At 40.9% G+C, this 144,179-nt stretch overlaps 1 protein-coding gene across 1 annotated transcript; it reads left to right on the forward strand.

The window, feature by feature from the left end:
• The first annotated feature begins 35,447 nt into the window (after positions 1-35,447).
• On the forward strand, positions 35,448-107,017 carry LOC124556390 (inhibin beta chain-like). Its single transcript, XM_047130353.1, has 4 exons — positions 35,448-35,633; positions 49,328-49,472; positions 74,657-74,895; positions 105,891-107,017. The coding sequence occupies exons 1-4, from the start codon at positions 35,448-35,450 to the stop codon at positions 106,614-106,616; spliced, it is 1,296 nt and encodes a 431-aa protein (XP_046986309.1). The 3' UTR covers positions 106,617-107,017.
• The last annotated feature ends 37,162 nt before the right edge of the window (positions 107,018-144,179 follow it).

Below are 144,179 nucleotides of genomic sequence, written 5' to 3' on the forward strand. Positions count from 1 at the left end.
TTGAATTCCATTTTAGATGAGCAAATGCAGCATATAAAAGGAGCTGAGAACCTAATAGTGGATTTCCTGTCTCAGTTGTAATCAATGTCTCAGGCTATTGACTACAAGGAGTTAGCTGCTGTGCAAGAGACAGTCCAACAACTCACCGAATTCCACTGCAACAGTACACCTGGGTTATGTCTGTGGCAAATACAACCTGCTGGTGAATGTTCGCAAGTTTAGTGCAACGTATACTTGAGAAAACTGAGACCTTTTGTACCTACAAAATTGCGACGGCAATTATTTGACACCATCCATGGACTTGCTCATCAGGGAATAAACGCCAGTGTGAAACTGATACCAGACAGATTCATGTGGCCCAATATAAATTAGGACTGCCATAGTTGGGCAGATATGTGCTTAGATCATCAGAGGGTCAAGGTTGGATGACACATGCTCAAAGCGGTAGTAGACTTCCCACTTATAACCAACATTTCATACATGTGCAGCTGGACATTGTGGGACATCTATTGCTGTCGGAAGGATATCATTATCTCCTCACTGCACTGGACCACTTCACCAGATGGACGGAGGTGGTTCCATTATCGGACATTTCCGTGGAACAATGGTGTCGGTATTTCTTTCATTGTGGAATGCATGTTTTAGCTGCCCTTTACATGTCCCCACAGATCACAGGCATCAATTAGAATCAACCCTGTTCTCAGAATTGATCAAACTCTGTGGTTTTCACCATCATCATACCATGGCTTACCACCCAACAAGCAATTGAATGGTGGAATGCCAGCATAGAACATTAAAAGATGCGTTAATATGCCATGCACAGTCTTGCTCACCAGCTTTGCAACTGGTTTTGTTAGCCTTTGTACAGAATTAAAAACTGATTTAGGAGCATCCACTGCAGAATTGGTTTACGGTGAACCCTTAAGACTGCCCGCAGAATTCTCCACCAATCAAACCAGAGCACAAAACACTGAATTGCCTTATGTACTGCAAACAGTGCAGGACCATATGGCCAGACATCGCCCATCCACTGTCTCAAGATATGTTGCAGTAACTATATACATGTACATATCTGATGCCTCTGACAGACGCTGTCAAGTCACCGCTGCAGCCCCATATTCTGGGACCTATACAGTTCTCTTCTGGGATGAACATACCATGCATACAGATTAAAATGAGAAGGCCCAGTTGGTACCATTGGAATGTGTAAAACCTGCACATATGTTACCGACCAAAGAGGATGTACACACTGAACATGATGTGCCATCTTCCACCCCACTGGACATGGATGACACTGTCTTGGCACCTCAAGAGGAAGTAACACCATAAATGCTGTCATCTTGCAGTGGTAGGCGCTGGTGCTTGGACTTGCAATCAGTGGTGCCTATCGCTGACCACTGTCACCATTTGGTTGAATGTAGTGTGATGTCCATTGTGTCACCTTGTTTCTGAAGTGACGATGATACCAGCAGATACATTCCTTAGACATTTTGCCATCTTCCTTCCTCTTTTCATACGTGGCTGGTTTGCCTTAGAGCAACATCGATATCTGTCACCACAAGTCATCAATGTGATTTCATAGCTTGTCCAGTTGTTGAATAATGTCAATTTGTTGGTGTCACTGTATCGCTGCAGCTTCCTGAATGTCTGTACTGCTGTGTTTGAACATCACAGATAATATATGCCCTGCATCTAATGAGACATAGACCTCATCAGCTAGTGAGCGCAATGATGAAATGTTGCATGCATCGGAAAGCACCACAGCCATTCTAACTGCCTCTGGCAACTGTACATGCCACACATGTTGCAGTGTCATATCTGGCAACTCCGTGTCATCGACTAAGCTTCACAGGTGCCGCCAAAATTCTGAAGGTGACTTATCTCCTCTCTTTTCACCATGTAGTGCTTGTGGGGTACATTGTTCCACTGGTCGACCTAACTGCTCAAGGAGTAACTGTTTAAAATGAGAATATTTCCATATGGCAGGCAGGCAGGGTATTATATCTGTGCTGATCATTGCTGTTTTGTTTTCAAGCATACTAACACCGATCAAAAATTTGGTATCTTTGTTTACAATATCATGGTGCTGGAAAGTTAGACTGAGCATTTCAAGCCATAATTCCAGTTTATCAGGAATGGACTGAGGTGGGTGTACCTTCATGTTGCTGGTGTTATCCACCAAACAGCCATTCCTTGATGCAATAGATAATTTCACACAGAGAAAGTGCCAGTATCATTGCCAGCACCGGAGGCTGAAGAATATCAAGTAGTGCCTTCAGAACACACAATAGCTGGACATTGGGTGAAATATAAATACTCCTACATTCTCAGAGGTGTGGGAGCTGTGTGGGAGTCACCAGAAGAACATCTGTGAATGTGCAATGAAACACAGCATTATTCCGTGGCAATGAGTGCACAGACAACATGCTTTACACTTTGATTTTTATCAGTATTCTTTGTACTGACTTAGATTTGTCAGTTATTAGTGTTCGAGCTTAAGGAAATAAGAAGTTATTGCCTGACTATTATGTTGTATCTCTTTAGCAGATGTAGATAAGCTGTAGTTGGCTAAAAGAGACATTTGGCAGATTAATGTTACAATGGAACAACTTAAGGTGCCATGCACATCAACCAAACCTGCTGGCTTTGAATGTAACAAAAGATCTGGTCAGCTCTCGACTGAATAAGAACCAACACTGACAGGTGTCAAATTCTCTGCAAAAGTGGAAGAAAGTAAGTTCTCCAGGTTGTGACTGTCATACTGAAAAGCAGACAGTTCACCATATAATTCCACAATGTTCTCTGAGAGCTTTCCTTGGATATCCAACAGAGTTCTTGGTGATGATGGAGAGATCAGTACACTACATTCATGGTCTGGATATTAGTTTGTGTTTTAGGCAACTGCAAACAAATAAATTGATAAATAAACTAATTTTTTCCTTTTACTGCAGTGGGCATGTCATTTGTATAAGATAAGGAGTACAGATCCTAGTCCTGAACCATGAGTTACTCCATATTTTACTTGCAGAAAATCAAAGTAGACATTTTTCTCAGCATTTATTGATGTGTATTTTATTTCAGCACACTACTTGTACAATTACATTCCAACAGGCTGTGTCTCACATCAGGTTTTTGTTGTATGGCACCAGTGCCCCAAGGAATTTTTCACTGCAAGGAGGAATAAAAAGTGAAAACTGATGTGAACATGTACATTAATGTGAACAGGCATCTCATTATAAACCTCTCAGCTCAAATTGGTGACAGAACTATTTATGTGAATAAATAGAATTATTAAAAGTGGTTGGTTGCTGTTTCCTTCTCTGCAAGAATTAATCTCTATTTTGTACACAGCCATAGTCTTAAAATGTCAGTTTTTGACAAAATGGTGACATGAATAGTGTATTTGTATGAAATTTCAACTCTCCATTACTCTCACAATAATTCCTGAAACTGTCACTCTTGCGGATGACATATGTCATCCACAACATAAATTATTACTTACTTTTTGTAGGTAAGTATTCTAGATAAAATCAAATTAACTGTTATTAGTTTCAATACACCTAAAATTATGAATATGAAAGTTGAATTGACTCTAGGAGATCAGAAAAGTAACATACATCTACTTTGTTTCAAATCATAGCAGCAATGCTTGTATGGATGACCAGGTCCCTCCAACCTTTAATAATGTTTCATAAGCAATGCAACTCCACATAAAAGAAAGCCAGTGATGGCTGAAGCTAATGGAGTTAATGGAATGGTACTGGAAATGGAAAAAACTTAATCCAGCCTGGTCAGAAAGAAATAGAGTTGGAAAATCGTGTGGATGACAAGTGTTATCTGTGCAGGCAACAGAGGGATGAATGTGGCAGTACTTTATTGCTATATAACTGTGTGCCATGATGTTTGATAATCAGTTGTTGTGTTACATTTTAAAAGTAACTGTTATATACTAGTCATTAATGTGGGATCATTTTTTTCATTAATTTCTCGGTTACTGTGAATAAATACCATTGGATCCATTTCTTTCTAGATGATGTTTTTAGATTCCTTTGGTCTTTGTCCTGCAATTTTGTGTGTCACTGTTTGACATTTTTGTTTTTGATATGACTTACATTATTATTGGTGTATATTGTTTAAAATAGTTAATAAAAACAGGAATTGTGGTTTGGTTTGAGTGTTCATAAAAGCTTCTCTTTGTGCTGACCACACACCCCTCCTATCTGCATCCTCAGCTGAGGATGACATGGCGGTTGGATGATCCCGATGGGCCACTTGTGGCCTGAAGACAGAGTGCTATTCTCTTATTATGGCACAATATTTTTACTCCTACCATGATTCATTAATCTGAATACCTTACGCAACTTGTTACTTATGTTTGTTTGGGGAAATATCAATCTTTTTATTTATATTTACTTCATCAACTTCGTTTGTCTATTACAAATTTTTGCATCTGGGTCCCCTGTTACAAAGTATCTCCAGAATTATTAAAATAATATGTGAACACTACTGTACCAATTCTGCCTCCAGTGCTGCCAGTGGGACAGATTCTACACTACCATGGCAGATGCGGAGTCAGGAATGGATCAACAAATTGAACTTTGCAAAAAACAACATTTTACTCAAACTGTAGATGCACAATGATTTATTTTCAAAAATTTACTGTCCAGCTCAATCACACTAATGTTTTAACAAACGTATTGGTTTTGGGCATTGTCAGCTTTTTGTTTAGAAATTAGTGTGATTGTGTTGGACATAAACTTTTTTCATATTTCAACTTTACTTATTGGACAATGACTATACATAGCAAAAGCTGCCATAGTGTGACCCATGACCCTCAGGTAATTTGAGATATCCCCATGGTTGCTAAGGCAGAGCAACAGTGGCTAGCAGCATCGGCATCCTCGCTCACCAAGTAGTATGTCAGCTTTGCCATCAAAAGATGAGGTGGTTGGGTATTGCACATTGCCGAAGACCTATGGTTGTTAGTAGAAAGGACACTGGCACTTTGGGTGGGATGCAGACACTTGGAGTTGAACTCCGAAATGCTCTTGCAGCCACTCAGATAGTGCATCTGGCAATGGTAGCCACTGATTGAATTCACAACAGCAGATCCTGTTCAGGGCCTAGAATCATCAGGCATCACTGATGGCTCATAGACCAGTGACCCTATTTAGTAGTCAGTACAGCTGCTTGATGAGGGACAACATGTTCTAGCCATACATTCAGTTGATGACTAGCCAGGAGACTGAACTAGTTGAATGTAGGATGCATAATGATTTTGCTGACTAAACCACGAATATTTGTAAGCCCCATGGCCAGGTGCATTGTTACAGCAGGCAGGCTCCCATTACATACTCAATTGTGGAAATGCCACATTGTGCTGCACTGTCTAAGAATATGGTGAACCACCAATGACAGAATGCAATATTGCTATTTCCAGATAGCCTGATTACAGCTTGTGCTGCCACAATCTGCAACAACTAGCAGCAGGATTGAGGCTGCATATTACTTGGCTGGTTGTAAAGGCCTGCTTGCAGCTTACCCCACTTCAGTTTATGGGAAACAAAACCACCTCTTATTATGTGTGACATGGTAGTTTTTGTGAGAGATAGCTTCTATGGAGTAGTCCCCAAAGTCTGATATGAGAGAATCAGTCAACTTATTTTTCAACATTCTCTTTAGAAAGCATTCTGGAGCTGTTGAAGTACCACAGTTGATGCATGAAGTGAAAAGATTTACATACTGATAATTTTTTTGAACTAAAAGATAGTGTTTTCATTAATATAAATTAAAAAAAACAACAATGCTATTTATTTTCACATATTTGTAGTGAGTTCCATTTTTTTGTGTGTTAAGCCCTTCTGTGACCATATCAACCCATTTCAGTAAAACTCATTAGCATGCAAGGAGAACTTTGAAGATCCCACAAATTCTGTTTTGATATACAGAATCAAACTGATAACTAGTCTTCAATGTCATTTTAAGTTGTAAATGTGATATTTAGATTCCTAAGGCAAATCATAAATCTGGCGTAGACCTTCACTGATGTGGTTAAGTATCATATTATAAGTTACCATAAAAAAAATAAAAAAAAGACAGCATGAGCTGAAAGTACAAGTTCTGGTGGAGTGTTTCTGTGTGAGGAAGAGCTTCAGATGTTACTGTACATCTTCGACTCTCTAACCTACTCATTCATAGTGAGATAAAAGTAATTTTCAAAATTGTTCTGTGAACGTCTTTGGTGAACATTGATATGGTGTGTGAAAATAATTCTCAATAACTTAAGAACATACAAAAGTGTGATGAATTATCATTGTGAAGCATAATAACTCACAACACTTGTAACATTGTCTTTTCTTTATAGTTTTATTGATTTTTTTGTTGGTACAGTATATCGGGAAGTATATTCCCTGTTTGAAGAGAAGAGATCCAGTATCGTCAATTTGGCTATGCATTAACATTAACATGATTTTCTGTGAAGCTTTTTCTCTTGATTATTTTGAGCATATAATAACTGTTTTTAAGACCACATCATATCACACTAAATCGTGAATTACAAAAAACTTTTCTATAAACATGTCTGCCTTAACATTCCATTGACAGTCTATACTTCCTTTTGAACAAAAACTGCTTAAAACACACCAGAAAGACAAAGAGATCAGTGTTATATTTTGCTGTATGAAGATGTTGTTTAAACTTGAATCATACAAGCAAAGACAATTTTATGTGTAATTAATACTTTTGATAATTGAAACTATAAATGTTACAAGTGATCTTACATAATTGTAGAAATAATAATAATAACAATAGTCATAATGGATGCTGTTCAAATTCTAAAATACATTTGACACATTTCCAGTACTACAATCTTCTGTCTGAAAAAGCTTTTCATTACATGTTTTCACATTTGAATACAACAAATTATATTTTACTATCTGGTTAAATGTAATAAAAAATCAAAATTTTTTGTTACATGAAAAATGTTATTGAGTTGGGTAGTGCCTTTACTGAATGTATCAGCTTGTGTATTAAAAATAAATGTGTGTACCACTGATCACTTTCATTATAACTCTTATATATAATATGATACCAACACTGTAGATGGCCATAGTGGAGCAGTATGTTTTTATTTTGTGATGTGTGATTATATTTAAATATCACACACAGTTTTGTTTATTATTCTACCATTTCAAAGCACCTCAGACATATGGATGTAGATCTACAACCTCTAATAAAATGACTACAAAACATAAGTATATCCATGGTAGTTGAGGATTTGAGCCACTACCAAATGGAGGCTCAACTTTGTGAGAATTACTGACGATAGGTAAGTCTCAAGTGGCATCTGATCTCTATGAAAAAGTCAAATACTCCAAATGAGATTCCACAAAAAATGAAAAAATACATATTACTGGTAACCATAGGATGAGTTTAAATTCATGCATTGGTGATCATTGTATGCCAAAACTTGAACATTTGTCCTATGGATAGTAATAGCGTAAATCTTTTACTGTCTGGTTATTACTGATGCCTATACTGATGTACCAGTGAATGAAGAATTTGGGCACGCATTAACAGTAAAAAAATTAAGACAATGATTAATTCATCTTAAGCCTATGGCCTGTGGTGTGGCAGACATATCTGCTATTTGACATGGTCATACAGAAACCATTTAACAAGATCTTCTTCGTTGGTTAAAATTCTTTGATGATAAATTAGATTTTTGCAGAGGGATTGGGAAATCTAGTAATACTTCTTGTGAAAACATTGCCTTTCTGGAAGAAATGAATCTTTGGCACTTCAACATTGCATTTTCTAGGCCGCAGAACAGATTCCAATGGCATACAAGTTCAAATAAGGACACTGAAGCAGTATGGTATGCTCCTAAGCAATGCCATAAGAAGAATTACACCCACTCCTACATAAAGCTATGTACTACCCTTTCTGTATTACATAAAGAACAACAAGAAGCAGTCCACTGAGAGGTGCACTTCTGATGGACACTTTTACATAGGCAACATCTGTAGAAAGACAGTATTATGACTTCAAGAATATGGTACACTAATTTGTTCACAAGTTCTGATGTTTGATGATCTTGCCCTCCCACTAGTGCTAACAAGATATGTAAATACAATAGGAGTGGTTATTGTTTCGGTGTATCAACTGAAAGATGACAAAAAATGGCCAAAAATTGCCAACCATACATTAAACGTTACTGAACAGCAGTATACTCACAATAAGAAAGAGGTATTGCCAATTGTATAGGCTGCATAAACATTCCTCTATTAACAATTTGCTTGTAGTCTTTGCTGATAGCAGAGCATAAGCCTCTCACACAACTTTTACATCCAAATAAATAATTACCAGTATTATGTGTTAGTAATATGACAAACTACACTGATTACCTTTTTCCTTTCTATTTTGAGGTTGAATGCTAACCCAAAAAGTACAACACATATACAAATTACTACTCTCAAGAGGCATTACCAAAAATAATGCAAGCTGTTCACAAAATTGCATTTAAAGGTGAAATAGCTCATTAAGAATTTGACAATTCATATTATGCCAAATCTGATAATGGTCAGTGTGGGAGGAATAATATGGTTTAGGAGGAGCCTGATTTTGGTTGGATTGTACAACTGCTGGTGGCAGGAAGGAACTTCACATGTGGTGAATACAACCCTCAGAAGCTAAGAATGTGTTAGTAGCTGTCTGCATACTGTTTGAGAATTCCAACGACACTATGGTAAATGATTCAGAATGTTCTACATACATGTAATGAAGGATATGTCACCATGATGGTCACTGCTCACTGCTACATTTACTGGGATATTACTCATGCAGTTATTGAACAAGTCACCAAATCTTGCAATTAGTGTGATAGACAGAAACATTTTACTCAAAAATTTTGAATCCATCTTTCGGAGTATCCTAAAGGACTATAAGGGGAGATACAAATAAATTACACATGACAAGCTGCAGATACAATATTATTGATCATTGCTAATGCCTACAGTAATGGCAGGATGTGAGAGTAGCTCTCTCAACCACAGTAATTTCACCTACTGCAATACTAGATGATATCATCCCTTCATACTGAATTCCTGTCACAATTGTTGTGGATAATGGACGACAGCCAAAGGATTCGAAATTCAAGAGATATCTACAGCTGTGTAGAGTAGAATTTCACAAATATCCAGTGATAATGTTATGTACAGATGATTAAAGATGATTTTCACATGATGTCTATGATGGCAGGATATTTACAAGCATCTTTTAAAATTTCTACAGTAATACAAAAAAAACCTTGTACTACAAGAGGACAATTACTTTCTCAGTTGTTCTTATTATGGAGAACGTAGTTAAGGACCTGAAGATGGAAATAAACTTTCTATCTTTGCTTAAATTGTAATTAATATATGTTAATACATGTTGTACATGTTACATTTTCCAGAATGTTATTACGTATAAAACCTATTTTACCCCAGATGTTATCAGAAAATGAAGATGAAAGTAATCTCTGCTTACTTGTTACTTAACATATATTAATACATGTTACATTTTCCAGAACATTATTAATTAAAAGAACTAGTTTATCCCAGAAATTATAAGAAAAATTTGCACATTCATATTATTATATTCTCTTCGACTATGGTAATTTGGTAAACATAGTTATCCTTAAATAAGGAATGTCATATGCAATATGTTATTCAACAGCAGTAGCCTACCTAAAAGGACCAGTGTCACCAAGATAACAGCATAATATCTTTGAAAAACGGCGCTGCACAATGCCTGCACATCCTTTCACACTGAAATATTTTAATACCGGTATTCAGTTACATAGAATACGGTATAAAAGTTTAACTTTCTCAGTAAATGAGCAAGAAACCACACATGGCATATGGACTGTTACTTCCTCTTCAGCTGTGGTACTTTGTTAGCTGTTGATTTCTTTAGCTGGCGCAGTTCAAGCGCAATACAGTGCTCAGCACACTGTACCTAGAAAAATTCATAAGCAGTAGCATCACTATAGTGAAAATCTTTATTTCAAACTTCAGTACACCACGGCACCAAAGTTTTTCATGAGTCACAACAAAAGACTTGCATTTTACAAATTTTACGTGTTAAAATGAATCATTCAGCACATATTGCAAACTGACCAACACTAATATATTAATGTCAGCATTGAAATGGAATATCATGTGATGAGGGCCTCCCATCAGGTAGACCAGTTGCCTGGCAAAAGTCTTTTTAGTTGTCACCACTTTGGTGACTTCACTGTCAATGAGGATGATAAGATGATGAAGACAACACAACACCCAGTCCCCAAGAGGAGAAAATCTCTGACTCAGCTCAGAATTGAACCTGGGTCCCTCGAATGGCATTCTGCCATGCTGAACACTCAGCTATGGAGGTGGAAAATGTCAGCGTTTAATCACATGTATCAGTGTAAGCTGATCATTGCCTTTCAACTGAATCACTTGTAAGTGTTTGAAAATAAGTTGCTCATGTCCTGACCTTTTTGTTTAATAGCAACTGTTGACAATGCCTGGTAGCTGCAAAACACTTTTCACAATGGGAAAGTGGTGTACAAACATAGACAGCATACACACAGAAAATTGTTTATTGCGAATGAAAAGATTTAAGTTGTTTGAAATAATAGACAACAAAAATGTTAGTACCGGTAATAGAAAGTAATGAAGTTTCAAAGGAATGTGTCAGTGTCTATGGCACAGGAAGAAAATACAGATTCTCCATGACACAATATCACACTTCTGAATGAATATATTCTACTTTGTTTGCTTAAATAGACCAAGTACATAGCTGTAGTTTTTCTGGCTGTGTTTAATATATGAAGTACACCCATTGTTATCAATATGAATACAGTTTAATGCAGTTAAAAAAAACAAGCTTTCCTTATCTATGGATTATGTTTGAACACTGTGGCTATAGATCACAAATCAAAATATTTAGGAGCATAGGAGACCACTCACCAAATAGCAGTGATGAGTCATCAACAGGCACATCAATAAGAAAATACAAATGGTGTTCTTCTTAGCTAACCAAACCCTCAACACAGTAGAAGGGAAAAGGAGGGAAAACGTTCCAAAGAGGGGAGGGGTGTCATTATCATCTGTGAACGATCAACATCGTGTGCGTGCTTCAACCAACTTCCACGTCATGCAACTTAATGTGAAGAATTAAGGTTTCGGTCCCTTACTTAATTCTTCACATTAAGTTGCATGACGTGGAAGTTGGTTGATGCACGCGCACGATGTTGATTGTTCACGGATGGTAACGACGCCATTTGTATTTTCTTATTGATGCCCGCTTTTAGGAGGTATTTTATGTATCTTCGTTGGCTTATATGTAATTATAAGATCATGGAGCCAAGGTATGTTATAAATCTTTAACATCTTCTGATTACGGCCTGGTCGGCTGCTTAGTATTATGGCAATGTAGCGACTTTGGTTGCTTCTGCTGCAGATATTATTAGCGCGGTTTTATCCATTGACAATAACATCCTTAGCATAGCTATCTTTTCAGTTTAGTTGTAATTTCTACCTAATTCTAGGGCCTCCATATTATCTTGTGGCTGATTTACCATCCATGCACAAAGTTTGTCGTGCATTGCTATTAAATATGTCTTAATTCCCGCATCATCGCTTTTATCATTTGCTCAATTTGCTATTTGTGTGACAAATTTTAGCAATCAATTAGGTCCCGATCTGTATTAACTTTGTAATCCCGCTCCTATGCATAAGAAGAGCGTTTCCTGGCAGTGCGCGTGCGCAGTGATTTCAATAACCGCGCATGTGAGCAGCCTGCGGTGCGTCAGTTCGGTGGAGAGCCAGTGACCATCACACGTTGGCTGGGACGAGGCAGCACACACAGGGTTGAGATAAGTAATATTATTGACTTGGTACATGTGTACCATGTATTTGTAAATAAAAAAAAAAAAATTATGGGGTCTTGTCGCTGTAGGCGTTGACTTTAGCCTTTGACTATGCCTCTTTAGGCAAGCTGTTTTATATTTGTTCTGAAGAAGGCGTGGTTATTCACGCTGAAACCTAGGTAAACACCAGGTAGTTTGTGCTATCGAGGCAGATTTTTCATAATTATTTTGATACTTACGATTGCTGATGCGCTGCAAAGTTGAAAGTTCAGAGATGTCACTAAACCCACCCAAAGATGTAAATAACCATGCATGAGCAACGCCTATTAGATCGAGAGGGTCTGACAACTAATCAGCTCCAGTCATTCCACCAGGAAGGAGGTACACGGCTCACGTAGTCTGTAGTTCAACCATGCCTGGACGGTCGCAGTACGACTGCACCAGGAAGGGCTCTCAACAAGGGAAGTGTCCAGATGTCTAAACCAAAGTGATGTTGTTCGTTCACGGCGGAGATAAAGAGAAACAGGAACAGTTGACAACTTGCCTCACTCAGGCTGCCCAAGGGCTACTACTACAGTGGGTGACCGCTACCTATAGATTATGGTTTGGAGGAACCCTGACAGCAACGCTACCATGTTGAATAATGCCTTTCGTGCAGCCACAGGATGTCTGTTATGACTCAAACTGTGCGCAATAGGCTGCATGATGCTCAACTTCAGTTCCGGTGTCCATGACGAGGTCCACCTATAACACCATGCAGCACGGTAAAGATGGGCGCAAAAACATGCTGAATATACCGCTCAGGATTGCCATCACATTCTCTTCACCGATGAGAGTCGCATAAGCCTTCAACCAGACAATCGTCAGAGACATGTTTGGAGGCAACCCAATGAGTCTGAATGTCTTAGACACACTGTCCAGTGAGTACAGCAAGGTGGAGGTTCCTGATATTTTGGGGTGGCATTATGTGGGGCTGATGTACACCACTGGTGATCGTGGAAGGCACAGTAACGGCTGTACGATACGTGAATGCCATCCTTGATCTGATAGTGCAACCATATCAGCAGCATATTGGAGAGGCATTTGTCTTCATGGATGACAATTGGTGCCTCCACCATGGATATCTTTTGAATGACTTCCTTCAGGATAATGACATTGCTCGACTAGAGTGGCCAGCACGTTCTCCAGGCATGAACCCTATCAAACATGTCTGAGATAGATTGAAAAGGGCTGTTTATGGATGATGTGACCCACCAACCACTCTGAGGGATCTACGTTGAATTTCCACTGAGGAGTGGGACAATCTGGACCAACAGTGCCTTGCTGAGCTTGTGGATGGTATGCCACAACGAACACAGGCATGCATCAATGCAGGAGGATGTGCTACTGGGTATTGGAGGTACCAGTGTGTACAGCAATCTGCACCACCACCTCTGAAGGTCTCGCTGTATGGTGGTACAATATACAATGTGTGATTTTCATGAGCAATAAAAGTCAGAAATGAAGTTTATGTTGGTCTCTATTTCAATTTTCTGTACAGGTTCTGGAACCCTCAGAACCAAGGTGATGCAAAACTTTTTTTGATATGTGAATGAGCTCTCATCTCCCCTAATTTTTGCTTACACCTCTTACAGGAGATGAATATCAGCAGCCGTACACTTGTTCTGCAGTCTGTTACAAATGTTGCTTCTAAAACAATGTGATGTCCCTATTCTTCTGTTGAATATCTGCCATAATTAACAATCAGTTGAAAATCTGAACAGATAAACTTACAATTCTGAAAGGGAAATAATGACCTTTATCATAATGACCATGTTATGTATAGAGTATAATACATGAGCAAATTGTAGCCAGACCCATAAGAGAACATTAGTTTGTTACTGGTACCTCCTTTGTACTGGTTTTATATACAATTTGTGGATGATTTTAAATATCAGAACATGTATTTTGCCAGGATCAAGGTACAGTCATCGTCTGAAGCACTTAAAGTGGTTAGTTATGATGATGATAGTGGCAGTATTCATATATGTGTTTGTTAACTGTGTAAGATAGAATGAGCCTGAAAACACCACTGGAGATGGGTAGCAGAAATAACTATGGGGACCTTCCAAGAGAAAAAAAAGGTTATATTACAAAATGAGGGATTTTTTGGGTCAGTCAGTAGGAAAATCAAGTGAGAAAGAACTATGAATTAGTATGTAAACAAAAATGGCATATATACAAAAGAAACTAGAAGTAATATAAAAAGTGCAGAGCACAGGAGAAAAGAAATAGTTGTGGGGAAAATGAAGCAAAATAGAACAGAAATAAAATGAGAATTTTAGTATCTTTTCTCTGAAGCAGTTCTAAGCCTAAAAGATCTTCAGCCTTGAACTCACGTTTCACTCACTGAAAGACATCTGTCCAATGTACAGGCCTTAACTACCAACAGAACTTTAACTTTGTGACTGGTCATACAATTGATGCATAGAAGCATATTTGTCATGCTTTGTCTGGTGTTGTATAAGGGCTTGATGGACTAACTACCATTTTCACAGACAGTAAGACACTACTCAGCTGGTCCATCAACCAACGTTTGGTGTCATATGCACACATATCACTTAAACATAATGAACTATGCCCAAATAAGAAATATTAATAATAAAACAAGACAGTGATAAATTAAAATGTGAGAACAGTGATGAAGGTACTAGCAATAACCAGTATTCATGTCCTGAAATATGATGTATACAGAACCTGAATTGATCTCAAATGACTATAGATACATACAAGTATTCATTGCACAACTTGGTGCTAAATAGTGACAATAGAGAGAAAAGTATTTCTTTTTGTAAAATGACAAATACATGTAAATGAACAGCCTCAAATAACAAACACAATGAACGGGAGTTAGAGAACAGCACAAAGCGCTTAAAAACAAGGAATATCAACAATGAAATAAGACAGTGATAAATTAAAATGTGAGAACAGTGATGAAGGTACCAGCAATAACCAGTATTCATGTCCTGAAACATGATGTATACGGAACCTGAATTGATCTCAAATGACTATCGATACATACAAGTATTCATTGCACAACTTGGTACTAAATAATAACTGAGAGAAAATATTTCTTTTTGTAAAAGACAAATACATGTAAATGAACAGCCTCAAATAAGAAACATAATGAAGGGGAGTTAGAGAACAGCACAAAGCACTTAAAGGGAGAATTTTTGGTAGTTGGGGACTGTATATTCCAAAATATTACTGTTTCCAATGGGAAACTAAATATATGACCTACAGTTATGGCACATCAATTAAAAACTCATATTCAAAACTGACAGACAGGCAGAGAAGACAAAGAAATATGAGGGTCACTCCAAAAGAAATGCACACTATTTCTGTAAAAATACAGTTTTCATTCTGCATGTGTGAAAGTTTTACAGTGTGTAGATACATCCTTCCTGCTTGTTTTCAAACTTAGTTCAACCTGTTCCTGTGAGTGGTGCCGTCACAGCATTTCTTCAAGATGGCTGCTACACTTGACGTTCATCAAAAGCAACATGCTGTCATAGAATTCCTGTGCTGTGAAAACGAGACGGTGGGAAACATCCACAAGAGGTTGAAAAAGGTGTATGGAGTAGCTGCTGTTGATTACAGTACAGTTAGTCGGTGGGCAAGTAGGTTATGTGATGAAAGCGGACGCAGCAATATTGAGGATTGTCCTCGCAGTGGCAGGCCTCATACTGCACACACTCCAGACAATGTGCAGAGAGTTAATGAATTGGTGACTGCTGACAGACACATCACAGTGAATGAATTGTCACGCTACATTAGGATAGGGGAAGGAAGTGTTTGCAGAATACTGAAAGCGTTGGCGTTAAAAAAGGTTTGTGCCAGGTGGGTTTCCAGGACGTTGACAGTGGCTCACAAAGAAACAAGAAAAACGGTATGCAGCAAACTTTTGGAACAGTACGAGAATGATGGAGATGAATTTCTTGGAAGAATCATGACAGGTGATGAAACATGCATCCATCACTTTTCACCAGAGACGAAGAGGCAATCAATGGAGTGGCATCATGCAAATTCACCCAAGGAAAAAAAAAATTCAAAACCACACCTTCTGCTGGAAAAATTATGGCTATGGTGTTTTTCGATTCCAAAGGACTCTTGCTTGTGGACATCATGCCAAGTGGAACCACCATAAATTCTGATGCATATGTGATGACACTGAAGAAACTTCAAGCTCGACTGAGTTGTGTTCGACCACATCGGCATAAGCAGGATGTTTTGCTGTTGCACTACAATGCATGGCCACATGTCAGTCAAAAACCATGGAAGTGATCACAAAACTTGGATGGGCAACGCTGAAACACCCACCTTACAGTCCTGACCTGGCTCCATGTGACTATCATCCATTTGGGAACCTGAAAGACTCTCTTCATGGAACAAGGTTTGAAGATGATGACTCCCTTGTGCATGCTGCCAAACAGTGGCTCCAACAGGTTGGTCCATAATTTTACGGTGTGGGTATACAGGCGCTGGTTCCAAGTTGGCGTAAGGCAGCTGAGAGGGATGGAAATTGTGTGGAGAAATGAAAATATTGTTCCTAAAGGACGTATCTACACAATGTAAACCTTTCAAACATGTAGAATAAAAGATTGATCTTAAAAAAAAATAGTGTGCATTTCTTTTGGAGTGACCCTCGTATTATAAATAAAATTATCATTTATGTGGACACAAATGCAGTCCAAAATTACAGTGAAGAACAAATTCCAAATGACACTCAAAACATGAATGGGGTGGTAACAAATGCATTTCCAGGATTTAACTTGGGGATCAGTGGTAGAGTTGTAAAATAATGCTCAGTGACAAAAGTATAAGAGAGAAATGTGACATGCTAGGCACAATATGTACTGACCTTGATAAATTCCTGTGGGATGAGTGTTTAGAAAAAATCTGCATGCACTTAGACAGGCAACATTTAGCAAAATGTTCAACTACTTTCATAAAACACAACTGGGAAACTTGAATATAATGGGAAGAAAAATGTAATTAGCAACTGCAGCAATTCAAATACAACATTATGCAAAGGGACTGCAGATGAACTTAATTTGAGACTGTTATTGTAAAACTGTACCAGTGTGTTAGAGATAGTGGTAAAATCCTGGTAGGTGTTACAAATATATGAATGCCATGTTGTGACTGGTATGGAGTCTTAGTTAACAGATAACATACTTAGAAGTGAGATTTTTCCACTCAGGTTTGCAGTCAGAGGCACAGAAGACTATACAGAGAAGGGAGATGCTTTATCACAATTAGAGAAGGATATTACTTTTCACATTGTTAAAGTATTACAAAAATAAGAAGTCCTTGGAGTTGACTTCTGTGGAAGGAACATGAAGAAATTGAGGGTGGTGGAGTTTACTGTACAAGCATGATATCTCTGGCAGGAAACAAAGGGTGTTATTAGGAAAGAGACATGTATCAAGCTATCAGGCATCATCCAACTGGGAACTAATTACATGTGGGGTCCCACAAGGTTCCATTTTGGGGCCCTTACTTTTTCTTGTGTATATCAATGACCTTTCATCAGTAACATTACCAGATGCCAAGTTTGTTTTGTTTGCTGATGATACAAACATTGCAATAAATAGCAAATCAAGTGTAGTCTTAGAAAGATCAGCCAATAAAATATTTGTAGACATTAATCACTGGTTCCTAGCCAATTCTTTGTCACTAAACTTTGAAAAAACACACTACATGCAGTTCAGAACTTGTAAGGGGTGTCCCAAGAGTATATGTCTAACATATGATGACAAGAAGATAGAAGAAGTGGACGGTGTTAAATTCTTGGGATTACAGCTTGATAATAAATTCAACTGGGAGGAGCACACCACAGAACTGCTGAAGCGTCTTAACAAATCTCTGTTTGCAATGCGAATTTTGTCAGACATAGGGGATATAAAAATGAAAAAGCTGGCATACTATGCTTACTTTCATTCCATAATGTCATATGGGATTATTTTCTGGGGTAATTCATCAAGCCAAGCTAAAGTTTTCCGGGCACAAAAACGTGCAGTAAGAATTATATGTGGTGTGAACTCAAGAACATCCTGCAGAAGCCTGTTTAGGGAACTAGGGATACTAACTACAGCTTCCCAATATATTTATTCCTTAATGAAATTTGTCATTAAAAATATATCACTTTTTCAAACCAACAGCTCAATTCATGGAATCAATACTAGAAATAAGAATAATCTTCACAAGGATTTAAAGTCACTTAGTCTTGTACAAAAAGGTGTGCATTATTCAGGAACACACATTTTCAATAACTTGCCAGCAGCCATAAAAAGCTTAACAACCAATGAAATTCAGTTTAAGAGAAGCCTAAAGGATTTATTGGTGGCCAACTCCTTCTACTCCATTGATGAATTTCTGAGGAAAACCAACTGATTTGTATATAAGTACAACATAACTTCTGCACAATTTCAGTGCAGTAATGTGTTCACTAAAATTTGTGTGTGTGTGTGTGTGTGTGTGTGTGTGTGTGTAAGTATAATCTAACTTCTGCACCATTTCAGTGCAGTAATGTGTTCATTGTAAATAAGTATTACAGTAGTTGTATTACATGTTTCTTACCTTATAAATAAATATAAAACTTTTTTATTTTAAATTCAGTGCAATAGTATTTGTAAAATGACTCTTAGTGTTCATTAAAAAATGACGATCATTCCACTTGGGACCTGTGGAATGGTACATTAGCTTATTTGTTTTAGTTTAAATATTTGTCATGTATTGTTGTTTTTCTGACATGTTCCACATCCTGGAGGACCTCCTCACTACGGATCAATTGGAATGAAAGTAAATCTAATCTAATCTAATCTAATCTAATCAAGGCAAGCAAGAGTGAAATAGACAGTTTCTGCTGCAGATAATCCAACACAACATTAAGTTCAGTATAAATTAAGACAGAGATATTCTTGAATTTGATTGCAATTTTCATTTACATCTGTATTTGTGAGGGCAGTTAGCAAGTAATGAAAATCTTGGAGGGATGTTCAAGGAAGGTGAAGCAAGAGCTATTCTGTTATTTGGTGAGGTTTCATATGAAGTACTGCAGCTCTGTATGGTATCTATACCAATCATATCTGATTAGATTAGATTAGATTAGTTTATGATGGTGTCCTGAAAGTAATGTATATTAATTTTTATATGAAAACTCATAAGGATATTGAAATAAAACAAAATTTATTAACATTCTACATCTATATTATTCATGACTTCACATTTTCCGCCCTCTGACACTATAGACCTCTGAATTGACCATCTAACATGACAGTGTGTCGTATAACTACACCAATGGAGAAAAAATTGCAACGCCAAGAAGGGCCTGTGCAACATAAAAAAAAGTTGATAGGCATGATTCTACATTTGAAAGATGATGTCTATTAAAATTCCACGTAAGTTGCATGAGAGTGGCTCTAACTGCACCACTATGATGATGCAAATCAGTTTGTTTTAAACACACACTGATACAGCCATGATCTTTAGCTACCTTTGAATTATGTGCATACATAAAATCAGTCCCCAGAATGACTGCCATCCGCATCAGGGGTACAATACAAAAATTAAACTCAAATTCATAACCTTGACATTTGAAGTTAATCCGAGCTCACCGTTTGATCTCCACACTTTTCCCGTAAATCGCTCCCCTTACTCTTGTCCCTCGCACTAGAAGAACAGGCCTATCTCCACTCTCCTCACACTGCCGGCATGTGCTCTCACCAATAATTGAATATGGACTCCCTATGCTCAAAATGCACTTTAATTGCAACTCTCTAATTGAGATCATGACAACGGCAGTAATAACTTGCACTTCGCTGCCTGGAGCCTCTCGTAGTAAATCTTCCCGTATATCGTCGTTTTCCTTGTACATACTCATGTTAGTCCTACTTGCAATTTTGTTCTGTTCCCTGCCGTCCAGCAGTCAAAGTTCTTGTCACTCATTTCTGATTCGAAGATTGTGTCGGGGGTTCGCAGGACTAATTTCCACCCCGGGTGGTGGTCGGGCATCCGTATTTCTATCCACGTTACATTCTCTACATAACTGGTTTCTGACCTCCTGATCTTGATTTACGCCTTTTCCACGGTTAGTATAATAATTTGCATGAGCCATCTCATTTCCAAAATGACGGTTCCTATTGAATCCATTGCTCCAGTTATTCCCACGATTTGGCAACCAGTTATTACGATTCCTATTGTGTCGATCATGGCCCTGTGATCGATTTCATTTGTGTCCTCTCCTTCTTTCTTACTCGTGTCTTTTGCTGCGCCCCTATTGCAGTCTTGTGCTTCTGCACCATGGGGTTTGCCCACATAATTAGACCCATACGCCTCTGAATCATCTTCTAGTTCTTGCAGTATTCCTTTGAAAGCTTCCACATCATCTTCGCACCTTGCAGCAAGGATGATGTGGTGCATATGTCCCGGAAATTTTGTTAGACAAATCCGGATCAGCTCTGCTTGTCCAAACTGGTCATACAAGTATTGATTTGCCTGCACCATGTGATCGAATAGACAAGCCGCTCTCTAGAAACCTGAGTTGATGTTAGTTAAGAATGCCATTAAGGTGACAAAGATGCCATTATCAACATCTCACTGACTTTGAATGAGCTCTATCATGTTCGGTGTAAGGCTCTGGTGCACCGTACTGCGTCTGCAGCAGTAGCTTGAGCAATAGTTGACGTGAACTGTTACAAACTGGTAAGTTCATGAACGGCTCTGAGCCAAATGCCCTGTAGCATGCATTCCACTGACTACAAACCACTGCCATAAGTGACTTCAGTAGTGTCATGTGAGAGTTCATTGGAGGGCAGGCTGGAGCTCTCTTGTGTTTTCTGATGAAAGCTGCTTCTGCCTCAGTGTCAGTGACAGTCGTGTGTTGGCTAGAGGAGGCCAGCTGAGGGCCTGCAACCAACCTGTTTGCATGCTGGACACACTGGATCTACACCTGGAGTTATGGTCTGGGATGCGATTTTGTATGACTGCAGGGACACTTCTGGAAATTTGTATGTCGATCTACTGATTTGAATTGTTTTCCTGCCATTGATGTACAGCATTCCAGTGGGTCTTTTTCTACAGGATAACAATCACCAACATACTGCTGTTGTAACCCAACATGCTCGAGGGAGTGTCAACATGTTGTCTTGGCTTGCTTGATCACCAGATCCATCTCCAATCAAGCACACGTGAGACATCATCGGATTAGAACTCTAGTGTCATCCACAACCAGGATTCCCGTACTGACCAACCAAGTGTAACAGGTGCATAACTCTATCACACAAATTGACATCTGGCACTCACACAATACTGTGTATGCACATTTGCATGCTTGCAGTAAACATTCTAGCAGTTACATTGATTATTAATGTACCAGCGTTTAAAATTTGCAGTGGATTGTTTCACACTTACATTAACCTGTGACCTTGCAATGTTAATCACTGACATATGTTACTTAGACAAATGTATTACAAATGTATTCTCAAAATTTCATTATTCTCAATTAATTATTTTTTGGTGCTGTCTTTTTGTCTTCAGTCTGTCTTCTTGTGAAACAGTGTACCGTAACTGAATTTAAAATTCCAAAAATTTGCCCACACATGGAGCACCCTTCCTTTAGCATGCCAGTGCCACACCATACACTAGCACTGCCACAATCTGAGGCTTTGGTTTCACTGTCATTGATCATCCTGCTTACAGTCTCGACATGGCCCCTTCCAATTTACATCTGTTTCCCAAACTTAAAGAACAACTTCTAGGTCTCCACTTTGATAGTGATGAAGTGGTGCAAGCAGAGGAGAGGCTATGCCTCCATCAACAAAATCAAACACTGTACAGTGAGAGTATCAAAAACCTGGTCTCTTGTTGGGAGAAATGTGTTTGTTGCCAGGTTAATTATGTTGAAAAATAAATACGTAGAAATGGAGAATAAAGATGTAGACTGTAAATAATGGTTGTTTTATTTAAAAACCTGTAAGAGTTTTTAGACAAAATATTTGGAGACATTATTTCCAAACATGATCTTGTAGATTGGGTTTGAGACAAAAGGGCAGAAATAGTTGTCAGAGGAAACACAGAAGCAATGGAGTTGTGCCAGTACCATGATAAGGGAGCTGAAGTGGATCTCATAGAGATTTACAGATGAGAAAACATGAATTATGTTCTTGCAGGTTGCAATGCATAGCCTGCTATTAAAAAGAAGTTGAATATGGGGGAATGGAAGTGAAAGGCATAGGTTACACCATTCATGTAAAATAAATGTGCTGCATTGCAACAAGACTGTGACCAGATTTTATTTCATAGGGAAAGGTCAAAGGGAGTGAGTTTATCAAGTCAAGTCTTAAATCCCTACTGTGAGACACCAAAGTGTTCCAGGAATAGACTGAAACTGGATTTTTTGAGGGATTAAATGAAGTTCAGTACTTGTATCTGTATGTATAAGCTGTGTAACTGAAAATGTGCATTATGACAAAAGGATGTAAGCTCTACTGCAATTTAATTATTAATAATAATAATGACAATTATAATAATACAAAGAACACACTTTAATTAGTCACATAAGCTATTTCCTTCCACTATTCGCGGTTTCATTCATTTGATCACCTACAATGTGCTATAAAACCAACCATAAAGAAAAGACGTCAGGTGTTTGGAACAGACTAATGAGCAGAAGCAGCATGTATTATCTAGTTCATTCAAGTATGTTAACAATCTATTATGACTGGAGTTAATATTGTCACACACTTAATTATGGAAATAATGTCTACATTACTTTTTAATTAATTGCAAATTAGGCCAAATGTATACCAGCAAAACCTCAAATGCTGCACAAAAATAAAAATATAAAAATTAACAAGTTTATCCTCTTATACTATCAAGATTTCGTATTTACCTATCACTAAAAATTTATGTAACTTCAGTGACTACAATGAATGTTATGAAATGTGTGTATACTCGTAAAGCTGAAACCAGTTTAACATGAAAATTATTGTTAACTGAAACTTACATACCAAAGTCAAAACATCATGTAAAATTAGAGAAGGATGGCTATAAGGTACTCTTTCACATTATTTTGGAATATTTTCAGATTTCCAATTTTGTGTATGATGTCTACTGGCAACCTATTAAAGAGTTTTGGACCAGAATATTAATCTACATTTTGTACCCTAAACAGGAAACCAAAGTTTACATGGAAATTATTTTAACTTCTAGCAGGGAAGAGTATTACATAGTGAAACGTTTCATTTCAGTTATTTCATTGATATTTTTCCTTCATGTTGATATCACTATATGTTGACCTTTATGAAAGACTAAATTTTGCTGTCACAATGTAAATGAGTACAGATTGTGTAAAAGTGTGTGAAGTGATGTACCAACTGGCCATTAAAATGGAAGCAGTAGCTAAAAACTAAATTTTACATCTATATCAACAGATAAACAATAGTCATGGCTATACATTAAAGTGTGTTCCATTTTCTTGTCACAGAACCAGCAACTAGCATTATGCTAGAAATAGTGGTATAACATCCAGAAAACCATATGAAGATGAACCTGAAAAGATTTGAAAACCAGTTCATGGAATAATAAATAACTATTCAAAAAAGTTACTGGTTGCAGTTATATGTTTTTACAATCAGTTAACAGTCACGGGTTCTAAAAAATTCATAATGGATAGGCTTAATCTAAAGACATCTTTGATTTTAGTGCTGAAAATTTTGATGTGCTGTATTCTTCTTTATATGTTACTGTATCTTTTTGATAGTTAGAAAATACAATTAACATCTACTGATAAATTAAATATTTTCCCTAAATACATACAGCTAAGAGTAATTTGCTATCTCGTAATCAAATATACACTTTTAGCTATATATTACCCACTTCTGGATGTGGTAGATATGTTGGTTATGAATCATACTAAATATTTTAGTTGACTTTGTGTTTAGTACAAGTGAAATACTTGTATACAGTTCACAGTCAAACAGTGTAGACTCATGGATGCTGAGACATTCAAGCCTATGACAATGGACAAAAATGTGAATGTGTTGGTGAAAGTTTTCTTAAGACAGTGACACCAAGAAATATACCTTCTGGGTTTGTAAAATTTGAAATTTACCCACTCTGTAAAATGCAGAGTTCACTCACTCAATAACAACACCTATGATGAGTTAGATTTTCTTATGTCTGCAGTTTCAGACAACACAGTAAATTCTAATGATGTGCCTGATCCAGCAGAGGTATCCCAAACACTTTGGAAGATAATGTGTAAAATACTGAGGCAGCCACATGCAGTTTATACACTAATAGCAGTAGCACCAGCAATTCATGTATTTCTCCAAAGAAGTTACATTGTTTCACAAAATCTCCTCCAAGAAAAACAAGTGGACACTAAAAAGGGGGAGCATCATAGTGACTTCATCATCTAAGAAAGAGGCTACTGATGGAAGAACTTCAAGGAAAAGGGTTAAGTCAAAAGGAAAGAGACTAGGAGTGTGTAGAGCGCCAACAACAAGAAAACTACACAATGTGAAAATAAAAGGGTTTCAAGCAAAAGTGATGAATAAAACAATAAAGATGAGGTATCATCCAATGGATCAGTGGAGAGTTCATCACTAGATCTTTTTTAATTTTAACTGGGGTCTTGTGATAGGTTGCTGTAGTTTGCTAACATTTCCAAATGACGTATTTTTTTATAGCTGAAGTGTTTAAGTCAGCAGATAGTGATGACAAAAATGAGATATGATTCATTTGGAAAAAAGAAAAAAAAACAGGTTTTGTATCCTCGGAAGCAGAAGACATAACTTGTGTACCACATGAGGGCACTCAGATGATTCTGCCTCCAGCATTGCCTATGGCTATGAGACTCTGACAAATTATTTTCTATATCCAATCAATTTTGATAGACACGATGCTCAATGAGCAAAAGTTATTGTATCTCACTGTTCACAATTGTATTCAACATGCATGTTAAAGTTTAAGGCGTGATTTAGGCTATTCATGTACTAATAATGTTAAAAATTGTAACTGTTTCACTGCATGCTATACATGGTACCCAGCAAAGTACTTACAGCACATTTTTAAAATCGTAATTTCATTTGTTAATTAGCTGCCAAATTATTTTTAGTCCATAATGTGGGCAATGAATTGTTCTTTTAGATAAACACAAACATTTTGTTCTGTAAGAAACAATTTCTTCAAAATCATCAAAAATGTAATTTTTGTTTCATTGTGTACCACTCTCCCCTAATGTGGTTGTGAATTCAACAGGTCATCCTAAATACATTCTTATTGCTGGTCGCAGACAAAATTAGACAGTATATGTATTTTCACTTTGGTGTAAGTACTCCTAAATTAACATAATAATATTACTGTATGCTTCTAGAGAATAATTGCCTTTTACCTTAGCCTAACTGCTCCAGAATATCATGACATTCATAAATACAATGTGGAATTGTACTAACTATGCTATTACTCTACATCTACATACATACTCCGCAATCCACCATATGGTGTGTGGTGGAGGGTACCTCGTACCACAACATCTTACTATCTTAAGTTTGAACAGTACATTTACATGAACCACATTTAAGATATTTTTTGATTTAAGACATGTTCTACATATACTCTGTAACTACCTCTGTCCTATGTTATCTGTCATCTATAATATCCCACAAATGCAGAGCTACTTGTGCAAGGAACTGTGTTAAGCACCTTGCCATCTGATGTGTAGTAGAAAGACTGTACACTGGCAATAATCATAGCATTTATCAAGTGAGGAAAAAAATGTAGTCATTTGCCACTATGTATTACCTTCCTCAAAAACTCAGATTACCTCTACCCTTCACAAATTTTGGCAGGAGTGTTTTGACTTTAGCAGTTGCTGTGTTGAAACCAAGACTACTTTCAAACAACAAGCATGCTAATAATCCAAAATTAGAGTATACCCTAAAATTTTACCGATTATAGAACCATATTGGACTACATATTTAATGAGTACTGTAACAGCAGGAACATCAGCAACTGAAGAAGAACAATTAATGTCAGAAATTGAAATTTTTGTCATCATTCAAAACTTCAGATATTAAAAATAGATTCTCCATTGAGGACAAAGGAAATATTAAAAAAATAGGAAAAGTTAAAAAAAGTGACTAAACTTAATTTTGCTGATGCTCAGTTTGTGGATCAGTTGTATTAAACTTCAGTGCTGCACTTGACAGATCATCCACTAATACATTTTGAGCATTAGATTTTTCATAAGTCCTTTCTTTATTCACATTATGAGTCAGTCCCGGTGCACAGCCACTCAAATAATATGCAATCAGTTTCACTAAAAGCTTTCAAAAGAAAAAAAAACTGCATGCGTCACAACCAAAAACATTTTTATGAAGACCCTGAAAACCTAAGAAGAAGTGACAAGGTGCAGTGGCTAAATCAATGAACTTCTCTTTCACTGGATGGCTCAGATTTGTCTCTGGATATCCTAATTAAGGTTTCCATAACTTGGCTAAATTCCTTGATGCATAGATGCTTTCTCAAAGAGACATAAGTTGAATTTCCTTTGTTATCCCTGTCCAAATTAGCTACTACTCCATCTCAAATGTACTTGATGCTGATAAAACATTAATCTTCAATTTCCTTTCTCTCATTTGTGAACACATGACTACAGGCTCCCAAATGTACTTACTTCCTTGGTATGTTGATGAAAACAAAAGAGAACATTGTCTATAGTTAAAAAAATCTAGGCATTCTATTTAGTTCATAGAAAATGTAAGCCGTACAAGGTGCTTGGACTAGAGGTATACAAAAACATTGGTTCATATTTCAGTATCTCTTCAGTATTAGAACTTTATTGTCCAACACTATACACAGCAGTTCAAACGTTTTTATGCATGTTGGTGCAGTCCAGTGTGGGCACAGTTTGTAGCTGCACAATTACTGAAACAGTACACTTTTCCTCACATATTCATAAACATAACAGGTGTTATGCCATCTACTGTGGCTTAGATCCACTGTGTCAAATCTATTAGACCTCAAACCTTTCTTCTGTGAATGTTGTCCTTGATAAACCTATCCAGCAGAGTCAGACTGCGAGTTTGAGGGGGCCATATAATGGGACACTCCACTTCCCCACCACCTTTCCATTCCAATGCTCAGAAAATGTCTCATGGAGAAATGTGATAACATCCCCATGATAGAGGCGTGGTGCATTATTCCACTGGAGAACCAAGTCAGGAGGCATATGGGAAAGTGTATAGTTCACCAACATGTCAAGAAAAGTATACCCTATCACTGTAGACTCCATGAAAGAAAAGGACTAATCACACCATGTATAAGTAATCCCAACCACAATTTAACTTTAGGTGTGTCCCTTTCATACTCAACTGCTTCTCCTAGAGCCTCACTTCCCCATATTGAACAATTACATTGGTTAACTTTGCCACAGATGTGAAAGGTAGATTCGTCACTGACCAGCACTGCATTGAGGTAGTAATTTTTGTCTATACAATGCAAAAATTCAACAGGAAAATCACATCATCTGGAGTTATTCTTAGGCTTAATGTGATGCAAAACTGGAGTTTGTAAGAACAGAACCAGAGATATTTGTACACTGTGTCATACAATTTTGAATGGGGAAAGGCAAGTCCCCCATTAGGTTGTCTAGTGGATTTATATGGATTTCTAGCAAATGCTTCAATCACATGTTCCATGCTGTCTTCATCCACATGTGTTTTAGATGAGTTCCAGCATTTGAAATAAAACTTTCTCTTTCTCAAAGAGTTCTGTCCAACCGATGAATGTTTTAATGTGTGACAGTGTCCACAATACATTCTCTTCTTGCTTGCTGCTGCACAGGTGTTACAGATTTTTAACTCTGCTAACCATAGCATGCACCTTTCAATTTGACGTCCACATGTTGTCTGTCAGGAGTGTGTCTGTCTACTGTACAGTAAACATTTCTGTACATGTACATGCACGTGCCATGTGACTAGTTCTGTTCATGAAATGGTGAGGATCAAACCTTGGAGATGGTCTCTATCAATTGAGAATTTCCCCAAGAACATAAAGTGTCGAGTTGTTTTGTTACAAGAATCTGTTTGTGTATATCTCTAGCCCACACACTTGTATTATGAAACAATCTGGGTTGGGTGGGAGAGGGGTGTGTGTGTGTGTGGGGGGGGGGGGGGGACAACCTTTTCTCCTTCAGTTTTAAATAAGCTATTTACACTTAATTTCCTCGTTTATAACAATATAACATGTGCAACATTGGGATTGTAGAAGGATCTGCACACTATCAGGGGTGTTAAGGACATATGCACAACAGCTGTGAATGGTGTTGTGATAAATGTTTTTACTATGTACCTTTTGTAAGCCATGCAAAATGTATTACTCAATGCCAGTATGAACTTAAGAGTTCTAAGAAATCAGCATCGAAATAAATAAGTATTCGCCAAACTGAAATTAAAAGATGGAAGCAGTTACTATTTATTTCAAGTAGATATCAGTCACTAAACTTTATGTGCATGATTTTTCTGTTAATAAGTGAAGATGGCTACACTGTAGCACAAGGCATAGTGCAGCCCAAAACTTTGAATTGGTGTACAAGTTAACATTTCAGAGCATCCATTGCCATCTATTTGTGCCAATGTAAAAGTGATCATAATTTGTCTGTGATAATGAAATAGTTTTTTGAGGTGCATACATAAGGTAAATTTTGCTTCAATATAATGTTTTCAGTATTGTTTATTGATAGGTAGTTATAACAGTTCCTAGGAAAATGCAGTTAGTAATATACTTGTCAAAAAATCTGCTTCAAGGGACACAGTGCACCATTTTTATATGGAACAGAGTGCAAAATTATTACAATGTGCAATGTTATATTGAATGTTGGTAAATAATAACTACTATCTACCCACAGAATGATATTTGTAAATAATACTTACAGAAATAAATAAATATATTTAAACTGCTCTGTCTTATTAAACAATGACAACAGACTGCACAGGAGTCTTGACAGTCATTACCATGACACAAGGTCAAAAAAATTGTCAGTACTTCTTCCTCATTCTACAAAGCTGTATAGTAAGAGTGTTAAATGGTTGGGAATCAAACTGTACAACTACCTCCTGAAAGAAGTAGAAAATATTCAAAAATCAACAAAATCTTTAAAACTTAAAGAGTGCTGCTAACCAAGCATTGCTTCTGTAGCATACAAGGCTTTCTTCAATGTGATCCATCATAAATTATATTATATATTTTGATTATGTTTCAAAACTAAACTCTCTTGTTATAAATTGGGTACTGTCCATTAGAAACCTTTTGCTGTTTGATCATGACAAGCATTATTACTTGAACTTATTCAAGTATTTCTATGAATACATATGTAATATATCATCTCAGTGATGTACACTTTAAAATGTTGTGTCTATATATGTTCTCGTATTATAAATTTGACTTGTCCCATATTGTGTTGTACACTTCTGGACATTTAATGTACAGCACGTTATTTTTCGCTCACCTTCCTGTGATAGTGTATGCTGTGAAAAGTGCAAGTCTGATTCCAGAAGGGACTGAAAATGCATTGCTGTGAAGTTAGTCACTGGAAGATAGATGTCTTTAAAATACTGATGACAGTTGATAGAGTCACTTTAGATAAAACTTGACAGAAATTAGGTCATCTACTTATTTCCAGAGTGTTCCAACAATGATGAAAGAAACACTAAGAGAAAAATAGGGAATAAGCAGCACCACTACGAACACCACAGTTGTAAAACATTTTAAAGAACAAACAAGACAGAGAAACGTTTAACAAACTATCAACACCGACTGTAACTACTAAAGATAAAATGTCTGCTCCTTTTGATTCCTTGAACCAAGAAGTTATGAAAAGTCAAAATGTGGATGAAAAACAAATAAACAGTTCAGTTATGCATTGGTAATGTCTTAAGAGAGTGCTCTGATAAGAACACAGTTTTTACATTGGAAAAATTGTAATGAATAGATACGATGATGGATATTAAGAAGTCACACTTACAGAGAAATTGAAAATCAAAATGCATTTGTATATTCCCATACACTTATAATTAAATCAGAATGTTTTAAAAAAAGTTATTAGCACAGATTTTTTTAATATTCATTTTTCAGGCAGATAATTGTTTTCTATACAGTGAAAAAATTCAGTGGTATAACTTTTACTTAAATAAATGTTTTTCAGGCATGTACACTGTATCTCTATATTTATTACACATAGCCCCATTATGGGGCAAACTGCAAGTTTGCATTACATGGTAATCCACCTTTTTTTAAGCTATTAATGTTGACACTCCCTCGAGGTCATTGGAGTTATGCTCAATTATTAAATTAATTTAAGGTAGTTAATGTGAGAATTTTATAAAGTTATCTAAGGGCGTATTCCAGCAGATTTCGAAGGTTATGAATTTCGTTTCCATTTTGATTAAGCTAACCATTTTAGAGAAACAAATCTCGTCAGAGAATACAGGCATTTACACAATACTGTACGTTTGTTTATGAACAGGGCATTTTCCGTATTCCGAGAAATGCTCCAACCCTAATGACATTTACGAGGGCGAGACGTCAAACAGTGGAGAATAAGCTGCGTATAAGTAACCATTAAGAGGTCAGTCGTAGATAGTTAAAGTGACAAATATAACATAGTTATTTGAAAAGAACTGCGCATTTTAGAAGAAGTCCTGTGGCAAATCTTTCTAGAAATGCGTTTGCAATTATGACGTAATAAACGGCATCATTCATTGCGCGCACTTGTAAAGAGCGTAGAAAGAGAACAGCTGCTAACATTAAAAACCATGATAAGGGACATTTTCTTTGGGCAAAAGCTGGGATTATAACTCTTGAAACAGAATGAGGCACTGTGCACACAGGGAAGTTACTAAAACTAGACAACTTTGTTGCCCATAACAGAAGCTGTCTCTTATATCAGTAATAATTACCCCCCTGAGGGTAACTTCCTGCACTCTGGTAGTATTTATACATTTCCTGAAGCATTTCTCAGCAATCATGAGATATTCTTTTATGGAGCGTTCAACCTGCAGGAAACAAGATACCGGTATTTATCCATGGCGAAACGTAAGTTACGATCATTTTGATAAATCGTGCATATTACTTACGGAAACATCGTTCTTTCTAGACATGGTGAGATGCAGCGAAGTAAATGTATCGGATTAATGGTAGATTAATGAAACTTTATCTTCCGCCAACCTCGGCCTAGTAATTCTGCTCTGGGGAACAAACGACAATGCGTCGCCTGCGCGCCAAAGATAATACTACCTGACACGTTCCTTTCCAGTGTTTGCGTTTATTCTGTCTTAGAACGAAGGTAATTTGACAAATCGAAAACAAATATTAATTTTACATTTTAGTTCAAGAGGGCGAAGCATAGTTAAGAGTTGATGGTAGTATTTAGCGCTTTCTGTTTTGTATATGAATATGTTCTGTTGTTCGAAAGGTGTCGTCGCCCCAGAGAGTGCACACCGTATATCACGTAAACGATTGATTCGGAAAATTGTTTTCATCATGGTTACAGATTGTGTTCCTCAAAATTGTGTGCTGATTTGGCATGGGCGACCTTTTCTGGACTGAATGCTAAGAAGGAGCTGTATTTCCTTCATTCATTTCATCACAACATAATGGTGTTATTCCAGCGAAGAGTAAAACCATCGTATTTCTGGTCAGTTTTTTCTACGAAAGGCTGCCGTAGGCGTCCATCACAAGTAGATGACCTTAGGACCTTAGAGAGAAATGCAGTTCATGTCAATATACAAAGTGTTTCCAAGTAGCCTCACGTTTTTCACAGACAATGCACTTTATCTATAATGAAATACTGTCTCATAGAAGCTGCAGAAATATTCAGTCTTGAGAGGATTTGAAAGTGGTCAAAGATTGGAAACTTTCTTTAAATTTTCAGAAATTTAAGAAAATGAGCACTTCACAAAACGATAAAACGGTATCCTATGGCTATAATATCACCGAGTCATAATCAGAATTGGGCAATACAAATACCTAGATATAACCCATGGCAAATAGGACTAACAGTGGATACTGAACACGGAGAAGAACGAATGGTCAAAGTTTTGTTTGAGCCATGGGAGAGTGTCACAGATATTCCACAGAAATGTATCTGCTACACCCTCAAAAAGATAGACGTAAATTATTCAGTGAAAGCTTGCTTACAGAGTTTAAAGAAGCTGCTTCAAATGATAACTCTAGGAATATGCTACAATCCCCTACGTATCACTCCCTCAGAGATCGTGTGCAGAAGATGAAATTAATTACAATTCACTTGGAGACATCTACATAGTTATTTATCCCGTGTTCCAACCATGAATGAAATGGGAAGAAGCCATAATAACTGGTATAGTGAAATGTGTCCACCACCATGCACTTCATAGTGGTTTGTAGAGTACAGATGTAGATGAAGATGTCTTGGCATCAGATGTCTGGGGGTAATAGATCGCGTCATAAGGAATAACGTTTGTCAGAGAGAATGCTCGTAGACGCTTCCCACCAATACTAGGTATTCATTAATATTTGATGGCCCTGGGACCACGAGATTTCACCAAACTAGCACAGACTACTCACCAGTTGTGATGCATACTACTTATCCCTGTAAACAGAGTGATTTTCAACAAGAAAACCTCAAGAATGAGATTTTATAAAGACATTTTAGAAGTTAATCAGTAACATTAATTTTGTTATGCCTAAGTAGCGTAGCCGTGGGGTTACTGGTCTAGGGGCAAGACAGATAGACAACCCGCACTACAGCCAAAGGGGCATCTGTGCCATGGAATAACTGTGCACGCTACATGTAGCTGTATCTTTAAAGATCAGCTCGCAAAAACCTACACTATGGCATCACAGCAGCAGACCTATGCCAACCATCCTAAGTATAGACTGCCAGAAAATTCACACAGCGTGCATTGTTGCCAGATTTCATCCCTCCATCTACGGCCTCGTTAATGACATCATATAGTGTTGCCAGATTCCACCCCCCCTCCCCCCCCCCCCCATCCCCCTCTGACATAGACCAATAGCCATATTTGTAAATGATGGTAAATTCTAAAACTTTTGGGAAAATAAAGACAGCCCAATTGAACTACAGATTTTTCCCCCACTTTTATGACATCACAGCTGTATCTTTGTTCTAAGTGTAAAATTGTGAGAAATTAAAAAAATACAAGATGAGCAAATACCCTACTGGTTGAAAATGTTGATGGCTAACTTGGGAATACGAGCATATCCATGTAACATCACAGTTCAAAACTGGAATATGAGCACAGCTTGCATTATTGGCAGATCACTTGTAGTAAATACGGAATTCAAGATGGTGAACTTGATCATACAAGCACAGCCTCCAGAGTGCCACCTCATTTGTCGTAAGTTTAAAAATGTAGTACCTCAGCTGTCCTATGTTTCAACCATTCCCCTCACCTCACTGACATCACAACATGCTATCTTAACTTTGAAGCTGACTTATTCTAAGTCCATTTAGGCTGTTCTTAAGCAATTTTGCCCTCCCACTTGCTGGCCCACTTTTGTTGTTTTGACCACCACTGAGAGAGGATAGAAATGTTTATGGCTTTATTCAAACAGAAAAACTGGAGGAGAGGTCCCTTCTGGAGACAGATTGTCTGTGCTGGCCACTGCACCACGCACTAAAGACTCCTCCATTACATCACATTATGCCACTTCATGATGTATTGCACAGTGCCACACTGCACCAGTGTCTGAGCCATGAGCCACATGATGGCATCACCTTACCTGCCGTTCAAATTGTTTCTGAAATTATATTCCATTGATTGTAACAATACAGAGTGTGTCAAAAAGAATCATCTAATTTTTAAAAAATCATAACTATGATGTTATTTGAGATATGTGTGTGAACAATGAGGGAGTTAAAATAGAGTAGGAACAACAGAAAGTGTTTTGTGTTCTACATTCTGCACAGTACGGGTCATTAATAACTGTTCAGTGTGACTTTCGTACCAGGTATGGTGTGGATCCTCCTAGAGCAGAATGCATTAGACAATGGCATGAACAATTCCGAGAAACAGGTTGTTTGCATAAAGGCATATTGCCGGGCTGTCCCCAAGAGTGTGACACAGACATTGAATGCATCTGCCATAGTTTCACAAGGCGTCCTCAGAAATCCATTCACTGGGCAGCTCAACAGCTCAACATGCCCCCAATGTCCATGTGGCGTGTGTTGCATCAGCGTTTACATATGAAACCATACAAAATTCAGCTACTGCAAGCTCTTCATGAAGGTGGCAAACAACAATGTGTGGAGTTCCCTAATTTCGTTCTTGGCAAGATAGATGATGACAGTTTCCTTCCACACTTAGTGTTTAGTGACAAGGCAACATTCCGTTTAAATGGAAAGGTGAACTGTCATAATGTCAGAATATCAGTTATGGAACAACCAAATTAAGCTGTAAAACTTGAGAGGGACTCTCCAAAATGTAATGTGTTTTGTTGCAGTTTCACAGAAGAAGGCGTATGGTCCATTTTTCTTTGCCGAGAACACTGTTACAGGAAGCACATATCTTGATTTGTTTGAGAATTTTCTCTTACCACAGTTGGAGGTAATTCAAACAATTTCATTTACCAACAGGATGGGGCGCTGCCATATTCGCATCTGGAAATGGGGAAATTCTTTAATCAAAAGATTACTGAACGATGAATTGGTGGTACTGGACCAAATGATTCAGCCTTACATTACTGACCTCCAAGGTCACCAGACCTGACTGTATGTAATTATTTCTTCTGGCGGTTTATAAATGAATCTGTTTATGTGCCTGTGTTACCAACAACCATGAATGTACTGAGACATTGCATAATAGCAGCTATGGAAGTTGTAACTCAAGACATATTCGCTGCAGTGTGGGAACAATTTGAATACTACATTGGCATATGACTTGCATCACAGTGGGAGCATATTGAACACTATAAAAATGGATGAAAAAAGCTTTTTGAGTTTCCCGTTCATCAAAAAACAAAGTTCATTATATATGAGATGTGATTGGAAATTCTTAAGAATGAATCCGCTACTGCTTACTGGTTTGGCAGGCAGGTACACGGAGGGTGAGCCATTTCCTTGTCCTTGAATGCCCTCTGACAGGAAACTGCGTTTCTTTCATTCAGTTCATTGTGGCAGCTGTTTGAATGCGGGTCAGTTAGGACTTGTTGCCGGTTTCTGTCTGCATGAAAATGGACGTAAAAACGAAGCAACGAGTTTGTATAAAATTTTGTTTTAAAACCGGGAAATCAGTTTCTAAGACTTACGAACTATTAAAAACAGCTTTCCGAGAATTTTATGAGGCATTCAAATGTTAATGTCTGGTTCAACAGACTTAAAAATGGCCACGAATCATTTGAAGATGAACCACAGTCCGGCCGTCCTTCCACCTCGAAAATGAATAAAAATGTTGTGAAAGTTCCCGACTTAGTGCTCCCTGATCGTAGACTTACAATTAGTGATATGGCTGATGAACTTGATTTAAGTTTCTATGAAGTTCAGTCAATTTTAACTAAAGATCTGAACATAAAACGAGTGTCCACAAAATTCATTGCAAAAGTGTTGTTAAGTGACCAGAGACAGTACCGTCTTGAAGTGAGCCAAGAACTGGTTACCCGAACTAAAAATGACCCAGATTTGTTAAACAGGGTAAGTCTGTCGAAGGTAAAGACAACGTTGATGATTTTTTTCGATTCTACCGGTATTGTGCATTATGAATTTACTCCTGGAGGACAGACAATTGGCTAGGAATACTACAAATTGTTCTTGAGCGTTTGCATGAAAAGGCGCAGAATAAAAGGTCTGCATTGTAGAAAGACAGGAATTGGGCAGTACAACATGACAATGCTCCGGCTCATTGTTGTGACTTCTCCATCGTTGAATTTTTGATCAAATTCAAAATTCCTGTGCTTCCACAACCGCCATATTCCTCTGATTTGGGCCCTGTTTCCAAAACTGAAATTTTCGCTGAAAGGGAAGCAATTTAACTCTATTGAAGACATCCAGGCAAATACAAAGAGCGTCCTTAACACACTTTTTCCAAAAGTGGAAACACAGTTGGAGTCGGTGTGTTCAGTAATAAGGGAACTATTTTGGAGGAGATGCATCACAGTTGCATGTAAGTACCACCATTGTACCATTACAAGCCCATTCTTAAAACTTTAAAACTTTCCAATCACTCCTCGTATGTTTATTAATTTCAGTAATATAGACATGCCAGATCGGATGTTTCTTTTTGATACACCCTCTATACTTAATTTTGCTATAAGTCACTTTAATGAAGAATAAATTATAATTGAAAATTCTACTACAGTACCTACACAATGGAGATATTTTCATGGGCTGATCAGAAGATGTGATAATATTGACGCCTCTCATTAGAAAGTGATCACTGCAGTCTTCCTGGTAATCTATTTCAGTTTTCCAAATACTAATTAACTTAGAATCCATCTGTAATTAAAATTAGCACCTTTCCAAAATTACATTTGCCGATTTGAGTCAATATGCCAAGTATGGTCTACAATTTCACTTTGTAATTTTGTTGCCCTCATTTTTGTGAACCAGATACCTTTATTAATTATTCAATGAAGCATTTAATTAAAAAAGTGACTAAATTAACATAATTAAAACTATATTAAGTTTTCTCATAAACAGGAAGCGTACAGTGTGCTATCTATATATCACTGAGAACTTTTTATAACTCTTCAATTAACAACCCTACATGTAAAACAAATCATTTCTGGAGCCAATAGCTCATCTATATTGCCAATGTTTCACTCAGCTGTCTTAGAAATTATAATTTAACTCTCGAAATCTTAAACAAATGTTGCACCAGTTTATATATACCTCTTCCAACCAAAACTCTTCAGTCCTGAGTAAGTTAACAAAAAAAAAAAAAAAAAAAAAAAAAATTAAAAAAAACTGTGTCAGTCCCTGGTGTTAACACCATGAAGAACTTGATTAACTCTTTTGAGTTAGTCCGTGGGTAACATTCATTCCAGTCCTGTCGTTCTGGCAACACCATGGACGTCTGTAGATTTGTGTCTGGTCTGCCAGCTAGCTGTGTAAACTGAAACCAAGGTCAGAACTCTACTCAGAAAGAGCGCTATAGACAATTTGCCAGTGTCATACTGATTAATATGAAGTTGAAAGTGCCTGCTTGTGCACACCATTTTATGTGAAATCAGAAGCTTGTCATAGTATTGCCATTAGTGACAATAAATGTGAAAACAAGTAAAATTATTTAAACACTGCATTGTGTATGTAACTGGATAATTTAAAATAAAACCAGCCTGCAGCAATTCAATAAACTTCCACCCATGAGACACTCAGTGCAAACAGGAAATCACAAGAGCATAATTTTTGCTTGGTGCAGCCATGTGAGGATGCATTCCTTCAAACACGAGACTGTAAGTATAGCTGAATGTGACACTGCAGACGACTACTTATTGTCAGTGGCAGAAGTCTGGGGCATAGACAGGGGGCAGGGGAGGGGGGGAGGGAGGGGTCGCAGGGAGTGCAAATACCTCCTCCAGAGACATGAATTTTTTTAGCAAGTTTAAAGTCGTGCAGATCAAAATATGGCAATTATTAGTTGTAATGAATGTTATATTAAATATTATAATGACAGATAGAAAAGTTTGCAGGGGTCGCAGGGAGTGCAAATCCCTCCCCCAGAGACATGATTTTTTTTAGCAAGTTTAAAGTCGTGCAGGTCAAAATATGGCAATTATTAGTTGTAATGAATATTATATTAAATATTATAATGACAGATAGAAAAGTTTGCCAGTAGACAGACTGGCAAAATGTCTATAAAGGTGTGTCCACATCAGCCACAACATGCAGCGCAACAACAAACATGTTTCATGACGTGTCGGAACATCACAGGAAATGGTTTGTTCGTGCATGCTTCGGCACTCCAGACCATCAGTCCTGGTTGTGAGGCCGTTTGGCTTGTGACAGTCAGCTTGGTATCCCATCACTGTCAGGGATGTATCCAGATACATCTTTGCTGGTCATTAGACTTATCAATGAAGACAGTTCTACTCGTCAATGAGATTCCAGGCCAAAGATGTGCCTGGAGACTCCCATGGCAGCAGTAAGATACCAAAATGACTGTCGCCCACTATATTATTCGACAACAGGAGTGACGGTTCAAAAAATGGTTCAAATGGCTCTGAGCACTATGGGACTTAACTGCTGTGGTCATCAGTATATAGTAGTCACTATTTGTTACAAGTCCAATTAACAGGTGTATGGGTGTTGTTGACAATCAAAATTAACTATTACAGAAATAACATGATCAGTAGCACATATAGCAAAAACATAACGGCTCCAGCGTAACCAAAGTAGTGCATTAGGCCCAACACCGTATCTGAGAGTGTAGATGTTTGGGGAAGTTAGTGAAAAGATTAACTAAGACTTAAAAATAGTTCAAATGGCTCTGAGGGCTATGGGACTTAACAGCTGAGGTCATCAGTCCCCTAGAACTTAGAACTACTTAAACCTAACTAACCTAAGGACATCACACACATCCATGCCAGAGGCAGGATTCGAACCAGCGACCGTCCCGAATTAAGACTTAAGCTAAAGACGTATTCAAACAGTATTGGTGCTATGTGTCAAGTTATTTATGTGTGCAGGCTTGGCCAGGAATACTGTTAATTTTTACTGGTAGGAATATTTGAATTAAAGAAATCCAAATACGTCGTCTTATTCAAATAACTCAAACAGTCAGTCCATTTTTCCAAGTTCACCATGGTCAATATTAGTCTAAATTTCTCATGATACATCAGTATTGTTGCACAGCAGAATAGTAATAAAGTGTAAGAATAAAATTTCGTTAGAAGCGGGTGGGGCAACGCTAAGTGGAAAATGCCTGCTGAGTACACAGTGGTGGCATAACCAATCTTAACACTCACAAGAACTGAAGTACAAACCGACAGGGAGAAAATGTCTCATAGTGTGAGACAGAACATCAGGATAACAGCACAGAGTAGACACAACGCTCTTCTTTAACTAGGCTACATGTAGTAACTTCACATAGGGATGATATAATAATACCTTGCTGGCTGGAAACATAGGATGTATGACACTCTGAAGCCCTGAAGTTAAACATCAGGCCAGTGAAGAGTGCTGACAGGCCCAGAAAATGGGGGCACATTTATTCGGTCATATGGGAAATCACACCATCCACTGTTATAAAAACCTCACCTTCCTCCCACTCGCTCTAAGAGCAAGACCACTCCATCTACCTCACTGGTGCTTATGAAAGGTCAGCTCTACTAGTTGCAGGATGCCCGGATAAATTCCACAAAGTGTCTACAGCTGCAGCAGCATTGGAGTCCACTGTTAAGAGTCCACAGCTGTCTGGTTGAGGTGGGGATATTAACTCTGTGAGCTGCACTTCTGTCGGTGACAATGGTGGCTCAGTGAAGATGAAAAAAGAACCGATCTGCCCATCGGTGAGCTGTTCAATGTGGGAACAGATGCCTGTGCAATCACTCAAGGGCACTACAAGTACAGCCTTAGTGGCTCTATGCTGGGACCACCTCTCAGGCTAACCTTGGCGTCACTGTTGGGTCTTCTGCCTGCACGCTCTATTGACAACCGGCAATAAGGCATGCAGATTTCTGGAGATGAGCCTAAGTTCAGCTTCACTCAACGAGAGTGCTGTAGCTCTGAGAGGTGTCCACCGTCACACTGGGCTATAGCAACACGCCGGCTGCTGGACCCTTCTATGGCAGATCCATGGCACTGGCCCCAGACAATCCCCAGGCCTGAGCCTGCAGATTTTTCATTGAGTGCTGATGTGCTACTCTGTACCTTCATCCAACGTGGGCTCAGCATGGCTGCTACTAGGCAGCACAGGGAAAAAACAGAATAATGTTACAACTCTCAGAATCAAATGTCTGTTAACTGAATGATGTTTCATTTGCTCCCCAGTACTGCACAGAACCCCACCCGCACACCTCCGCTTGTCTATCCTACAGTCAAGTAGGAAGCCACTTCTGGTAGTCTCCTGCAAATTGGGCACCAGGAACGTAGACATCAGTACTGTCGCCATCGAGGTGCCACAACTATGCATCAGCAGCCATTTACTCCTTTATTTATGCAGTGTGGTGAGTGGCCAATTTTTGTTGGCCTGTTTTCTGTTTTCCACTATTTTGTGGCCATGTTGAGTTGGAAGGATCTGCATATGAACTTGAAAGTGGCATTGTATAGGCCAGAAAATGCAGACGTTTCACACTTGAGGGGTAACTGCCCAGAAGAGTACCTATGTCCAAATAGGTGCCGGTATTGTAATTTATGAGGGCATGAATTACCATTTGCTAGAGCAGTGCAAGTAACGTGTAGAAGTTTTAGCCATGAAACATGGCAGTGCAAGGAGTCCTGCTGGACTGTGATCCGTAGTAATGATTAATACAGTTTTTTCCGCTTGTTGACAGTGTGTCAGTATAATAGGTTCTCTCTGGGACTTTATTATTAGTCGAAGCAGACGATAAATGAATACAGAAATTCTGAGTGAAACGACTGAAATTTTGAAACGTCATGTAGCCATGTTGCTCCAGGATAAAACAGAACATAGCCAGGCTAGCGAAAACTACAGAGAGAACTAGAAGCATTATGGGCTGTGACTGGGTTGATGCAATCATAAGGGGGAGGATACCAAGACTGTAGTAAACTTATCAGTCCCATTCATTGATCCTATGGCATCTAGTCTCCTTACTACATCTTTTCTGGGAAATCATCTGAGGATGTATCAGCCTTTGTGGATGATGTGAAGGAAGCAGCATGGTTGGGGAATTGATCCAGTGTCACATGAATGTCTATGCCAAAATTATGGTTAACGGTTCACCCTAAAACGTATCTCATAAACCATGAAATCCTTAGTAAAACATACACATTTTACCCGCTAGCTGAAGAACCTATCCAACGCTATCACAATCAAAATAGTGTAGATTTTTCAGGGTAAATCTCACAGAATTAAGACAGAAACACAGTGAGTCACTAGAGGCATACTCTGGCAAAATTCTTAAATTAAACTTGCAGACTTATAAGCTGATGCACACTACAGAGAAAGATATACACTACTGGCCATTAAAACTGCTACACCAAGAAGAAATGCAGATGATAAACGGGTATTCATTGAACAAATATATTATACTAGAATTGACATGTGATTACATTTTCACGCAATTTGGGTGCATAGATCCTGAGAAATCAGTACCCAGTACAACCACCTCTGGCCGTAATAACGGCCTTGATACGCCTGGGAATTGAGTCAAACAGAGCTTGGATGGCGTGTACAGGTACAGCTGCCCATGCAGCTTCAACACGATACCACAGTTCATCAAGAGTAGCGACTGGCGTATTGTGACGAGCCAGTTGCTCGGCCACCATTGACCAGACGTTTTCAATTGGTGAGAGATCTGGAGAATGTGCTGGCCAGGGCAGCAGTCGAACATTTTCTGTACGCAGAAATTCCCGTACGGGACCTGCAACATGCGGTCGTGCATTATCGTGCGGAAATGTAGTGCTTCGCAGGGATCGAAAGAAGGGTATAGCCACGGGTCGTAACACATCTGAAATGTAACGTCCACTGTTCAAAGTGCCGTCAATGCGAACAAGAGGTGACCGAGACGTGTAACCAATGGCACCTCATACCATTACGCCAAGTGATACACCAGTATGGCGATGACGAATACACGCTTCCAATGTTCGTTCACCGCGATGTCGCCAAACACGGATGCGATCATCATGATGCTGTAAACAGAACCTGGATTCATCCGAAAAAATAACGTTTTGCCATTCGTGCACCCAGGTTCGTCGTTGAGTACACCATTGCAGGCGCTCCTGTCTGTGATGCAACATCAAGGGTATCCACGGCCATGGCCTCCGAGCTGATAGTCCATGCTGCTGCAAACGTCGTCGAACTGTTCGTGCAGATGGTTGTTGTCTTGCAAACGACCCGATCTGTTGACTCAGGGATCGAGATGTGGCTGCACGATCCATTACAGCCATGCGGATAAGATGCCTGTCATCTCGACTGCTAGTGATACGAGGCTGTTCGGATCCAGCACGGCGCTCCGTATTACCCTCCTGAACCCACCGATTTCATATTCTGCTAATAGTCATTGGATCTCGACCAACGTGAGCAGCAATGTCGCGATACGATAAATCACAATCACGATAGGCTGCAGTCCGACCTTAATCAAAGTCGGAAACGTGATGGTATGCATTTCTCCTCCTTACACGAGACATCACAACAACGTTTCACCGCCGATCAACTGCTGTTTGTGTATGAGAAATCGGTTGGAAACTTTCCTCATGTCAGCACGTTGTAGGTGTCGCCACCGGCGCCAACCTTGTGTGAATGCTCTGAAAAGCTAATCATTTGCATATGACAGCATCTTCTTCCTGTCGGTTAAATTTCGCGTCTGTAGCACGTCATCTTCGTGGTGAAGCAATTTTAATGGCCAGCAGTGTAGACCTCACGTGGGATAGGGCCTTAACTGTACTCATAAGTTGTACTTCAGCGGATATCTCATGATGGGTGAGGATAGAAAACCTTAGTGATTTGTCCTCAGTTATCAGAATCGCGGCAAAGGTAGAGCAAATAGATACTGAAAGTCAAAAATGGAGGGATCGTGATGTCTTCTGCTCTGAGCCGGCAGCGGTGGCCGAACGGTTCTAGGCGCTTCAGTCCGGAACGGAGCGACTTCTACGATTGCAGGTTCGAATCCTTCCTCAGGCATGGATGTGTGTGATGTCCTTAGGTTAGTTAGGTTTAAGTTGTTCTAAGTTCCAGGGGACTGATAACCTCAGATGTTAAGTCCCATAGCGCTCACAGCCATTTGAACCATCTTCTGATCTGAGGTCAAATTCTGCAGATGTGGATGAGTGGGTCACATGAAGAAGCAATGCTGCCAGCTACAGTGCTCTGAATGTGTTCAGGGGGGGGGGGGGGCATTAAGTGTGTGACTGCTGAGGTGGAAAGCAAAATAGGCACACTAGAACGAAGCGTGTTTTAAATGCAACCAGGGGCCCTGAACTATTGGAGGTCGAACGATGCTCTAAAAGGACATATGTAAAGATGGATTGTTGCTTGCATGTTGCAGTGAATAATGAGGAACGCATATTCTTAGTAGACCCAGATGTACACATACCAGTTGTTAGTATGAACCTGTTAGGTAAGAAGAGACTTGTGTATCCATGACATAGGCTCTGTGAATGGCTTCTTAAGTGGATACATTTTCACCAGTGCTATCCAATCCTTAACATTACAGAGACACTCAACAATCTGGGTCAGTGTAAATACTTCTCGACCATGAATTTGATTAATGGCCACCACCAGCCGAACTAGTTCCATATGACCAGCTGAAGACTGGTTTTCCCACATCATGGGGACATTTCCAGTACCGAAAGATGTCATTTGGACTGAAAAACACACTAGCTACATTTCAGAGACTCTTGGATGCAGTGCTTTGGGGACTGGAACCTAAAGGATACATGGTATATCTTGATAACGTAACTGGATTTTGCAAAGGATATGGTATAACATGTGACATGTTTGGAAGACTTTCTTAATTGACTACAAGCAGTATGCTTAACACTGTGCTGATAATTGCCATCAAACTGAAGTAAACTGGCTGGGACTTGTAAATAGCTAGGAAGGAATAATAACTGTCCCATGGATGATATCAGTGGTTTGTGCTTTTGTACCACCACAGACTACGAAGCATTTAGAGTCATATTTAGGCCCTTTGTATTATTGTAGGAATGTTTGAGAGGAATTTTGCACAAATTGGTTCAAATGGCTCTGAGCACTATGGGACTCAACTGCTGAGGTCATTAGTCCCCTAGAACTTAGAACTAGTTAAACCTAACTAACCTAAGGACATCACAAACATCCATGCCCGAGGCAGGATTCGAACCTGCGACCGTAGCGGTCTTGCGGTTCCAGACTGCAGCGCCTTTAACCGCACGGCCACTTCGGCCGGCCTTGCGCAAATTACCGAGCCCTTGAATTGTCTATTAAAAAAAAAAAAAAAATGAAATCGAGCGGTCAGCCAAGGGCCAGGCTGCATTTGAGAAATTCAAACATGCTTTGATATCGAGTCCCGTGTTGGTATTTCCTGCTTTCAAACAAGAGTTCATCCTGTTCTGTGATGAGAGAAATATGGCAGTTAGTTGTGCTTTGAGCCAAATCGTGGATAATGGGTAACATCGAGTGGCTTATGCACCAAGACAACTGATAAGGCGGAACACAATTATTCAACAACAGAAAAAGAAATTCAAGCTGTTATTTAATATATTACCTACTTTTGCTGCTATTTGTAGGGACAAACCTTTACGGTAGTTACTGATCGTGATTCCCTTAAGTGGCTATTGGAACTGAAAGGCCCTTGCAGGATAGTAACAAGGTGGACACCGAGTTTGTTTAGGAAATGGTTCATGAACCTGGAAAGTCGTGCACTAACGCAGACACACTAAACAGAAAAATTGGAGCTCTGCAAGCACTACGCAAAACTTGTCAGAGAGGTAAAAGACACAAGCAGCTTACATAGACTCATGCTTTTAGATCAGAGCAACAGATTGTGACACACAACGGAATATTGTGCAGAAATATGAAGTGTGGACGATTTGTTGTGTTTCCCACACTGATCACTAGCTGGCATGGGGGTGTAGGACGACAGATAGACATGTAGCTGAAGAGTTCTTGTGGAGAATCCAAAAGTAAACCACTGAACATTAGGTAAATGACTGTGTACCATATGTGCAAAGAGCAGACCTTAGTCACCGGTGTATGCCAATACAAATGTTGACAAACGTGACAAAATGCTTTGAAACGCTATGTTTGGATATTTTTGGACCATTTAACAGGACAGCAGCTGGAAATATGTACCTTCTAACAACAACAGACCACTTTTCCCATTTCATAGCAATAATAGGGATTCCGGACCAGTGAGCAGGTGTAGACGCATACGCAATGGTTAATAACTGGGTATTAACATCTGGCATTCCTGAAACTATAATTACAGATAAGGGTACAAATTTTATGTTGGACCTCTTGAAGCAGTTGTGTCACCTGATTCTTATCTGTAAACTTTGCACTATCTTTGTACTGACAGCATAACATTTTAAGACATTTGTAAATAGTCAGCACAGTAATTGGGATACATATTTTCATTACATTTGCTGCACTAGTATGAGCCTTGGTCGTAGAAAAGGGGAGTTTTGTTAAAATTCAGTAAAGGCGTGGTTGGGCGATGAAGTCTGAGGCCGCTGGCAGTGCGTGGTAATAGTATGCATCCAGTAGGCCAGGCAGAGTGAACATGGCTCGAAGCGGCAGTGGCGTCTTGCACGTACGATTTGTCTGGTGTGGAGGTACAGCGAGGCAGGGAACTGCAGCATTGCTTTAAGTTATTGCGATGTATGAGGCGAGGCAGTAGGCCAGAGCCAGGAGTGGCGGCGAGGCAGTAGGCCAGAGCCAGGAGTGGCAATGTGTAAGTGGCTGACCTATGGGAATTTACCCCTGCCATAGTTTTTGTCTCTCTCTGACACTACATCAGAAGCGAGGGGAAAAGCAGTATAAATAGTCAGGCACTTTTAGCTTGAGAGGGGTCTGCCAGGACAGTCGACAGTCGGGTTGGATCTGTGCTTGTCTACGCTTATAGGGGCCAGTCTAGTAGCGATGTTGTAAATGTTGTTGTTGTGGTCTTCAGTCCTGAGACTGGTTTGATGCAGCTCTCCATGCTAATCTATCCTGTGCAAGCTCCTTCATCTCCCAGTACCTACTGCAACCTACATCCTTCTGAATCTGCTTAGTGTATACATCTCCTGGTCTCCCTCTACAATTTTTACCCTCCACGCTGCCCTTGAATGCTAAATTGGTGATCCCTTGATGCCTCAACACGTGTCCTACCAACCAATCCTGTTTCTAGTCAAGTTGTGCCACAAACGTCTCTTCTCCCCAATCCTATTCAATACCTCCTCATTACTTACGTGATCTACCCACGTAACCTACAACATTCTTCTGTAGCACCACATTTCGAAAGCTTCTATTCTCTTCTTGTCCAAACTATTTATTGCCCATGTTTCACTTCCATACATGGCTACACTCCATACAAATACTTTCAGAAACGACTTCCTGACACTTAAATCTATACTCGATGTTAACAAATTTCTCTTCTTCAGAAACACTTTCCTTGCCATTGTCAGTCTACATTTTATATCCTCTCTACTTCGACCATCATCAGTTATTTTGCTCCCCAAATAGCAAAACTCCTTTACTACTTTAAGTGTCTCATTTCCTAATCTAATTCCCTCAGCATCACCCGACTTAATTCGACTTCATTCGATTATCCTCGTTTTGCTTTTGTTGATGTTCACCTTATATCCTCCTTTCAAGACACTGTCCATTCCGTTCAACTGCTCTTCCAAGTCCTTTGCTGTCTCTGACAGAATTACAATGTCATTGGCAAACCTCAAAGTTTTTATTTCTTCTCCCTGGATTTTAATACCTACTCCGAATTTTTCTTTTGTTTCCTTTACTGCTTGCTCAATATACAGATTGAACAACATCGGGGAGAGGCTACAACCCTGTCTTACTCCCTTCCCAACCACTGCTTCCCTTTCATGCCCCTCGGCTCTTATAACTGCCATCTGGTTTCTGTACAAATTGTAAATAGCCTTTCGCTCCCTGTATTTTACTCCTGCCACCTTTAGAATTTGAAAGAGAGTATTCCAGTCAACATTGTCAAAAGCTTTCTCTAAGTCTACAAATGCTAGAAATGTAGGCTTGCCTTTCCTTAATCTTTCTTCTAAGATAAGTCGTAAAGTCAGTATTGCCTCACGTGTTCCAACATTCCTACGGAATCCAAACTGATCTTCCCCGAGGTTGGCTTCTACCAGTTTTTCCATTCGTCTGTAAATAATTCGCGTTTATATTTTGCAGCTGTGACTTATTGAACTGATAGTTCGGTAATTTTCACATCTGTCAACACCTGCTTTCTTTGGGATTGGAATTATTATATTCTTCTTGAAGCCTGAGGGTATTTCGCCTGTCTCATACATCTTGCTCACCAGATGGTAGAGTTTTGTCAGGACTGACTCTCCCAAGGCCGTCAGTAGTTCCAACGGAATGTTGTTTACTCCCGGGGCTTTGTTTCGACTCAGGTCTTTCAGTGCTCTGTCAAACTCTTCACGCAGTATCATATCTCTCATTTCATCTCCATCTACATCCTCTTCCATTTCCATAATATTGTCCTCAAGTACATCGCCTTTGTATAGACCCTCTATATACTCCTTCCACCTTTCTGCTTTCCCCACTTTGCTTAGAACTGGGTTTCCATCTGAGATCTTGATATTCATACAAGTGGCTCTCTTTTCTCCAAATGTCTCTTTAATTTTCCTGTAGGCTGTATCTATCTTACCCCTAGTGAGATAAGCCTCTACATCCTTACATTTGTGCTCTAGCCATGCCTGCTTAGCCAGTTTGCACTTCCTGTCGATCTCATTTTTGAGATGTTTGTATTCCTTGTTGCCTGCTTCATTTACTGCATTTTTATATTTTCTCCTTTCATCAATTAATTTCAATATTTCTTCTGTTACCCAAGGATTTCTACTAGCCCTCGTCTTTTTACCTACTTGATCCTCTGCTGCCTTCACTACTTCATCCCTCAGAGCTACCCATTCGTCTTCTACTGTATTTCTTTCCCCCATTCCTGTCAATTGTTCCCTTATGCTCTCCATGAAACACTGTACAACCTCTGGTTTAGTCAGTTTATCCAGGTCCCATCTCCTTAAATTTCCACCTTTTTGCAATTTCTTCAGTTATAATCTACAGTTCATAACCAATAGATTGTGGTCAGAGTCCACATACGCCCATGGAAATGTCCTACAATTTAAAACCTGGTTCCTAAATCTCTGTCTTACCATTATATAATCTATCTGGTACCTTTTAGTATCTCCAGGATTCTTCCATGTATACAACCTTCTTTTACGATTCTTGAACCAAGTGTTAGCTATGATTAAGTTATGCTCTGTGCAAAATTCTACCAGGCCGCTTCCTCTTTCATTTCATAGCCCCAATCCATATTCACCTACTATGTTTCCTTCTCTTCCTTTTCCTACTTTCCCTACTGTCGAATTCCAGATGTTGTAAATATTCTGTGTAAACCTGTACTATGTTTCTATGTACTTGTTCGGGCTGTATTTTGCCTCCGGGGCCACAACACCAGGGTGGGATGGAATGGCAGTCAGGTACTTGGAGATTGCACAGTCTGCCTGAAGGAGGGCAGTGACAGCAGTTTGCAGCATGTCCAGTCTACGGCCACGTTCGCCTCACACCTGGCGTACCAGGGTCTGGGCGAGGTGTACACTGTGGGAGACACAGCAGCGCTGCAGCAGCGCCACAGATGGCGTTGGGTGTTGACATCTGGCATACACCACTACTGGCAAGTTTCGGCACAGCATCCAGGAGGGCGCAGGTTTGCGTCCAGTCCTGTCCTGGAAGCAGAGGCAACCTGAGGGCCACGGGTGACCAGTACATCCACCTTCATCCCATGGTCGGACAGAGCAGGCCAAATGGGGCAGAGGGCGGCGAGGTTCAAGGATTGTAGCAGTCTCCAGAATCGAGGGCAGTTACGCGGCGCAGGACGTGATGCATTGACGGGCGGCAACCGGGGCGAGAGCGGTGGTCTTCCATCATCGGGCAGCCTTGATGACCACAGGAACAGTGTCGGCAGTCCAGGAGTGCTGAGACGGCCAGGCTCGCGGAACAGCGTGCAGGCGGGGTGGCAACATCACGCTTCTGTAAACTAGCTGAATAAAGGAATACTTCTGAATATTGCTGTATCACTCGGCACTGTCTCTTGACACTATTGAACTTGCTCAGCCTCCTGACGAACTATGGCATGGTGGGTCCCAGCTTCAGCTCGGCCATCTGGAGTCCTGGGTTTGACCACGACAGTCCGCAACTCATTGTTTCAGCGTATACTTCTAAAGTACACATTAGTACAGGTGTTTCACCATATGGGGGAGTGTACTGCAGAAAGAGTCCATGTCCTTTCAAGGTTCTGAAACCTAAATTAGGCACTAATGAAGAGTTAGTGAAACGATTAAGAGACGTTTGGAAGAAGGTAAAATGAGAAAATACAAAGGCACTTAAAGGTCAGGAAAAGCAGGGAAATATACAGGAAAATTGTCACAATATAGAGCCTGTGGACTTTGGTAACAGATCTGTATACCACAAAAGGAAAAACAAAAAGGTTTTTACTAAGTACCAGGGCCCATATTAAGTGATAGAGATTACATCATCAGTAAATATGAACGTGCAGCTTCCAATGAAGGCATTAATTATTCACATAAGCCAAGTCATTGGAGCAACAGATGCTTTGCCACAGATTCCAACACCACAGGTTGCACAGAGTAAAAACTCTGAGAAGGCAAAGAAGTCATTAGTTAAAAAAGCTCAGGATTCATGTAACATACCTTATGCATTAAGACTATGTGTTAGGTTACTTCTGTTTGTCATGTATACGTTGACTTAGTATTTCTGGACCATAGAGGGTGTTGTTGTTTTGTTTTGGGGGTTTGTTTCCTCCTTGTTTATAATAGGTATGTTAAGAGACTCATAGTGTTGCAGTATTTGAAAGTATTTTATTGTGCACAAACACATTTGAAGGAAGGGGGGTAAAGTGACAAGAAATACAGTTCACACAGATGGCATGCCAGTATGAACAGCCAGGAATAATATAGTAATCTTGCTATTCCTGCACATTGTCCAGAGGGATGTAGGAGGTGAACTACAGAACAAGTCTCTCGAATAAGGAGTGGTGTTTTCAAAATAACCCAAAGTCCTGGTAACATGTCATCAGTGAATGGTTGGGTTAACTTTGAATGTGCGAAAAATGAGAAATAAAGTGCATGGTATAGAAAAAAATCTTTGGAAATTTCAGAAGGAAGCAGAGAAATAGGAAATTCAAGCAGAAGTTCAGGAGGAGTATCACAGCTCTCTTGCAAATAACTAAGGGATAGTTTGAAACAGGTGATCGACTTGGTGCCGAGAACACTGATTTGAAGAAAGAAAGGATGGATAACTGCATTCAGAAAACTGTTGAAGACCGTGTTTGGTATGATGGTTCAAACCATGTCAAGCCATCCTGATTTAGGTTTTCTGTGATGCCCCTCAATCACTTCAGGCAAATGCCAGAATCATTCCTTTGAAAGTGCATGGCCAATTTCCTTCACCATCCTTCCCTAATCCAAGCTTGTGCTCCATCGTTGATGACCTAATTGTCAACATGATGTTAAACACTAGTCCCGTTCTGCTCCACAGTGTTCAGTGGGACAGCAGATGATCAAGATATTCAGAATTTAATAGCACACCAGGCCAGGCATAAGCAGTAGCAGATGATACGAAGGCTAAGGTAAAGTGGCATACCACACAACTAGTGGACATACAGCAGGTTGCACTAAATAACAATAAGTTAGCATTGTAGTTGATGCAGTACATACAAAACACCAAGCAAAGTATAACTGGTGATCTAAAAAGGTACAGAATTAAATGGATGCAATTGATGAGCACATAGCTATACCTGGAGTGTTACAAATTTTGACACACAGTAACAATGACACAAGACTGGAGACAGAAACTTTACAGGAATCCATCTTCCACACCATACAAAGGCAACTAAGTGCTGCACTATTACTGCCATAGCATTTCTTAACAGGACTATGAAAATTGTTTTTATTACATTTATTAAATTACAATTTTGTTTGTGGTGGGCGTGATAAGAAACCCAGTGAAACCTTACTAACTTAGATGTAGTTGTTTTGGCCAGAGAAGCTGTCAGATATATTACCAATCCTAAACCAAATATTTCTAAATGACATTCTAAACCTGGATATCCTTTACACATTTGACCAACTTGTAGTTTCATAGAAGCAATAGATTACCACAGAAAGGATGCTGTAACACATCCAGCAGTACTGTGAGAAAAAGCTTAACCTGGTTTTCAGTTTGAAAGCAAGGATGTTCCATGAAAGGATGAATTAATAGAGCATGAATACTAGCTAGTAATGTACAAAACGTCAGGTCAGTTTTATACAGAGCTGGGGAATGTTAAACAGCAGAAGAGTAATGAAGTGTAGGAACAAATTTGTTTTAGACCAGATTGGGTAACAGTAAGAGGAACCTGTCAGTCAAGTATGCAATCATAGTTTAACCAATGTCAACACTTGGAAGAACTGAAGTACAGATACACAGGCAGCTTACTGCCTCATAGTGTGTGAGAGTGAATATCTGAACATCAGATTCAGCACTTAGACAACAATGTGGAGCAGACACAAAGAACTTCTGTAACAAGGTTGGTTGGTTGATTGGTTGGGAAGGAGACTAGACAGCGAGGTCATCTGTCACATCGAATTATGGAAGGAAGTTGGCTGTGCCCTTTCAAAGGAACTATCCAGACATTTGCCTGAAGCGATTTAGGAAAATCACGGAAAACCTAAACCAGGATGGCCGGATGCGGGATTGAACCGTCATCCTCCCGAATGCGAGTCCAGTGTGCTAGCCACTGCGTCACCTCGCTCGGTCTGTAACAAGGCTAAGTGTAGTAACTACACCCAGGGATGACACAAGAATGCCTTTCAGGCTGCAATCTCCATACAAAAGAACGTTCTGGAGCCCTGAAATTAAACATTATGCTGACCAAGAGCACTGACAGGCTCATAAAAAGGGAGCACATTCAGTCAGTTGTATTGGGGGAAACACATCACAGATTGTAATAAAGCCCTTGCCTTCCTTCCACTCATTCTCAGACTTGTGCCACTTCATCAGCACTGCTGATGCTGATGAAAGATCAGCCCTATTAGTTGCAGGATACCCTGGTGATTACCATGAAGTGTCTTACAGTCACTGCCATCATGGAGTCCGCTGATATGAGTTCACAGCAGTCTGACTGTGGAGGGAACTTCAACTCTGTGAGTTGCACTGCTGCTGGTCACAATAGGGACCGACTGAAGATGTGGACTGGGCCAATCTTCCGTGAATGAAGAACAATTTGCCCATTCTGACCGTCCCCACTCTGGTACCGCGTGCCATGAAATTTCGATCCCCACCAGACGTCATGGGCGTCGAAGACTCCTAGAGGTCTCTGCACCATCACTCCGTAAGCTGTGGCCCGCATTTAGTATGAGGGTGCCACAGTGGAACACGTGGCTCCAGCGGCCAATAGCGGCGTCCCCGATAGAGTATTTAAGCGCCTGTTTCTCCCTCAGCCAGTCAGTCTAACCTTGCGTACGTCTCTGAACACATTGCCTCGCCTTAGACAGCTTATTTACTTTCTTGTTCTGTGTACGAGTGGACGTGGTTGTTAGGTTTTCTTGTGAGTCCGTTGTTTCGATCTCGTTGTTGTTTTTCTGTCCTTCGTTGGTCGTGTCTGTCCTCTGCCGTTGTGTTGTTCGCGGGCCACTCCACAGGTCCCGCCGCGCTTTCCGTCGCTTCAACCCCGCGACTGTTCCGGTTGCCGTTACAACATTTTGACGATGAGGTAAGTGGTGGTTGTAGTTGGTATGGAGACGAAGTTGGTCTGTCTGCTGGAGCAACAGCAGCAGCCCATGCAGCAGCAGCAGCTCCAGTTAGACATCCTACAAAAGTCGCTGCAGTTGCTAACGGACAAAATCGATGCCCAGGACGTGTTACCACAACAGCTTCAGAGTCCTCGGGTGTCTGATGCTGCTTTCCCATGTCCGCCGCCGTTTCCACCCTTTAATGACGCTAAAGAGGACAGGGAAACCTACTTACATCAGCTCAAACAACATTTCATGGCTTTTCAAGTCATGGACGACTCCTTGCAGCGGTCGTTGTTTTTGTCTTGGGCCTCCCCAGACACGTTCTTTCTCCCCCGCAAGTTGGCACCGTTGTCCGATCCTCTGGCTCTCTCTTTCCATGAGATCTGCCTTTTGCTGACAAACTATTATTCCCAACGCTACCATGTGGTCGCTTTTCGGCTGGAGTTCCACCAGTACCATAAACAGCCTGGTCAATCGTACCATTCCTGGGTCACGGACTTGCAAAGTCTCAGCTGTCGATGTGTTTATACGTGCACCAATCAGCAGTGTAAGGCTTCATAGGTGGACTCCCTGATCTGGGATGTGGTGGTTCAGCTGGCTCCCGATCCGGAGGTCCTAACTGCGGCACTGAAACTCGACAACCCTTCCTTGGAAGAGGTTCTCCGCATGGCCCACTCCTTTGAAATTGCTGTAGCGACTAACGAGGCGCGACCGCAGGTGGCGACGATCGCGGCGTCACGGCGGGTTCTGCCCTCGCGATGACGACGTGGCCCAGCCAACAGAGGCCAGTGCCGTCGGGACCTCGTGTTGTCTGACGTCTCTATGGTATCGGCACCTTCGGTCAACCCTCGTCGCCAATCGTGCTTCCCACTTCCATCTAGCCCATAGTGCTTTACTGCCCATTCACGCGCTGATTGTCCCCAAAGCTGGAAATCGTGCACGCTGTGTAACAAGGAGGGCCACATCCAATTGGTTTGTCGTAGTTGCTCGACTCGCTCCAGTCCTCCCCTCCTGGGCCTCAAGATACAGTCCATGCTCTGCAATCGGTCATCCTACAGAGTGACCCATCAGTGCGGAAGCTTTTCTTCATGCTCTGCATTTTCACTGAGGATGTCAGTTTTCAGGTCAACACTCAGGCCACCGTCTTCAGGCGCTTCAGTCTGGAGCCGCGCGACTGCTACGGTCGCAGGTTCGAATCCAGCCTCGGGCATGGATGTGTGTGATATCGTTAGGTTAGTTAGGCTTAAGTAGTTCTAAGTTCTAGGGGACTGATGACCTCAGATGTTAAGTTCCATAGTGCTCGGAGCTATTGGAACCAAGTAACTTCCAGTGCTGACAACTCTTCTTACCGTAAACTCTCTAAACTGTACATGACTCTTCAAGATATGGTGACAGACAGAAAGGTGTGCGCAAGGCTCATCGTGCTGTTCACGATTTGAGACACAATACGCTCTACCAGACTGCACTGAGAACGGAAGTTTACTTTTACCTCCATTACACAGACGAATGAACTTACCGATTTTCCGTTGTTGAATTACCATTGAGAAAGAAACTACCAATGAAACAAAACAACTGTGCATGTTGTGGGTGTGAGCTATCGAATAAATATGTAAAATTTTTCACGGAAACTAATGTTTATGAAGCTTTCGCTGGTATTGTGAAATTCACAAAAAACACACACTGTCCGAGAAAAAGAGTGTGGCATCCAGAACACATGGTTGGATGTCAATGTAACTTCGTATACGTACACACCACCAGCGGGTATGTAATGATAAGAGTTTCGTTTCCATGTGACAGGTAGAACGGCCACCAGAGTGCAGAGGCTTTTTTCTTTTTTTTTTTTGCGAGTGTATTGTTGTTACCAGGGCTGATAGGGGATATTAGGAGCGCGAACGGCATCAGATGTTAAATAATCACTGTGAAGGACTTAGAAATGCTACGTACTCGTGTGAGACAGCGATATCACTAACTGGCGGTGTTAAAGGAACCTCGTGGTGGGTCTCCATTTGGCCGGCTGCTTGAATCATGCAATATCCAGATTTGTGGGGTATTCGGATGTGACAGTGGCCAAATGTTGAACTAGTGGGAGCATGACGATGACCATACTCACTGCCAAGGTTCCGGTCCACCACGTCAGACCACTACAAAAGAGGATCGCCATACTGTGCACCAAGCACATTCTATGTCCTTCACATCTTTACCTGCCATCCGAGAACAAGTAATGGATTCCCTGCAAAATTCTATATCATCCCGCGTCATTGGTCGGAGACTACGAGCATCTGGGCTACGGAATTACCACTGCATACGTAATCTGCCGCCGGCCGCGGTGGTCTCGCGGTTCTAGGCGCGCAGTCCGGAACCGTGCGACTGCTACGGTCGCAGTTTCGAATCCTGCCTCGGGCATGGATATGTGTGATGTCCTTAGGTTAGTTAGGTTTAAGCAGTTCTAAGTTCTAGGGGACTGATAACCCCAGCAGTTGAGTCCCATAGTGTTCAGAGCCATTTTGAACGTAATCTGCCGTTAAGACCTCAACACGAACGGATGCGTTTGGATTGGTAGCATGACCGGGGACCATGGGCTGCTGGTAAATGGTGTCACATTAGTTGCTGTTCTGCTCCACCCAAATTACCATCGTGTCGACCTGGACAGATATCTCATTCTTCCAAAGTTTTGGAGAGGCACAGTGGTGTTGCTCCTGATGTCGTGGTGAGGGGAACCGTCGGGTATGACTTAAGGTCACGGCTGATTGTGATTGAGGGAACTCTGACCGCACATCGGTACTTCACTGACATCCTGCGTCCTCATGTGTTACCTCTCATCTGACAATACTGTCGTGCAATTTTTCACTAGGACAATGCTCTTCAACACATGTCACTTGTCTCTATGAACTGCCTACGTGATTTCGAGGAACTCCCGTGGTCTGAAACATCGCCATATCTCTACCCAGTATAACGTGAGTGGAACCAACTTGGACGTCGACTGCCTTCCAATGCGTGTATCCAGGATATCAAGGATCAATTACAACAGTGAAGTTTCTTACCGTTATATAAGAAACTATCAGCCTCGATTGCCGTAATGAAACCAATCTTAACCTAGGTTTCAGCCCAAATAATTGAGCCTTCTTCAGAAGATGTACCTGAATCTATAATTTGTCTAAGAGAGCATAGTCTAGAAATAAAACTAAAACAGTCTGAATAGGCGTAGTCATCACGACTTGATTTAAGCTCTGGCGTGCGCCTCGTCTCCATGGACGCCGTGCGGTGGCCCTCGGGAGCTCACGTTAGTTACCTATTGGAATTCACCCCCTGGAATTCTGTGGATGAATGGCAGCACAACAGGTCGAATCACCAGACTGACGTACAAATTTACTGTCAGGGTCCGTGGGATAACTACGAGCGTGCTCCTACTGTCAAAACAAAGTCGCACCCCAGATCATAACTCCAGCTGCAGGTCCAGTGTGTCTAGCATGCAGACAGGTTGGTTGCAGACCCTCAACTGGCCTCCAACACACGTTCATCTCCGTCACAAAGGTAGAACTGGCTTTCATCAGAAAAAACAACATACAATCACCCTGCCTTCCAATGAGCTCTCCCTTGACGCTCCTGAAGTAGTAAAAGGTAAAAGGTAGTGGTTTGGGGTCAGGGGACTGCATGCTACAGGGCGTCTGGCTCGGAGCTGTCCTTGATGCAACCGATTTGAAGCAGTTCGTTGTGTCACTGTGATGCCAAATGCTGCTTAGACTGCTGCATCAGATGCAGTACGATGCGCCGGGGCCATACCCTGAACATGATGGTCTTTCGTCTGGGTAGTGCCACATGGCCGTCTGGAGTCCGATCTTCTTGCGACCGTACATTCCCGTGACCACCGCTGCCAGCAATCACGTACAGTGGCTACATTCCTGCCAAGTCTTTGTGCAGTATCACAGAAGAAACATGCAGCTTTTCGTAGCTCTTTTGCGCGATCTCGTTCAAACGCAGTGAGATGTTGATAATGGTGTCTTTGTCACCTTAAAGTCATTCTGGACTAACATTAACTCACCATTTCCAATCTCAAAGGCAATTAACGCTCACGACCGTTACAGCGCGTAGCTGAAGCAAATCTGATTTGCATCGTCCCAGTGATGTTAATCGCGCCACTCTTATGCGCCTGGCGTGAAATATGAGTAGGCGTCTTCTTTCAAATGTAGAAACACACCTACAAACTTTCGTTTACGTTGCACAACTCCTTCTTGATGTTGCTATTTTCTTTCCGTCAGTGTTTACTCGTATGTAGTATTTGCAAAGTCATATTTCTCAAAACATAAGTTGGTGTGTTTCAGTATGTACTTTCTTTATTTGTCATCGAAGCGCAAATCTAGACTTCCAATGAAGCTAGCGAAACACAATGAAATGGAACAGTACGTACTCTTGACAAGGCACATTTCCGTATTTTAAAATAATTTTTATTCGGTCTTAGCCGTTCGAGCTGAGGTGCGGTAGGTGCCGGATATAATGCGGTTGTCGGGGGATATGCGCTATAGCGTAACGGGTTATATCGAGAGCGAGTTGTGGAGTGACAAACCACGCATGGGAAGTTCGGAAAAGGACATAATGCAGTGTTACACAGGGCTATATATTGTGCACTATTTAAATTTAAAGAGCGGTAGAAGTAAAACATTTAAAAAACTTATCATTGCTCAAACGGTGACCAAGTAATAATACAGCAGCAGTTCGAAATAAAATACTGAATTGCACTATTGTACATTAAATACAAGACTATGAACAACACTGTCTGCAATCGTCGTTGGTTCATTTTTCCACTGCTTTAAAGAAGTCAATTAGCTTTTTTTGAATAGTAATTTCACGCATTTTCTTTTGTGTGTATTGCTTTATGTTCACCAGGTATCACAACTGTCTCTCCATCCAAATAATCACCTTGTCTATACTACCCAATATTTCACGTTTACTAGGAGCATTTTCTGTGTTTATTTTCGTTTTTTTTCTCATTCTTCTTCATCCTCATCTTCGACAGCTTTATCACTCTCATTTCGTGCAGCGTTAGTAATATATTTGCTCTTATTATCTTCGAAATCGGTTCCTCGTGGTTGACTACCGTTAAGCAGTTAAAGTCTTCAAATCAATATTGCGTTGCAGACTGTCACATGCAGACTGGCTGTCACTGCAGTTGAAACCTGTGTCACTACATTCCTCAACTGTTGTATTTTCTTCAATGGACCACTTCTAACAACAATACCTAATAGTGGTCAGACTGATTATTTGCAGAATGAAGTAAGGTTTGTTCACCGTGTAATATCCGATCCCACGACATATCTGACCACGACGTATCTGGCTTTTTCTGTATTTTTTGGTATTTGCGCGATGTGACATGTTCAATACGTTGACCACAAATCTTGTAAGCAGATACGATCAGGTTCTTTGTCCTTGTTACAAGTAGTAGGCAGTCCTAAAACTTGGCTCGAAGTGAGAGAGGAGTTCGGTGCATCTTCTTCTACGGCCTGTACCTACGGATCCTGGGAATGAGGTGCAGACGTGTTTTCGTAATGAGCTGTTTCGAAATGGGCCTGTCTGCTGGGAGGCGCCCTGGCTGCGTATCGCGGGCCAGCATCGGACGTGGCTGACGAGCCCATCCGTCGAGTGGCGCCTGCGCTGGCGCCGGACCGCCGCAGTCCTGACCGCTGCCAGACAAATGCATCCGCCTGCCGCCGCCACAAATCAGCCGTGGCGACAGCCACGCCGCTATCTTGAGCTTGCCCGGCCGGAGGACACCGCTCTAATCTCGAAGCTCATCTCCTCAATCATCAGTCACTGCACCAACAAATGTAGCTCTTGCAAGGACCAGGTAGTTTCTTTTGAGCGTGAAGGCACCACCGCGATACGACCTTCAGTTGTGAACATTCCTACCCGAATACATTTCCCAAGCGTTTCCAAAGCTTTATTCTTAGTTTCTACTAATTCTTCTATGTGTCACGAGTCTCGTGGACGTCGGTGGTAGCTACGAACAGCGAATAAAAAGCTCTCCGTTTACCCTCGTGGGTGTGTAGCACTTCACACCCCGCTTGGTTAAACACAATGCTCTTCTTGTCATCTTAAGCCAAAAAGTTCGAAAACTTACAACTGGTTCCGAAACACAACCAGATCTAGATGGAAAATGTATACTTCAGCCAAAAATGACAGTCACCTCTGCTCCAGCCGGCCAGGGTGGCCGAGCGGTTCTAGGCGCTACAGTCTGGAACCGCGCGAACGCTACGGTCGCAGGTTCGAATCCTGCCTCGGGCATGGATGTGTGTGATGTCTTTAGATTAGTTAGGTTTAAGTAGCTCTAAGTTCTAGGGGACTCATGACCTCAGCAGTTAAGTCCCATAGTGCTCAGAGCCATTTGAAGCCACCTCTGCTCCTCAACTTCAAATAAAAGAACGTGGGCATTTTGATAAATGTAGCGCAACATCAGTATGCTTCTGAATCACGAAAAGTGCTTACTAACTGCCCCAATAAAGAAGAACAAACCAATTATCACAGAACAGTCCGGTTGCCAGTCCACTACTTAAACCGAACTAACCTAAGGACATCACACACATCCATGCCCGAAGTAGGATTCGAACCTGCGACCGTAGCGGTCACGCGGTTCCAGACTGAAGCGCCTAGAACCGCACGGCCACATCGGCCGGCGCGATACATTCTTCTTGACATACTTGATGCTCGCACGTATCTCGTATTCCTGCGAGAGGTTCTGCCGGACATGTTGAATGATGTTCCCACGACGTAACCCCCGCACATTTCAGCAGACACGTGATGGCACATCCGCAGGCAACCTTTCCCGGATGCTGGATTGGTGGCGGTGGGCTAGTCACATGGCCACCACAATCTGTCCCAATCGATCTTATCTTTTGGGACTATCTGAAGGATCTTGTGTATGAGGCACCTGTTACATCGCTGAAGGACCTGGTGGGCAGGATTGTTGTGGCAGTAGAATGTCTTCGAGATACACCACGTATCTTTGAGAGGGGGCGCCGTTCAATGCAATGTCGATGTCAGGCGGGTCTCAACGCATCTGGACAAAACTTTGAGATCCCCTGTAGTGGGCGTCCATTTGTAGCATGTGGCCAAATAACTGAAACGACCTTTAGTAGCTCTGGATGGTCTTTGTTCATGTCCGGTTCCCTTATTATTACCGATCCTTGTCGTATGCCCGATGTGCCATGTGAGTTCGCAAAAATTTATTTGAATCATCTTGTGTATGTAAGTCTACATCTACATCTACATCCATACTCCGCAAGCCACCTGACGGTGTGTGGCGGAGGGCACCTTGCGTACCTCTATCGGTTCTCCCTTCTATTCCAGTCTCGTATTGTTCGTGGAAAGAAAAATTGTCGGTATGCCTCTGTGTGGGCTCTAATCTCTACGATTTTATCCTCATGGTCTCTTCGCGAGATATACGTAGGAGGGAGCAATATACTGCTTGACTCCTCGGTGAAGGTATGTTCTCGAAACTTCAACAAAAGCCCGTTCCGAGCTACTGAGCGTCTCTCCTGCAGAGTCTTCCACGGGAGTTTATCTAACATCTCAGTAACGCTTTCGCGATTACTAAATGATCCTGTAACGAAGCGCACTGCTCTCCGTTGGATCTTCTCTATCTCTTCTATCAAACCTATCTGGTACGGATCCCACACTGCTGAGCAGTATTCAAGCAGTGGGCGAACAAGCGTACTGTAACCTACTTCCTTTGTTTTCGGATTGCATTTCCTTAGGATTCTTCCAATGAATCTCAGTCTGGCATCTGTTTTACCGACGATCAACTTTATATGATCATTCCATTTTAAATCACTCCTAATGCGTACTCCCAGATAATTTAAGGAATTAACTGCTTCCAGTTGCTGACCTGCTATATTGTAGCTAAATGATATGGGATCTTGCTTTCTATGTATTCGCAGCACATTACACTTGTCTACATTGAGATTCAATTGGCATTCCCTGCACCATGCGTCAATTTGCTGCAGATCCTCCTGCATTTCAGTACAATTTTCCATTGTTACAACCTCTCGATATACCACAGCATCATCCGCAAAAAGCCTCAGTGAACTTCCGATGTCATCAACAAGGTCATTTATGTATATTGTGAATAGCAACGGTCCTACGACACTCCCCTGCGGCACACCTGAAATCACTCTTACTTCGGAAGATTTCTCTCCATTGAGAATGACATGCTGCGTTCTGTTATCTAGGAACTCTTCAATCCAATCACACAATTGGTCTGATAGTCCATATGCTCTTACTTTGTTCATTAAACGACTTTGGGGAACGGTATCGAACGCCTTGCGGAAGTCAAGAAACACTGCATCTACCTGGGAACCCGTGTCTATGGCCCTCTGAGTCTCGTGGACGAATAGCGCGAGCTGGGTTTCACACGATCGTCTTTTTCGAAACCCATGCTGATTCCTACAGAGTAGATTTCTAGTTTCCAGAAAAGTCATTATACTCGAACATAATACGTGTTCCAAAATTCTACAACTGATCGACGTTAGAGATATAGGTCTATAGTTCTGCACATCTGTTCGACGTCCCTTCTTGAAAACGGGAATGACCTGTGCCCTTTTCCAATCCTTTGGAACGCTACGCTCTTCTAGAGACCTACGGTACACCGCTGCAAGAAGGGAGGCAAGTTCCTTCGAGTACTCTGTGTAAAATAGAACTGGTATCCCATCAGGTCCAGCGGCCTTTCCTCTTTTGAGTGATTTTAATTGTTTTTCCATCCCTCTGTCGTCTATTTCGATATCTACCATTTTGTCATTTGTGCGACAATCTAGAGAAGGAACTACAGTGCAGTCTTCCTCTGTGAAACAGCTTTGGAAAAAGACATTTAGTATTTCAGCCTTTAGTCTGTCATCCTCTGTTTCAGCACCATTTTGGCCACAGAGTGTCTGAACATTTTGTTTTGATCCACCTACCGCTTTGACATAAGACCAAAATTTCTTAGGATTTTCTGCCAAGTCAGTACATAGAACTTTACTTTCGAGTTCATTGAACGCCTCTCGCATGGCCCTCCTCAGATTACATTTCGCTTCGCGTAATTTTTGTTTGTCTGCAAGGCGTTAGGTGTGTTTATGTTTGCTGTGAAGTTCCCTTTGCTTCCGCAGCAGTTTCCTAACTCGGTTGTTGTACCACGATGGCTCTTTTCCATCTCTTACGATCTTGCTTGGCACATACTCATCTAACGCATATTGTACGATGGTTTTGAACTTTGTCCACTGACCCTCAACACTATCTGTACTTGAAACAAAACTTTTGTGTTGAGCCGTCATGCAGCAAAACGTGCCTATGAGTGCACATAAATCATTAATTCCATGCATTTTGTTTTCTGTCACCACACCTATGATTGTAACACTCGCAGACTGCTATTTGATGCAACATATAGGCCCCCTGTTATGACTGTCACATGTACTTATCGCAGCAGACGCCACACGGGTTTTTAACTGTAAGCTACTAATCGCTATCTATGTATGTAGACGTCAATGGCCAAATTTGGCTCCACCAGTAACAGTGACCAGCTGTGTAGTCGCTCCTTTTTGGTATGAATCTGTCCAATGCGTTAACGCTGATTACAGTTTTAACACGAATGAGTACACTATCTAGCACAGTTTTTATAGACTGACGATGTAATTTATATTACCGTATGATAACAGTTCAATAAGTACAAATGTGAGCCATATGCGGTTGTATGGCATATGATTTTCGTAATTAGTCACATCACTGTGTGTCCGCAGCTCGTGGTCTAGTGGCTAGCGTTGCTGCCTCTGGATCATGGGGTCCCGGGTTCCCCGGCCGGGTTGGGGATTGTCTCTGGCCGGGGACTGGGTGGTTGTATGTCCTTATCATCTCATCATCATCATTCGTGACAGTGGCTACATTGCATTGCGTAAAAATTGGGACTTTGTACGGGCGCTGATGCCGCGCAGTTGAGCGCCACAAACCAATCATCACATCATTGTGTTATAGTATACCTTTATTTTCAGTGTATCATGGTTTTATCATCTGACGATAATGATTTAATTTTTCGCCTAACATAATGCTGTGAATACTTTTCTGTAAGTACGTACATTTCATTACGTATGTCTTGTTGTCAACGTTTACATCTGTTAAAAGATTGCAGCACTGCATTGATATAAATGGTCATCACTTCGAACACCTTCTGTAAATGGACGTTCATGCCAACTTTGTGACCTTCGTTGAACTTCAAAGCCCTTACTGTTACACATCATTGGATTCGTCTCGATAGCCGCTGTCAGAAAATAAGTACCAAACTATAGCATCCCATTACAAAAAAACAAAGTTGACCTCCATATCTCTGAAGCGATCCGACCTAGCAACAAAAACCAACGTCATATAATGTCCCCCGTTGTCCCTTGCAACTTTTGTCCCACAAACTTTTCAGCTCCTATCATACTTTCGCAGTTATTGTTGGTGGCAATAGTTAGTGACTCACCCTGTATATAACAGATAAATGCAGGTTACTTCATTACCCCAACGTTACTAGGTTATAATTAAGAATAGGTACAGTTCCTTACTCTAGCTTATAATGACAAGAGGGTAACAACGAACACTAACAACAAAATTACAATAACACAACGCTGTTACTATTGTTTAATCAACGCAGTCACTGGGACTACCTTTTACATGCTAAACAGTGTTAAGTTTCTTACAAACTGTCGACTCCTTGATTGTGATGTCGTCAAATGATGATCATGGTCAACAATTGGCTCAAATGGTTCAAATGGCTCTGAGCACTATGGGACTCAACATCTTAGGTCATAAGTCCCCTAGAACTTAGAACTACTTAAACCGAACTAACCTAAGGACATCACACACACCCATGCCCGAGGCAGGATTCGAACCTGCGACCGTGGCAGTCCCGCGGTTCCGGACTGCAGCGCCAGAACCGCACGGCCACCGCGGCCGGCGGTCAACAATTCACGGGCCTCTTGTGTACATATCGCTGCCTCGGCGAACGCGGCGTGCGATAATTCTGTCTGGAACTAATACCATACAGTACCTGACTCGCTGCTGCCCACATAAATGTCTTTTAACGCGAATACTGTTCCATTCTGAATTACTTCAGTGCACCACGCAGCCAGAGGGGAGCACTACGTCTCTTCAGACTACTACTAAATCAACAACGGAGTGCGTCGGAGCGAGTCTCGCTGAGACCTTTTGTCCTGATTCCAAGGGACTGCGGAAGCCCATTTATTCCTAACAGTTTTACGTTACAATTCTAAACCCTGAGATGTCCCCGAATGTACATATTTACAGGGTGATTATAATTAAAGTTAAACTTTCAAACCGCTGTAGAAATAACACCACTGGTCAGAATGACATCAAATTGCAACGAAATATTATCGGAGAAGGGGGAAAACGTATGGCAAAAGAAAAATAAAGTTACAAAACGTAGCAATAGACGGCGCTGTAAGCATCATAATTTAATAGTGGACGACTACAAATGACAAATGAATCATACAACAACGCCTAAGGTGTACGTTTGACATCAAACGAACTGTACCACTCAGTGTGCATGGGTATACCAGCGTGATACTGCTAGTTACGTAAGCCCATCTACCACGGCAAGGTCATATAACATCGGGTGGGAAAAATCTGTTTTTAATTGTCCTGAGGTCAAACACCACATAAAAAGCATCACTCATATCGGTTTTTAATTGTCCTGAGGCCAAAAACCGCATATAAAGCATCAATCACATCGGTTTTTAATTTTCCTGAGACCAAAAACCTCATAAAAAGCATCAATCAGAAACAAATCGGATTGTTAATTTCCGTGTGACTGGCGCAAAACATGTTCAGTATGCTGCCCACCGTTTTCTGCAACAAGTTGAAATCGAGAACAGCATGTTCCACAACTGATCGAAGTGTTTCCGGGGCCGCGTTCAGAATGTGTGGCGCAATGCGTGCCTTCAATGCAGCTAAGTTTGCAATCGGAACACTGAACACATCTTTCAGATAGCCCCAGAGCCAGAACTCTCACAGATTAAGATCAGGTGATCGGGACGGACAGGCTGTAGGGAAGTGGTGGCTGATAATTCGAGCATTTCCGGAATGGTGCTTCAGCAGCTGCTTAACTGGATTTGCAATGTGCAGAGGTGCGCCAGCTTGCATAAAAATGATCCCCTCCACACTGTTGGAGAGCTGGAATGACGTGGTTGCGCAGAAGATAATCTTAACACTTACCAGAGACGGTCCAGGTGACAGGACCTGTAGCACCTGTCTCATCGAAAAAATATGGACCTATAACAAATGATGCCGTAAACTCGCACCACACAGTGACCTTTTCAGGATGAAGTGGTACTGGTTGATTTGCGTGTGGATTTTCCGTTGCCCATATTCGACAATTCTGTGTATTGACGTATCCTGTCAGATGGAAGTGGGCTTCGTCTGTCAACAATATCTTCCCTGGCCAGTCACTGTCCACTCCCATACGAGTAAGAAATTCTAAACCAAAGGTATCTCTTGCTAGCAGGTCAACGGGAAGCAACTCTTGCACATCGGTAATTTTGAATGAATAGCAAAGAAGGATGTTTCGTAGGATTTTACGCATCTTGCTCACGGGTATGTCCACTGTCCGGGCAATTCTCCGTGCACTACAAGTTTGTACACCATCACTCGTCTCCTCCTACAATGCTGTGGCCACTGCTTCCACTGACGTCGAATCAATTCGCTTCCTCCCTCTACCAGGTTGCACACCAAAAGAAACCGTCTTATCGAATTTCCGAATCATTTTCTTCAGACCCATGGCAATCATCGGACCAACGCCTTTTTTCAAACCCTTCAGTGTCTGGAACTTCTCCAGAACGACGTGTGCTCAGTCATCCTTCTTGTAATACAGCTTTACAAACAGAGCGCGATCCTGCATTGAGGCAGTCATGGCGAAAGTCGCAGACGCGAAAGGAGGAAAAGCCGTGTAGCAACTTCAATGGGTCGTGCACGTGATAGGTGTTTTCATTGTGTGTTCTGACACATACAGCGCCATCTATTGATCGATTTCCACACTTTTTTTCTTCTGCCATACGTTTTCTCCATTCTCCGGTAATATTCAGTTGCAATTTGACGTCATTCTGACCAGTGGTGGTATTTCTACAGCGGTTTGAAAGTTTAACTTCAATTATAAACACCCTTTTTATACAATTAGCTGGCAAACCTGACGTTGCTCAGGTAATTATTTATTCCAGGCTTCTGCAAGTCCATTTTGTCCTCCATCTTCTCTTTGTCCATCTCCTCTTCCGCCTCTCTCTGTCCATCTCATCCTCCCTCATTTCTCTATCAGCCTCTCCCTTCCCCTACTCTCTATCCACATCCTTCTCCCATTCTCTATCCACTCCTCCTCCGCCTCTCTCTGTTCACCTCCTGCTCTGCTTCTTTCTGTCATCTCCTCCTCCACCTCTCTCTGTCCATCTCCTCCTCCCCCTGTCTCTATCCATATCTCCCTTCCCCCACCCTCTATCCACATCCTCCTCCCCCTCTTTATCCACCTCCCCTGTCTCTGTCCATCTCCACCTCTGCCTGTCGTTGTCCATCTCCTCCTCCCCCTTCTCACCGTCCGTTTCCTAGTCCCTTCTGTCTATACATCAGCCTGTCTTTGTCCATCTCCATCTACCTCCATCTCTCTGTTCATCTTCTCCTGCCCACTCTCTCGTAAATTTCCTCCTCCTCCCCCCTCTCTCCGTCCATCTCCGTGTCCCACCTTTCTCTATCTATCACCATGTTATCACCACCATACTCGCCCCAATCGGAGGTTGGTGGTTTTCACCATCACATTATTTCTTTCCAGATAGTAAATAATATGTGTAGCATCTTGTTTGAAATCAATCCAGAGGTTTAGGAGGATATGTTAAACATAGGAATATTGACATATATTGTTCACCTATATGTCTGATTCTCTGTTGTTTCACACCATACGATTACAGAGAGAGTGCTAAATTTATCTGTTGTATGAAGCCGTATTGCTTCATCTTAGGTCCCTACACACATTGACGAAATTATTGGCTCACTCTAGTGTTCATTCTCGCTACTTGAACATCACATAAATAAGACACAAATTCCACGTCATACGTTCTGAAGTATTACAAGCGAATTAAATACTGGAAATAAATACTAACAGATCATTGTCGAACATTTTTACGTCACCCCTTCTCAGCCACGCCCGATCCCCTAATGGCAGGGAGCAGTCTTACTCCAAAAGTATTTTTATGCAAATAATAAGTGATGTACCTAAATAATTTGGTTGAAATTGCTCCAAATGTTCCTATTTTGTGCTTGAATATCACATCCTTTTCATTCCCACCCCATGGGGTGTAGATTTTTCTTAACCCCATAGTGCTTCTCCACAGTACTTCATCCGCTCTAAGGCATTAGGAGGGAGGAGGTGATTCGTGTTTAACGTCCCGTCGACAACGAGTTGATTAAAGACGAAGCACAAGCTCGGTTTAGGGAAGGATGGAGAAGGAAATCGGCCGTGCCCTTTCAAAGGAACCATCCCGGTATTTCCTTTAAGTGATGTAGGGAAATCACTGAAATTCTAAACCTGGACGGCTGGACGCGGATTTGAACCGTCGTCCTCCCGAATGCGAGTCCAGTGTGTCAACCACTGCTCTACCTAGCACGGTCTCTGAAGCGTTATAGACCGTGAATGAACGGCGAGAACGTCAGGGGAGGAACTCGATTCGCTGCCGTCCGTTAGCCCTCGATTATTAAATCTGTGCCAAATTCTACTGATGACGGTTTCCCGGTTTGTTATTGCTTCTAATGAAGAAGCGCATGACTGCGTGTCGTTCATTGACAGCATGTGCAATACGTAAATTGTCATCACCGTTTTTGTATTTGTATTTCACAGACATTTATTTTACGTCAGCATAGGCACGTATTACATACTGATCGATAGTCACTGGGGTAGATGACTAAGGGATGCAAGAACATCGCATGGATTACAATAAATGTTTTCGAAGAAAAGCCCAAATTAAGGACAGTCTTAGTAATTTCATAGGACTTAGAAGACCAAAATGCAGCAACCATTGAAGAGTATGGGAAGATGCCGCGGCTACGGCACAGCAGTTGGTTCCCTAAGTTGCCGTACGGTGTGTGATGAAGGGTACCACTGTAATATTCTCCTCCTCCTGTTACAATCAGATATGGTAGGCTGGAAGAAAGGCAGTCGGTAGTTGATACCCCTCCGCATGCTCCCGAATTTCTCTATTTTAGCTTCGTAGTCATTACATGGTAGGAAGCGGTGCGTTTCTTGACTCATTTTCAATGTGGGTTTCCGGAATTTCCTCTGAGCAGCGGTATTGCTTCACAGAATTGAAAACAGGCAAAAACATTATATGATACCAAGTTAAGTAAACCTATCCTAGAATCAATGAAAGAGATAAGAAGACAACATATGCCTTACAAGGTGAATAAGAGAAGTCGTGACACTCACGACGTATTAAACTGTGAGCATTGTCGTATAATAACGTAGGTAAGCAATATGTGAGAAACAACGCCATCGGACGCATTTGGCATTGTGTTAGATATAAAAAAATTAAATGGCAGAAATGCACTGACTTTTGTAAGTAAATCTGTTTTAGAAATATATTGCATGAAGTATCAATCAACAACAACATAATTTTAATTATACTGCACCACTTTTTGTGCTACTTTATGTTCACTTAACTGTGGTCTATGTTCACTGAATATTATCGTAGTGTCAATACTGAGGGTTCGGATCCTTCATATAAAAAGAAAACTTCAAGTCAACTTGGGTACGGAAATACTTAGCTTTCGACTGATGAGACTATAGCTCATAGTATGTCAGCTGAAGCAACTGTTCATTACACTTGCCACTTGTCGAATTTCACGAATTGTTCACAACGTCTTGCGCAAAATGTTCGAAGTGCCCACTCTTACAGAATACAATGGTTTAGCACAACACCTTAGTGCGTTGCGAACAAAATGGAAAATATTTGGCATGGTATTCCGAAAATCATTTGGCTCATTACCGTAACAACGCTTTTAAGAGAAAAATTGGCTACAGACTGAAATTTTTGACTGGGTTGAGGATTTGTTGGTAGGAAGGGCGAAGCAAGTAATCTTGATTCAGTTCTTATACCTAGATATAGAAGTAACTTCAAGTGTGCGCCAGAGATGTGTCTTGGGAGCCTTGCTGTTCAGGCTGTATACTAATGACAATTCAAACAATAATAAAAGCAATCTTAGATTTTTTGCATATTCTGTACTTACCTGTAACTGCGTATTATATGAAAATAGCTTCAGTCCGGTCATGATAACATTTCAGGGGTGTATCAGATCGTCGGGATGTGAAGTGGAATGATGACATAGGCTCAGTCGTAGGTAAAACAGGCGGAAGATTTCCGTCCATTGAGAATAAGGTGGCTGACATACCACTTGTGAGACCAATCCTAGAATGATTACGAAGTGTGAATGTAACGAATGAATACACTTCAAAGTGATTAATGTCAAAGGGACCAGAAATCTTGGAGGAGCATATAGATATGAAACTAGCAAAGACAATAGTCAGCATCAGATGTAGACGATTGTATGAAGTTTCATGTGTATATATTCCTCCATGATTTTTCGACCCTTTGACATTCATCTACATCTATATCTACATCTACAGGGATAGTCTGCAAATCACATTTAAGTGCCTGGCAGATGGTTCATCGAACCACCTTCACAATTCTCTATTATACCAAATTCGTATAGCGTGCGGAAAGAACGAAAATGTATATCTTTCCGTAAGAGCTCTGATTTCTCTTATTTTATCGTGGTGATCGTTTCTCCCTATGTAGGTCAGCGTCAACAAAATATTTTCGCATTCGAAGGAGAAGGTTGGTGATTGGAATTTCGTGAGAAGATTCTGTCGCAACGATAAACGCCTTTCTTTTAATGATGTCCAGCCCAAATCCTGTATCATTTCAGTGACACGCCCTCCCATATTTCGCGATAATACAAAACGTGCTGCACTTCTTTGAACTTTTTCGATGTACTCCGTCAGTCCTATCTGGTAAGGATCCCACACCGAGCAGCAGTATTCTAGAAGAGGATTGACAAGTGTAGTGTAGACAGTCTCCTTAGTAGATCTGTTACATTTTCCAAGTACCCTGCCAATAAAACGCAGTCTTTGGTTAGCCTTCCTCACAACATTTTCTATGTGTTCCTTCCAATTTAAATTGTTCGTAATTGTAATACCTAGGTATTTAGTTGAATTTACGGCTTTCAGATTAGACTAGTTTATCGTGTAACCAAAGTGTAACGAATTCCTTTTAGCACCCATGTGGATGACATCGCACTTTTCGTTATTTGGGGTCAACTACCAATTTTCGCACGATTCAGATATCTTTTCTAAATCGTTTTGCAATCTGTTTTGATCTTCTGATGACTTTATTAGTCGATAAACGACAGCGTCATCTGCAAACAACCTAGACGGCTGCTCAGATTGTCTCCCAAATCGTTAATATAGATAAGAAACAGCAAAGGGCCTATGATACTACCTTGGGGAACGCCAGAACTCACATCAGTTTTACTCGATGACTTTCCCTCAGTTACTACGTACTGTGTCCTCTCTGACAGGAAATCACAAATCCCGTCACATAATTGAGACGATATTCCATAAGCACGCAATTTCACTAAAAGCCGCTTGTGCGGTACAGTGTCAAAAGCCTTCCGGAAATCCAGAAATACGGAATCGATCTGAAATCCCTCGTTAATAGCACTCAACACTTCATGTGAATAAAGAGCTAGTTGTTTTTCACAGGAACGATGTTTTCTAAACCCATGTTGACTGTGCGTCCATAGACAGTTTTCTTCGAGATAATTCATAATGTTTGAACACAATATATGTTCCAAAATACTGCTGCATATCGACGTTAACGATATGGGCCTGTAATTTAGTGGACTGCTCCTACTACCTTTCTTGAATATTGGTGTGACCTGTGCAACCTTCCAGTCTTTGGGTACCGATCTTTCGTCGAGCGAACGGTTGTATATGATTGTTAAGTATGGAGCTAATGCATCAGCATACTCCGAAAGGAACCTAATTGGTATACAGTCTGGACCAGAACACTTCCTTTTATTAAGTGATTTAAGTTGCTTCAATACTCCGAGGATATTTACTTATACGTTACTCATGTTGGCAGCTGTTCTCGATTCGAATTCTGGAATATTTACTTCGTCTTCTTTTGTGAAGGCATTTCGGAAGACTGTGTTTAGTAACTCTGCTTTGGCAGCACTGTCTTCGATAGTATCTCCATTGCTATCGCGCAGAGAAGGCATTGATTGTTTCTTACCGCTTAACATACTTCACATACGACCAGAATCTCTTTGGATTTTCTTCCAAGTTTCGAGACAAAGTTTCGTTGTGGAAACGGTTATAAGCATCTCGCATTGAAGTCCTCGCTAAATTTCGAGCTTCTCTAAAAGATCGCCAATCATGGGGATTTGGCGTCTGTTTAAATTTGGCATGTTTGTTTCGTTGTTTCTGCAATAGTGTTCTCACCCGTTTTGTGTACCAAGGAGGATCAGCTCCGACGTTTGTTAATTTATTTGGTATAAATCTCTCAGTTACTGCCGTTACTATTTCTTTGAATTCAAGCCACATCTGATCTATACTTATATTATTAACTTGGAATGAGTGAAGATTGTCTCTTAGGAAGGCGTCAAGTGAATTTTTATCTGCTTTTTTGAATAGGTATATTTTTCTCTTATTTTTGAAAGATTTAGGGATTACAACATTCAGTCTCGCTACGACAACCCTGTGTTCACTAATCCCTGTATCGGTTTTGATGCTCTTTATTAACTCAGGATTATTTGTTGTTATGAGGTCAAGCGTGTTTTCACGACCGTTTACTATTCGCGTGGGCTCATGAACTAACTGCTCGAAATAATTTTCAGAGAATGCGTTTAGCACGATTTCAGATGATATGTTATGCGTACCTCCGGAATTAAAAATGTGTTTTCGCCAACATATCGAGGGTAAATTAAAGTCACCACCAACTATTATTGTATGAGTCGGGTACGTGTTTGCAATAAAACTCAAATTTTCTTTGAACCTTTCAGCAACTGTATCATTTGAATTGGGAGGTCGGTAAAAGGAACCTATTATTATTTTATTACGGTTGCCAACAATGACCTCTGCCCATACTAACTCACAGGAATTATCTACTTCAATTTCGCGACAAGTTAAACTAGGTGATCCACATGAGTTCCAAAAGAAATCCGTTGGAATTCGATTACTCGATAAATAGTACAATTCTCAATGCTGTCAATTCAACTAAGTACCTGGGTGTTAAAATTACGAACAACTTCAGTTGGAAAGACCACATAGATAATATTGTGGGGAAGGCGAGCCAAAGGTTGCGTTTCATTGGCAGGACACTTAGAAGATGCAACAAGTCCACTAAAGAGACAGCTTACACTACACTCGTTCGTCCTCTGTTAGAATATTGCTGCGCGGTGTGGGATCCTTACCAGGTGGGATTGACGGAGGACATCGAAAGGGTGCAAAAAAGGGCAGCTCGTTTTGTATTATCACGTAGTAGGGGAGAGAGTGTGGCAGATATGATACGCGAATTGGGATGGAAGTCATTACAGCAAAGACGTTTTTCGTCGCGGCGGGATCTATTTACGAAATTTCAGTCACCAATTTTCTCTTCCGAATGCGAAAATATTTTGTTGAGCCCAACATACATAGGTAGGAATGATCATCAAAATAAAATAAGAGAAATCAGAGCTCGAACAGAAAGGTTTAGGTGTTCGTTTTTCCCGCGCGCTGTTCGGGAGTGGATTGGTAGAGAGATAGAATGATTGTGGTTCGACGAACCTTCTGCCAAGCACTTAAATGTGAATTGCAGAGTAGTCATGTAGATGTACTTCTAACAGCAACAAACACGCCACTGCCAACCGTGCATAGCCTAGTGATATTAATCACTGTGAATCGTATTCGTGGCTTCTGGAAGTGCTGTACTTGACTATTGATTGTGATTTCTCATTATGACAGTATTGACGTTATATCAGTCTAAATGGAACATGAAATGTGTTTTTACCTTATCTGTTTTCATCTTACTTCCTGTGAAGGTGGTCCATGACCGAAACCGGTCGACATTTATGTTTTAAAATAAACAGGTGATGGTTAAAAACGCATTTTTTCATAGAACGTCAGGTGATACTTTACGTTATCACCTCTCTTCCCCTTACCAGTCTGATACCAGCGGTTTAAATGTCTCCTGCAAGCGCGATTCGGACAAGCTGCCCACTAATCGATTAACATGGAACACATATGCATTATTGTCTTCGGCTATGGGTACATTTGATATCAAAGTTACTTTCAAGAAGCAACGAAATACGTAAGAAAATAAGTCATCGGCATTAACTCAGAAACTAAACACTTCAGGAACCAAGCTGATCTATATACTGTTCTACTTACTATTACTTGAGTCATTTGATAGTTCACTACTCGCGATTACTTTGTATACACGCTATACGCAACATAGTTTAGTAACAGTGCTAATAGCATCTAGGGTAACTGCACATTTCATTACGAAAGAACCTGAAAGATTTACATTTACATACATACTCCGCAATCCACCATGTGGTGCGTGGCGGAGGGTACCTCGTACCACAACTAGCATCTTCTCTCCCTGTTCCACTCCCAAACAGAACGATGGAAAAATGACTGCCTATATGCCCCTGTACGAGTTCTAATTTCTCTTATCTTATCTTTTTGATCTTTCCACGAAATGTAAGTTGGCGGCAGTAGAATTGTACTGCAGTCAGCCTCAAATGCTGGTTCTCTAAATTTCCTCAGTAGCGATTCACGAAAAGAACGCATCCTTTCCTCTAGAGACTCCCACCCGAGTTCCCGAAGCATTTCCGTAACACTCGCGTGATGATCAAACTTACCAGTAACAAATCTAGCAGCTCACCTCTGAATTGCTTCTATGTCCTCCCTCAATCCGACCTGATAGGGATCCCAAACGCTCGAGCAGTACTCAAGAATAGGTCGTATTAGTGTTTTATAAGCGGTCTCCTTTACAGATGAACCACATCTTTCCAAAATTCTACCAATGAACCGAAGACGACTATCCGCCTTCTCCACAACTGCCATTACATGCTTGTCCTACTTCATATCGCTCTGCAATGTTACGCCCAAATAATTAATCGACGTGACTGTGTCAAGCGCTACACTACTAATGGAGTATTCAAATATTACGGGATTCTTTTTCCTATTCATCTGCATTAATTTACATTTATCTATATATAGAGTTAGCTGCCATTCTTTACACCAATCACAAATCCTGTACAAGTCATCTTGTATCCTCCTACAGTCACTCAACGATGACACCTTCCCGTACACCACAGCATCATCAGCAAACAGCCGCACATTGCTATCCACCCTATCCAAAAGATCATTTATGTAGATAGAAAACAACAGCGGACCTACCACACTTCCCTGGGGCACTCCAGATGATACCCTCACCTTCGATGAACACTCACCATCGAGGACAACGTGCTGGGCTCTGTTACTTAAGAAGTCTTCGAGCCACTTACATACTTGGGAAGCAATCCCATATGCTCGTACCTTAGTTAGGAGTCTGCTGTGGGGCACCGAGTCAAACGCTTTCCAGAAGTCAAGGAATATGGCATCCGTCTGATACCCCTCATCCATGGTTCGCAAGATATCATGTGAAAAAAGGGCGAGTTGCGTTTCGCAGGAGCGATGCTTTCTAAAGCCGTGCTGATGCATGAATAGCAACTTCTCTGTCTCAAGGAAATTCATTATATTCGAACTGAGAATATGTTCGAGAAGCCTACAACAAACCGATGTTAAGGATATTGGTCTGTAATTTTGAGGATCCGTCCTTCTACCCTTCTTATATACAGGCGTCACCTGCGCTTTTTTTCCAGTCCCTCAGTACTTTACGTTGGGCACGATCATATATGTTTTTTTTTTTACTTACTTGCTGTCTGTATTTAGACAATAAAAATAACAATTACAGTTCATGTGTCCAGACAACTAACAACTGTACTCTTTATGTTTCCAGGTCACACCTTAAATGGCCAGACCCATCTTGAATTCTCTCGATTTCAAGAAATGGAAGGGGAAGCAGCTGGCCCAGAACTGCGGGTGAAGGCTGCTGCTCTGTGGGTCCGCGTCGCTTTCCGCCCTTCGCTCCCTAAGGACCTGAGGAGCATCCCTGACAAGAACCTTACGCTCTGGCTGTTCAAAGTAACCAAGCCGGCCACTGTATCTTTTACCAATGACACGCACCTGAGTGGTAAGGTACGTTGTCTCACAGGGGTTTTCCATTTCATTTACTAGTTATACATTTCACTGTCGTTTGAAATTGTTGTAATTTAGAGATGACAGCTTTCTCTTAATTAGTTTTTACACTACTGGCCATTAAAATCGCTACACCAAGAAGAAATGCAGATGATAAACGCGTATTCATTGCACAAATATATTATACTAGAACTGACATTTGTTTACATTTTCAAGGAATTTGGGATCATAGATCCTGAGAAATCAGTACCCAGAACAACCACCTCTGGCCGTAATAACGGCCTTGATACGCCTGGGCATTGAGTCAAACAGAGCTTCGATGGCGTGTACAGGTACAGCTGCCCATGCAGCTTCAACACGATACCACAGTTCATCAAGAGTAGTGACTGGCGTATTGTGACGAGCCAGTTGCACGGCCACCATTGACCAGACGTTTTCAGTTGGTGAGAGATCTGGAGAATGTGCTGGCCAGGGCAGCAGTCGAACATTTTCTGCATCCAGAAAGGCCCGTACAGGACCTGCAACATGCGGTCGTGCGTTATCCTGCTGAAATGTGGGGTTTCGCAGGGACGGAATGAAGGGAAGAGCCACGGGTCGTAACACATGTGAAATGTAACGTCCACTGTTCAAAGTGCCGTCAGTGCGAACAATGGGTGACCGAGACGTGTAACCAATGGCACCCCATACCATCACGCCGGGTGTTATGCCAGTATGGCGATGACGAATACACGCTTCCAATGTTCGTTCACCGCGATGTCGCCAAACACGGATGCGATCATCATGATGCTGTAAACAGAACCTGGATTCATCCGAAAAAATAACGTTTTGCCATTCGTGCACCCAGGTTCGTCGTTGAGTACACCATTGCAGGCGCTCCTGTCTGTGATGCAGCGTCAAGGGTAACCGCAGCCATGGTCTCAGAGCTAATAGTCCATGCTGCTGCAAACGTCGTCGAACTGTTCGTGCAGATGGTTGTTGTCTTGCAAACGTCCCCATCTGTTGACTCAGGGATCGAGACGTGGCTGCACGATCCGTTACAGCCATGAGGATAAGATGTCTGTCATCTCGACTGCTAGTGATACGAGGCCGTTGGGATGCAGCCCGGCGTTCCTTATTACCGACCTTCATCAAAGTCGGAAACGTGATGGTACGCATTTCTCCTCCTTGCACGAGGCATCACAACAACGTTTCACCAGGCAACGCCGGTCAACTGCTGTTTGTGTATGAGAAATCGGTTAGAAACTTTCCTCCTGTCAGCACGTTGTAGGTGTCACCACCGGCGCCAACCTAGTGTGAATGCTCTGAAAAGCTAATCATTTGCATATCACAGCATCTTCTTCCTGTCGGTTAAATTTCGCGTCTGTAGCACTTCATATTCGTGGTGTAGCAATTTTAATGGCCACTAGTGTATTTACAGGTACACTGTGATTCATTGATCTTTTTTCTGACATGCTAGTGAATACATTGTACGCACTGCACTTCATTACAGAACGTGTCTGTGGTACCATAGGGGCATGTTCAAGACCCATTTTCTTAGCCCGCACGAGCCGCTACTACGCCTTTTCATAGAATTTTTCCTCAATTGTTACAATTAACCGACTCAAGAATTGATTATAGTTTAGTTTTTGTTTTTCAATCTTTCCATTCACCGGTACCACTCACTGACAGCACTGTCACATCTTCTATTGTACAGGGTGTCCCAAAAGGTAAGTTATAATTTCAGTGTCATAAGACTCGACCTTAATTAACTTTGAGAAAAAAAGTTTGGCTGATGCACCAACTCAACAACATTTTTTTGTGTTAGATAATGATTAACTGTTTTACCTTTACAAGTGACGTGAGCAACATAACTGAAAAAAGTCTTTTTTGTTGTTGAACGGTGGCTGTAACACAACAAATGAATCAAAAAATTGATTCTGTACAGGGAAAGACACAGTGAATGGCTTGGTTTATTGGTAAGAAGTCAGACACCCAAGTTCAGAGGAACAGATAAAAACGCTCTCAGAGTATCCGGTGCATTGTCATACCAGGGATTCCCAGTTCTTTTGATGCCTTACGAACAGACTTCCGTGGTGAACGCTGGAAAACCTGTCGAATTATCTGCGTATCTTCGTCACTTCTCTTTGCCCTGCCTATGTGGTGCCTCAGATTCTCACTTCCTGTTTCCATGAAGCTCCTGTGCCATTTTCTTTTTGTTGCCTGAGAGGATGGTGGTTTCCCGTATTCCGTTTGGAAACTTCTCTGAACCTGGGTATCTGACTTCGTTTCAACAAACCAAGAAACGAGCCGTGCCTTTTCCTGTGCAGACTCCATTTTTCGATTCATTTATGGTGCTCCATCCACCTTAAAACAATAAAGAAAAAATGTTTCTTCGTTATGTTGCCCTTGTTACCTGGAAAGCTAAACATTTATTCATTATCTTACATAAAAAATCTTTTTGAATTGGTACATCGGACTCACTTTACTTTTATTTCTCTAACAAGCGGGGACAGGGTGGTTGTTCTTGTTGGGCATGGCTGAAAAACGAAAATAGCTGTTGTCTAATTTACGAATCGTCACAGCTTTGTGCTGACTTGTCTTTTGCGGCACCATGAAAAATGTAAATCATAATAGGTAGACAAAAATTGAACATCCACTCTTTCAGTACACAATTCGAGTGTCATAACGACAATGTCATCTGGCCCTGTCGATTTGATAGAAATCGTAAGAAAATACCCCTCGGCTTTGCAGTCATTGAAAACTTACTTGAGCAGAATGGGACAACAGCTTTACTTTTCTAACGTTATTCTGGGCTGCACCTCTTCACCCCAAAATGGTAATGGTGTTATTGTCCCCTTGACCTACATCTACATCTATACTTGGCAAACCACCTTCGTTGTATGTCGCAGTGTAACACTATCATTTCCACTGTGCCTTGTTCTATGCTCTGTAAGAGTTAGAACGCCTCTGATGTTACTGTCATGGACATTTCGCGATATGTGGGAGGAAGTGTCACGCTGCTTCACACTTCCTCGAACGTACGCTCGCAAAATTGTAACAGTAGATCTCTGAGTTAACGTGCATTGCCTGTCTTGCAGTGACTACCACTGGAGTCGGATGAACATCTTCTTCACTCCCTCGTGCTCATTAAACGAACCCTGATGAGACCTGGTGATGTTCTTCGGATTGTACATATCGCCGCTACTAACCCAACATAACAAGGACCCCAGTCTGATGAGCAGAATGTAAGAATCGGCCGAACGATGGTTTTGTAAACGACCTCCTTCGTGGATGAAACGTATTTCCTTAGGATTTCTCGAAGGAATTTCAGTCTGGCAGTTTTTCCTAGTTATGTCGTCGTTTCAATTTAAATAGCTCCGGATATACACAACTCGTTATGTAATTCCAACGACAATTTCTAGTGAACAATCGTCAGATTGTGTAATCAAATAATAAGAATACTTTGCGACTGTTTACGGGCACTGAGTCACATCAGTTTAGGGCGAGAATCAGCTGGTAGCCGCCGCAACAACAATTAATTCTCTGCAGTCTTCCTACAATGCGCTACGGTTTCCTGGCGTTGTGAATTCCTATAAACACAGTATCATTTGCGAACGCCCTCATTAACACATACGCACGCACGCACGCACACACACACACACACACACACACACACACACACACACACACAGCCGGCCGGTGTGGCCGAGCGCTTCTAGGCGCTTCAGTCTGGAACCGCGGGACCGCTACGGTCGCAGGTTCGAATCCTGCCTCGGGCATGGATGTGTGTGTTGTCCTTAGGTTAGTTAGGTTTAAGTAGTTCTAAGTTCTAGGGGACTGATGACCTCAGATGTTAAGTCCCATAGTGCTCAGAGCCATTTGAACCATTTTGAACACACACACACACACACACACACACACAATTATATATAGAGGGCGACCAAAAAGCTTTCGTTCGAACGCCATAGGGTCCAGAATCAGTATGCCAATCAGGCAAAATCGCCGTGAGCATTGAAGGCAATCGTCCGAATTATGCACCAGGTTGAACATTCCCGTTTCGCACCCAAGATGGCTGCCAAGCCGGTAACACCGTGACGTGGCTCCGCACCTCGATGCAGTTTTCTTAGGTTAAAACTGAGCAGGAACAGTTGGTGTTTACGTTCGCATGTGCCGGGAGTGTTTTTTCACACAGTGTGTTTATTAAACTTTCTGGCAGTTTAAAACTGTGTAACGGATCGAGACTCGAACTCCGGGCCTTTGCCTTTCACGGGCAAGTGATCTACTAACAGAGCAACCCAAGCACGACTCACGACCCGCCCTCACAGCTTCAATTCCGCCAGTACCTCGTCTCCTACTTTCCAAACTTTACAGAAGCTCTCCTGCGAAACTTGCGGAACTGGCACTCCTGGAAGAACGGACGTTGCGGTCCCGAGTTCGAGTCTCGGTCCGGCACACAGTTTTAATGTTCCAGGAAGTTTCATATCAGTGCACACTCCACTGCAGAGTGAAAAGTTCATTCAGTATGTTTATTGCTTACTCGTTAGGTGTTGTGATTTACATACGGAGAGTGAATAAAGTTTTGTGGTTATTCATACGTCGGGGCGCTTGTACACCGAGGGAGCGGAGGGCTCGCCGCCCTTCCGCCAGCCCTGCGCTTGTCGGTCTCTCGCATCAGCCAGTCGGTTCTCACGCGTCAGCACGCCGCGCCACGCCTTGCCTCGCAGCAATGCACCGATTTCGCCGTGAACGGCAACGGCAACCGACGCGTCAGCAGCCTTCAGCTGTTCTTGTTCGCCTCGCGCATCTAGACAGGTGTCTCAGCGAGCGAAACCAAACGATGGCCTTGCAGACAGCATACCTCCGTACTACTACTGCTGCTGTTGCTAATAAACATTGTTGTGGGAGGCGAGTGGACCTTAGAAGCCTGTTTAGACTCATAGAAGACTTATGTCAACACAAAGGCGACGCTAACTCTCGACAATTCGCACATTGAAAAAGCTAAGACGTGTGTGTCGCATTTCTTTGACTTTGCCGGCTCCGTCTCCACGTTTAAGCGTAGACACGAAAAATTCAGTGACCCGAGCTGGCAGCAGCCGCAGCAAGTCCCAGCAGTGGTAGCGCCACATCGTCAAGGGGTGAAAATAACGCACGTAATACTGGTGTAGAGAGGCGAAGTAATTCTGCGGATATGACACTTGGATGCGACAACAGCAGACAAGATCGCTGTAATTGATGACAAATTGCCTGAATTTGTAAGCGAACTAAGACAGAAGAGGGCAACCACTGCAATCTCAGCCAATGTACGAAATAAAATATGGGCGTTTGCTCTTACACGGTGTAAACTAGTAGACCAAAACGAACAACTTCGTAAAGAGGCTCACAGAGTGCGGAAAGAACTGGCCGTTGCCAATGCCCCAGATTCGCAGCACAAATCCAGCGCCTGGAGGAAGAAACAACAGACCTTAAAGAAGAGAATCAAAGACTTGAAATAGAAAACAAGCCCGTTCCACTATCTTTTGCGGCAGTCACTGCAGACGGCATAACACATAAACCAATAAGGAAGGTTGAAAAACACATTGAACAAGCTAAAGACAAACAGAAAGTGTACTTTTGTTTAAATCAGCAAATAATCACGACGTAAAGGCTGTAAGAGAAACCCTAACAAAGACTATCAACCCTAGACAAGATAAGATCAAAATCGAGGCCATTAGGTCGACAGTCCGCAGCTCGTGGTCGTGCGGTAGCGTTCTCGCTTCCCGCGCCCGGGTTCCCGAGTTCGATTCCCGGCGGGGTCAGGGATTTTCTCTGCCTCGTGATGACTGGGTGTTGCGTGATGTCCTTAGGTTAGTTAGGTTTAAGTAGTTCTAAGTTCTAGGGGACTGATGACCACAGATGTTAAGTTTCATAGCGCTCAGAGCCATTTGAACCATTTGAACCATTAGGTCGACAGCAAATACAGTGATTCTGGAAGTAGAGACATAAGAGGATGGAAAAAAATCATGAGAAAACTGCACAGCTAAAGAATAACAAATGTGAGGAGCTCCGAACACTTAGACTACTTCTGGCTGTCTATCAGACACCTGCTACATTAACACTTAAGGACTTCCTACAAGAACTTTACGAGATCAACTTGAGCAAAAATATTTCAGAGGAAGAATTTAAGGAAGAAGTAGCAATACAATTCAAGACAGGACCAAAGGGGAAGCGTCCAGTGAAAAACATAATTTAGGTCTCCCCCAGGGTTCGTCAACTCGTACTCCAAAGAGTCAGGGTCTACATACAGTTCGAAACACTGACCATCAATCCTTTCTGACCTGAATTATATTCTACCACTGAAAATTTTTTTCTTTCAATTTATGTGATCTTTAGGATACAGTGAGTAAGAATTTTAATCGTATTTTTGAAAAATATATTTTGGTGTAAGATTTTTGAAATGACTCCAGTTGAAATCATTGGAACAATGGTGTGACATGTGAGAGCAAAAACATGATTCAAATGGCTCTGGCGCTATGGGACTTAACATCTGAGGCCAGACCCCTAGAACTTAGAACTACTTAAACCTAACTAACCTAAGGACATCACACACATCCATGCCCGAGGCAGGATTCGAACCTGCGACCGTAGCGGTCGCGCGGTCCCAGACTGAAGCGCCTAGAACCGCTTGGCCACTTCGGCTGGCATGTGAGAGCAAAAAAATAAACATTTTTCCTTTTGACAGTTCACGTTTTATTTAAGCAAAACTACGCACATTTTACAAAATACACATTAAATTATGGAAATTTGAATTTTTTGTTACAGCAACATTTTTTTAGTTAATACGTGGCAACAATCAACATATTACATTAAAATCCCTGAAACAGTTTGTATCCTTGTTAAGACAAACTGAGACATTGCATTTCATACACTTCATCCTAGAATAGCTTGTTATCCACAATTTACGTTTTACTTTGTCAGGGAGGTGTTCTGGCCAGTGGCCTATAACATCATAGTGTACATTAGCAACTGGACGATTCGCTTTACCTGTTCTCCTCTTCTTCGTTGGATTTGGACTTGATGAACTGGCTGGACGCCCTCTCTTTTTTGGTTCTGCATTACCCCTCTTCAAAAGACCTTCTGCAATATCACTGACAAAATCAAGTAGTGGTCTGTATTTTACATTTTCTGTCCACAATGTCTTCTGTACAACAGACCGCCTTAACACATGTCATGTTGACAAGATGAAATATTATTCTGAGGTAGAACCGATGCCCCTTGAAATTTGTTCCCTAGAGTTGTACTAGCATGTCATGTAGGTCAACACCCCTCATAAAAGTGTTGTACTCTTTTACTATGGCAGGTCTAGGGGCATTGACGTATTGCTTAGCAGCAACTGACCATCGTCTTACATCTTCAAGGGACTCTTGACTTTTATATGAAGAAATAAGGTAGATTCCCTTATTGTCAAACCATTTTAGCAACATGATGTTCTCATTTGTCTCTAATCTGTAATCATTAGACCCTTGACCAGTTTGTTTCAAAGAACAATCTGTTTGCAAAGAGCACTCTGCCAGTCGATTCTTTGACAGAGTTCCCACCGTGTAGATTCCCAGCTTCTTTAGCTCCATAGCCAAATAATAGTAGGCAAACCAATTGTCAACAAATAATTTGTAGTTTTGATGTTTAGACAAATTATCTACAAGCCTCATGATGACATTACCACTCATATCTAAAGGGCCATCTTCCACTTTTGTCCCTTTACCCACATATATTTCAAAATCATACACAAAGCCACTTACTCCAATCCGTGAAAATACTTTCACTCTCCATCGGTGTGACTTGCTCTTCATATATTGCAGCATAGATGTATGAGACTTCAGCGAGATCATCATCTCATCTACTGAGTTATACTCCTCTGGCTCAATTTAAAAAAATATATATTTCTCAGAGGATCGACAAAAGGTCTAATTTTGGACAATTTGCCATAGTCTTTGTGTTCTCTTGGTACCATGTTATAATTATTGTTTAGTGTGAATAAGTCCTCAACTTACAAAATCGATCTCGTGACATAGTTCCTGCTATAGGCTCATAACAGGTAGAAGCAGCCCAGTACATCCTATACTTTGGCATTGGAACAACTTCAGCTAAAATATGGATTCCAAGAAACTGTGACACCTCAATTGTAGATGTGTCTATGGACTACCCTGTTTTTTCTTGCGTAGAATATAGATTTGTTTGATCTACTATGTTCTGAATGATGGTGCTATCAATAAATTTTTCAGTGTAATTCAGTGGGGTTAATTCTTCATTTGGCGGATCAGTAACTGTGGACTGATAGGCCACATCTACTGGTTCCATATTTTTGTGTAGCCGACGTCTGCTTCTTACCTGACATACATGTAGATCACTTGAATTTTGTACTTCAAGACGTGCAGCGAGGGGAGTCTCATCTAGCTCTTCCCCTCAATTGTCATTCAGTGTGTGAATTCCCATAGGAATATCTAAACAGTCTATATTTACAGTTTCATTAGCAAGATCTTCATCACCAAAAACTCTCTCTTGAACACTAGCTTCCAAATTAGATTCCTGATCTTCTTCAAAGTCAGCATCTTCAAAATCAGATATATCGCCTTCCAAAATTGCGACAATTTCTGCATCTGTCAGTGACCGCGACTTACCTACAAATAAAGCATATAAAATTAGTAATTACATCGTAACTTATAACCTACAAATTGCAATCTAATATCACTAAAAATAACCATTAGCAGTATCTTCTTCAGGTTATATGTAATATTTGTTCTTATAACCCATTTAGAAGTGATAAAAGTGGATAGCAGAAACTAAATATCTGTCTAATCGACAGTAAACAACATCAGCATATGTTAAAGTATGCACATGACAAAAACCTACTGATTCCAAATGGAATCATTGTTTTCTCATTGTGGAAATTGAATATAAGCACATTATTCTCTAATTCTAAAGCAACAGAAAGCGATAAAAGCTAATATTTATAAATGTAATGCATACCTGTTATTATTTTACAAAGTTGCAGTTGCATACCGAAACAGGAACGCCATGCGCATGTCAACAAACAACAAAAGATTGAGACCTAACAGTCGATTATTATCGACCAACAAGGTGCTACAATCTGTTGGCAGAAAACAGAACTCCATCTTATGATTCCATCTGGGAACATTTGCTGCGTAATATGTGCTCCACAAACCAGATTATTTGGTGATTCCAATTGGAATCAATCGGTCAGAAATAGTTAAAGAATATGTAGCTGTACCTAAGCGTTGTGACAAGGAGCAGGCTTGCGGCAAATGTGCAAAGCTAGGCTATTTCGAATAAAATCTTGGTCTCCTCTCAATAAAACTCCATCTCCTCTTCTTTGCTCTCGACCTCCTTCCGTTTCACTAAGTTACCATACCAACGGTATGAATAAATGATATAGTTATGTTAAGTGAAATCGACTTGTTTATTATCTTCTGTCCCGTATTTAAACATTAAACTTCTCTCTGCTGACAAATTCCCTAGATTTTTTTAAGTCTAATTCTGTAATACTTCTGTAAGAACACTGTCAATCGGGATCGTTCATGTGTATTGGAGAGGATTTGGACCTCCTAGTTTGCTTTCATTCTCCCGTCTACCACCTCATATAAAGCTTTACCGGAATATTTTTATTTACAGTTTTTCGACACTTTCTCTCCGTATACACTTTGGGTCATCAACATTATATGCAACATTTCACCTGTCGCCTTCTGGTCCTGAGTTCGTACAATAACTCTTCTAAAATGTAGAGCGAAGAGATTCTCTGCGCTTCCGTTATTTTCACTCAGCTGGCAAAACAGATAGCCGTGAGTTCTATATAAACAGCAGATTTACTGAACAATCGCAAAATCATCACAGTATAACTACCCACCGAGTCCCTACACCATGCATCCACTCACTGTGGCGCCTCCAAAATACCTGTCCTGCTACACGCATCTACTCACTATGGCGTCTCCTACCTACGTCCATGTCCTGAACAAAAAGTCCCAATAAACCTACTGTACGATTTTCGCTGCAAGTTTCCGGAGACATTCAAAATGTTCACTTCTGTGATTCGAAAGACTGCGATTCTAGATACCACTAACACGCCCCGTATTTAATTAGCATGATTACAGTGGCTATCTATGAGTAATTAATTATTCATTCTTCTAATCATAAGATCGTCGAAGAAATCTTAAACGGCATTACGAAGACCTTGCAGTAGACTCTGTGTTAAAGGCTTTGATTTCCTTTATTTAAACTGTTATTATAAACATTTTGTTAGCTACAAACAGTTTCATATGAAATTACATGCATGCTTCTTTTAGTGTATACAGTGAATAACGTAATCAAGACCTATGATTCAGTCTCTCTCTTTCTGTTACTGACAGCAAAATATTTAAATTTGTCAAAGGGCTGTATTACGAGATATGAACTTACAACCTTCAATGTGCAACAAAATTAAAGGATCACTCATTCCAAACCCCTTAATTGTCGCCGGCCGGAGTGGCCGAGCGGTTCTAGGCGCTACAGTCTGGAACCGCGCGACCGCTACGGTCGCAGGTTCGAATCCTGCCTCGGGCATGGATGTGTGTGATGTCCTTAGGTTAGTTAGGTTTAAGTAGTTCTAAGTTCTAGGGGACTGATGACCTCAGAAGTTAAATCCCATAGTGCTCAGAGCCATTTGAACCTTAACTGTCTTCCATTAAGAGACGTAAGTTCAAAAGTTTGCTCAAAGCTGCCTACAACCTTCCTCTGTAACGATGCAGAAGTTTGGCAACCTGCGACGTCACTCTCGGGCTTGGCGACGCTTCAAACAGGAAGGTGTCGACACATGCGGAAAGAAGGATACAACTCAGAAGTTCATGTGAGGTGTAAGGTCGAAAACGACAGTTCGAAGTGCGGTGTTCTTGACAACTTTAGACTCTGCTTATACCCTCGGATTTTTCTGCTCTCATCTAAGGACACTGTAGGACAGCATCCGCGTTAAACACGATTGTATCCGTTTGGAGTGCAGCGTGACCACAATTTTTACTCTCGTATACAGGTTGGAACCACTAAGGACGGTTCAGAACAATTCGACGAAATTAGAACGTGATCTGAAGCAGTAAAGTTTGCAACACTTCTATTTTCCGCACTCTTGTGGCGTGAGCATGTGGCAGTGCAACCGTAACAGATCCGTGAATAAAACGGCAAAGGATCCCTCTAAGATCCTCCAGTTTCGCAACATCCTCGGTACCACCCACGCGACTTTATTGAGCACGTTACAAATGTACCTGTCAGAAACTTCGACATTAGTACAGGCTGGCGGCTGTTCTAGCGCCTGAAGCCAGACAAACCGCTCTCAAGGTTGTCGAGGGGGTTGCCAAACCCGTAGGCGCCAGAGCAGCCACCAGGTTGAATTGGTGTCGAAATTTCTGACAGGGAGCCTAGAGCGACCTTTTGCCGTTTTATTCACCCACATTTTAATGTTGCACTCCCCTGTGAATTTTTCACAGGAGGGCTGAAAAAGCATAAGTATTCTTTACTGCTTCGATCGCGCCCAAATTTCGTCGAATGGTTTTGAACGGTCCCCAGCAGTTTCGAGCTGTACCCGAGAATAAAAATTGCGGTCGTACTGCACTCCAAACGGGTACAATCATGTTCAATGGGGAAGTTGCCCCACATTGTCCTTAGATAAAGGTTGAAACGTCCGAGAGTATCAGCAGTGTCAAAAGTTGTCACGAACATCTTCCTGTCGCTCATCGCACTGCGAGCTGTCGTCTTAGTCCGCGATACGTGTGGCCATCAACGCCTCAGGGAATGAGGTGGTATCATTGACACCCTTTAAACCACCTTATAAGGTCTTTTCGTGTTGATTCTGACCGGCGGTGTGTCTGAAATGTTTTCCTTTGCCACACATATGAGACGGCCGCTGTTACCGAGCGGTTCCAGGCGCTTCAGTCCGGAACCGCGCTGCTGCTACGGTCGCAGGTTCGAATCCTGCCGTGAGCATGGATCTGTGTGATGTCCTTAGGTTAATTAGCTTTAAGTAGTGCTGAGTCTAGTGGACTGATGACCTCAGATGTTAAGTCCTATAGTGCTTAGAGCCATTTGAACCAAACATATGAAAAAACTGCGAGATTTGAACGCCAGGTGTCGTGGTTCTAACCTCCACTGCGGAGGCAGCAAATGAGGGGGTACAATTGTGGGTAGGAGGGGGTCTATCGACCTCCTCATCGTGTGACACATTCACGGTGGAGTTGGTCAGAATGTAGTGAAATGTGGTGTCAGTGTGACATTATTAACCCTAATCTCACATGAACTTTTGAGATGTGGCCTTTTTTTCGCGCGTGTCGATACTTTGCTGTCTGAAGAGTCGCCGTATCGAAGGGTGCCGTCGCAGGGCGCCACGCTTTTGCACCATTTTATAGGAAGGTACCTCTGAGCCAAATTTCAAACTTATGCTTCGCAGTAGAAGACATTATGGGGTTTCAAATAAGTCCCTTTAGTTCTGTTGTGCTGTCTATGATATTTTGCAACCAGTAGATGGCATGCCCCTCTTATGTTATCAGTACAGAAATAGAGTAAATGCAGTACGAGCTGCATATACCGCATGAACTTACAATAATAATTGAGATCTGAATGGCGGAATTTGTCTTTGGTTATAGTAGTAGTACTTGAATGATGCTATGATATTGTTCTCGATGAGGTGTATTACATAATTGTCAAATAAACAAATAGCTTACAAACATTCTCAGCATTAACAAGTGATAATTTCTTAAATTGGTAGTGAGCTCACTTCCACTCATGGTCGACTATAGTCATATTTTTGAACGAGGTAGACAGTCCCCATTCTTTTGGTGCAATTTACGAGGGGCGTTCAGAAAGTAAGCTCCGATCGGTCGCGAAATGGAAACGACTACGAAAATCCGATAAAGCTTTGCACAGATGTGTTGGGTAGTGTCTCTAGTATAGCCCCAGTTAGCATCACGTCGCTCTTCTCATTTCTGAGCTCGCAGTGAGTGCGTAAAGATGTCTAGAAAATAGTGTCTGCCGCCAAGTGCGAGGGCCTGGTGAGAAATTTCGCCTGAAGCTATGCAGCTAACATTACATAACTGTCGTGCTGTTTCTTCTTCAAGACAATTCTCAGCCGCATTCTGCAGGGGCAATGAAGATGCTCCTGCATCGTTTTCAAATGGAAATGTGAGATTACCCACAATACAGTCCGCAATTGTCTCCCCCTGAGTTTCATCTCTGGTCACATGAACCGCTGTCTTTGAAGACAACATTTTTACACAGACAACGAGGTGTAGGCCAGCGTGGAGAATTGGCGGAAAGCACTGGCGGCTGCCTTCTATGATGAGGCTATTGAAAAGTTGGTACAACGCTATGACAAAAGTCTAAGTCAGAACGGCGACTACGTAGAGAAGTAGCTGAAAGATGTAGCTAATTGTTACAAGTAAAACATTTCTGATGTTCACTGTGGTTTCAATTTGGCAATCAATCGGAGCTTACTTTCTGAACAGGCCTCGTATTTAAGTTACTACTATGGGGTCCAATTATGGACCCATTACTTTATGTGTTAGATACGAGGGTAAGTCAATTATTATCTGCAAAGTAGTTATAAAGTTTTATTGTAATCAAATAGGAAACTTACAAGAACATCATTTTTCGACATAGTCTCCTTGCGTTTCAACGCACTTGGTCCATCGTTGTACAAGCTTCCTGATGCCCTCATAAAAGAAGATTCTCAGTTGAGCTGCGAGCCAGGAATGCACCGCTTCTTTCACTGCTTCGTCCAAGGCAGTTCGACGGCCCCTTCATGCCTGTTTGAGTGGGCCAAACAATAGTCAGAAGAGGGCAAGATCGGTACTATGTGGAGGATGATCCACTACTTCAAATTTGAGTTCCTGGAGCGTTTCAGCAGTGTGAGCAGCAGTCTGCGGACGGGCATTGTCGTGCACAACACAACACCTTTTAATAGCAATCTTCGGCGTTTGCTTCGAATTTCAGTCTTTAGCCTGGCAGTAAGCATCTCACTGTAACGTACACTGTTTATTGTTTTGTCCCTTTCCCCATAATGTTCCAGTACTGCACCTTGTGCCTCCCAAAAAACCGTAAGCATCAGTTTCCCTGCAGACGGTTGGGTCTTGAACTTTTTCTTGCACGGCGAATTTGGATGTTTCCATTCCTTACTCTGCCGTTTACTCTCCGGTTCGTATCGATGGATCCACGTTTCATCACCAGTAATGATCCTGTCTAAGAAGTTGTCCCCTTCGTTACCATAGCGATCCAAATGTTTTTTGCAGATGTCCAAGCGCGTTTGTTTATGCAACTGTACAAGTTGTCTTGGGACCCATCTTGCACAAACTTTATGAAGCCCAAGTCTGTTGTGGATGATTTCGTAGGCAAATCCGTGACTAATTTGAAGACGATGTGCCACTTCATCAATTGTTAATCGCTCTCTAAGAGAATCATTTCACGTGAACGCTCAGTGGTTTCTTCATTTGTGGCGGTAAACGGTCGTCCGGCTCCTTCATCGTGCGTAACACTTGTGCGACCATTTTGGAATTCTTCAATCAAAATGGCTCTGAGCACTATGGGACTTAACTTCTGAGGTCATCAGTCCCCTAGACTTAGAACTACTTAAACCTAACTAACCTAAGGACATCACACAAATCCATGCCCGAGGCAGGATTCGAACCTGCGACCGTAGCGGTCGCGCGGTTCCAGACTGTAGCGCCCAGAACCGCTCGGCCATTCCGGCCGGCAATTTTTCAATCCATTCGTTGTGGCCAAACACTGTTCTCGTTCTGTACCGAAAGTCTTCGATGAATTCGGCCTCTGGTACGCCTTCCGACCACAAAAAACAGATCACTGAACATTGCTCTTCTTTGGTGCAAATAGATAGCGGAGCAGCCATTATTAACAGCACGGCAGCGATAACGAAACTAACCTAGCAGTTTGAAAATTGCAAAGATATAACAACAAATAAACAAAGCATGCGTCATCAACGTAAAACGACAGTACTACCAAAATAAACAAGAATATAACTAAATTGCGGATAATAGTTGACTTATCCTCGTAATACTGGTTGTTACAGTTAGTTAATTGGTTCCATATAAATTAAAACTGTCATCACCCTGTACCTTAGTCTGAACACCGGTGTGCTTTATTAGATATGGTCTTACGTCTTGTCTTCCTCCGACCTTTGAACTCACTTACGCAGCCAGTTGTAATAGGACCGACATCATCTGATCAAAGTTATCCGAATACCTATTAGTGGACATTCATATGTGGTGTGCCCGCCTTTCGCCATTATGACGGATTGGACGCTGCTGGAGACACTTTCAATGAGGTGTCTGAATGTCTGTGGAGGAATAGAAGCCCATTATTCTTCAAGAGCCGAAACCAGAGAAGGCAGTGATATCGTGCGCTGGACTCTGGAGCGAAGGCGACGTTATAACTCATACCAAAGGTGTTATACTGGGTTCAGGTCGGGACACTCGACAAGCCAGTCCATATCAGGAATGCTATTTTCCAAAAACCATTGTCTTACAGATGCTGCTTTATAACATGGTGCATTGCCGTGCTGATAAAATCAGTCATCGTCTACGAACTATGTTTCTATCATAGGTAGTACAGAATACTGTAAAATGTTCTCATATCCTACCGCATTTTGCGTTTATCTTTAGTGCAATAAGTGGAGCACATTGTAACAGTGACAAATACCACCATATCCTAACACCACCTCCTCCGTACTTCAAAGTTGGCACTACACAAGATGGCAGGTAACGTTCTCCAGGCATTAGCCAAATCCAAAATTTCCTGTCAGATTGCCACTGGGTATAGCGTGATTCATCCCTCCAAATCACTCGTTTCCAGTCTTTCTCTGTTCAGTGGCTTCGCTACCTACTGTATCACTTTGCATTGGTTACAGAAATGTGGTTACAGAAATGCGTGGCTTATGAGGACCTGCTCTTACATTATACGCTATTAGTTTTAACTTCGTATGCAGAGCCATTGCGCTAGATAGACTGCTGGTTGCACTTTCGAACTCACAAGTGATTACTTCCACAGATTTCTTGCGATTTTGTATAACCACTTTCCAAAACGCTCAACGGCCTCTGACCGTCAGTAAATTAGGTGTCTCTGACTCTGTTAGCTGTGGTTGTTTCTTCGTGTTCACACTTCACAGAAACATCACCAGCAGTCGAACTCACCAGCTTTAGAAGGGTTGAAATGTCTCTGGTGCATTTTTATTGAGGTGACATTCAATAACTAGTGACGTTCGAAGTCATAGAGCTCTCCTGACGGACCTACCCTGCTGCTGCTTCTCTATTGATAACACAATACTCTCCGTCCACTCTCATGGTACCTAGTGGTCAATTCCGCATTACATAGCTGTGTCTGTATACTGTGGATCATATAGTATATAGTTTAACGTGAACCCCTAGCCACGATTTATCTCGGCGTCTTTCACATCAGCATACATTTCCGGATTTGAAAGAAGGGGCAAGTGGCTGATAAAAATCCCAGGACTGACCAAGGATGAAACAGGCAAAACATGCAAACGAAATTAAACAACCTACGTTTCAAATGGTTCAAATGGCTCTGAGCACTATGGGACTTAACATCTGTGGTTATCAGTCCCCTAGAACTTAGAACTACTTAAACCTAACTAACCTAAGGACATCACACATCCATGCCCGAGGCAGGATTCGAACCTGCGACCGTAGCAGTCACGCGGTATCTACGTTTCAGTTCAGGTAAAATAACCCATAATGTGATACGTAAACTAGGATTTAAAAATTGATAACTGATTTTTTCCTACCCACTACTACACTATTCTGCTAATTCGTAGTCACAACTATACTATGTCTCTGGACACGATATTGAATGACCTCTCAGTAAAGTCAGGCTATGCAATCGAACGTGTACTACTTCGACTCAAAACTGCTCTCATTACTGATAAACTGTTTATCGTGACGTGTTGTGGCACAATTGTTTTCCAACCCTGATCTGCGTCTAACCAAGTTTTATCGAAATCGAAGAATTCAGTGCCAATGGACGACCAGTTCCCTGCACTCGTGTACGTACATCTCTGTCAAGGACGCGTGTCAAACCATTTAGCCCCAATACCCAGCAACAATTCTTCACAACGCTCCAGGAGGAATGTAAACAAGTTCCTCCGTCCGTAATCAGAAGTCAGCGGAAAGCCTTAACCGAAGATTGTACTGCTGGTCCTAGTGATTGCACAAAGAGGTCATGCACTCTTTTAGTCATGGCTGACGCCTTTGGAACGAACATCAAAGGGTGTCAGAAGACTTTTCATATTGATGCCTATGTCGAATTAATAGTAGGTTTCCTGTGTTACCACCATCATCATTATACAGTCCCGCTATCATTTCAAAAGATTATAGTTTGGAAATTGTTAGAGCATTGTGGGTTATTGTAAAACGTTTATCAGCCCTCAAAGTTTTTCTTGTTATGGCAGAATTTCAATGTGCGCCCCATTCGAAGCTCTTAGAAATAAAGGTATTCGAGTTCTGCCAATGTACGGGTCAGCATTACGTCATCAACAGTCTTCATTGCTTCACTGATTTGTGCAGGAAGGGTAGCGATGTCATTGACTGGTGTTGTGTACACGCCATCCTTGACGTAACCTCACAAAACGAAGTCTAAATGCGTGACATAGGGAGAGCGCGGGGGCCGTGCCATCGGGCCACTGCGACCCACTCGTCTGTCAGGAAATGTGTCATTTAATACGTCTCGCACGTTCAAATTCCAGTGTGAGGGTACACCATCGCGCTGAAAGGTGATGGACGGCGGCACCTCTTCGATCTGTGGTAGCAGGAACTGTTCGAGGATGTCCAGGTAAACAGTTCTCGTTATGGTTTTCTCTTCAAACAAAAATACACCCTACCGTGCATTAGATCATACCAAACATTAAGCTTTGGGCTATCATAGATGTTTTCAGGTGTGTTGAATTGATTTTAGGTGCCCCAAATCTTAATCTCGTGGCGATTCACATGTCCACAATTGTGGATCTTTACTTCAGCTGGAAACAGGTACTTTTTAGGCAGTCATTGTCACCATCTATGGGGGGATACGCGAATGCATACCGCAGAGGTCGAACGTTTGGTTGTAATGCTTGGACCATTATCACTTTCTACGAAAATAGGGATAACAGCTCATGTAGCTATTTATGGATAGCTGATCTTGCTTACTACAATTAGCGTGATCCACGATGAACTTACTCACGAGGACTGTGTTGAAATTAAGCTCACTAGCAATGCGTGTTTGATAAACAGGTAGACGTCTACTTTGAACAACGTCTTTGGCATTGCCTGTTTCTTTAACGTTTTTGAACCACCTCATTATTTTTGCTTTTCCTGTTCATGACCTTTCATACTGACGTCGTTAAATCCACAGTACCATTTTCACCGGTTAGGATTCGGTGTAACAGATGACATATTGAGCCTCCTCCTGGCCTGTCGCCATTTTGATGCACTCCAAGTCAAATCTGCAACAAAAGAAAAAGGAGTAAAATTTTTTGGGAGGTGATAAATGTCTCTAACATTTCCCAAGTTATGATTTTTCTTAATGGTAGCGGGTCTTTGTGGACACCCCGTACAGAACTTCCGTGTCTCCCAGAGAGACAGAGAGAGAGAGAGAGAGAGAGAGAGAGAGAGAGAGAGAGAGAGAGAGAGGAAGAGGAAGAGAGAGAGAGGGAGAAAGAGGGAGAGAGAGGGGGGGATAGGAGGAGGGGAAGAGACAGACAAAAATCTAAGTCGACTACCGATATGATTCCCTTATATGAACGCATGGTGCCTGTTCTTTGGGACTTGTCCCAAGGAACAGACACCACACATTCATATAACTGATCGCCTTAATGGGTAATGAATCCACCACCTTCAGTGCGGATGCACAGTTACGTTAGACCTCCTGAGTGAGTCTCAAAGTAGCTAGCAACCGAGCGAGGTGACGCAATGGTTAACACCCTGGACTCGCATTTGGGAGGACAACAGTTCAATACTTCGTCCGGCCATTTAGGTTTTACGTGATTTCCCTAAATCACTTCAGGCAAATGCCGGGATGGTTCCTTTGAAAGGGCGCGGCCGATTTCCTTCCCCATCCTCCCCTCATCCGATGGGAAGGATGACTTCGCTGTTTGGTCTCCTCCCTCAAATCAACCAACCAACCATGGACGGGGCTGCGGATAAGAGGCTCTAGGTGGTAATGTGAGTCGGCACGCATTTGCACTCGTCGCCGGCGATTCCGCATAAATTCTCGTTGCAGCCTTTCCCCGCCAATCCACTTTGAATTTACATGACATGATTCCCATTGCTTTTCTCTTGCATAAAAGTTTTTCTGGCTAAGAATTTATTAGTGCCCATTCAGCACGTTTTATATTCTGCATTTTGTATTACAGCACTTTGTTTCCGTGATTCTTATTTTAAATCTGAAGAGCGCATTGCAGTTTCGACGTCAGTTCGTTCTAAAATCCACGAGACAAAAATTCTGCTATTTGTTTCTTTTACTACACACAGCTTTCATCTACAGAATTAACAGAAAATTTTAAAAAAGGCTGGCCAGTCTCGTGCGGTATGATCTACGCTTTGAGAACAGATGACACTAATTGTATCTGGCAGACCGCTTGAATATGCACGTGCAACTGCATGGTTGTCTAACTTCAATGCTAATTCACTCGGAAACGGAGCAACGTATCGAATCTTTCTCTTAAGAGCTATTTCTCAGCACAACTTATCTTGCAACACCTTTACAAGCTTCTCACAAGGGAACCTCCCCCATCGCACCCCCCTTAGATTTAGTTATAAGTTGGCACAGTGGATAGGCCTTGAAAAACTGAACACAGATCAGTCTAGAAAACAGGAAGAAGTTGTGTGGGACTATGAAAAAAATAAACAAAATATACAAACTGAGTAGTCCCTGTGCAAGATAAGCAACATCAAGGCCAATACGAGCTCAGGAGCGCCGTGGTCCCGTGGTTAGCGTGAGCACCTGCGGAGCGAGAGATCCTTGATTCAAGTCTTCCCTCGGGTGAAAAACTTACTTTCTTTATTTTCGCAAAGTTATGATCTCTCCGTCCGTTCATTGACGTCTCTGTTCACTGTAATCAGTTTAGTGTCTGTGTTTTGCGACCGCACCGCAAAACCGTGCGATTAGTAGACGAAAGGACGTGCCTCTCCAATGGTAACCGAAAACATTTGATCGCAAGGTCGTAGGTTAACCGATTCCTCCACAGGAAAACACGTCTGATATATTCTATACGACACTGGTGACGGCATGTGCGTCACATGACAGGAATATGTTGTCGACCCACATAATTTGTACACTTGGCGAATGGGCAAAAAGATTCTTCTACCTGGCCGATTTAGGTTTTCTTGTGGATGTGATAATCACTCCCACAAAAGTGATGAAAACATAAGAGTTTGTCATATAAACTGCAACAAATGAATGCAACAGTTTCACAGTCGCACAGTTTTCCCTGCGCTCTATCAAAACATATGTTTTTAACGTTTTCAAATTTGTCCGTGTGTAGACCGTCATATCCTGCATATGTCCAAGCAAATCTGAACATGTCCTGGAATTTTGGAGAACGAAGTTGGTTATGTGTGAGTGCCTGAATTTTGGTAATTGTCTGGAAATAAAAAATTAAAACTTTTCACTCGAGAGAAGACTTGAACCAAGGACCTCTCACTCCGCAGCTGCTCACGCTAACCACAGAATTGTCTGAAAATAAAAAATTAAAACTTTTCACTCGATAGAAAACTTGAACCTAGGAACTCTCACTCCGTAGTGCTCACGCTAACCACATGACCACGGCGCTCCTAAGCTCGTACACTCCTTGATGTCGCCCATCTTGCGCATGGACTACTCAGTTTCTATTTTTTGCTTATTTTTTCATAGTTCCACACAACTTCTTCCTGTTTTTTCGATTGATCTGTGTTCAGTTTTTCAAGGCCTATCCACTGTGCCAACTTATAACTAAATCTGAGGGGGGTGCGATGGGTAGGTTCCATTGTCGGACAGTTTCTGACCATCCTGTGGGACTATACAGGTGCGTACAGACAAGCTTCTGGAACTTTTCGGAAGTGGATTTCGTACTCTGTATTCGAAGAGACGGCGTAGGCGCATTTCAAACAATGGTGTACTCGTATTGTTAAAATCATAGAGTTATTGATTCACCGCACCACCTAGGGGTAACAATAACGAGAAACTTACATTAGAACCATCACATGGGAAAGTTTGTGTGGCAGGCGAATCAAAGTCTGCATTTTATTGGCAGAACACTTAGTAGATTCAAAAGATCTGCTAAAGAGGCCGCCTACACTACGCTTGTCTATTCTCTTCTGGAGTATTCCTGAGCAGTGTGAGATCCTTACATAGAATAGGAAGGGGTTAAAATGATAGCGATACACCATATGCCATTCACGCCGCCCTACACGCTTGCTTCTAGAGCTCTGATGTAGATGCAAATGTCGACAGTCGCCAAGTGTTAATAGTGGATGGTTTGGTTCTATACAATTCAGCACTGGTTTCCGGATGCCAGGCACATGTCATACAGTAGCCTCTGCTGTATTTCATCCTTGGTGTTGGGTGTTGTAAGTCTTCGTGATCAGTAAGATCTAGAATAATCTAGCTTGCCCTATTCCTTCCTTGTGTCCAACACTGGCTCACTTTAAAATAATTCCCACTTTTAAAACTACTTATGCTGTCTGACCTAAGAGCCATTTAACTTTCTGCACAATCGTTAGTAACGCCATTACAACTGGTAATTCCATCATCAGATCCCATCAATAAATAACACTAATGGGGTTCTAGCTGTTGCAGATCATGGAAATTCTAGTCATTTACATATCCTTCAAAACTGAATGATAAAAAACTACCAGTCTGCTGAAACATTACCATCGTAAAAATTAATATTCCTACTAAGTACATTTCACCTTACTGGGTAAATGTGCTCCCCCCCCCTCCCCCTCCCACTCCGCGTAAACATATACAATTTTTTAACTCATACAAGCAGATATAAAAAACGAACCATTACTGAAAGCTGTTACTTATACGAACTACGCTAATGACAAACAATGCGCACATGAAATTAAGTATATCATAGTAGTAAATGAATTAAAGATTGTAAGTAAAACCAAATCAGTATGTTAACGTTTATTGCAGCTATTCTATATTGGTTTTAGTATGACGTGTGATACATAACAGATTTTATTCACTCGTCACAAAATATTCATTATTCATAAATTAGTATTTAGAAGTGAAAGAAAAGAGCTATGACTAAAAGCTGAGAAATTATCCCTTTCCAGGAGCTGTGTTCTGATTGTAATTTCACTTCGCTATGAGAAAATCATTCATTGTGTCAATGAAGTCAGATTTAGTAGCTGTGTCGTATTGTCTCGACAAGACAGCTTAATTTGACAGTCTGCTTTCACCCATACTCGACCATAAGTCGTTTATAGTCGTCCTTAATTTGCTGGAACAGTGATCACAAGATTATGCAGTCTCTGGTATTGTCATACATACATGAAATGTATTCGTAGTTACGAGTACGAACAACCATTAGTTGTATAAGGGAATGACGGCAATGAAAATTTGTGTCGGATCGGAAGTCGAACCTGGATTTCCCGCTTTAGGCGAGCGGCCGCCTTAACCGCTTTGGCTATCAGTGCCAGACCCAAACTTCCATATGTCATCGTTCCTGCGTCACAACATGTACTCGTACACAAATTATGTATTTCCCGTACAGGAGAGGACAACTTCATTGAAAGTCGCTGCCTGATAAAGTTGTCTTATCCTATACGGGAAATACATAATTTGTGTAATTATGTTGTCATTATGTGAAATGTATGTTGGCGGCAGTAGAATCGTCCTGCAGACAGCTTCAAATGCTGGTTTCCTAAATTTTCTCAATGACGTTCCTCGGAAATAACATCGTCTTCCCTCCAGGGATGCCCATTTGTGTTCCTGTAACACTTGCATCTCTTGCCAAACTTACCGGTGACAAATGTAGCAGCCCACCTCTGTAAGAAATGGGGTGTTAAAAGTGTTTGTTAGCAATATTGGCTGTTTACTGTATCAGTAGTCTTTCATTTATTTTCACTTCATTTCATTAAACTAACATTTATATTGCTGTTCACATATTAATTATACCTATGTACACATAATTAAAATATCCTTGAATACCTGCTAGAACATGTGGTTCCAGCCTGAGGAATCATTCTCTCAATTCAGTTTATTTGTCAACAAGAAATGCAGTGTCATTTCCTGTATGCTGGATTGAAAGAGAAGCCATTATTCCATTGTGTAGATTTTTTAATGTGCGTGGTGGCCATAAATAGTCTGAAAATATTGTAAGGGTGTTGCAGGGTAAGTAGTGCTGATAAACAATTGTTGAGAAAAAAATTCTATACGTTGCGCCGTTTCCAAGTTAATCAGCACCGAAGTTAGCCAATCAGGCCGTTCCCGCCCAAATTCAAGCTACCCGCCAGAGACGGCGTCCCCATATGTGCTCCTTCCTTTGATTTTCCAAAACTGAACAAGAGAGCGATACAAAAATTGGACATGGAACGATAGTAAGGATCGAAACCGAGTCAAAGGCTGACCAGTCTCGTGCGCAATCATCTATAACATGAGTACAATGGACACTAATTGTGTAAGAGGCGTTCAAAAAGAAACGAGCCGGAGTCTGGAATACGCAAACCGGTGACAGGAGGGTAACATCGTGGCGTGTGTACGAGGTGTGGTTCCAGCCAGAGTGTGGAAGTTCACAGCCCGTCGCTAGAGGGCACACGTGCACGTCACGTGACTATAGAGAGCTAACAGCAGCATGCATCAATCCTCCAACGCTGCCAGTCGCATTGCAAACAGTGACTTGGAGGCGTCAACAGACGAGCAAAGAGGTGTTGTTCGTTTTCTGACAGCGGAAGGAGTAGGAGGAACCGACATTCATCGACGAATGTCACAAGTGTACGGCGAACACTGGATGTCCCTTGCCAGGATCAAGGCGTGGCACAAGCGCTTCAGGGAAGGACGGGTCTCAGCTGATGATGAACAATCTGGAGCATCAAACTGCATTACCGATGACATCGTCCAGCTGGTGGATGCACTCATTACCCAGGACGGCCGAGTGACAGTGAAAACCATAGCCGCCATGGTCGGATTGAGCATCGAAAGTGTTCACACGATCATGGAGGATCGACTGCACATGCGCAAAGTGTGTGCCGGTGTGACCGAGCGCTTCTAGGCGCTTCAGTCTGGAACAGTGCGACCGCTACGGTCGCAGGTTCGAATCCTTCCTCGGGCATGGATGTGTGTGATGTGTTTAGGTTAGTTAGGTTTAAGTAGTTCTAAGTTCTAGGGGACTGAAGACCTCAGAAGTTCCATAGTGCTCAGAGCCATTTGAACCATTTTGGACCAAGATAACCCCGTTCTGGTTCACTTCATGCAGCACGGGACAACAGCAAATACTCAGCATTACTCGAAAACCTTGACCACCCTTCACCAAGCGATCAAATCAAAACGACCAGACACTCTCGTTCGTGGGGTCATTCTGCTCCACGACATTGCGAAGCCTCATACGGCCAACACGGTAGCGACACTCCTGCAGAAATTAAAATGGGAGGTTCTCGGGCACCCTCCATACAGCCCGGACCTCTCTCCCTGTGATTACGCGATGTTTGGTCCCCTTAAAAAGGCTCTGAGGGGCAAACGATTCACCTCGGACGATGACGTGCAGCTGCACGTGCGGAACTGGTTAACATCGCAGCCCCGGGAAGTTTATGAGACAATCATTCACCACCTTATGCCACAGTGTGACAAATTGCTCAACAGCCAGGGTCAATACTTCTAACATACAGGTACTGGTTTCTGTAATTATGCCTCCGACTCGTTTCTTTTTGAATGCCCGTATATCTGGTGGGCCTGTTTAATTTGCATGTACAACAATCTCACTGGTTAACTTCAACGCTAATTAACTCGGAAATGGCGCAATGTGTCGATTTTTTTTTAACAGTTATTTCTCAGCACAACCTACCCTGCAACTCCATTACAAGATTTTCAGGTTGCTGCTGACCACCCTATATACCACTAGTCTTTGAGTTCATTGAAACAAGAAAAAGAGTATATTTCACTAAAATTAACTTCATTGGTCACAAGTTAAGGACGTGATGATACACAAATTATAATCGTTACAGAACTGTATAAGGCTTCTGACTGACACTGCGGTATGGCACGAGGATCCCTTATGTTGCAGTTGCAGCCCCTAATTTCACATTATAGGATAAAAAATGGCTGCATATGTCCTGTGGTGTTGCCCTGCACATGGTTTAGTTGCTTGTGGCCCTGTTGAACAAATAGCTGATCAGTTTTTCCAGACACCTCCAACGAGTGAAATGCCTGGAAATCATTCAGGCTAAGGAAGCAATGATTTCGGTCACTGATTGATTTTACATATTAGCAGATGTTAAGTAAGCCCAAAACGTTTTAGGCGCTTTTGCGAACTCTGCTGATAAGACCTTGCTCTCAACCTCATTGAATGATTGATGCGCTGCTTTCATTATGCTTCTTTTGACTTCGTTCAGTTTCTGTTTATGAGCAACGATTCCGTTTGGCTCGAATCTGGAATGCATATCCTTCTCCTTGTGTAGTAACTTTCTGATATTGTTAATGAACTATTGTACATCTTTCCCATCTGTATCTAATCTGTATCTATTGTCTGTAGCACAAGGTTATGTAGTATGTGGCAAACAGTATGTATATACACTCCTGGAAATTGAAATAAGAACACCGTGAATTCATTGTCCCAGGAAGGGGAAACTTTATTGACACATTCCTGGGGTCAGATACATCACATGATCACACTGACAGAACCACAGGCACATAGACACAGGCAACAGAGCATGCACAATGTCGGCACTAGTACGGTGTATATCCACCTTTCCCAGCAATGCAGGCTGCTATTCTCCCATGGAGACGATCGTAGAGATGCTGGATGTAGTCCTGTGGAACGGCTTGCCATGCCATTTCCACCTGGCGCCTCAGTTGGACCAGCGTTCGTGCTGGACGTGCAGACCGCGTGAGACGACGCTTCATCCAGTCCCAAACATGCTCAATGGGGGACAGATCCGGAGATCTTGCTGGCCAGGGTAGTTGACTTACACCTTCTAGAGCACGTTGGGTGGCACGGGATACATGCGGACGTGCATTGTCCTGTTGGAACAGCAAGTTCCCTCGCCGGTCTAGGAATGGTAGAACGATGGGTTCGATGACGGTTTGGATGTACCGTGCACTATTCAGTGTCCCCTCGACGATCACCAGTGGTGTACGGCCAGTGTAGGAGATCGCTCCCCACACCATGATGCCGGGTGTTGGCCCTGTGTGCCTTGGTCGTATGCAGTCCTGATTGTGGCGCTCACCTGCACGGCGCCAAACACGCATACGACCACCATTGGCACCAAGGCAGAAGCGACTCTCATCGCGGAAGACGACACGTCTCCATTCGTCCCTCCATTCACGCCTGTCGCGACACCACTGGAGGCGGGCTGCACGATGTTGGGGCGTGAGCGGAAGTCGGCCTAACGGTGTGCGGGACCGTAGCCCAGCTTCATGGAGACGGTTGCGAATGATCCTCGCCGATACCCCAGGAGCAACAGTGTCCCTAATTTGCTGGGAAGTGGCGGTGCGGTCCCCTACGGCACTGCGTAGGATCCTACGGTCTTGGCGTGCATCCGTGCGTCGCTGCGGTCCGGTCCCAGGTCGACGGGCACGTGCACCTTCCGCTGACCACTGGCGACAACATCGATGTACTGTGGAGACCTCACGCCCCACGTGTTGAGCAATTCGGCGGTACGTCCACCCGGCCTCCTGCATGCCCACTATACGCCCTCGCTCAAAGTCCGTCAACTGCACATACGGTTCACGTCCACGCTGTCGCGGCATGCTACCAGTGTTAAAGACTGCGATGGAGTTCCGTATGCCACGGCAAACTGGCTGACACTGACGGCGGCGGTGCACAAATGTTGCGCAGCTAGCGCCATTCGACGGCCAACACCGCGGTTCCTGGTGTGTCTGCTGTGCCGTGCGTGTGATCATTGCTTGTACAGCCCTCTCGCTGTGTCCGGAGCAATTATGGTGGGTCTGACACACCGGTGTCAATGTGTTCGTTTTTCCATTTCCAGGAGTGTATTTGTAACACAATCTCCTCCTCAGAGCTGAAAGTTTGCTGTTGTCTGCTTCTGATAATTTACTTGTCACGTATGATACGAAGCAGTATCTTTCTTAGCATTTTCTTCAACACCAGTGATCAACGATGCTACAATACCTGATTACTATCTATACATTCACTGAATCAAAAAATTTTCACCAATTTATTGTCAGCAGATCCAAATTTCCCTTACACTTGAATTGTCTCCTACAGTTCTCAATGTAATACTCGGAAAATACGTTTAGTATAATGGCACAAGAGCTTATGACTTCTACTCTGAAGTTAGACGCTGTAACATTTTACTGTGGAGATAACTTAAAATTCTCCATTAGCTTCTTAAAATGATTTACCTATGTGTATTCATATGTATTAGGTCGTCAAACGTTGTTTTTCTGCTCTCAGTTAGCCTATAAAACTGTATTTTGTAGTTATTCATATATTTAGATATTTAAGGATGCTATGGAGCACAACATTTATCACAATCACCCCTTTAATACCCTTTAATATGCTTATCACCATACAATCAATAGCAATAAAGCACAGAAGAAACTTCGCGACATCGAAGAAACCAGATGCACAAGTGAATCACTATTTTATTTATTTAGCCTGTTCATTCATTCGCTGTATTGTGTGCTAAATGATATTGTACTTGACTTAAATCTGTGCTTAAATAGCAAAATATTCGTGTCTATATGTACATATGCTAAAGTTCACTTACTGAATGGAAATAGTGATACTGAAGTTAAACTCCAATAGATCTTTCTAGTGTCTTTAAATTTAATTTACCAGTACATTTTAAATACTATAACGTGACTACTTGTTGAATAGTTTTATTCCCATAAGCATGTACCTATCCGACAAAAACATGTATTTGTTGGTATTACACGTAAGTTTCCTTTTAATCTTCTATTACGATGTTGTATGTCATAATTTTTTCTCATATTACAAACACTGCCAAATAATATTTTTTAAGAACAATAGTGTGTCCTATAATCTATAGCCATGGCAATGGTGTCATTACCAGTAATTCATAGTAGTAGTTTACATGACTGTCCAGCTCTGCGCCCTATAATAACCGTAATTACTTTCTTCTCGATTCTGAAGGCCCCCTGATCTGCTGGGGAATTTCATCAGAATATGAGACCATATTTCAGATGAGCATTAAGATATGCATCGTAAACACGCAATAATGAATGATCATTTATTCAGCCTTTCGGGGCACTTAAAAGCTTACAGTCTATAATCATCCTGGAACTGATGTACTCAATATGTTTGCACTGCTTAAGGTCACTTCATATACAGATACTAAGAAACGTTTTGCCTCTTTATTTACAATGACTTCAGGTTTAAGCAAGATGTTATTTCAGCAGCTATAGAAATTTATTGATACTGTTTTCCTGTAGTTTATTATGATGTAGTTTATTGTTGACCATTAACTGAGCTGACTTATAACACTCATTCCATGATGGAAATCTTCATTTTTGCTGCTTTTACAAACACCGTTGTGTCATCAGGAAACAGAACTGTTTTATGAGAATCAATATGCACGTTCATATCATTAATATAAATCAGGCATCGAAGAGAGCTCATTAATAGCCCCTACAGTATCTTATAGATGATGAATCACTCTTCTGACAAATATTCTGGTACTGCTTGGCATTGTACTTCTGCATCTTTTATATTTACTTTTTCCTTGTGGTAGCTAACAAATGAATGCGTCAATTCATTTGATAGGCCCCAAATGCCATAATATTCAAGGAGAGATCTATGGCCCATCATATCGAAAGCTATGGTTAAGTTTAAAGTGATAGCTACAGCTTGCAGTTTTTTATCAATAGCTTTCAAAACAGTGGCTATGCATTCGTAGAAAGCCATCTATGTTGACTTCTGGATTCAGAAACTGTGTTAGAAATTAGTTAACATTCCAATATTGTTATGAACTTCATTGTCTACTTCTGTAGTCAATGCCAGTAACACACGCCTGTGTGGTGACACCCAACTCGGAGGTAAGCCAGTGTGAACCCTGGTGATGCAAGAATGTTTCATGTATGTTCTTCACACTTCATCTGTCAATTAAATGTGTACCACATCTATGCAAGTTCTTCATATCCGCATCCAGTGACGCCTGTGGGCTGAGGATGACACGGCGGCCGGTCGGTGCCGTTGGGCCTTCCAAGGCCTATTCGGACGGAGTTTAGTTTTAGTTTTCAATTAATTTATATATCTGGTCTTCTTCAGGCATTTATAAACACATGTAATCAATATTGCTAATGTGGTAGATCCTTATATATGTGTCTCCTGGCACATCATCTGATAGTTTCACTTTCCATGCCATGCACATTTTAACTGCAAATGTATTTTATATATATTTCCATAACATTTTAGAAAAAAAATAGTAGTGCAGAACAACCAAGAATACAGTCAGTTCATTCAAAATCCTCACCAAAATTTACCGCTGTAGCATCATCTACCATTCTCACTGATTTTGAATGTAAGTTCTAACAATCTGAGTACATTCATTTATACTGATTATCTTTGCAGATTAATCTGTTATAACTGCTTAGAACCGGTAGTTCAGAAGCCCACTCACGACGGAAACATTATTAGATATAATGGCAACAAATAGATCGGACCTCTCTGAGTCTGCCCACAAAAACTGGTTCAGTGACCATGAGACAGCTACTGTGACAATGATTACCTAACACAAAGGGAAATAAAAAAAATAATGTCTGAAAAAATCTGCACAAATATCTAGTCAGGTATTAAAAATATTTCAAAGTGTCGCAAATGGCAATAAACGTAAAACAGTGCGCTTCACAAAACACTATAGCCAATAACCACAATAACAATGAATCACAGTTGAAATTAGTCCGCACATACATATACTTCGGTGTAACAATTTGTGGAGATATGAAACAGAATGATCACATAGGATGGATCATAAATAAAGCAGGTGGCAGGCTTCATTCATTTCCAGGGCACTGGAAAAACACAGTAATTGTAAACAAGAGATCGCCTGCAAAACTCTTGTGAGCCAACCTCCAGATATTGGTGAAGTGTGTGGAATTATACTTATTATAACTAATAAATGATGCTGATCGTATGTAAAGATGGGAGGCACAATTGTTCACAGGATTGTCTGAGCCAAGAGACACTCATGGAAATGCTGAAAAACCTGATCTGGCAGATTCTTGAGGAAAGACGTCAATTATCCTGCGAAAGCCTACTTAAAACGTTTCAACAATCAGTACTGAATAAGCGTCTAGGAATGTACCACAGTCCCCCACAGATCGTTACCGTAGGAAACGCAAAGACAAGATTATAGTAATCGCTCTCTACACAGAAGCATTTAAGCAGCCATTCTTGCTGTCCTCTACGCCCAAAACAAACACTAAGAAACCTTAACATGTGGTAGAATGAGGAGTGATTTCTCCCATGCAGTTCATAGTGGTTTGTAGAATATGGGTGTAGATAAGTTTCCTCGTGAGAAGTTCTGTTCATTTAAAATATGAAAATACTCCAAATTATTGTTTGTTCAGAAATTTGTGCATATTTATTATAAATCTGACGAATCTTGAACACTTGAGTTAAAGCAGAAAGCTATTTAGTATGCTGATGATTAATGGTGCTCTTCAACAGCAGAATCGGAATGTTAGTAGAATATGCTGTTGTCTTTAACAAATGGAGTAACTGTGATATTTCAGATGTTTCTCAGTCATAACCTGTTGTTTTCTTGAGAAATTGTGTGTTGTGGTATTATCCAATATGTATCAGTTTCTATTTCTTGCAGGAGTTCGATGACTACACAGAAATGGCAGCATCCTTACCTGTCACACTATCAGGACTGGGATGGCTGAAATTTGATCTCACATCAACAGTGCAGAACTGGTATGCTGCTAGACATGCTCCAAGAGAACGTCTGCGCCTTCTGGTAGACTGTTCTGGTTGTTCTGATATGGTGGAAGCCATCCTGTTCCAGCAGCGGCCACCAGATGCTGATTATAAGCCACATCCTGAGACTAGTTTCTCTAGGGTGATTAACAGTATTGACTCCACAAGTGACCTGTACTCTCAAAGTCACCCTAGCAGTCTGGGTCTATCCAATGATACCCAGCGTCCATTTCTAGTAGTCCACACAGATCCAACTGCCATTAGACGTGTCAGAAGAAGAGCATTGGATTGCACTGACGGAGACAAAGGTCCTTGCTGCAAAAACAAATTTTACGTTAATTTTACAGAAATCGGATGGGAAGACTGGATTATAGCACCTAGTGGTTACTATGCAAATTACTGTCGTGGTGATTGTGGTGGACCTCACAGAACGCCAGATTCCTACGTGAACTTCCATACACCTCCACTGGAGGAGTATAGAAAGATGGACAGCCTACCAGGTTTACAACCTTGTTGTGCTCCACTCAAGTTCTCATCAATGTCTTTAATTTATTGGGGTCTAGATAACAAAATAATAAAGAGAGATCTCCCGAAAATGGTTGTTGATGAGTGTGGTTGTCCTTAGAATAAAAACATTCCTCCCTCATTGTGTGTCTATATATTTCCAAAAAACATTCCATAAACTCATTTCATTTATTGTCATTTACATCCATTCAAACTTCATATCATCAATTTGAATTTCACAGCTTTTATTATGACTAGACTGTTTTATTGGAAACTAGCATGTCAATGGAGGAAACACACAGAATCGAAGACTGACTGATATTTGACTGGGTGACACTTACATTCTTATCTTTTCAGCTCTTATGCTGCCTAATGTTTAGTAATATAAGTATTAATTTATTATAAATTTTGGTAAATATGTAGGTCATTCAACCTAATAAAATTATTAAGCAGGAGTTGGCATACTATAGATGTGTAATTTATTACTAGCACTGTGTAGATGTATTGCATAATTTTTTTAATTGTACAGTGACTCTGGTAATGTTTAACTATAGTTTTGATTATGCTATTAAAACATGATGAAATGAAAGTCTCTCATTCCATTCAAGCTACAGACAGAAGTTATAATTAAGCTGAGTTACCCATATTGATTTTTCACCTTACAAGGCACTATTTCCTTTTTTATTATTTTAAGTATCTGTACACCTGTAATTATTCTGTTACTTCAGTAACGATGTAACAACAATTTAGTATGTAGAATATGATCTTCAAACTTTAAAATTTAAACTACATTTTAGGATGGCTTTTCTCATAGCAATACAATGATTGTAATAAATATATAATTGTGACAATTAATATGCTTCTAAATGAATTTCACAAATCAGAGCAATAACATTACAGTCAGACATAGCAAACATATTTACCATTATGTGTTACAAGAGGAACATAAAGAGTAACTTTAATGGTGCAAAGCATTTTAAAAACATAAGGGAACAGCATAGTGGCTGCATTACTCGGTTTCGTACACAATAACTTTTCGTTCACAGTTTTTTATGAATGGAAAATGCAGGACACTTATTTTTAAATGGGTAACATATAATTTTTTTCTTCAAATGACAGACTGTTCTGCTACTTAATGGATTACACATGAATCAGATAATAACCTTTAAAGTAAATGTATACATCTGACACTCAATTCTGTCATCAATATAAAAATTTATTATTCTTCATTCAGTATTCTTCATTCAGTTCTAAATGTATACATCTGACACTCAATTCTGTCATCAATATAAAAATTTATTATTCTTCATTCAGTTCTAAAATAAAAATTGTGTTTTTTAAATCCATTTTTACGCTGATATTTTGTCCTACTACATGCAGCACTTAATAATGTTGAATTTTCCAGTGAGCTACATAATAACTTAAAAATAAGAATTACTAAACGATAATTGACTTTGTTACTTTTCTCTACTTGAATGGTTATCTATTATTTAAAGTTAAGGTGTACTTAATACTATCCAGTTTGTTTCACTTAAGTTACAGTTTCTCGTTAATATTAGTAACTTTCATGGTAACACTAGAAATTTTTATCCAGCATATTTCATAATAAGTATTTGTTGAAGTGTGGTCTGTTTTTGTAAGAGATTTCTTCTACGAATTCACAAGTAATTTGGCAGTCTTCTGGCAACAGAAAAAAATACCCCAATTTCTGGTAGTGGCGTGTGTTGTCAGTTCTGTCTGCGTGTGATATTCACAATATGTATTTATTGCGGTAGTTCCATATATTTTACAAGTGCAACTTTAGAGTATCTGTATTGCTGACGTAATTTACATTCATGAATAAAACATGTTTTACAAACCATTTTACATTCATTTCACAACAGTGATACCGGTACCTGTGCTTTTTCCTCACGTTACTTATGCTGGTTACGTAATCAAGTGTGAAGTTCAGTAAGTTGCGGTTATTAGGCATCATATTCTTCAAGCCTTTCTAATTTCTCTCACACTCACTGGTAAGTGCACGAAACTACAAATAATATCACAACAAGGACATATATTTAGAAAGCAATGATGCAATGAAACTTCAAACCAAAACATTGTTCGCTGTCTCTCACATACAACGTGCAGCGTCTATAACGGACGAAGAAAATTATGGAAACACCGCGAGAAACAGATACCTGAACATAAATGCAGAGGTTAGCAAAGTATTTGACCACGAACGGCACCTGTACAATGTCCTCAGTGCGTTGCAAGCGTCATTTTCTGATCAGAACACTAAAGTTGTGAGTCAATTATATCGCAGCAAAGTGAATTGCAGATTGTTGGTGCCCGTATGGTGGGTACTACCATAACCAATGGAGCCGAAATGTTTCGTGTTTCAAGACGAACTGTATCGAAGAATTATAAGGTATACACGGAGGGCGTAAAAACATCATCTTTTAAGTCACAATACGGACATGAATGTTGAGTAATCTTGAGAGACGGTGAGTGAAGGCGATTGTACTAAAAGTAAGAGGACGACAACTGCAAAATTTACTGCAGAACTGGATGTCGCACTCGCGAACCCTGTCAGCACCAAGACAATACGAAGGGAGCTCCATAACAGCGCGAACTGGCATACCTAAACCACTCATCAGTGATGCAAATGCCCATAACTGGAAAAGGTGGCGCCGAAGCCATAAAACCGGGACTAAGGAGCAATGGATGAAAGTAAATTGGTTGGGCGAGTCTTGTTTCACACTGTTTCCAGCTACTGACTGGGTGCATGTTACAAGAGTAATGTATGGTGTCGAGGGGTGGGGATTGGTAATAATTTGGGCAGCCATATGGTGGTATTCCATGGGCGCCATCGCTATTCTCCAAGGCCGTATTATTGTGAAGGCTTATCAGATCTATTCTATGGTGCACTGTTTGTTCCTCAATGGTGCTGCTGTGTTCCAAGACGATAGGCTATCTGTTCACATAGCTCACATCATTCAGGACTGATTTCTGGAGGACGAGGATGAATTGTCGGGTCTCACCTGGACACCACAGTCTCTAGATCTCAGTACTACAATATTATTGAGCCTTTGTGGTCTACTTTGGACAGGAAGGTGCATAACCGCTATCCACCTCTTTCATAGTTACCTGAACTTGCTGGTATTTCGAGACGATTAGACATTGTCTTGAATGACAACGGGTTTCCTTCACTGTAACAGGGATGGTAAGGCGTCGTGGTTTTCGTGTTTCCGTACTTTTTTCAAACTCTATGCGTCACAGTAAGGTCATTTTTATTATATCAGGTTATCAATGACAGCATTCATTCCAGTTCATAATATTAGCATGAGTGAGGTAAATAGAATACTGGCAGTGATAGTCTAGCGTTATTTTAATTAATAATAGTAATATCACCAGTTGTTGTCATTTTACAAAAATGAAACTCCACACATTTTACATATAAAAACCAACTTTATAATACATTCAAATTAGATTAAGTTCTGGGATATTTTTCTTGCTTTTGTATGCAGTACGTTATTATTCATTGCTTTAAATAAGTCGAAATTGTTTTTAGAAAAACAAAAGAGTTGAAGGTACAAACTTCACTAGTTAACACTGACATACTTCTGTCATTTATGTAGCTGAAGTCGCCATCTCACACTTGTGCAGTCATGCTCAACGCAGCAGTGGTGGATGGTTTGAATCCTGGTGGTGAGTTAACATCAGCAGTAGATGATCATCAAGTACAGGAGAAAGGGAGACATAAAATTCCTAACCTCCAGTGTTGGTGCCAATGACCCATCTTTAAGTGCAAATCTCGGCATACTGTTTAATGGGGTGAGGGCATATTTCACTGTCGACGGTGACCCACACGAAAGTGTCACTGAGAATTTTTTAAAAATCTAAAACGAATTTATTTGCAGTTGTCAGTTACCAGCAATATGTCAATTACAAGTGCCTTTACCTTAATGTAGTTGGTGGATGAGTCAAAAATTTAATATTTCTCAATGAAGATGGTACGAAAAGTGGCAGCTGTTATAAATGTGTGATGTAGATTTTGTGATATCAGGGATTCCTTCTTCTTCAAGAGTTCGGAAGGGGTGCGAAAAATATATGTAGACGATTTGACATACACCGCTTTGATTTTAAAATGCTGACCACATCAAGAACTTTTTCATTTTAATAACTACACTAAACCAAACACCACTTATGAAAATAAAACATGTAAGAGATGACTTTTTTTATATTTAAAAGTTGTAGAGGTTAAAATGTAAAGAAAGGATACATGTGCAATTAACAGAAAATGAGGGGTGAAAGAAGAGGGCGAGAAAAACAAGGAAGCAAAAGAAGAAAATAAGGAGATGCACAGAAAGCAGGTGTTAGGAAAAGGATTGCTGAGGGAAGCAGAAATATGTAGCGCCAATTGTCATGACGTAAGTAGACATTAGAGATTTAAAAGAAGTTGGTCAGAAGAGCTGAGGCTATCCATAAGGTAAAAGGTGCAGGTATTATGAACAGATCCTACTCTGAACAAAAATTCTGATCTGTGGGTCTGTAAAAGGTATCTACCCAGTCATAAAGACAAAATCATTTTGAAAAAGGTACAATCACCAAGGTAAGAACAGAATGACGAAGAAGTAGACTCTTGGTGACGAGTGGTATTGAGTCACGTAAGAGTCAGATGGACAAAAGAAATTCGGTTAGGAATTAGTAGTGTGTGTCTGTGAAAGTACTAGACACCTTTTATGTAGTTACTTTAGAACTCTTGGCTTATGTTTACAATATGATGCACACATTCAGTGATCAGGATATTACGATGTTATGAGAAGAATACATATCTGACATTTAATACTAAATATTTATCGTTATAAAAAGATTGTAATTGATAGCATGTATGACAATGTTGATGAATATTAAACAAGTCTGAGAAAATTTTAAGGTTAATTTGGAAAAAGTTAATCATTATTTCACTGGAAGAATTATACATCTCATCATCATAATGATTCCATGAGGCAAAAATATCGTTAATTTACCTAAGACAGGACAGCAAGTAATGATCATGAAATTACAGGAATGCTAATTTTAAGTGATCTGTGAAAAGGTCGGTCTCAGAGGCAGCGATTGTGATTCCCACTAACCATCCCTCATACAAATTTCCATATCTACACCTAAAACATGAACTGCCATGCCTCTTGGTGAAAAGAAATTACCTTAAGTTAGTTGGGCAAGCTAACACTAATCTGCAGCCAGTTCAATTTAGTCTTGCAAGAAGAAGTACTCGCCAACGGAAAGACCTCCTGAATGTAGAATTTTAGCCAAGAGGTAAATTCCATTAATAGCAGCAGACAATTTGAGAGCAAGAAATTGAGCAGGGAATACTAATATTCTCTTAAAATCAATAGGAATGATACATAAATGTACAGCACATGATAGTTGTAAAAGCAGATTTCATTCGAACCAATACAGTGAGAGAGATTCTCGCTTTTTCAAGCACTTGAAAGACCGTCGGAAAAATTATCCATATTAATTACACCCCTGGTCCTCGATCGCATCAACTTCATATGGATTTTCAACCTGAGGTTGTCGATTGCCTCGGTCACAAAGTGATATTCTTCTCACATTATATATTCTAAACTTCCACATTCGCTTGCACAAAGAACATCTTTGGGTCCATACGATTGGTTCTTTCTGAAGCCTTCCGGTTTTCATCAGCTTTCTTTATGTCTTTATTATCGACGAAATTCTTCGAAGGATGGAACAAAAAACAATCTCACTAAGAAAACTGTTCATCCATTTCGCTTCTCTCACAGATCCTCTCAGTGCAACTAACTCTGTTGCGCAGTCCATTGTTTCCTGCTGCTCCAGCTCACAGTCACACTCCGAAAGACTGTCGATTATCCTCTAATAGATTTACGGTGGTTTGAATCGCAAAAATTTCAATTTTCTTACCAGTCTTGCCACAAGCGAGTGTAGCGTTTGTTTTCTCTCGCAAATAATTTAGAGTGTGTTCGATGGCATGCCAGTTTTTCTCACTCAGATTCCTACTAAACTTGCTTAATTACAGCCTGGTACACACTGCCAAGTATAGGAGACTTACAGCTGTGGTTCTGTATTTTGATGCATCCATTTTGTTGGGCTTCAATTTATCCGTCGTATTTTGTAGTTTCATTTTCAAGATGAGAACTGTTTTCATAGGCTTGCAGTTTTCTACTCGGAAGTATTGCGAGATTTCTTTTGTGTTCGTTGTTTGGTCTAAAATCGGTGTTTCATCTTCTCTAGTAACTCAGCCTGACTTAAGAATGAGAAAAACCGGCCGGTTAAAACAGATGCTGGGATTTTAGTTCTGAATAATAGGTATTTCTCGGTATTTGTGTAGACTCGGTTATAACAGATTTTTTTATATTATACTCATGACCGAGTAAAAAAACCATTTATCAATTAGCAATAGAAGCTGCCCTAAAATTTTTCAGTTTTAAATAAACCCTTTTCAAAATAGGAGTAATTTTTATTAGTCAAATTAGCATTTGTTTGAAATATTGCGTTATTACAAAAAATGGGAAAAGCAGTCAGTGCTATTTTAATAACAGTGTCGACAGAAACGAGCAAGAAACGTATGGCATAAGAATTAATACAGCATTCCTGAGACAATACTGTCCCTGTTGGTACTTGTCGTGGCTTAAAGTAAGCGCGAACATGCAGCGTGCAAGACTTGACCCCACCTGGTCTATACGGTAGTTTCTCGCTGTCGTCGCCAGACATCCGTTGTATTGTAGAATCGCACCAACTTATCCTGAAAATATTTTTACGAAGTCACTTAGCAGTAAAGTACAATGCTTCATATGCTTTAAGAGATTAAAGAGTTGTCTGACATTTCTGTTGTGGTTGTTGTGGTCTTCAGTTCAGAGACTGGTTTGATGCAGCTCTCCATGCTACTCTATCCTGTACAAGGTTCGTCATTTCCAAGTAACTACTGCACCCTACATCCTTCTGAATCTGCTTAGTGTATTCATCTCTTGGTCTCCATCTACGAGTTTTACCCTCCACGCTGCCCTAAGGTACTAACTTGGTGATCCCTTGATGTCTTAGAACACGTCCTACCAAGTGATCCCTTCTTCGAGTCAAGTTGTACCACAAATTCCTCTTCTCCCCAATTCTATTCAGTAACTCCTCGTTAGTTATGTGATCTAGCCATCTAATCTTCTACATTCATCTATGCACCACACATCGAAAGCTTCTATTCTCTTCTTGTCTAAACCATTTATCGTCCACGTTTCACATCCATACATGGCTATACTCCATACGAATTCTTTCAGAAAAGACTTCCTGACACTAATGTCTATACTCGATGTTAATAAATTTCTCTTCTTCAGAAACGCTTTTCTTGCCATTGCCAGTCTATATTTTATATCCTCTCTACTTCTACCATCATCAATTATTTTGCTCCCTAAATAGCAAAACTCATCTACTACGGTACTTTAAGTGTCTCATTTCCTAGTCTAAGTCTCTCAGCATCACCTGATTTAATTAGACTACGTTCCATTATCCTCGTTTGCTTTTGTTGATGTTCTTCTCATATCCTCCTTTGAAGACACTGTCCATTCCGTTCAACTGCTCTTCCAGGTCCTTTGCTGTCTTCAGAGAATTACAATGTCACCGCAAGCCTCAAAGTTTTTAGTTTTTCTCCGTGGATTTTAATTCCTTCTCCAAATTTTTCTTTTGTTTCCTCTACTGCTTGCTCAGTATATAGACTGAATAACATTGGGAATAGGCTACAAACCAGTCTCACTGCCTTCCTAAGCACTGCTTCCCTTTCATGCCGCCCGCATCTCGTGGTCGTACGGTAGCGTTCTCGCTTCCCACGCCCGGGTTCCCCGGTTCGATTCCCGGCGGGGTCAGGGATTTTCTCTGCCTCGTGATGGCTGGGTGTTGTGTGCTGTCCTTAGGTTAGTTAGGTTTAAGTAGTTCTAAGTTCTAGGGGACTGATGACCATAGCTGTTAACTCCCATAGTGCTCAAAGCCATTTGAACCATTTTAGCCTTTCATGCCCCTCGAGTCTTATAACTGGCATCTGGTTTCTTTACGAATTGTAAACAGCCTTTGCCTCCCTGTATTTGACCCCTGCCAACTTCAGAATTTGAAACAGAGTATTCCACTCAACATTTTCAAAAGCTTTCTCTAAGTTTACAAATGCTAGAAACATAGGTTTGCCTTTCCTTAATCTCTCTTCTAAGATAATCCGTAGGGTCAGTATTGCCTCAAGTGTTCCAGCATTTCTACGGAATCCAAACTGATCTCCGCCAAGGTCGGCCTCTACTAGCTTATCCATTCATCTGTAAAGAATTCGAGTCAGTATTTTGCAGCTGTGACTTATTAAACTGACAATTCGGTAATTTTCACACCTGTCAACACCTGCTTTCTTTCTGATTGGAATTACCATATCCTTCTTGCAGTCTGAGGATATTTCGCCTGTCTCATACATCTTGCTCATCAGATGGTAGAGTTTTGTCAGGGCTGGCTCTCCCAAGGCTATCAGTAGTTCTAATGGAATCTTGTGTACTCCTGGGGCCTTGTTTCGACTTAGGTCTTTCAGTGCTCCGTCAAATTCTTCTCCCATTTCGTCTTCACCTACGTCCTCTTCCCTTTCCATAATATTGCCCTCGAGTACATTGCTCTTGTACAGACCCTCTACATACTCCTTCTACCTTTCTGCTTTCCGTTCTCTGCTTGGAACTGGTTTTCCATCTGCGCCCTTGATATTCATGCAAGTGGTTCTCTAAAAGGTCTCCTTAACTTTCTTGTAGGCAGTATCTATCTTACCCTTTAAGATATATGTCTCTACATCCTTACGTTTGTCCTCTAGCTATTCCTGCTTAGCTATTTTGCACTTCCTGTCCATCTCATTTTTGAGACGTTTGTATTTCTTCTTGCCTGCTCTATTTACTGTATTTTTATATATTTTCCTTTTCTCAGTTAAATACAATATCTCTTCCGTTACTCAAGGATTTCTACTAGCCCTTGTCTTTTTACCTACTTGATCCTTTGCTGCATTCACTAATTCATCTCTCAAAGGTACCCATTCTTCTTCTACTCTATTTCTTTACCCTATTCCTGTCAATCGTTCCCTAATGCTCTCACTGAAACCCTCTACAATCTCTGGTTCTTTCAGTTAATCGAGATGCCATCTCCTCAAATTCCCACCTTTTTGCGGTTTCTTCAGTTTTAATCTATAGTTCATAACCAATAGATGGTGGTCAGAGTCAACATCTGCCCCCGTAAATGTCTCACAATTTAAAACTTTTTTCCTAAATCTCTGTCTTACCATTATACAATATATCTGAAACCTTCTAGCGTCTCCAGGCCTCTTCCACGTATACAACCTTCTTTCGTGATTCTCAAACCAAGTGTTATCTATGATTGAGTTATACTCTGTGCAAAATTCTACCAGGCGGCTTTCTCTTTCATTCCTTATCCCCATTCCACCTTCACTACGTTTCCTTCTCTTCCTTTTCCTGCTATCGAATTCCAGTCACCCATGACTATTAAATTTTCGTCTCCCTTCACTATCTGAATAATTTCTCATGTCTCATCATACATTTCATCAATCTCTTCATCTGCGGAGCTAGTGGGCACATAAACTTGTACTACTTTGGTAGGCATGGACTTCGTGTCTATCGTGGCCACAATAATGCGTTCACTATGCTGTTCGTAGTAGCTTACCAGCGCTCCTATTTTTTTATTCATTATTAAAACCTCTCTTTCATTACCCCTATTTGATTTTGTATTTATAACCCCGTATTCACCTGACCAGAAGTATTGTTCCTCCTGCCACCGAACTTCACTAACTACCACTATATCTAATTTTAACCTATACATTTCCCTTTTTAAATTTTCTAATCTACCTGCCCGATTAAGGGATCTGACAATCCACGCTCCGATCAGTAGATCGCCAATTTTCTTTCTCCTGATAACGACATCCTCCTGAGTAGTCCCGCCCGGAGATCCGAATGGGGGACTATTTTACTTCCGGAATATTTTACCCAAGAGGACCCCATCATCATTTAACCATGTAGTAAAGCTGCATGCCCTCGAGAAAAATTATGGCTGTAGTTTCCCCTTGCTTTCAGCCGTTCGCAGTACCAGCACAGCAAGACCGTTTTCGTCAATGTTACAAGACAAGATCGGTCAGTCATCCAGACTGTTGCTCCTGGAACTATTGAAAAGGCTGATGCCCCTCTTCGGGAACCACACGTTTGTTTGGCCTCTCAACAGATACCCGTCCGTTGTCATTGTACCTGCAATACGGCTATCTGTATCGCTAAGGCACGCGAGCCTCCCCACCAAAGTCAAGGTCCATGGTTCATGGGAGTGGGGCGGGGGGGGGGGGGGGGGGGAGGGGGGACTGCCATTTCTATGAAATAATAAAAGAGGAAGCAATTATGGTAACAGTGATAAACTAAAAACTAACAACACGTAGCTGATCTGCTGCATGTGTCTACATAATATACCTTCATCTGCTTGCTGCCCTTGAAAACGGACAGATTAAGAAGAAAAACAGAGTTCTTCAACCCAGGTTTCATCCTTTTTCACTGATTACCCGTAATGCCCAAATATTGGTATGATCCTCGATTAAAACGTGACTTTTGAGCAGAATTTCAATAAATTACGATGCGTATGAGCATACTGGTAATGTTTGTAGTATTCAACCACTTGCCACTTTTGGAGAAACGGTGGATTGGCTAAGTTTTCTTTTATTTTCCGACTTAATTTAATATTTTGGTTCTATGTAACTTGAAACTGATGGAATCAAAATTATCAACCTTTGCTCTGTTTCCACGTTTATTCCAGGTAATAGTAGGAATAAAAAAACCGAAAAGTGGCTATTTCAGAAACCGGTTAATTGAAGGATTTTAACTGTCAGATTAAGCTCGCGTGGAAAATTACCGATATATCCGAATTCCGGTTCCTTCATTAATGGTCGCCATCCCTAGACTGACTTCATGACCTGCTACTCCGAGGTTCCTTATTCTACGCTTGATATCTGTTTCATTTCAGTTATTTCCTTTCCGACTCTTGAACACAGTATCCCTTGCATATGCAGGAACTCACTGATTGCTCCATTCCACCTCCTGCTGGACTGATGCAATCCTTTTCAGATCTGTGGAGGCACTCACTGTTCTGCGATTCCTTCTAATTTGGTGTGGCACTGAATTTCCTTCGTCATTTGATAGTGGCATCTGTGAAATACATCGTTAGTTCCACATGGACCTCATCTTTTACTTCCATCATCTGAAATGCTGCAATGCCTTCCAAACGACGAATGTCCAAGTCTCGTTTGACTACTGTTCCTGTAAGGAACTGCATAAATTTCATCTTTATAGCTGGACCGTAACATTTGTCAAAATCTATTCCGGGACTTCGCTCATTACTTAAAGCCACCGCTCACAATCTATATCTGAAAATTCTTTGATTCTCATCATGCTTTCGCTTGAAAACTCAAATTTTTTATATTGTCTTTGTATTGTTAACTAGTGGTAAAGATGTCCAGGTAGGGTTTTGCATTAGGTTTTCCATTATTTCTTGCCATTTATTTTTATCATTAGCTGACGTTGATTCTTGTATGCTTTATGGATCTTTTTCTTTTAGTTGTACACCGCTTTTCAGCGGTACGTTCTAATATTTCATCCCAATTAGTATACAACAAAGTTAAACACCAAACAACGTAAATACTTTTCAGGTATAAATATTCACCATTTTTGCGATACTTAATTATCACTGGGAAGAAATAATTATAATCACAATACGTTTTACTTATTTTTGTCTCTGGCCTCTTGGTGGTAGTCAAAGTTCAGGTTTGTTACGAAATGGTTGAAACATATTTCTTTGCCGTTTTCATACACTGAAGTGCCAAAGAAACTGGTATAGGCATGCGTATTCAAATACAGAGGTATGTAAACAGGCAGTAGAGAATGCTGCGGTCGGTAACGCCTAAATAAGACAACAAGTTTCTGGCGTAGTTCTTAGATTGGTCACTCCTGCTACAATGACAGGTTATCAAGATTTAAGTGAGTTTGAACGTGGTGCTATAGTCGGCCCACGAGCCATGGGACAGAGCATCACCGAAGTAGCGATGAAGTGAGTATTTTCCCGTACGACCATTTCGGAATGTACCGTGAATATCAGGAATCTGGTAAAACATCATGTCACCGACATCGCTACGGCCGGAAAAAGATCCTGCAAGAACGGGACCAACGATGACTAAAGAGAATCGTTCAACATGACAGAAGTGCAACTCTTCTGAAAATTGCTGCAGATTTCAATGCAACAAGTGTCAGCCTGCGAGCCATTCAACGAATCATCATCGATATGGGCTTTCGGAGCCGAAGGCCCACTCGTATACCCTTGATGACTGCACGTCACAATGCTTCACGCCTCGCCTGGGCCAGTCAACACCGACGTTGGACTGCTGATAACTGGAAACATGTTGCGAGTCTCGTCAAGAATAGCATCGAGCGGATGGACGTGTACGGTTATGGACACAACCTCATGAATCCACAGACCCTGCATGTTAGCAAGGGACTGTTCAAACTAGTGGAGGCTCTGTTGTGGTGTGTGCGCGTGCAGCTGGACAGATATGGGACCCCTGAGACGTCTAGGTACGACTCTGACTGGTGTCACGTACGTAAGCATCCTGTCTGATCACCTGTATCCATTCGTGTCCATTGTGCATTCCGACTGACTTGGGCAATTTCAGTAGGACAACGTGACACCTCACTCGTCCCGAATTACTATAGAATGGCTCCAGGTACACATTCTGAGTTTAAACTTTCCGCTGGCCACCAAACGTCCCACCATGAACATTATTGAGCATATGTGGGATGCCTTGCAACGTGCTCTTACGGATTTATGGATTGCCCTGCAGGATTCATGGTGTCAATTCCCTCCAGCACTACTTCAGACATTAGTCGAGTCCATGCCACGTCGTGTTACGCCACTTCCGAGTGCTCACGGGGGCCCTACACGATATTACGCAGGTGTACCAGTTTCTTTGGCTCTTCAGAGTATATTAGTATCAGATTAGCTATTCACGACATTGCTTCAAAAGACAAGTGAAACAAATGACAATCATCTTGAGACTAGTAGCTTAGTATGTTTGCAGACCGGAATCTAAGCACAGATTCTCGGGATTGGCGAGCAACGCCCATATTTGTAATCTTATATTACCCAGCAGAATTGTCATGGAATGGAAACATTTTAATCACTATAATTTTATAACTGGAATATTAATTTTGACAAAAGTGCAAACTGTAAGAAACCTGAGAATTAGTGTTACAAGACTATAGTCTTTGTTATTCAAGTCTTATTCAGTTTTGTAAAATCATACTCTAGATTATGAAAGCTGCTATCATCAATAACTTTTCAAAGAAATTATTTTTGGAAAAGGAAAATTGTTCTTTCAACAGCTGAGAAAAGTAGGTTTCCATTGAGTTATGTCTAAGCTAATAAAAATATTTAATTCATTCGTATATATGATTTATTTTTCAGTCCCAACTGGATTTTTTTTTTTGCAGTATGACAAATTTCAGTCTCACTGGATTATCTTCAGAACTATGTAGTTTGTGGAAGCTCCCTGTTGTTTGTCTATCGGCATTACGCTACAGAAAAGTAAAGGTTACACATATAAAAATTTTTAAAATCAACATAGTTGCTGATTCTCTCTACGCGAATGCATGGTCTGTAATTGTAATAAAGTCTGGAGTAATACCTGCTTTTTAGGTATCGTGATTTTACCATATATCTTTAAATAATATATTTTTCATAACGCTAATTACATATCATAAGCAGGAGTCTGCTAACTACATACTGAATAAAAAAGCTTAATGGGAAACATCTTAAAGTTTCGACAATTTTAAGAATATGTTGATTACACACTACGTGTTTAATGGACAATACAAAAGGTATATGAAGTTTTATTTGGATTATTAGTTCCCCCTTTGTTTTTTAATTATTTCTTTTACTTTAAAATAAATGATATTGTTTCAAAATCTACTGCTGTACGTTGAGCATATGGATTGTACCTGTAGCTCAAAAGAAATATTTTATGAGTTACAGCACATTCTGAATGAAATAATAACTTATATGTGATCAGATACCAGTTAGTATCGAGAGCTTTTATAAACATTGTGCCAGAGCCTGTAGGCGTCCATTATTTCTGGATATCTAACCATTAAATGAAATTGTGCTATTGTTCAAATTTGCAACGTGTGTCTTTCATTTTTGCCCATGCACAACATACGATTAACAGTAGATGATCACTGTTTGGTTTCTCCATTGTTTTCTGTTGTCTGACATCTACTTTGCAAGTAATTTGCCGGTGCTCTCACTCTGCTCCAGTAATTTTGTGCTAGTCCCCTCTTCAAAAGCGTACATCGTGCAGTATTTGCAAGGGTTTGGTTCCACCGTTCTGCAACATCAATTTCTTGGTGTCTGGTATGGGCAGTAATCTGCCTCTGAATTCCATCTTTACCAAGAAATGCTTCGAAATCATTACTCATTTGTTCACCTTCATTGTCCCAATGGGGCATTTCTATTCTTTTCTATAGAAAATTATCTGTGTACAATTTATATTTCTGAATGACTAAAAATTTCAGATTTAGCTTTTAGCAAATAGACTGCTGCATATCTCGAATAATCGTCAATGAATGTTATAGCTTAGCTGAGCCAAAGACACACGTTACATCGCTGTGCATCAAACACAGCTGTTCATTTGCTATGTTTACAAAATGTTTGGGGAAAGGTCTAGCTTTCCTTTTGCCTTCGATTCAAATACAGCACAACTGATTATTCCTGTCATCTCACACTTCGAGGTTTATTTCATTACATTAGACCTATTTCTTAGCTTTATCAATATGAATGTAGCCTAATCTTCAACGCCATAAGACTAATGGTAAGGTTTTGCGACAGGGCCACGTCCACACTTCTAAACGCTTGAGTTGGGTGACTAAAGTAATACAGTTTCCTGTCTTTTGTGATTATTTCGCACTTTTGATACATGATTCTAGTATCATTTTCTGGCGACGATACCACCACCTCTTAATCGGTCGTCTGAGGGGCTAATATCAAATTACACACAATGTCTGGAATGTAAAAGATATTTCGCAAGTCGACCGTTTGTCTCTTCCACATACTTCTGATAGACATACGCGCACAATGCTGGAGCCTTACGTCGCGAATATCCATCACGGTTCGGTACTTTTACTGACTCTTTATGTTTGAAGTAAGTGATGAATTTATGAAGCTGATGAGTCATGTGGTCCGTTGTTACACTGTCAGAAATTTATCATTTTCTCAGAAAGTGGTGTATGTTGCATGTGAATATGTAACATTATCCAACAGTCTTCCACTTCATTTGCAGAGTGATATTTTGTGCGGTTGTTTCGCTGGCAGCAACGCAGCTTTGCGAGCATTTTAATGACATGTTATTTTAATACATTTCCCTTTCTATGTTTTGCTTGCTCGTTGTCTGAAACGTGGTCACAAAAGTGTGGGGAATATTATCTAACATATCCACAGCAATAGCAGAAATTCTTAATTCTGTTTTCAAACGATCCTTTATAAAGGAAAACCTAGGAGTGCTACGACATTTAATCTTTGTATCACTGAAAAGATGAGTGAAATACATAACAGTGTGATTGGCATTGATAAACAGCTCAAATCGTTAAAACTGAAAAAGCCCCAGCAGCCAATGGATTCCGTATCACATCCTGTGCCCAACTTGCAGCCGGATTAGCCCTTCTGTTAACTATAATCTATCGTAGAACCCTCGAACAAAAGAACCGTAGCTGGTAGAAAGAACAGCTCGCTTCTGTCAACAAAACGGTGGCGGAAGTGATTCACGAAACTACTGTCCAGAATCCTTGATATCCATATGTAGTGGAATCTTAGGACATATTGTGAGCTCAAAGACAATGAGGTCTATCGAACCGAACGATCTCCCCTATGCCAGCACGGATTTCGTAACCATAAATAATATGAAACACAACTCGCACTTTTCCCACAAGACATCCTGAAAACGATGGATCAAGGCAGTCAGGTAGATGCAGTATTTGTCGATTACCTAAAAGTATTTGACCCAGTTCCACACCCACGAAATTTGTTACTGGATTGGGTACAAGTAACTTCGGGTGCGCTCTAGGGAAGTGTGCTGTGTCCCTTCCTGTTTATGTTGTATATTTATGACCTTTTTTACGAAGCTACTGCCTTGATACTTAACAAAAATTTATTAATTTTCACCCATTACCATACTAAACGACATTCCACCGCTCCTACTGCAACAGTAACTATCTATTTTACTGGGCACCGTACGATACTACTTAGATGAGTAGATGGAGGGGAGATAACCAGCAACCGACGAGCCGATCCAAATCCCACGCATCCGATCCGAACAGCGGCTGCCAGCCGGCGTGCTTCGGCAAATCCCCCAAACACCTTCAAAATCCTTCAGTCCCCCGCAAGAGCAAAGGTTGGAGGACCAACCGCTCACTCCATTCTCCTGTTCGATCTTGCGTCTTGTCCGATGCAAACTACATAGTCATACAGCAACTATTTTATATCAGCAGCTGATAGACCCTCACGTTCTTCTGAGGCTACATTACTGAAAGTTGGACACTCGAATAGTATATGCTCACAGGTATCCTTTAGAGCACCACAGTCGCATCTTGCTGAGTCTCGCTTTCCAATCTTGTGCAAATACACAGGATATGGCCGATGGCATGTGAGAAGATATATTAATCCCCGCCTAAGTGCAAAATATTTCATGTTTAACTTTTCCATTACATTAGGTAAGAATCCAGAGACTCTTCTCGCAGTTGTTGACGTGTCCCATTGCTCTCGCCATATATTCACGGCCTCTTCTCATATTTCTCTTTTGTTATTTAGGTGCTTTCCCATAATTTCCCTTACCTTTCTGTAATCCCTTTCCCATAACCAGTAGTATGCAGCACTCTGCCTTATTAGTAACATAAGCCCATTATCACCAGTAATCCATCAGTGGGAGAAGTGCCAAAATCTTCAATTGTCCCGATTAATATGTTTCTTTGTACTCTTCTCACAGTCATTCCGGGTCTCATCAAACACAATCTATAAGCCCATAGGCTGGAACCGTATACCACCATTGAAACCTACAGGCTACCATGATATAATCTTATTACACGAGGTTGAAGATAAAATTTCCTCTGCCCAATACTTATTAATCCGTGTAGCACATCCAGTGCCTTTTTGCCTGTGTGACGCGAAGTTCCAGTCCTGGTCCAGGTATACCCTAAGGTATTTACACCGAATTCTCATTTCTTGTGGGACCTCTATTAAGCTTTCCTTTTAGCAACATATACAACAATTTCTGTGGTGCTATACTCCACTTAGATTTTTCACACCAGTCCATTATTATCACCATATGCGAGTTCTTCAATCCAGTTCAAGGCGACTATTTCCCTGCACGACTTCCCGCAATTCAGTTGTAGTCAAAGACATATATAGAGGACGTACTGAGGATTCAGTATGGAGCCCCTTCTGAGGTCCTTCCAGGTGTACGCTTCGGTATCGGGGCCTGTCGCTTACGGAGTAAGTCATCAGCGTAAGCGACAGGCCCCGATACCGAAGCGTACACCTGGAAGGACCTCAGAAGGGGCTCCATACTGAATCCTCAGTACGTCCTCTATATATGTCTTTGACTACAACTGAATTGCGGGAAGTCATCTTTGGCACTCAGTGTCTGCAGTAATCCATACGGCAACCACACAGCGACACCACACATTGCATGTCCCGCAAGCAGGATAACAGCGCCGGCCACGAAAGATTGTCAGATTCACCGGAGAAATCTACCATCACTCCCAGAGCAGGTCGCCGATCACACAAATTCGGCTAACAGATTGAACGCATCCTTTATGGACCGACCTCGGCGTAATCCGAATTGTCACTCAATCATATGAGCTATTTCCTGATGACTTCATAGTCTGTCGCAGAGCAGCTTCTCCAGCGCTTTCTCCAGGGTGTCTAGTAAACAAATTGGTCTATATCACTTAGCGTCGCGTGGATCTTTATCTTGTTTGCATAGTTTCTATATACGTGGAAATCTGCAAGTCTCTAAACATTTATTAAAGATTTGGACCAAAGATGGGGTGATCTTAGGTGTCAGAGTTTGTAATACCTCAAGTGGAATTCCATCTGGTCCCGGAGACTTTTTCTAATCTCCTGATGATGTTAGAGGCCTCCAGAGCTGAACAAGGGTACACAGCTGTTGCTTTCTCTGGTTCCTCCAAGCGCCTATGTACTCTAGTCTGCGCCGGAGAGTCCTGCTCTGTCACACCGTCAGGTGGCAGAATCTCCAGCAAGACTACAATTGTATTCTGGCACGATGTCGCATACTCATCTTGGCCTGATCTCTTAACTGATGCCAACACTGTAGGTGCCCTTATTTTCTCTCTTACAAAATGGCGTTCCCCATGGGGACATGGCTAAGTTTTCCTGTACAAGCTTGTCCCAGCCTTCCTTCCTCACGTCATATATCTTCTGTTTGTATCTTTCCCGCTGTGAACGATATATGTTAAGAGTATATTGTTAGTCCCACGGATTCAAGAAGCGCTGGCCCTTTCCTCGAGCACTGCCCACAGATCTACGAAGATCAGTTGGTTCGGGAGTCCTTGGCGCCGGGAGGACGCTCTGGATTCCTCCCAGCATTCGTGTAGTGACAGAAATCGCATTCTGTATTGACTCAATCATCGCCACAGCGGCCTCATACGCATAAAAATTCTCAGCCAGTTCTGGGGGAGTATATTCCCGAAGGAGCAAGTCCTAGTCTGCCTTCTTATAATTACATCTAGAGATCCATTCCTGCCGCACAGCTGTTGGTTCAGATGGAAGTGTGATCATTATAAAATTATGATCACTAGATTTCTGAGAGTCTAGGACTACCCAGTCTTCTATCTTGTTTGCAGCCACATTGCTTACCAGAGTAAAGTCAATATGTGACCTCGCTCAAGTCCGACTTGTGTAAGTACGTATATGTGTCCAGGTTTGTTCACAACATGGAAAATTTGTTCACTTATTAAATCCTCTAAAAAGTGTCTCTTTTCATCTTGTTCACCACTCTGCCACGGGAATGACTTAGCATTGGTATCCATTGCCACCACCAAATTCTTTCCCTGTAGAGCCCGGCATATCCACGTTGCTTGCTCTATATATATTTCTACAGGCTCCCTGTACTGACAATTAGTGAGTCACTGCTGGAATATTTTTTGAATGATTTCGTGATAGCTTCAGCTGCCGTTCTCTTCCTTTCAGTACGATTGTGCAATTTCGGCCTTAGACTGTTTTCAAGTATCTAAAACGGAAGCATTATACATCGGATACATTGGTGACACTTGTGATTTTGACATAGGAACAAGTCATATCTGTAGATATATTAGGCGCATTATAACTTACTTTATGGCTTAATCTGTAGTAGTGTGTTACGCCATGTACTTCCTTGCTCCTATGACTGCATGTAATAGTCATAAAACAAATAAGAAAGGTTTTTCGTTGTATTAGCGACACGTTACTTTTGAGCAGTTATTGCAAAGCTCTTATATGTAAGGTCGATGTGTTAACATACTTAACACGGGGAAGAGTATAATTATTTTAGTAAAATTTGTTAGTTATCCTACATATGCCTTTGCCCTCAGTTACGTTTAATTGTTGTTCATCACTGGTGTAAATATAACAATATGCAATTTATTTAAAGTAACTTGTAAATATTTGTTCTTTTACTGTGGGAGCATGTCACTGGAAGGGGTTATCTCATACCAATACCTGGGTGTAGCACTTAGTTGTGATATGAAATGGAACGATCACATAGCCTCTGTCGTATATAAAATAGACAGCAGACTTAATTTTATTGGCAGAATAACAGGAAAACGCAATCACCCTACAAAGAAGACTGCCTGAAATAATACTAAAATATTGGTCAACTGTGTAGGACCTGTACCAGACAGAAGTAACTGGAGAAACTGAACGTATACGGAGAAGGACAGCACGAATGGTCACAGGTTTGTTTGACCTGCGAGAGAGCGCCAGGAAGATATTGAAAGAACTGAGGTGGCACCCTGTAGAAGATAAATGGAAACTATCCTGAGAAAGTCTATTATCAAAGTTCCAAGAACCGACTTTAAGTGATGACTGTAGGAATATGCTACACCTTCCTACACATCGCTCCCATAGAGATCGTGAGGAAAACATTAATTACAGCAACACAGAGGCAGTTAAATAATCGTTCTTCTCGCTCTCCACATGTGAATGGATCGGGAAAAAGCCGTAATAACTGGTACAATGGGACGTTCCCTCTGCCATGCACTTCACAGTGGTTCGCAGGGTATACATGTACACACTCTTTGCGGCTGTTACCATGGCCACGTGTCGTCCTCTTTGATCAGCTCAGTCCAGCTTTGTTTGTTGTATTTGCCCCCTTCTGACAGAAGGAACATTTAGTGCTCTTACTTCATTTTCGCATTTCATGTCTGTATGCGGTCATTTTCCTTCGAATTTCTAAGAAGAGAAATCCGAATCATCACACAGCGTAATTCTTGTAACAGTTTCGTATCCGATAGGTAGACCCTCCTCGCTTGTATGATAATTCTGCACCAGAACGATGAACTTTGAACAGCTGTGCACTGCGTGTCGCAAAGTAATCTAACATTTATTCAACCAATTTAATTTAGACGTTTACATATTCCTTTAACACAAACATTTCATACCACAAATCAAAATGTGTATAGGAATCTACAGTTGTTAACAGGATTCCCATTGCCTGTTTATCTGTCTTTCATTTGTCCTCTGTGGTCGAATTCCCCATGCAAGAATCGGTTGCACACTAACAATGTTTGCTGGTGAGTATACCCTTATTTCTTTAAGACCAAGGGGGTAAACATCTTAATTCAATAGTTCGATTTTGCAACTGTCAGCCTTGTTTACTTTACGCTGTAAATATATTGTCGAGAAAGAATCTTTCCCATTCGTATATTATTTGCTTACAATATTCGACAGTAAATCAGTGAACAATCCGTCACGCTCTCGACACTTTATCCATGTTTAAATGGAATTTATGTGCAACGTTCTCAAAAAATAAATACAAATATCCACTTCGTGTATGTAACGCTTTTTACAATCCTTTCATCTTTTACCTGCTTATCTTCGTTAAATTCATTTGTGTCTGTTACTTCAAGAGTGATTACGCACTATCGTTTACAGTTCCTCTTAGAAAACTGCAAAAACGAAAAATGTTCATTACCAGTTCTCTCTTTGCTTGTTCGAAAGATCTTCCAACCTACGTGTTTCATTTATCTAATCATTTAGTTCCCACACTCACATCCTGTCACTGTGGATCGGTGATGCTCAGCTCAAAATCTTATCTTAAAACCAATAGTAAGGACATTAATCTAGAGCGCATGTCAGTCTTAAAAACACATTGTATATGACTATACACAGAGAGAGATTCATGCTTGTAAGAAAGATTACATCAAAACCCTTCAAAGATCACGCGAAAGATAGTCCATATCACTCACAGGAATAAGTTTAAAATTGAGTTTCCACATGCCACTAAACCGCTGCCACATGGCCTCTACTCGGAGTGGTATAAACTCACTTTAACTTCGTGACGCCAATTTCGTTCAACTACCAACGATTAGCCTCATTCAACTACCACCTCGACGATAATTTCAAAGTAACATCGCTGTGTTTTGAGACGGAAATTTTGAGGTGTGTGCGTGTGTGTGTGTGTGTGTGTGTGTGTGTGTGTGTGTGTGTGTGTGTGTGTTTTCTAGTACCAAAAAAAAGGAGCACACACATACAGACAGCAGTTGGTAGCAAAAGTTGTGGAGCTTATTCAACTGAATGAAGAGCGACCTGCTTTGTGGAGTCACGAAAAACGAATGTCACAAATAGAGCAGTTTAACCATTGCTTTAAATTGTGGATAGTATGTGGAAACACGACCCTAGTTGTGATTTATTTATGGCAAAGGCTAAAATAAGAAGCGTTCGCAACGACTGCATCAATAATATGACAAAGCGTTAAAATCCTATGGGAGTGGTGCATCTGCAACACTAGCTGCCACACAAAAAGACTGATTTCTGAAAACTGTGTGATAAAAAGTATATTTGTAAACAAAATTAGTTACACTGAAAGAACCTTTCACTTTCTTTTACACGAATTTAAGAAAAATTTCCTGCATATTCTTTAAAATCTAAATGAGGTAGTTTGTGAAAGTTAGCCAACACAAAAAACTCATAAGTTTAAGCTGTATAACAAATACACAGCTATAATGACAAAAATGACGTAGAGTATGATTTCACTCATTATGGTAAGTAGCAAGGAATTCAGACAACATAGGTCTGCCTTTATTGTAGATGGTATGTGTACAGATCTATGATAGTGTGGTGTGTATTTTAACAAAATATTGTCTTTCTACATTCAAGGTTGCTAAAGTGCGCGTCATTTATGTTGGCGGCCGAGTTTAGGTTCGTTCTGCGCATCTGACGTCAAAAAATGCAGTCAGCCAATGAACAGAGAACAACGTTACCAGATCTCGACTGCAGAGCAGAGCACGGACGAGTGTCTTCAGTTTTAGAAACGTTCAGTAATAAATAAAGTAATAGAACAAAAGCAATGTCTTGATAGCAGACTTTGTTTTTTGAAAGTTTGGAAAAACCATTCTTTATACCAGTTGCTTCATTTTCTATTAATTAATTAAACCAAAATAGCAATAAGACTCTTAATTCAGGCGATAGCAAGGAAAGGTGTTTGTATCAATTTCACGAACCGCTTTTTCGTAATAAAGAACAGTGGTAATTGTTTATTTCCTATTGTACTTCGACGAAGTGCTAGTAATTCATAGGCATACGAACAGTGTTTGTCAGAATTTTGCATGACCTGTTAGAGACCTTATGGAGACGCATTGCAGGATGAGCTGCGCTAGCATAACGGTTAAGGCATAGGGTTATTAAGTGAAAAGTAGAAGGTTCGAACCTTGTGTGATGCTAAAACTTTTCTTTATTTAAAAACAATATCGAAGTGTCTTACTTCACGAATTTTATTCGTTTCATTGCAATTTTTTGAAATTTCTACTGCTTTGTCTCTTCATTAACCATCACTGCACTGCTCGCCTGTGTAGACACATGGTGTTCCCACTGCTTTGACACACTTATCATTCGATTTCACAAAAACTATTTGGCCCAAAAATTAGATTTTTACACATCTTCTTGACTGATACCTTCCCCCCATAAATGACTTAATTTTGTTTCGATGTTCAACCCAGTTATTGTGCAGCATTAAATGTAGTAAACCATTGCACGAAATTTTGAAGAGTTTGCAGAGGTAAAAGTCCATAGCGCAAACTTTCCGTATGGTCGATTTTAGTTGCCACAATGTTGGGAATGAAACGTGGACAAGGTACCTAAATTTCATATAAAATTTACTGTATAACAATATCTCATTTAATTTAAGTACCACATAGGTGTCGTATGTAATATTGAGAAATATTCCGTCTTTCGCGACTGTAATAAAAGTTTTATTTACACCGGGCGCGTTTGGCTTTATTTTAAAGCACTTCAATCAGTCAAAGGAAGTGGGGGGAAGGTATCAGTCAAGAAGATGTGTAAGAATCTAATTTTTGGGCCAAATAATTTATGTGGAATCGAATGATAAGTGTGTCAAAGCAGTCGGGAACACCATGTGTCAGCATAGGCGAGCAGTGAAGTGACAAAATCGCGCACAGCGCGGAATGCGGGGAGCACGTCTCTGTAGCAGCGAAAGGGTTAATGCGGCCGTGGTGGCTTTACTTCATAAACTGCGCGCTCCCCCCTAAACGTAAGCTTGCGAACTATACTATACTATGGCGCTGCTTCTCTTGGCGCATGCGTCGTGTGCAACTGGCAACGCAGCAATCTCCCACGTCTGGGCGGGCATGCACTAGCCGCCAAGATAAAAGAATTCAACTATAGCAGTAAAAAGTTCAACTATTGCAGCTACGAGCACAAAATTATTAATTTATGTGGTGAAGTTATATGATGTTCCTTTTATCTCATTTGTGGATAACATCTGCATGTGAATAAGTAACTGTGTTGAGTAATTAGTGAACATTGATTCGTAGCTTCATAGGAATTCACTTAATTCTACAAATGATGAAAATTAATGCAATACTGGCAGTTATTGATATTTTACATAGTACCGGTAACATATGTACACCTAAACACCGTCGAGTCAATGTGAGAAAGGAAGTAACTAGGTCTCTGATGGCAGTAAAATTCTAACTTGACTTTAGCTTTTAACAAAGAAACATGAATATCAAATCACGAACTATTTTACAGTGTTCTGGTTGTGCCAGAAAGGGGGCGATCTGCAGTGTAATAAACTCAGAAGAAAATCTTCGAAAATCAACTTCTCTGGCAAAGCATATATTCCGATAACCAGTTTCAGTAAGCCTACATCACCAAACACACCAAATTTGTTCTTTTAAGGTCACTATGATTTCTGACTTGGATTATGATTTTATGTAAATAATGGGTTTCTGAATGCTCTTTCTTCAGTTAGCATATTAACAATTACTTGTTACTGTAAATTCATACCGTTTGGTTACCCGTCCTCTGTTCCTGTAGTAAGAGAATGACACTCCAGGTTGCAGAAGGTGTCTCGCTTTCAGTCTTGACCCAAGCAATTCAGTGACATCTTTTGCCACACTGAAGTCACAATTTAAATAATTTAGTTCGTTTTGACTAAATAATTCTGGTGCAGAATCTTCTTCTAGGTTATCATCATTACCATCATTGTATTCATTTTCTGAGCTACCCTTCTCCCGAAAATCTTGAAGAATGGTAGGAGGATCTGGAATAGGGTGAAAGTAGGGGTAACTGACCGTAAGGCTGAATAAATATTAGTATCTTTTATGCCGAACTTACTTTTAATTTATGACCTCCAACACTAGCTATATGAACGTAATAATGATGTACATGAACTGAGCGAGGTGGCGCAGTGGTTGGCACACTGGACTCGCATTTGGGAGGACGACGGTTCAATCCCGCGTCCAGCCGTCCAGATTTAGGTTTTCCGTGATTTCCCTAAATTTCTCCAGGCAAATGCCGGGATGGTTCCTTTGAAATGGCACCACCGACTTCTTTCCCCGTCCTTCCCTAATCCAGTGAGAGCGATGACCTCGCAGTTTGGTCTCTTCCCCCAAACAACCCAACCCCATGTACATGATTTTGCGATTCACTCCAAACCATTGGAATTGCAGAAGACATTGGTTTCCTCTTCCCATTTTCCAACAGTCCTAGCCCCTCAAAAAATTTATGGCATACTCCATACAGTGCCCAGCTTTTGTCTTCACCATATGCTTTATATTGAAGTATGTTTAGTAGCCAATTTTCACGAAGCTATCAATGTTATGACTTTGCTTAGCTACCACAAACAGAAAAGAATACGTTTGTGTCATTCAAACACTTGCAGGAACTCTTTTCTAAGCAGTTACAAAATTACATTCAACAGTACAAGTATAACCTCACAACGTTACACCATGTTAAAAGTGAAGTAAACTTTCCCACCTAATACCCATATGGGTGTAACAATTTTACTAAAATAAAATTTCTCTTACTTGCAATACAATTTCTCTCTGTTGAACTTCAGATTTAAATGAAAAATGAGTTTACTTGATTTGTGGAAACCTTACATGATTGTAAAAGCTAATGTAACTGAAATTAGCGATAAAAAGTGCTTCAGGACCAGTGAAAATTATGCAGACACGAAGAATGTTGTTATATAGTGATATTATTCAATTTATCATACCAACAGCATAACATGTGTATCACTATTGCACACCTGGCAGCCCAGTAGTGCAGATCGTGAAGAAAGAGGTGACACTTGCGCAGAAACGCATCTTTTGTCCTCAGTGCTGGAGGAAGCGAACCCCTTCTTCTAAAAGGGTGGTTGCGTCAACTGCCACCTGCCGAGCTGCGCACTTTGAGGGTTGTCGTTTCTGTCTCTTCACTACGTAGCATGTAATGGCAGTCTTCACGAACCATAGGTGGAGAGAAAGTTCTTCATAACGACAGTCACCTAGAACTTAGAACTAATTAAACCTAACTAACCTAAGGACATCACACACATCCATGCCCGAGGCAGGATTGGAACCTGCGACCGTAGCGGTCGCTCGGTTCCAGACTGTAGCGCCTAGAACCGCACGGCCACTCCGGCCAGCGTCATCACTTAAAACTTCCGGGCTGAGATGCCGTGGTCCATACATAAGACTCTCCCCTGACGTTTCGCCTTCGACTGCGGAAGGCATCCTCCGAGGCAGTTCGCCGATTGTCCTCGGAGGATGCCTTCCGCAGCGGAAGGTGAAACGTCAGGGGAGAGGCTTATATATGGACCACGGCATCTCAGCCCGGAAGTTTTAAGTGATGTCCTGGAGGGGGTTGAAGAAAAATCTGTCTATTCAAATTGCACAATAAAGACCATAAAGGAAGGGAGAAACGTAGCTGCCATTACTTCCTAAAACTTTAATACTTCCGAAAGGTGCAGATGGAGAAAAAGAAAATTATATGAATGTGTAAGTATGTAAATGTTTTACTCCCATTTGGCAAGTCTCAAAAGATACTGCAATCAGAGTTAAATATGTTACTTTGTGAATGAAAATTCTTAGTTCATTCTTCGACAGAGCCTCTGGTTAACAACTAATACAACTTCAGAATAACAAACAATAGTAATCCGAATGACAGATAGCTCTTTTATTATCAAAGACTAGTTCTCTTTTCTGCAAGTAAGTAACTGTCAAATATTGACATTATTTTGCTGTATCTAAAGACAAGGATTCTCCATCAAGTTCCATGTAATTTCATATAAATCATTCAGTTTGTCTGAAAAAATAATTTGGTTCTAGGTGTAATTTGAAACCACGCACTGAAATTTACTCCAACTGCACAATTAACAAAATTTACTATATTAAAGGTGTAGACATACGTTGGACGAATCTGGCCTACACCAACTGACGTGTTCTCACCTCGCTGCCATCTATGTAAAGTACACTCAACAGAAAAAAATGAACCACTGTAGATAAAACGGCAGAAAAAGGGACCATTTGACAATAGCAACATAAAATCCGGGCCAGGGTGTGACGTCAAACAGATGATGGGTCGCTAATTCAAGAAATACGAGGTATCTGATGCTCACTATGTTTTCACCTATGTCCAGTGTGCTAAGGATTGCTTACTTTATGACACAGTTTATGGGCCTGATTGAATGTTCCAATCTCCTAGGAGACGAGGTACTGGCGGAATTAAAGCTGTCAGAAGGGGGCGTGAGTCGTGCTTGGGTGGCTCAGTCGGTAGAGCACTTGCCCGCGAAAGGCAAAGGTCCCGAGTTCGAGTCTCGGTCCGGCACACAGTTTTAATCAGCCAGGAAGTTTCATATCAGCGCACACTCCGCTGTAGAGTGAAAATTTCATTCTAGTGTTCATCAATGACTTGTACTCACATTTCTGCAACCAGGCGTAGAGGCTATAGAGCGGATACCAACAACATTCAGATGCACTTACTGGAAGCTAAAAATGATAAATCAGTAGCTGTTTTTCTTTCTTAAGCATACTGCAAACTGAAAAGCTCACTAGCCAGACGTGATTTACTTTTCATAAGCGTCTACGGGGGTTGCAGTGTAAACATTATGCGTAATTAACACACCTTTTGATCTTTATTGAGTTAAAAAAGATATTTCTTGAGAATAATGTCATTGGTACTACCCCAAAAGAGAGGAACGCAAATGAGGAGACAATAACATACCATCGACACCAAAACGTGAACATCCACAGACAATTTTCATAAGCTACAAGTAATATTAAGTGAAGCTTTTGACAACGTTAACTGGAATACTCTCTTTCAAATTCTGAAGGTGGCAGGGGTAAAATACAGGGAGCGAAAGGCTATTTACAATTTGTACAGAAACCTGATGGCAGTTATAAGAGTCGAGGGGCATGAAAGGGAAGCAGTGGTTGGGAAAGGAGTGAGACGGGGTTGTAGCCTCTCCCCGGTGTTATTCAATCTGTATATTGAGCAAGCAGTAAAGGAAACAAAAGAAAAATTCGGAGTAGGTATTAAAATTCATGGAGAAGAAGTAAAAACTTTGAGGTTCGCCGATGACAGTTGTAATTCTGTCGGACACAGCAAAGGAGTTGGAAGAGCAGTTGAACGGAATGGACAGTGTCCTGAAAGGAGGATATAAGATGAACATCAACAAAAGCAAAACGAGGATAATGGAATGTAGTCAAATTAAATCGGGTGATGCTGAGGAGATCAGATTAGGAAATGAGACACTTAAAGTAGTAAAGGAGTTTTGCTATTTAGGGAGTAAAATAACTGATGATGGTCGAAGTAGAGACGATATAAAATGTAGACTGGCAATGGCAAGGAAATCGTTTCTGAAGAAGAGAAATTTGTTAACATCGAGTATAGATTTAAGTGTCAGGAAGTCGTTTCTGAAAGTATTTGTATGGAGTGTAGCCATGTATGGAAGTCAAACATGGACGATAAGCGGTTTGGACAAGAAGAGAATAGAAGCTTTCGAAATGTGGTGCTACAGAAGAATGCTGGTGGGTAGATCACGTAACTAATGAGGAGGTATTGAATAGGATTGGCGAGAAGAGAAGTTTGTGGCACAACTTGACTGGAAGAAGGGATCGGTTGGTAGGACATGTTTTGAGGCATCAAGGGATCACAAATTTAGCATTGGAGGGCAGCGTGGAGGGTAAAAATCGTAGAGGGAGACCAAGAGATGAATACACTAAGCAGATTCAGAAGGATGTAGGTTGCAGTAGGTACTGGGAGATGAAGAAGCTTGCATAGGATAGAGTAGCATGGAGAGCTGCATCAAACCAGTCTCAGGACTGAAGACCACAACAACAACAACAATATTAAGTCTCAAATCATTAAAGCGCACTTTGCAATGAAACAATGCACAATATGGGCAACTACCAGAAAAACAAATATATACAGAAATTAAAGTAGATAGTGTAAAAAGGAACACAACACGCTGACAGTACACTCTTCAGTACATCATTCTAAGGTAAAACTGTCATTCAGACTATAATAATCACAACAACGCAAAGTAACTTCTACCTATAATGATTTAAAAAAAAATCATTACTGATGCTGTGTTCATAAAAGAGAAAAAGTTCTTACGAATAAAATGTGCTGTTTACAGTAGGCTTATGACGGAAAGAGACAGAAATAGCAATAATAGGTTTATCTAGTTACATTTGCATAGTAGTGTCTGCCAACCAACGCAGTGTTTTCTTAAATTATTGCTTGATTGTTTGATATTAACACCTCTAGACCATCTCAGTATGAAATGAGAATCATCGGCGATCAATTGCTAGAAAAGGTTGCTGTGTTACGTGGCGATTTGCGAAATAAGGTAGCGCTCATTGTTTGATCTCAACCCTTTAAGCGTTCACCATGTTCCAAAACAGCAATAAAGCCTGTAGACTACCCAATGGGTTTAACATCGTCTTGAGTACATTTACATGTCTGCAGAAGCAGCTCACTAGCTCTATTTTAAGTGATAAAATTTGGGTGGACAACCAGTGCAAAACCAAAGCGAAGAGTAGACATGAAAACTAGAGATCTTCAAAGCGACATCAGCACGGAAAAAACATGAAAAAGTCATAGGAAAATCGGAAAATGAAACACAAATATACATAGCTTAACCCCAAACTAGTATATATTAATGTCATCATAAATTTCAGCAAAATAAAAGAGCAAGTAAAACAAAATAACATGCTTTATTCTCAGTTTAACGAGCCTCATAGCTGCCATTATTTCTAACAGCTAGTTATTTGGTTTACAATGCTGCCTTCGCTTAGGTACACCGTCTTCTTCTATCTCCATATACCATGCTTTGAAGAAGAAAATTGCTCATTACCTGAAGCTCCAACCTTCAAGTAAAGCAGTTCTGCTCTAAATCCCACACTTGCCTTCAGATATTTGGATACTGCTGATAAAACTCAATGCCCGCACAAAGAAACAAGAGTTATTCTTGTAGTGTTTCCACACTCTAAATGAGCTTGACCAATCCCTATGGATCCCAGATGCTTGTTTCAATGAAATGATACACTACCGCCGACCGGAGTGGCCGAGCGGTTCTAGGCGCTACAGTCTGGAACCGCGCGACCGCTACGGCCGCAGGTTCAAATCCTGCCTCGGGCATGGATGTGTGTGTTGTCCTTAGTTTAGTTAGGTTTAAGTAGTTCTAAGTTATAGGGGACTGATGACCTCAGCAGTTAAGTCCCATAGTGCTCAGAGCCATTTGAACCATTTGATATAGTACAGAAATACATATGCGTTGATTTGGCCACTAAGAGCTTTCTTCTATGCCCGACGAGGGACAACAACTGACTAGTTGATTTCACGAATTCCCAGCGGGCCCAGAAAATTTTAAGATCCATGCATTTTTCGCTAATCGGTGCTGCAGTTACAGTTTGTGTCGCATCTTGCCGCACCCAAGAGCCGTTACGCTAGTCGACATGCAGAGATTCCTGGAGGAATATGCGGAACTATTTAACACGTCTACACCATTGCTGGCTATTCCAATAGTGCAACACAGAATTTCCGTTCGAAACGAGTCGCCTGTATACATAAAACTGTATTTGGTCACCCACGTTCTACTACCAGTAATGGAGGAATTTATTGACCTACAGCTCCAGGATGGGACTATCGAAGAAAGCCCCAGTTTGTGCTCATCTACGGTTGTCGTTGTTTCAAAGAAGTCCTCAGAGCGTAAGAAAGCTTATAGATTCTGCTGATACTATAGACAAATAAACCAACGGACAACAACTGACGCACAACCATTGCTGATTGCTACAGAGACTTTAGATAACCTGGGGCAATGCCGTTATTTTACTACTAGTAGCGGGTAGCACCAGATGATCGTTCTAGCACAGCGTTGTTTGTTCCATTTGGTCACTACTAGTATGATCAGACGCTATTCGGTTTGAAAAACGCAACGGCGACTTTTCAACGCTTGCTAGTCAGGTAGCTATGGGATCTGAAACCGAAACAATGTCTGCTCTACCTAGACGATGTTATTGTATTCTCCAAGGACATTCAGGAGCGTGAGCTGCATCTACGAGAGGTCTCTGAGTAGATAAGTCCAGAACGACTGACGCTTAGCTTAGACCAGCACCCCTTCATGTTACAGGAGTTCCGTTATTTATATGTGGATCAGAATAACAAAGTGAATGACGTCGAGCGGTTTACAGAGTTGCTGCCATAGCAAGAGCCAATTAGAGAACACACTTGGTCACGCCTTCTTCCCGTTCACCATAGTCAAACCTCTCTGCTACGGTTACCCAGTTGCAGACGATGCTTACGGCTGGTACCTAATCTAAACAGCGTTTCATTGCTTGCTTTACTTCTCTGAGTGGCGAATTAATTTTTGGCCACAGAAAATCCGAAGTATGCAGAAAAGTGTGATTGCTAAACGGAAAGTTTGGCGAATTGTTCATGTCTGGATGGCTATTTTTATTCATTTTGTGGTGACAACAGGAAATATTATGAAATACATATAGATTACACTTATACATTTAAGGATTTGGGCACAAAGTGACTATGTAAAACTAAATCTAAAGTTTTGCACGGTCCAACGTCTGATTTGGTGTGATCGATACGAAAATATTTCGAGAAGGAGAAAGAGAATGATGCGACTCAATTGATTCTAATGAAGGTAGATGAAAGAACTGCAGTCGCGTTGAAGATAGATAAGAACATTGTCGTTGAAGCAAAAATACTGTGCAGAAGAGTAAGAGCGTGTTTCATCTAACTACGGACAACCATTAAAAAGAGGAGAACAGAATCACAAGTAACAAATCTGAGTTCATTCCAACAAGATGCTGTCCGTTGCCACACATATTACGAGAGAAAAGAATATCCAACTTATCCTGAGAAAGTCTGCTAACAAAGTTTCAAGAACCTGCTTTAAATAATTACTCTAGGAATATACTTCACCCTTAAATATGGCCCCAATAGGGATGGTGAGGACAAGATCAGTTTAATTACAACACACACAGAGGCATTTACACAGTCATTCTTCCCGCACTCCATACGAGAATCCAACGGAAAAAGCACTAATAATTGGTACAGTGGGACGTACCCTCTGATATGCATTTCTCGGTTGTTAGCAGAATATAGATGTAGACGTAAAAATAAAATGTTATTCTTCGCGAGGCTGAATTATTCAGTGGCAGCAAGATTTCTTTGTTAATAGTTGTCAGAGCCCTCGGTTCTTGTTACAAAAAAATTAATGGACGGAATATTATGATGGAGAAAAGTGATGTCGTACCGAGAGGTTGTCGATTTTTAAAAGACATCGTTAGAGTGCCAATTGAAGACACTGTGTGACTCGACAAAACCTGGGTAAATGCCGGTCGTTCTGTCAGAAAAGACGGAAGGTGATAATACGAGGGTTGCCCAGGAAGTATTGCACAGCATTTGTTTTCTTCGACAGTTCTTAATTGAATATAATGAGAATCACGCACACGAAAAAATGGTGCTTTATCTACGCTCCCTATTTATCCACATAATCTCCATCCCATCATAAAGTCTTCCTCTACCGTAAAACAAAGACGTGTATGTCTCGTCGGTACCAGTCCTTGTCCTGGTAGCAGAACCAGTGCTTCACTGTGCGAATCACCTCCTCATCGTCCTCAAAATGCCTTCCACGAATGACATCCCTTAATGTCCCAAGTAAGTGGAAGTTCGAGGGAGCTAAGCCAGGTGTGTCAGGTAGAGGAGCCGACTTATAACAAAATTTGGAGGGGACCATACTGGAAGTCTTGCTCCAGGAAATTTTCTAAATTTTAGATGAAAAATAATGCGTTTTAAACTATTTTTAAGCATTTTAGAGTCATATGATCAACATTAGAACCCCGAAAAATGGACTCTCGATAACGCGACACTCACGGAATCTCGACAAGCCTGACACATTTTTTGACTTTGAAAAAAGAAACAAAACATAAACATGCACGTTATTTTCGTAAAAAGCTAATTTAATTTACAGTTATAATCATGCTTTTAGACTACTACAAAGCAGTGAATATATAGCTCTGAAAAGACTGAAATTATATTTAAATAAATCCTAAACTATCATTAAAAGAATACGACATGAAATATTGCTGTCGTGCAGTAATAGCACTTTGATTAATAAGTGAAATAGCTAATTTAAGGTTACTTTAAATTAGGCTCAGGGTTCATTAAATAAAAACAATATCTCAAAGTTAATGCTTTAATACAGTCAATAAAATTAATACAGTATGCCTAATACTTTCAGTTAAAAAGTATGTAAATAGCGGGTTTTAATTGGGTCTTACACCCTAATAATATTTAAGTATTTGAAAATGACTAATACAGTACTATAGTAATACAGTAGTATAGCACTCAACTAGTACTAATATTTCGAAAATGAAAATTTAACGTTATGTATGTATTTAATTCTCTATTTTATAAAGATTTTTAATATTGCTCTAAATGCCATTATTAGGGCTAGAGTGTCTTTAAAAAGGTACAAATGTCGACCATCTGACTGGGTAACTGATTATGAAGTCGTTGTTGACTGGTCGGATACCCAATTAATCCAAAACATCTCGGTGGGCATGAAGAACAGCCAAGATGTTCGATCGCTTCTGTCCCATTGTTGATCGGAGGTATGACTTCAGACGTCTAAGGGCGCTAAATTACCGTTCTGTTGTTGCTGTCGTGATTGGAACTACTTGGAGAACCTTAATGCACTTCACTACTTCACGTAACATTTCTCCAACTGCAGGCTCTTGTGTAATGTATTTTCTTACATCACGCATGTTTTTTTAAGACCAGTTGTTTTTGATTAGCGATATCGGCTAGCATATTCAGGTGTAAGTGCAGTCTCTCAATGTCTAGGTCATTTTTGAAAAGTTCAGTTGATTTTTCCATATTTGTTTCACCTCTGTTTACTAAAAGCAAGCACTCTTGTTCAACTGCAATGACCTGTGTGAGTCCAGTTGAAGCAAACTGCTCAGTAATGCGAGATTGCACTGTTTCACAAACTTCAATGTAAATAGTTTTGTAGTATTCCTTTGGAGTTTTGAAAGAGTGTGGTGAGCTGCCTTCGTTGTTTTCATACTTCTTCGGTGCACTACGATTCCGAGGAAGCGAAGGATCATCAACTCGTGAAGGTTTTTCTTTTAAACACAATTCCCAAAAGTGTTCAAAACTATCACGCCTTCCATTCAATATACAAATCAAGCCCTCTTTTTTTTTCAGATCAGCAACACAGGGCATTGAATTTTTTCTTTGACATACTCTACTGGGTTAGTTGTATGGCAATAAAGACGTAAAAAGAAATAAGTCCTGAATTGTAACATTGACTCAAGGTAGCCTGCACATTTGTAACCGGCCTCTGTTTTGTCCTCTGCAGAAAGTGTTTAAAAAACTCTAGAAGTTCTTCAAAGTTTTTCACTATTCTCAAGATGCTAGAAGCTCGCATAGTCCTTCGAGTCGGAGAAAGGGGCCGTAGACCAGCTTGGTCGTTGGCGCTTTCACAGCATATGCTTCTGGAAAGTCCCATCCTTTTGTTGGATTCCCTTGCGGTGTTTATTAAGTCCTTGGTTAAAGCCATAATGTCCCTCATAGACGTAAGATGGCGGAGACTGTCTACAACTGCGAAGTCTAAACTGTGAGCAGTGCAGTGCACTTAACGCGCTTTTGCTTGTATATCCAAAACTAACTTTGTTAGTCCTTTGAACTTGTCTCTCATATTGCTGTCCTCTTAAGTTATCCACTGACAAGTCAAGATGAGCAAAAACGTCTTTTAAAATGCTAAACAGAGTTTGTGATTCAGTGTTGGGGGTCTCGTATTAGCCAATAAAGTCTTGGTTGATGATTAAGGAATACAAAATGACACTTATTCGTGAATCGAAGAATCACTTGTTTCGTCAACCGTAATGGAAAAATATTCAGTCTTCTTGACTGAAGCCAATACGTTTCTCAACACAGACTTTCCTAGTAGATCAATGATCTCGCTTTGAATATCGCGGGACTCCTACTTATACCCCGAACGCCCTAACCAATCTTTAAACTCATGTATGTCATTCTTTCGGAGTTCCAACAATTGAAAAAAAAAGTGAGTTTATATCTTCGTGCCTTCTAATTGCTAGTCCTTTTTGGCATAGAAATTGCACGGTAGTAAAAAGTGTTTCAAGAGCTAAACGGCCTTTCTTCATATCACTATCTAACTTTTCATTCAATTGGGAGGCCACACTTGGGTTAGTGATAGAATTTAGTTGCAGAACACCTTCTTTATGCGTGAACGTATTTTCATGAAGACGGAATTTTTCCAAAGCGGTTTTTCAGTTAGAAAATCCTACGGAAATAAATGCATCGTCTTTTTTTTGAAGAAAATTGTAATACATTTTTAGCATCTGCCTCTTTGGAGGTTTTTCAAAAAACTTTTTCAGTAGTCGCAGATGCTTCATATTCTAGCCATGTATATTTGATCAACCAAGACTTCTGAAATGAACTTCCCTTACCAGATTTTCCAGGTTTCGGCTGTGAATTGTTCTCGTCTGAAGACGATGAAGCAATTGAACACACAATAATTGTTGGAGGTTGACTTACAGTATCATCAACTTCCAATCGCGCCTTTTTGGTAACAAATTTACACATATATATCATTTAATTCACAATAAACTAAGAGACTAAAGAAACTGAATAAAATATAGTCATATTAAATAGTCCACTAGACACTTAAAGCCGCGCGGGATTAGCCGAGCGGTCTACGGCGCTGCAGTCATGGATTGTGCGGCTGGTCCCGGCGGAGGTTCGAGTCCTCCCACGGGCATGGGTGTGTGTGTTTGTCCTTAGGATAATTTAGGATAAGTGGTGTGTAAGCTTAGGAACTGATGACCTTAGCACTTAGGTCCCGTAAGATTTCACACACATTTGAACATTTGAGACACTAAAGTCGGAAAACTAAACACGTCTGCAGCATGCACTGAACGAAACTATCCACACTCAATGACTATGACAGCAGGGTAGGGTTTATATAGCCGCGGCGTCGTAATGTCTCGAAGCGTCAAGGCAACGTGAGGCGGAGGGTTCCAGGCGCTTCTGCTGCAGCCTTTTTGATGTTGCTGCGGCCACAGCGCTGGCCCGCCGGCGCCAGACTTCACCTGAAGGTTCGCGAACCGGGAAAAATTCTAAGTGCGCCCACAGCACTGTAACACTATCATGATTCACACCACTCGTTTTCAGTTAACCTGCTTACTACCATAATAATTATTTGCTTTAATTCATTACTGAACGTATTTTAAAAGGTATCTATCGTCAAACAAAGAAAATAAAAAATTCCAACATAATTTTGTGATTTTACAAAGCATAATATAACTAATAATTTTCTTAAATTATTGGGGGGGGGGGGGGGGGGGGGAGGGTCTCCGTGCCCGCTAATGAATATTTGAGGGGCTTGGGCCCCCTCAGGCCCCATGGTTCAAAAATGGTTCAAATGGCTCTGAGCACTATGGGACTTAACATCTGAGGTCATCAGTCCCCTAGAACTTAGAACTACTTAAACCTAACTAACCTAAGGACATCACACACATCCATGCCCGAAGCAGGATTCGAACCTGCGACCGTAGCGGTCGCGCGGTTCCAGACTGTAGCGCCTAGAACCCCTCGGCCACCCCGGCCGGCAGACCCCATGGTGTCGGCGCCTGTGGTATCAGGTGTGACAGTCGTGAATGGTCTCCCTGACTTCTGCAAATCATGGAGCTCCGCCGAACGGCATTCGGATGAGGTCACCCTCCGTGCCCAGCGACTAACTGTACTTCTGTCGACAACAGATGCTCCATAGACTTTGCACTAGTGTTTGTGAATATTCCTGACAGTTTCTATCTCTGCAGTGAGAAATTCAATGACGGAGCGTTGCTTGCAACGTACATCACGTACAGACACCATTTTCGATCTGTCCTGGAGCTACAATATCTGTCGGAAGGACGGAAACTTGGCGCGCTCACACAGGAAACTTCCAATAACACATACATAACGTTTTGAATTTATAGCATTGTTTTCGACTCAGAAAAAAAACGCAGTGTGTTACTTTCTGGGCAATCCTTGCGTAAGTGGAAGTTTGGCTGTTCCCGTGGGAAAGCGCGTACGAATTACTGTCATGCAAACTGCAACTTCATCTGGTTTCGTACCCAACAATCTCCTAGTTTACAAATCGAGGAAAACAAGTGACTGATGCGATCAGACGAACCACAATTACTTTCTGAAGTGGTTCAAGGGGCAACCGTTGGGACACTTAAATGGTCCGTCTTTCGTTGTAATGGATATTTCCCCGTAACTTTCAGTTACTAAATATAAAGTTCCAACGATGCAACGAAAAGTCCAACATTGTTGGGTGTGAAAGTTCAGGGCGATTTATGTAAGACGGAGCTCATGAAAATAGTATAGTATGTTGTGACCGAGGAGGCTTAATTACGTGGCCACATCGTTGTTAGGCTTCCACCATACCACTGCCACTTGAACGCCATCGAAACGATTTGGTCGCAAACTAAACATTTCATGGCAACAAATAACAAAAACTTCACTGTGGCAGAAATTCAAAAACCGTTAC

The sequence above is a fragment of the Schistocerca americana genome, chromosome X (assembly GCF_021461395.2).
Source record: "Schistocerca americana isolate TAMUIC-IGC-003095 chromosome X, iqSchAmer2.1, whole genome shotgun sequence".
Taxonomy (NCBI): Eukaryota; Metazoa; Arthropoda; class Insecta; order Orthoptera; family Acrididae; genus Schistocerca; species Schistocerca americana.

What these genes read in the sequence shown, in the direction of transcription:
- LOC124556390 (XM_047130353.1), top strand. Translation starts at nt 35,448, where the DNA reads ATGGCTGATGAACTTGATTTAAGTTTCTATGAAGTTCAGTCAATTTTA. An exon ending in TAAAAAAGCTCAGGATTCAT is followed by an intron (nt 49,473 to 74,656) that starts GTAACATACCTT and finishes TTATGTTTCCAG; the next exon opens with GTCACACCTTAAATGGCCAG. An exon ending in ACACGCACCTGAGTGGTAAG is followed by an intron (nt 74,896 to 105,890) that starts GTACGTTGTCTC and finishes TATTTCTTGCAG; the next exon opens with GAGTTCGATGACTACACAGA.